Here is a 141,146-nt window from a genome sequence, read left to right as displayed (position 1 = left end):
TACAACCGAAGTCTCTGAAGAGGTGGGAGAGGCGCCGGATTAGAGACGGCTACTTTGGCTGCTGTTAGCCAAACCCCACATTGATCGCATACGCATCCTGCTCTGTCTCCTTGTATTTAATAGAGAATTTTTAGAAACATCCAAGACTCCATGTTGACACAGGAAGATTACCGGGCAGGGTGTTCACCAGGCTGCACTTGCAGATGTGTGGTCCCCAGCTCTGAGGACGGGTGCTGGAAAGCTTTTGGGCCGAATTCTGGAAGGATCAGCCTCCTGGGTGAGCGGGAGGTGTTGGCGGTCCGAGACCTGGCACCAGGCCCGGCCTGCCCCTTTTAGCCGTAGCCGCCTACCTCGTAGGACTGCTACAAGGATTAAGTTCCAAGAAGCAATTCATGCAAAGAGCTTTGGCGGGCTCTGCACACGGCAAGTTCAAGTTCACAGAAGGTGTTAGTTCTTATCATTAGCGGTTGAGTAACCCTTGGACGACTTACTTAATCCCTCTAAGCCTCAGTTTCCTTATCTACAAAGTGGGCGTAACTAATACCTAACTCACATCAGGTAACATGTGTAAAATACTCAGCAGAAGGCCTGGCATAGACCAAGCCCTTGATAAAACAGTAGCATTTTTATCCTTTGATGATAAAGAAAGAAATCCCTGCTCAGCTTCCCATGAGTAACCCTCAGGCACCTGGTCTCATCACCTTTGGTTTTGCTCAAAGGTGACTCTGGTGGAGCTGTTATTTGAATCCACAAGCTCCTGCCTGTGGAGAAGCCTGGTGTTGGGACCACTTAGAACTGGGAACTGTGTGGGGGTTATGATCTCGGTAGGCAGCACGGTTCCCTCCGGGCCGGGGGGACACGCGCTTTCTTTGCTAACATCACACTCAGCAGCATCAAAAACTCACACAAGAAGAATCTCTTGGAGCATCTTTTTATAGGCACTGCTGTCTAGGAGGTGGGAGAGAAGGCTTGCTCATTCGGCCAACACCTGCTCATATATCGGACACCTGCCGACCACCAGGTCCTCCGTACGGATGCAAGGGATAGAGCGACCAGGAATCGTACAGGCAGAGTCAGATTTTCAACAGGGAGTACCCCGGAAGAAGGCAGCCCAAGAGACACTCTTGGGTGCTAACGGAGATGGGCGGGAGCAGCACTTGTGTGCATTAGTGTGGCGGGGGGAGCTAGGCTGAGCACTGACGCAGAAGCAGGGCGAGGTGGGGCGAGGCAAGACGAGGCGAGGTGAGCACATTGCAAGCAGCGCGAATGGCAGGTGCCGCGGCCAGAGGTGGGACACGGCGTGGCCAGGCAGAGCCCTGCACACTGTTTGGTACGATGGCAGTCCAGTCTGATGGGAGTAGCGGAAGACGGGCTTGGACAGGTGGTTGAGGCCAGATCATGAGGGCCTTGTTCAGTGTGCCCGGAAGTCAGCCCTGACCTGTGCTATGGGGCGCAACAAAGGATTAGCCGGGAGGCCAGCCCTGCAGAAGGGGCAACCTGACAGCTGGTGGCAGGTGCACAGGGCGTGCACCTGCTCAGAGGCTGCAGGGCCAGGTAAGATGGGGCCGGGACATGACTCGGTGCCAGGAAGATGCTCTTGGGGGAGGGGAGGAGATGGTTTACCCCGTTCCAAACACAGAGGGACACGGACGGGGCACGAGACTCAATTCCTGTCCTCGAGGAATTTTAAGATCTAGTTGGAGAACGAGACCTGGACAGCACCTGTCCCTGCAGGAGACAGGAGCAGGAAGAAGGCCTTTCAGTGAGTAGCCATTTGTCCCCCGAGCACAGACCACACGGCCTATTCCGAAGCTAACAGAATTAAACCTAATATTAGCACAGATGGTGAGGGCCACGCTGAGGAAGGTCGAGAGTGCCCATGAGCTCTGGGAAGGCTTCCAGGAGGAAGTGGGGGCTCCACATAGAGGCAATTTCCTATCCCAGGGGTCCAGCTCTGCTAGGCCCAGCCCAGGGAGCTCTGCTTGAACTAAATTCATCCATTCTGTTACTGCATCTGCTCTGAGCCCAGACCCTGCAGAACAGGGAAACACTTCCCATCTTGCAGCTGGATCTTTTTTTGATAGTTTCTATCAAAGCCCAGTTAGAAACAAAGGCACAGTAACATTATAGTTACTCGCTATTGCTGTGCTCAAGACTCACTGCCTCCAGGAAGGCCTCCCTGATTGACTGACTCAGAATTACCCCCAACCCCGATCACTCCAACGCCTAGTGCTGGTCTCTCAGAGTGGGGGGAGGGTTTCTCTTTGCTCCTAAGATTTCCCCCTGGAGAAAGACACAAGCGTTCAAAGGAGCTCTTCCCCGGGAAGCTGCTCTCCCTTCAGCCTGACCTTTTTTTCCTGGAACCTGCAGTTCCTCCAGGTACAAACCACATCCTGAAATGAAAGGAGACACCCGTGATTAGCCTGGGCACTCCCTGTTTTGTTTGTTCAGCGTAGGCAACCAGAAACAGGAGGCACAGAAGGAAGACGGAGTCCGTGCTCTGTGTAGGAGGTGAGCCCGGTACACGGACAGCGGGGCCCTCAGTACGGGGTTTCGTCTTCTGGCTCCCTGGCATGGGCGTCTGCGGCCGCCTCCACTCACTAGCTTCCTGCTGAGCGTTCTTTCCTACAGGCCTGCGAGTAGCCGGATCACCTTTGCTTTTCTTTCTTTTTCTTTTTTTTTTCACAGGCAGAGTGGACAGTGAGAGAGAGAGAGACAGAGAGAAAGGTCTTCCTTTGCCGTTGGTTCACCCTCCAATGGCCGCCGCGGTAGGCGCACCACGTTGATCCGAAGCCAGGAGCCAGGTGCTTCTCCTGGTCTCCCATGGGGTGCAGGGCCCAAGCACTTGGGCCATCCTCCACTGCACTCCCTGGCCACAGCAGAGAGCTGGCCTGGAAGAGGTGCAACTGGGACAGAATCCGGCACCCCGACCTGGACTAGAATCTGGGGTGCTGGCGCCGCAGGCAGAGGATTAGTCTCCCCCCAACCCCTAATTCTGCCTCTCCAATAAATAAAAATCTTAAAAAAATAAAAAGAGTGGAGCTGGTGGTTTCCAAACATGGGAAAAAAAAAAAAAAAAAAGGAAATAAAGGGCTGGCTGCCTGGTTCGATTGATTTGTTTATGCTGCGTCTGCGTGGGGAGGTACTGCACTGGACCCCATGGCGACGCGCAAGTATCCACTGGCAGTTAAGATGCTGTGTGGGACACTTGCACCCCATATCAGAGTGCCGGGGTTCAAGTCCTGGCTCCACTCCTGCTGATGTGTGCTCCAGGCAGGAGCAGGGAGCTGGCTCCCTGTGGGAGCTTTTTTTTTTTTTTTTTTTTTGAAAGATTTATTTATTTATTTGAAAGTCAGAGTTATACAGAGACAGAAGACGAGAAAGAGAGAGAGGTCTTCCATCCACTGATTCACTCCCCAATTGGCAGCAATGGCCGGAGCTGCACTGATCCGAAGCCAGGAGTCAGGAGCTTCTTCTGGGTCTCCCACGTGGGTGCAGGGACCCAAGGACTTAGGCCATCTTCTACTGCTTTCCCAGGCCATAGCAGAGAGCTGGATCAGAAGTGTAGCAGCCAGGTCTTGAACCGGCGTCCATATGGGATGCCGGCACTGCAGGCGGTGGCTTTACCCGCTACGCCATAGCACCGGCCCCTCCCTGTGGGCAAGTGACATGGAGTTCCAGCTCCTGTCATTGGCCTGGCCCAGACCCATGCGTCGCGGGCATTTGAGGGAATGTACCAGAAGAAGGAAGATCTCTCTCTCTCTCTCTCTCTGCCTTTCAAATAAGATGGAAAATTAATAAATAAAAATTAAAACATTTAAAAGTAGTTTTAAAATGAGTTGCTTGAAATTCAGGAAACTAAAGGCCCAAGACATTTAAATGCTTAAGATTTTTTTTTTCAGGCAATGGTGGACGGCACCATGGCAAATACTTAAGATTTTAAATAAGAGTTTGTTAGTTTGTAGAATTTATGCCTGTGACGTTCAAAGCGTTAAACTAGCCCATGGGATTCCCTGTGGCACACAGGCAAGTAGCAGGTCTTGCTGTAAAATGTCTTTCATAGGAGTCCGAGAGCCAGTGACGCAGTTCAATCCCTGCGTTTTACACTGTCGCCTCTTCCAGGAAGCCCTCTCAGATTTCCCCACCCTGGCTGCTCCCTTAGCCTCCTGCGGCCCCTCGGAGTGTAGCCTCACAGCCTGCCTTGTGTCAGAGACATCTCTTTTCCCTCATGCATCCATCGGTGAACTGCCAGAGCTAAAAGGACAGGCTGTCTCCACCTTCTCACCACTTCCAAAGTCTGGCACAAGTTTGGGAGTGTAACCGGTTTTGCTTCTGTGTAAGCTCTTTGTTACAGTCACAGGGATTGAACCGCAAGCCCCGGCCACACTTCGCGATGTCCCCAGAGGCACCTGCCACTAATTAGGCACGGGATATTCTGCCATGACACATTTGCTTGTCACTTTTATTTATTCATTTCATTTCTTTGATAGGTGCGAAGAGAGAGAGGAAAGAGACAACGGGAAATTGCATCCACTGGTTCACGCCCTAAAATGCTCATGATGGCTATGACTGGGCCCGGGGCCAAAGGCAGGAGGAGCCTGAAGCTCCATCTGGGTGTCCCTCTGGGTGTCGCACTTGAGCCAGCACCTGCTGCCTCCCAGGGGGCCTCAGCAGCAGGACACTGGAGTCAGGCACTTACAGGAGTCCCAGTGGACAGCGTCACCGCTATCTGTGCCACTCCCAGGCCCCCGTCCTGGGGTGCATGCCCTCCTTCAGCTGCCACCCAAAGGCACAGATGCTTCAAGGATGGGAAGTCCTGGGCAGGCTTTTGTGATGGCCAGGAGCAGCCACCCAGAACCCGCCTTTGCCCAGGTCGCCTCCTTTGTAACTCAATTTCTTCCTGTTTATCAGCTCAGCGGCTCACCTCAGCCGCTCACCTCCGTGAGGGAGGAGACGTGGCAGCCAGGAAGCCAGCAGCCCCATTACCAACAGGGATGTTTGCTCAAGTAACTCAGGCTCCAGCTCAAGTACAGGTTTCTTCCCAAAGTGGCGGCTGTCCCCACTCTCACTGGGGCCGCAGGTGCGTGCAGCCCGTGTCGCGACATGCACTGGGGAGGGCCCCCACAGCTGGGGGAAGCTCCTGAGGACTGGTCAGCCCAGTGGTGGTGCCGCCCCCCTTCCCCTCCAACACAGCGCTCTGCCTACCCCTGCACTCACGCCGTGCAAGGCTGGGAGCCCCGCGTGTCTTCCACCTCCACCCTCTTCTGTCACACAGAGCTAAGACGCTTCCAGCTTCCTGCCATGACCCCTATGGGATGGATGCTCCCAGCTTTTTCCACAAGTCTGCAACTGCAACCTTGTGGTTTCTTTCCCCAGGAAGAAGCACGGCAGGTTGTCTCTATAGCCAGACTACCAATTTCTTTTTTTTTTTGACAGGTAGAGAGACAGAGAGAAAGGTCTTCCTTCCGTTGGTTCACCCCCAAAATGGCCGCTACGGCCGGCGCTGCGCCGATCCGAAGCCAGGAGCCAGGTGCTTCCTCCTGGTCTCCCATGCGGGTGCAGGGCCCAAGCACCTGGGCCATCCTCCACTGCTTCCCGGGCCACAGCAGAGAGCTGGACTGGGAGAGGAGCAACCGGGACAGAATCCGGCACCCCAACCGGGACTAGAACCCGGTGTGCCGGCGCTGCAGGCAGAGGATTAGCCAAGTGAGCCGCAGATTAGCCTAGTGAGCCGCGGTGCCGGCCATACCAATTTCATCTCCAGCGCAGCCCACTTCCTTTGAAGTGTGCCTGGGATTTTCAGCTTAAGTTATCCACACGGGGGCGGAGGTGAGGGGAGTGTGTGTGTGTGTGTGTGTGGGAGGGGTCGGATGGAAAAAGCTGGCCCATCTTTGCTCACCGCGGTGTACCCGGAACAGTGACTGGTACAGGATAGGCCCTCACTAAGTAGCTGTTGACTTATCCCAAGGCAAAGTCACCGAGAAACAACATTATAGGCAAGCAAGCAGGAAGCTCATCAGCTCACTGGTTATTGGCTGGACAATCTGCTGGCCCAAGGTGGGGCAGAGGCTGCTAACTGTTCACTCCCAGGAAGCCTGGGGCGGGGAGGGGGAGGTCAAGTGCGGATTAGAGGCTGGAGACCCTGAGGAGAACCTCTCTACTATTGAGAAAGGGCCAAAAAAGAACTTGGATGGGGGCCGGGTGGCTGGGGCCGCTGCCTGCAGTGCCAGTGTCCCAGGTGGGTGCTGGCTCAAGTCCTGGCTGCTCCACTTCTGATCCAGCTTCCTGCTAATGCAACTGGGAAAACAGCGGAAGATAGCCCAAGTGCTTGGGTCCCTGCGCCCACGTGGGAGACCCAGAGGAAGCTCCTAGCTCTTGGTTTTGGCCTGGTTCTGCCCTAACCATTGTGGCCATTTGGGGAGTGAACCAGTGGATGGAAGCTCGCTCTCTCTCTCTCCCTCTCCCTCTCTGTAACTCTGCCTTTCAAATAAATAAATAAATCTGGAGAAAAAAAAAAGAACTTAGATGGAGTTTTACCATCTGTTGGTTGGCGATGGGGGGGGGGGGAGCTGAGGAAGGCTGCCACAGGTTGCGCTCAGGGTTGGCGCCCAGCCACTCCCCACTCCCCACCCCCCACCGCTAGCTAGCCAGATCTCCCCACCGCAGCCAGTAGCACCAAGCTGCGCCGACCCGGACCCCTGCCCCCCTCCCAGGCGCTCCGCCTGCTTAGTGCCAGCTTCCCGCCACACCCACTCCCAAATCCTGCTGACTCATCCCTGCCTCCCGGCTCCTCCCCTCTCCTCTGCAGTGAAGAGCCGTCGTTTGCAACGGAGCCCTAGTATCACTCAGCATCTAGAGGTCGCAGCTGCCCGCCCGCCAGCCAGCCTAGGGCTCTCAGGCCTCCTGGCTCCCCCTTGCACAGTCCCCAGAGCATATTCATTGGCATTGGGATTCCTTTGGTGCGGCTGGATTGTGGCAGACGCCGGCCGGCCTGGGCAGCCCAAGCTTCCTGTTTGCTCTTTGCCCCCGAGCCTGAACAGATGCTCAGCAGCCGCTAGCATTTCCTCCTCCAAGACGTCCCCTCGCAGGACGGCTAAGCGAGCCAGGCTGCTTCTTCAGATTGTCACCCCAGGCCTCCCTGCAGCTCCCAGCCCCCCCAGGGGTGGGGGCAGGAGTATTTATTTATCCCTAAGCTGTGCCCTACCTGGCTCTCCCCAGAGGAAAGACCACCAGCAAGCCTGGGTCTTGTTTTCCTTCTTCTCCCCAGTCCTTAAATCCTGCTCTCCAAACTTCCTTCCACAGTGCTTGTCCTGATCAAAGTGCGCGCCTGTCCACTGTCCTCAGCTCTCTGTCACCTGCAGCGTGAGCCGAAGGACCAGATGTCCTCCTTCCTCCCCCCCTCCCAAGGCTCAGGACCAGGTGGACAGGGTCTAAGAGACAAACATGACCCCACCCAGGGGGCTCAGGGGGCTAAAAAGAGCCCCTAAGAGTCCCTTTCCTCCCTGCACTGCACCCATGCGAGTTCACCACGCAAGCCTTTTCTACACAATCACAATTACAGCATTGAGCTCCACGCAGAGACAGGCACTGCCCTGAACTTGACCTCCTGCTATTCAAATCCTCTCTCTCCTCTCCTTCAAGCCAGAACGGACACTTCGGGCTTCCGCAGTGGGCAGAGGGCAGGATGAAGTTCACCCGAGCTGTGGCAGAGCCGGCCATGGCCTGGGTCCTGTGACCCCTCCCCACTCTGGCCTCTCTGGTCCCTTGGGGGAACTGCAGCTGCCAGGGGCCCCGCAATCCCATCCTCACCATTCTTAACGTGACTGCTTACCCTAGCAGGTCAGGTTGCAGCCAGCCTCCCTGTTGTATACGGAGGGAACCTTGAAGCACAGAGCGGTTTAAGAACTTGGCTAAGGGCGCACAGTGAGGAAGTGGCCGAAGCAGAATTAGCACTCAAGCCCGTATGTTCTCCAGAGCCTGCTCTCTTCACCGTGACACTACATTGTCTGGCTGGAGCTTGGCGCTTAGCCAAGGGACTTCCACATACACCTTCTCCCTGGCTCCCCACCCAGGGAGTGTTTATGTGATCTGGTCATGGCTCCCCACTGCAAGCTTAGCCGCGGAGCTGAGTCAGACGGCTGTCTTCATCCTACCCAGCGCCTCCCTGCGGGAGGGGCCTTCAGCTCTGGGGTCAGCTGCCCCTCCTCACGCTGACTCCTGTGCCAGGCATCCGCTGCCCAGACTAAGCACATGGTCCTATATTCTGTCCGGGTTCCTCCCTGTTGGACCCAGGCCAAGACGCTGCTGATCTCACAGGGCACCTGCCACGCACCAGGGCCTCCCTTCCACGTTGCTGTGGGAGGGAAGCCGTCTGCCCAGCCTACTGGGGGCAGTCACTCCTGGGCCGCCCAGCGTGCCTCGCCTCCTCTCGCCAGCTCCACACTGCCCTAGCCTGTCCTGCTCACGGCCCTGGAAACAGTTACCGGTCACTTTCAAATGCGTGGCAGCTCCTAGAGGCACCTGCAGCCTGGGCAATGCCTGTCCAGGCACTGGCTTTGGCTAGATAAACATGAACCGGACTGTATTTCAAACCCCGCACCTCGCCTTGCTCAGGGGCCTGGAGAGAAGGGGCAGCACAGTGCACACACGCGCACACACACACTCACACACATGTGGATCTGGGTAAGCAAGCCTAAGCCCTCCTAGGCTCTTTGGTGTGCCCAGAGTTAGCAATCTCACCCAGCCCTGGACCCTGTGTTTGGAGCCTGGGGTGATCCACAGCACAGCCTTAACACCCGCCCAGGGGACCAGGCTATGGGATCCAAAGCTTGGCCACAGCCTACCCTCCACCGCGCCTGCCCACGAGAACCCTTCTCAGAGGCCTGGGTCTTCAGGACTTGGCGGGGGGGGCGGTCACAGGCGGTTTCTCCTTTCTGTCAGCCTGGGGTTTGGAACGAGTGAGAGAAACCAGGAAGCTGGTGACAGTCACAGTCATGAACACCCATCACGCTTCCTCCCCCAACGCGACCACACAGCGGACCAGGACCACGTCGCGCTCCCCCAAGACCCTAGGAGATGGGTCAGACCAGCAGGGCTCAGAGCGACCCCCACGGGCGGGGGCTTCTCCTTGCCTGCACGGCACTGCCCAGGAAGGAAGATTTGGGGCCCTGAGCACGTGGGGTGGCCCAACGTGGGGAGCCAGGCCTGGGAGGGAGACAGGGGCGCAGGCAGGGTGGGGAGAGCCCCGTCGGGAGCGCAAGGGCCAGCCCTCCTCCCGCCCTCCCAGTGCCGGGGGTGGGCTGGGCTGCCCGTGCAGGGTCCAGTTCTCCAAGCCCAACTTCCGCGGGTGAGGGAGGCCCGCGGAAGGAGGAGCCGCTTCCCCCATGACCCACAGCTAGAGGGGCCGGCTCGGCCCAGCCCCTCGGTTTTACCGTAGGGGGGCGGAGGAGGGGAGAGGGTGCGCGAGGCCTCGGCGGCGGCGGCGAGCTGAGCTACAGGAGGGAAATCCCGAGGAGTCGGAGGGGGGACTCCGAGTGCGAGAGCCGGCAGGGGCGCGGGCTCCTCGGCTGCTTACCTGTGACGCCGTGGCCGAGCCGCAGCCCCGCATCCGGACCGTGCGCTGATTTCCCGACGGGACGGCTCGGGGGGCGGGCCCGGGCCCGGGGCGGGACCTGCACCGCCGCCCAGGGCTCTGCCGCCCCGCCCCGCCCGCCGCCAGGTGCAGCCGCCCGCCTCGCGCCGGGGAAGATCGAGGGTCCCCGCCACCCCCACCACCCCGGACACCCACGGTGGCCGCCAGCGGAGCGCGCATGGGGCCGGCTCATTGCAGCGCAGCGGGAGCGCTCCGAGCCCGGGGCATCGGCGCTGGAGGGGACGCGGGGAGCCCCGGGGTCCAGTCCCAGGTTTGTTCCCACTGGCGGGGTGCTCTTGGGCAAGTGACTCCTCCCCGCCCTCCCACAAGAGCTCGTGGTCACCACAGACACCTGCTGTGGTGACCCTGTGTCTCCGAGGGGGGGCGGCTGGGAGTTTCTCAAAGTGCGGTCCGCGGACCAGCAGCGTCAGCATCGTTTGGGAAACTTTGTTAGACATGCAAAGTTTTCCAGGCGCAGCCATGGGTGTTTTTAAAGTTCAGCGGGTGATTCTGGGGCACGCTCACACTCAGAACCGCTGAGCGAGTAGTGACAGGGCTGGAATTAGAAACTCGGGGAATTCAGTTCCCAAGCTTAGCTCCAAATGAACCTGTCAGGACCTGCAGCAATGCTACGGTTCTGAGATGTAATCTTTTGGGCCCTTATCTCAGTAATTGAGGAGTAGCGTGAATGACTCCCAATAACCAATAATTTGGAAACTTTCTCTGGTAGGAATTTAGGCCACCAATTTAGTTTTTCCTTTGTTTGCCTATTTGAGTTTGAACTTCTCTTTTGGGGGCTTAAGCTCCTAAAGAAAGCCTTTCTTTCTTCCTTTTTTAAAAAATTATTTGCATTTTATTTGCCATATTTGAAAGGCAAAGGCGGGGGGGAGAGGAGAGAGAAAGAGAGAGAGAGAGAATCTTGCACCTGTTGGTTCACTGCCCCATATGTCCACAGCAGCTGGGGCTGGGCCAGGCTGAGACCAGAAGCTGGGAACACAGTTTGGGTTTCTATGTAGCAGGAACCTAAGTACATGAGCCTGCACTGGCTGTCCCCCAGGATGCCCTTAGCAGGAAGCTGGAATCAGGAGCGAGCCAGGGCTTGAACCCAGGGATTCTGCTATGGGATACAGGTGGCCCAAGCTGTGCCCAACGCCCACCCCTGAAGAGAGAGTTTCTGGAAAGCTTCCCTTTGGGCTCCCTGGCAGCCCGTCCCGGCTCATTCCACCTGGTGCCCCAGCACACCTGCTAGTTTAGGAGCTGTCTTTCTCAAGGGCGGTTCCTTGGGACACGGCTCCTCATTCATTTCTGTCTACCTGAGGGCCAGGTTTTGACCTGTCTTCCTCCATCTGCTCTGTGCCCTCAGGGGTTGGACGACCCAGCCCTGAGAGGTGCACGGTCTCACTTCTTGGCCAGGACAAGGTCATGGCCACTAACCCCCAGCCTGGAGCTCCCGAGGACTGTGATAGCCTGGTTCCCAGGAAGTAGATCAGTGTGTGTTGTGCGTTTTACATTCCAGGAGCAAATGACTCATCCTATTTCACTTGTGCTGTCTCTGATTTTAACCAGGACTTTGAGTCCTTGGAGTAAGGAGCTGCCTGGTTTGGAGGCACAGACAGCAGACCCACCCCTCATGTGTCCCACCATGAGCGGTGCTGTAATTCACAGGAAGGAAGGCTCCTGCTCCCCTACGCCCCACCCCAGGAAGGGCTGGGGATGAGCCAGGACAGACCTCCCTGCTGGCTGGCCACTTAAAAAAAGGGGGGGTTCTTTCCACGACAAAGTTAGACACGTGGTGCAAAGAACAGACACTAGGGAAAGGTACCCACGGCTGCATCTCCCACCCCCCTGGACCTTCGGTTCCCATCTCTGTGCCTGTGCCAGGCATCACTGAGTGCTTCTGTGGGATGTGCCGGGACTCCCCAGGTGCCAAGACCCCAGACAGCGCTTCTCAGGGAGTCCTGTGAATTTCACCCCCTCGCTACCCCAACGATCTTTTGTTTTTTGGCCAATTGAGGGTCTGTTTGGAGGTGCTCCCAATTTGCCTTTTCACTTCAGTGTGCTTCTCGGGGTGGGGGGGGAGGGCGGTTTCCCCACCATAGGACAGGAAACGCGGCGCAGGAAAGGCAGGGGCAGCGCTGCCACGCTGGTGACGTCAGCTCTGGCACTTCCGCACACGTTCGTCCCGGAGGAGGCCCCCACCGCTGGGAGGGGTCAGAAGCAGGGCTGACTTGTCTTCAAGAGGGGGAGGTGCTGGCTTCACTTAGCCGTGGAGTTTGCAGAAGGTACCAGGAGCTTGCCAGGATGGTGAGGAGGGAGGCCCGATGGCCAGCCCACAGCCCACAGCCCAATCCCTGCTGTAGGACGTGAACAAGTCCCTTGAACCCCCTTGCATCTGTAAAATGGGATAATGATGCTGAGGATTGTTTTAAAGCTCCAATGAGCTAACCAATGTGAAAATGTGAAAGTTTGCTTCTCCTAATTTGCATGTTTCTTTTCTTCTTTTTTTAAGATGTACTTACTCATTTGAAAGGCAGAATTACAGAGAGAGGGAGAGACAGAGAATGAGATCTTCTGTTCACTGGTTTACTCCCCCAAATGTTTGCCATAGCCAGGGCTGGGGCAGGCTGAAGCCAGGAGCCAGGAACTACATCCGGGTCTCCTATGTGGGTTGCAGGGGCCCAAGTACTTGGGCCATCATCAGCTGCTTTCCCACGTACATTAGCGGGAACTAGATCAGAAGTGGAGCAGCCGGGACTCTAACAGGTGCTCATGTGGGGATGTTGGCATTGCAGGCATGGCTTAACCCACTATGCCATTACCCTGGCTCTTCCAACTGTTTCTTCACCTCTTTCCTCCCCATTTTCATGCATACTCCTTCTCATCTTATTCTTATGCCCAGAAAAAGAAACAGAGCTGCTCACATTTCTGCCATATTCCCTTACACCTGATGATTCTTTGTGAGCCTCCGTCTTTTCATCTGTAAAATTTTATTTTGGCTGGCGCCGCAGCTCAATAGGCTAATCCTCTGCCTGTGGCGCCGGCACACCAGGTTCTAGTCCCGGTCGGTCGGTCGGGGCACCGGATTCTGTCCTGGTTGCCCCTTTTCCAGGCCAGCTCTCTGCTGTGGCCCGGGAGTGCAGTGGAGGATGGCCCAAGTGCTTGGGCCCTGCACCCCATGGGAGATCAGGATAAGCACCTGGCTCCTGCCATCGGATCAGCGTGGTGCGCCGGCCGCAGCACGCAGGCCACGGCCATTGGAGGGTAAACCAACGGCAAAGGAAGACCTTTCTCTCTGTCTCTGTCTCACTGTCCACTGTCTGTCAAAAAAAATTATTATAAAATAATGTGTTGAGTTTTTAGACTTACTAGCAAAGTGTCTGACCTGGTACCCAGTGTATAACCAGCACTCAATAAATGTCCGAGTGCTATTATCCTTGGCTGTTTTCCTTCATTCCTTCCTTCAACAGAGCACGGTGCGAGCCTCTGTGCTGGGAATTGGGTCGGATGCAGAGATCCAAGGGTAAATGTGTCTGGTGGTCTTTGCACAGCCAAAGCCCGTCAGGGGAGGCTGACAAATGGAAACAGGGTTATGGCCTGGGCAGTGCCAGGGTGAGGGTGGGACAAGTGAGCCATTTGCCTTGGATGCAAAATTTAAGGAGGCACCAACAAATTCAGTCATCAAGATACATAAAATGCTTTAATGCCATATTCTATCTTATTTTTTTGCTTTATTTGAAAGGCAGAGTGATAGGAAGAAAGAGAGAGAATCATCTACAGGTTCACTCCCCAAATGGATAAAACAACCAGGACTGGGCCAGGCCTAAGTCAGGAGCCCAGAGCTCCATCCGGGTCTCCCACATGGGTGGCAGGGGCCCAGGCATTTAGGCCACCTTCTACTGCTTTCTCAGGTGCATTAGCAGGGAGCTGGATCGGAAGCAGAGCAGCCAGGACTTGAACCGGTGCTCCGATGGCGGCATGCCGCAAGGTGGCACTATAAGTGGCAGCTTAGCTCACTAGGCCACATCGCTAGCCCCAATTTTAAATTTAAAAATATTGAAGCATGTATGTATTTTCACTTTATTTGAAAGCTATAGAGACAGAGAAAATGATTGTGAGATAGCTTCCACCTGCTGTTCCGTTCCTCAAATGCCTGGAGCAGGCCAGCGCCAGGAGCCCAGAGCTCCATCTAGGCTTCTCACGTGGGTGACGGGGACCCAACCACTTGAGCCATCATCTGCTGCCACTTAGGACCTATTAGTAGGAAGCTGAATCAGGAAGTACTAGGAATTAGTAGGAAGCTGGGGTTTAAACCCAGCAGCGGATGTGGACATCCCAGGCAGTGGCTCAACCCTCTGAGCAAAACACCCACCACTAATGCCATATATATATTTTTAAGATTTATTTATTTCTTTAAAAGTCAGAGCTATACACAGAGAGAATGAGAGGCAGAGAGAGAGAGAGAGAGGTCTTCCATCTGCTGGTTCACTCTCCAGTTGGCCACAACAGCTGGAGCTGCACCCATCTGAAGCCAGGAGCCAGGAGCTTCTTCCAGGTCTTCCACGTGGGTGCAGGGGCCCAAGGACTTGGGCCATCTTCTGCTGCTTTCCCAGGCCATAGCAGAGATTCTCTGAATCTCTGCCTGTCAAATATATTTTAAATCTAAATATTTAATGGAAAACAGAAGAAAAAAATAAAACTCACAACAATGTTATGTTTAAATATTTTATTTACACCCAAGCAAAACTTATTAGGGTTTTATTTTAGCTTAAGTTAATTAATATTGATTTAGGATCAAGAGAAATTGTCAAACATGGCAGTCTCTCAACTGAAAATGAAATACATAGGCTGGACATTCAGCCTAGAGGCTAAGACGGTGGTTATGATGGCCATATCCCGTCCTGGAGTACCTGGGTTTGAAACCTGCCTCTGGCTCCCCACTCCAGCTTTCTACCAGTGTAGACCCTGGGAGGCAGCAATGATGGCTCAAGTCATTGGGTTCCTGGCACTCCTGTGGGAGACCTGGATTGTATTCCTGGCTCCCAGCTGCAACCCTGGCTTAGCCTTGGGCTTTGTAGGCAGCTGGGGAGGGAACCAGCAGATGGGAACTCTTTTTGTGTATCTACTTTTTTCCCTCTCTTTCTCTGTCTCTCTGCCTCTCAAATAAATAAATCAAAAAGAAAATTGAATTAGAAAAGAGGCAGATTTTTTTTTTTTAGTTTATTTGCATTAAAGCCAGGAGTTCATATTTTTCCTTTTGCATCAAATTCTAGCTGTGGCTCAGCTTGGCACTGGATACCTGGACAAAGAACTTGAAGAGAAAAAAGAGGGGATAAGAGAAAGGGAGAATAAGAGCAGGGGCCCAGGGTTGTGGCTCAGTGGGTTAGGCTGCTGTTTGCACCATTGGCATTTCATATTGGAGCACCAGGTTGAGTCCTGGCTGCTCTGCTTCTGATCCAGCTCCTTGCTAAAGAACCTGGGAAAGCAGCAGGAGGTGGTCCAAGAGCTTGGACCCCTGCCACCCATGTGGGAGACCCAGATGGAGTTCTGACTCCTGGTTTTGGCCTGGTCCAACCCTGACTGTTGCAGCCATTTGGGGAGTGAACCAGTGTTGCAGCCATTTCGGGAGTGAATCACCGGATGGAAGATACTCTCTCTCTCTCTCTCTCTTTCTCTCTCTCTCTCTCTCTCTCCATCCCAACTAAAATCTTAAAAAGAGAATGGTTGGAAATACTCTAATTATACAGACATCCCATTTTCAATAGATTCTGTTCTACTCTTTTTCTATGCATACGTAATTCATATGCACATATGTATTGAATGACTTCTAGGGCATATTTTTCTACTTTTTTAACATCTCTGAAATTGGAATGTCTCAAAATCAACCGTGTCATAATTTTTAGCAGGAAAGTGAGATGTTACCAGCTTGTGAATTAAAGGAGAAGTGCTACACCCCCTAGTGGTGAGTCGTGGAAGGACAGCTGGTCTTGGTGGGTGGGTTGGGTGGGCTCTCTGAGGCCTGGTGGAGCTGGACTGTGGCTGTGATGGCTGATTTTCTGTGCCAGCTTGGCCAGGCTGTGGCGCTGAGCTGTTCGGTCAAACACAGATATGCATGTGGTTATGAAGGTTTTTGTAGATTCACAGTCTACAGCGTGAGCTATAAACAGGTTGTCCTCCTGGCCACGGGCACGGCCATCACACGGTCAGCTGAGGTTTCCTAGGGAAGAGTCAATTCTTCCTCAAGACTGCAACTTACAACCCTGCCCACCTGAGTTGCCAGCCTGCAGGCCTCCCTGGCAGGTGTAGGATTTGCCAATCGCCAGGATTATGTGAGCCAATTTCTCAACATTCACACCTCCACCCCACCCCCCAGAGAGAGCAAGGCATCTGGTAAACTCATACAGACTTGCATACAAGGGGCCTTCAGAAAGATCAGGGGAAATGCACATTACGAGAAAAATACACCTGGCTTTAAAAACTGTTTGGCACCAAAATAAATTGATCTTTTCTTTTTTTAAGAAAGTATTTATATGTTTTTATTCATTTGAAAAAGCAGACAGGCAGATCTTCCATCTGCTTGTTCACTCCCCAAATGCCTGCAACAGTCAGGACTGGACCAGGAGCCAGGAGCTCCATCTAAGTCTCCCATGTGGATGGCCACAACAGTGAAGGCTGGGCCAGGCCAAAGCCAGAAGACTGGCACTCCATCTGGGTCTCCTGTGTGGGTGGCAGGGGCCCAAGCAGTTGGGCCATCCTCTGCTACTTTCCCAGGCACAATAGCAGGGACCTGGGTCAGAAGTAGAGCAGCTGGGATTCGAACCTGTTGCACCAAGACTGGGGCCCTTCTGTATATCTTGCAGGTGCCCCATTGCTCCACAGTGACAAAAAGGCAACAGCATTCTAATGAATAGTCCTGTTCTTGAAGTGCAAGCCTGAAAGAATAGTAGCTTCTGCCACCAGGTACTTCCATTCCCAAATCAGAAGAAGAGTCACTGAGAATAGATCTTTGTAAAAATTAAGAGTGGGGAGGGGACAGCGCTATGGTGCAGTAGGTTAATCCTCCATCTGCAGTGCAGGCATCCCATATGGACGCTGGTTTAAGACCCGGCTGCTCCACTTCTGATCCAGCTCTCTGCTATGGACTGGGAAAGCAGTAGAAGATGGCCCAAGTGCTTGGGCCCTGCATCTACGTGGGAGACCTGGAGGAAGTTCTTGGCTTCAGATCAGCTCAGCTCTGGCTTTTGCAGCTATCTGGGGGAGTGAACCAGAGGATGGACCTCTCTCTCTGTCTCCCTCTCTCTGTCTGTAACTCTGCCTCTCAAATAAATAAATAAAATCTTAGAAAAAAAATAATGCAAATTAAGTGTGGGAATAGGAGAGGAAGGAGGAAGAAGAGTGGGAGTGTGGGCGGGAGGGAGGGTAGTGTGGGAAGAATCACTATTTTCCTAAATCTGTATATAGGAAATATATGAAACTTGTATACCTTAAATAAAATTTTTTTAAAAAAACTAGAGTCATTGGTTAAGACTTCACATGGGGCCAGACATAGCGTTAATCTGGGTGTGCACATCCTGGAAAGCTAAGGGAGTGTTTCCAGAGCTACCAGGGATGCAACACGCAGTGTTCTGGGTTTTGTTGTTATTTATTTGAAAGGCAGAGCCAGAGAAAGGGTGAAAACATTCATTCCCCAAATGCCTGTAACAGCCAGGTCCAGCTGAAGCTAGGAGCTCAGCACTCCTTCTGGGTCTCCCAAACGTGTAGCAGAGACCCAAGTACTTAAGTTATCACTCGTCACCTCCCAGGGTATGGATTAGTAGGAAGTTGGATTGGAAGCAGAGCAGGCATCCATAGCAGGGTCTTAACTGCTGTGCCAAGTGCCCATCCCAATGATCTATTTCCACAAGGGCACAAAGTCCCCCTTGTGAAGGCATCATAGCAACTGTAAGCACATCTGATGATGACATGAACAGCTAATGAAATTGTGAAGACCGTCAGCCCCATCTAAATGAGTGCGGATGATACGAATTTAATTCCCTAGGGAATCCAAGAACAGGGAAAAAAAACCCCAGTCTCCTATGTCTGGGGCTGGGGGAGGAACCAAGGCAGTAAGGTAGCTCATGTGTCAACCCATTTATAACCGAGGGCACTGGCAACTGCACCTGTCCCTCCCTGTTTAATCCAGAGGTAACCTGATGTCTCTCATTCATAATTGAGAGGTTATGTTCCTAGCAGAGTTTTTCATCTACCTGAGCAGTAGGAGCTGACAGGTTTTGAACCATGTCTTGGTTTATGTGGATTCTGGCGTTTGGTGTGGGAATACTGAGCACCGTAGCTGGTTGGCTTCCCTCTGTTGAAGTGATGCTGTCTTTGTCCAGGTCGCCATGCTGGCATGAGTCTTGTGACAGTACCATCTGGCTGTCATAAGACTCATGCATACGAATCCTTAACCTCCTACTTTGTCTATGTTTGAGGTTGATGCCCATGACTCCACCTGTGCTTGGACAACTTTTTTTTTAAGATTTATTTGGAAGTCAGAGTTACACAGCAAGAGAGAGGCAGAGACAGAGAGAGAGAGAGAGAGAGAGAGAGAGAGAGAGAGAAGGGTCTTCCATCTGCTGTTTCACTCCCCAATTGGCCGCAACAGCTGGAGTTGTGCTGATCCAAAGCCAGGAGCCAGGAGCTTCTTCCAGGTCTCCCACGTGGGTGCAAGGGCCCAAGGACTTGAGACATCTTCTACTGCTTTCCCAGGCCACAGCAAAAGCTGGATCAGAAGTGGAGCAGCCGGGACTCGAACTGGCACCCATATGGGATGCCGGCACTGCAGGTGGTGGCTTTACCTGCCATGCCAGAGCGCTGGCCCTATTGAACAACTTTTATATTGCTCCCTTGGGATCAAAATCGCTTTCTGAAACACCCCTGGATCAATCAAAGAGCTTCTTGTTGCTCTTTGCTAGGATGGACCTATCCTGGTTGTAGGTCTGCTCTGGTCCTGTGTCTGGAGGGAAATGATTGACAGCCAGGAGCCAGTGTCAGAAACTCTTTTAGGGGCCAGGTGTTTGGCCTAATGATCAGCCTGCCGTATGGGACCCCCGTATCTCACACCCGAGTGCCTGAATCGAGTTCCAGATTCCACTCCCGATTCCAGCTTCCTGCCGATGCCCACGCGGAGAGGCAGCAGGCAGTGGTCAAGTGTTTGGATCCTTGTCACCCGTGTCGGAAACTCAGACTGAGTTCCCAGCTCTTGGCTCCAGTCTGCTCCAGCCCTGGCTCTTGTGGGCATTCAGGGAGTGAACCGGCTGTTGGGAGGACTGTCTGTGGGTCTGTTTGTCTGTCTCTGTATCTCTGCCCTTCAAATGAATGAAAAAGAAAGAAAAGAAAAGCCACAAGTGAAAAAATCAAGTGATCCTGTTACCTAGGCTTTTAAGACAAAATTTGTAGTGTCAGGTCCTAATCAAGTCAGAACCAGGAGAAAAAGAGCTTATAGGAGCTAACTATAAAACTGAGGGAGAGTCAATTAAATGAAAACGTAAAAAAGGAAAAGAAAAAACTGCAATTCAGAAGATGGTTGAGGGGTAGGGGCTGTGGCGTAGTAGGTTAAGCTTCCGCCTGTGGTACCAGCATCCCATATGGGGACCGGTTTGAGCCCTAGCTGCTCCACTTCTGATCCAGCTCTCTGCTATGGCCTGGGAAAGCAGTGGAGGATGGCCCTGCACCCATGTGGGAGACCCGGAAGAAGCTCCTGGCTCTTGGCTTCAGATCAGCCCAGCTCTGGCCGTTGCAGCAATTTGGGGAGTAAACCAGCGGATGGAAGACCTCTGTCTGTCTCTCAAATAAATAAATCTTTTTTTAAAAGAAGATAGCTGAAAGAAATATAGAAACCAGATTTTAGAATCAAAAGTCACCTTGTTGCTTTAACACAGCCAAATGCTAGGCTTGTGTCTGTGTACCTTTGGTCATAATGCTCACTTTTTAGAAAACTCTATAAATAGTTCCCTTCTAATCTCAGCCAGTCCGACTGTATAAGATTCATATTCCACAACCCTTTTATAGTCTTCCCACATTCCTTCAGTTATTTTTCCTGTTCTGTTTCTCTTTCTTCTTGTACAGTGCCAGTCATTCTATGTTGGTACAAAAATTACTCCTTTGCAGTCTTCGCCAAAATGCACCTCTTGTATCCCATGGCTTCACTTACCAAAGCCGTGTCTTACTTTCTCACAGATGGAGCTGTTTTCCTTTGTACATCTAGTTTTAGCTTCCAGATATGGATCAGAATATTTTCTTACCATTAGTAATTTTAATTTCTATTGGAAACCAGAAAGCAATGGTGAACTGTCACGTAACAACATTTCCTGAAGACGTACTTATTAGATCCAAAATACTGTCTTGTTATATAGAATTTAAGAAGTGAAGTGTATATGGTATTACATTTAGAAACAACTCTTCTATTTTCTTAATTTTTAGAAAGTATAGTCCTTGTTTCTGGGGTCATTGCTGTGGTGTAGCAGGTAAAGCCACCACCTGCAGTGCCGGCATCCCATATGGGCGCCGGTTCGAGTCCTGGCTGCTCCTCTTCCAATCCAGCTCTGGGAAAGCAGTAGAAGATGGTTCAAGTGCTTGGACCCCTGCACCCATGTGGGAGACCCGGAAGAAGCTCCTGGCTCCTGGCTTCAGATCAGCCTAGCTCTGGCCATTGTGGCCAACAGGGGAGTGAACCAGCGGATGGAAGACCTCTCTCTCTCTCTGCCTCTTCTTCTCTCTGTGTGTAACTTTGACTTTCAAGTAAATAAATAAATCTTTAAGAAAAAAAAGAAAGGGCCGGCGCCGTGGCTCAATAGGCTAATCCTCCACCTAGCGGCGCCGGCACACCGGGTTCTAGTCCCGGTCGGGGCGCCGGATTCTGTCTCAGTTGCCCCTCTTCCAGGCCAGCTCTCTGCTGTGACCCGGGAGGATGGCCCAAGTCCTTGGGCCCTGTACCTGCATGGGAAACCAGGAGAAGCTCCTGGCTCCTGCCTTCAGATCAGCGCGGTGCGCCAGCCATTAGAGGGTGAACCAACGGCAAAGGAAGACCTTTCTCTCTGTCTCTCTCTCTCACTGTCCACTCTGCTTGTCAAAAAGAAAAAAAAAAAAGAAAGTACACTTAGATTAAGAAACTGAGATATAAGCATGGTCATTATTTTCAGTTATCAAAGAAAAACTCTAAAAGCTAAATTGTTGTACTTAATGCACTGTACTGCACCTTCATTTGTATTACTTGTTCCCAAGTCAACATTCTACTGTTACAGTTTTAAATATCTAACAAAGGCAAGTGTACTATTTTTCTGGACAGTAAACATAGGTACAAATGTATGTTAACAATTCTGTAAAAACCTTCATCTATTTTCTCTCTCTCTCTCTCTCTTTTTGTTTCAAATATTTATTTATTTGAGAGGCAGAGTTACAGAGAGAGAGAGAGAGAGAGAGAGAGCGAGAGAGAGAGGTCTTCCATCTGCTGGTTCACTCCCCAGATGGCTGCAATAGCCAGAGCTGAGCTGATCCAAAGCCAGGAGCCAGGAGCTTCTTCCAGTTCTCCCACATGGGTGCAGAGGCCCAAGCACTTGGGCCATCTTCCACTGCTTTCCCAGGCACATTAGCAGGGAGCTGGATTGGAAGTGGAGTAGCCAGGGCTTGAACCGGTGCCCATATGGGAGGAAACTTAACCTACTATGCCACAGTGCTGGGCCCTCCCCCCTCCCATTTTTTCTTTTAGCAAGTTTAAGCACTTATTTATCAAATATTTATTTAAGTTATGTGAACCAACAGGATTTGGGTTAATCTAATTTTTCTGCACCACTATTCTAGATAGATTCCATTTTGTTTTTTCTATATTGGTTCACTTTGATAGAGAGGCATATAAGCGTGCACATATGGACTTCCTCTCATTTTCCTTTCTCTTCATAAAGCAACTGTAGCTGGAAAATAGTGACATGACCTGCAGAGCTGTTAAGTGTCTGCTTCTCATCTGATCCCAGGGAGAACGGTGGCCAAGCAGTATTACAGCAAAATACCATCTTTCTTAAAAAAAATATATATATATATATAGGCTTTTTGCAAAAATCTTGTAAAATACACCCTGAGGGGTTTGCAAGAACAGAGCTCTCTGAATTCTCATTTCTATTTACTGCCAGACCTATAAACAAAGAACTATGTTACAAAAAAAAATTATGTTGCTCTTGGTTCTTTTCTGAGCTGCCTGCCTGGTCCATCAAGTGTGTTCTCTTCCTTAAACCTGGTGACTGCTAAAAACAAAAAAACAGGAAAACAAGTCTGTCAAGTGGCAGAGCAGTTTCTCAAGATCTCTCCAGCTCCAAAAAAGTCTCATACCACAGTCGCAGCTGAACCAAATTAGCATAAGAGCTGCTACTTCGGTAACTTCATGAACAGATTGCTACTAAAGGTATCTCCAAAGTTCAAGCCAAATTCAAATCCAGTTTTTTTTTTCTTCCCACCCAAAAAGCACCTTGCACCAACAACACCTGTCAGCAGTCAGCAGCTAGTGGGCTGTCTATGAGGGTGACAAGTGTGACTGTCATCCAGGAGTTGTGAGCCACGGGTGAGATGTCCACTTGGGACGAGAATTCTTTCAAGGGCACCAGTTTGTCGTAAAACTCCCAGAACATGCGTGCACTCACCCAGCACTCAGCAAGCCAATCACTGATGTTAGGGTGGTGGAGAAAATAGGTATTTATTGCGAAGTGCAAAGCAAGGAGCTGGCTAGCTCTCGCCTAGTTCCCAGGTGCTCTGAGGAGTTAGGAGTCCGCGAATCGTACACACTGAAGCTGGTGTTGAGAGGCTCACGTTCAGCGTGCGTGCAGGTCTCTGGTTGGTCCACAGTTCTCATGGCCCATCTTTGATTGGTCAATGGTATTGTGTTCTTTCTGGAATTTTGATGATGACAAATGGGCTTTGGTTAGGTGGTCGTTACTTCTTGTTTGGGGCCTGAACTTCATGGAACAACTCTCAAAAATGAAAATCAAGGTGTTATTGAGGAGATAAGGGACCCCATGAGTCCTGTGATCAAAGAGCATTGTGGGACTGGCTACACACTGCCTCAATTTAGTGAATTGATTGTAGTAAGAGATGGATTTGCAAAGAGACTTTTTTATTTAAAAAGATTTTAAATATTTATTTGAGAGGTAGAGTTACAGAGAGAGGGAGAGACGGAGAGAAAGGTCTTCCTTCTGTTGGTTCACTCCCCAAACGGCTGCAACAGCCGGAGCTGCGCTGATCTGAAGCCAGGAGCCAGGAGCTTCCTCCAGGTCTCCCACGCAGGTGCAGGGGCCCAAGGACTTGAGACATCTTCCACTGCCTTCCCAGGCCATAGCAGAGAGCTGGATTGGAAGAGGAGCAGCTGGGACTCGAACCAGCACCCATATGGGATGCCAGCACTGCAGGTGACAGCTTTACCCGCTATGCCACAGTGCCAGCCCTTGGAAAGGAAACCTTAAGGGAGGGAGACTGAGAGACTGGGGGAGGCGAGAGCATCTGCATCAGAGACACTGTTTGGGCCTTGGCTTCATGGATGCCTAAGATCTGTGTGTATAGTTTGCAAAAGAGAGATTTCTTAATTGCAATAAATAAGACATCTCATTAGGCTTTGCTGTGAATATTCTTTCCGCCCCAAATTATTTCCTTTTATTTAATGTCCCTTTTAAAAAAGAAAGAGATATGCACATTTAAGCTTCTGAAATGAGGAGTTAACTGCATCTTAGTTACCTGATCGTTTTGCCCAAAGGCAAGTAATAAAAGGAACAATGAACTTTCCTCCTGGAACAAGCTATCCTCCAACTAAAAGCAAAACCTCTCTTATGAAACCACAGAGACGTTTCCCGTCTTTGTAGACATTTAAAACATTGTAAATTTCAGTAGAAGGGGTTTGAAATCTAATTCCTAGCATCTCAGGGTTGCTGAAATGAAATGGTTTGGATTAAAAGTGAAGGAGAGAGGCCAGCACTGTGGCATAGTGGGTTAAAGCCCTGGCTTGCAGTGCCTGCATCCTATATGGGTGCCCATTCGCATCCCGGCTGCTCCCTGCACCCGTGTGGGAGACCTGGAAGAAGCTCCTGGCTCCTGGCTTCAGATTGGCCCAGCTCCGACCATTGAGGCCAATTAGGGAGTGAATCAGCAGATGGAAAACCTCTCTCTGTCTCTCTCTGCCTCTCCTTCTCTCTCTGTGTAACTCTGACTTTCAAATAAATAAATAAATATTTTTAAAAAAAAGTTGAAGGAGACGTGATAGAATAACCCGCTGGCAGGCCTAATGACCCAGTGTCTAACATCCTTTTAAAACCTTGAAATCTGGCCAGCGCCGCCGCTCAATAGGCTAATCCTCTGCCTGCGGCACTGGCACACCGGGTTCTGGTCCCAGTCGGGGCGCCGGATTCTGTCTCGGTTGCCCCTCTTCCAGGCCAGCTCTCTGCTGTGGCCCGGGAGTGCAGTGGAGGATGGCCCAAGTGCTTGGGCCCTGCACCTGCATGGGAGACCAGGAGGGGCACCTGGCTTCTGGCTTCGGATCGGCACAGTGCCCCGGCCACGGTGGCCATTGGAGGGTGAACCAAGGGTAAAGGAAGACCTTTCTCTCTCTCTCTCTCTCTCTCTCTCTCTCACTGTCCACTCTGCCTGTCAAAAAAAAAAAAAAAAAAAAAAAAAAACAACCTTGAAATCTTTGCCTTATTGCTTGTTAATTCCCATGGAATCTTCTTTACTTATGTTTAACAGTTAATGTATGCATTCGGCACAATCTAAAGTTCAAAAGTACTGTGAAGTCAGAGTGTCCCCCCCCCCCCCCCCCCCGCTGCTGTTCCCTAAGCAAATAGTTTGCCTCCCCAAAGGCAGCCATTGTGACTGATTTCTTTTGATTCTTTCTAGAAATATCGCCTGGAAAAGGAGTCACACTGACGTTTTGGCAAGAACCCTTGATAATGACATTTTTCATTACATTGTCTGAAACGCTTAAAGCTATTTCATGGAGCTCTGTTAGAATGCCAATGGATTCTCTTGGGTTTTCTAGGTAGTATACGATTTTGGCAAGGGGAAAGCATGTTTGGAGTGAGACCTGTGTTGAATCTTTTTTTTTTTTTTTTTTTTTTTTTTGGAGAGGCAGAGTTACAGAGAGAGAGAGAGAGAGAAAGAAGGCGAGACAGAGAGAGAGGTCTTCCATCCACTGGTTCACTCCTCAAATGGCTACAGTGGCTGGAGCTGTGCTGTGCTGATCCAAAGCCAGGAGCCAGGAGCTTCTTCCAGGTCTCCGATGTGGATGCAGGGGCCTAAGTACTTGGGCCATCTTTTTTTTTTTTTTTTTTTTTTTGACAGGCAGAGTGGACAGTGAGAGAGAGACAGAGAGAAAGGTCTTCCTTTTGCCGTTGGTTCTTGGGCCATCCTCCACTGCCTTCCCGGGCCATAGCAGAGAGCTGGCCTGGAAGAGGGGCAACCGGGATAGAATCCGGCGCCCCAACCGGGACTAGAACCCGGTGTGCCAGCGCCGCAAGGTGGAGGATTAGCCTGTTAAGCCACGGCGCCGGCCTGGGCCATCTTCTGTAGCCAGCACAGGAATGGGAGCCCATATGGGATGCCAGCATCACAGGCAGACTCTTAGCCTACTACACCACAGTGCCAACCCATTCATCCCCTTTTTATTTACTTGTTTTAAGGTTTATATTTGAAAGGCAGAGTTATAGAGAGAGGAAGAAACAGAGACACAGAGAGAAATCCTCTATCCACGGGTTCACTCCCTAAATGGTTGCAATAGCTGGGGCTGAACCAGGCCAAAGCCAGGAGCCTGGAACTCTATCTGGCTCTCTCCTGTGGGTGCAGGGGCTCAAATACTTGGGCCATCTTCCGCTGCTTTCCCAGGCACATTAGTAGGGAACTGGATCAGAGGTGGAGCAGCCAGGACTCAAACTGGCATCCATATGGGATGCTGGTGTTACAGACTATGGCTTAACCCACTGTGCCACAACACAGACCCACTGTGTTGAATCTTTTTTTTTTTTTTAAGATTTTATTTATTTGAAAGACAAAGTTACAGAGAGAGGTAGAGACAGAGAGAGAGGTCTTCCATCTGCTGGTTCACTCCCCCAGATGGCCACAATGGCCAGACTGCGCCAATCTGAAGCCAGGAGCCAGGAGCTTCTTCTGGATCTTCCATGTGGGTGCAGGGACCCAAGGACTTGGGCCATCTTCTACTGCTATCCCAGGCCACAGCAGAGAGCTGGATCAGAAGAGGAACAGCCGGGACTAGAACCGGCGCCCATATGGGATGCCAGCTTCAGGCCAGGGCTTTAACCCGCTGCACCACAGTGCCAGCCCCAATGTGTTGAATCTTGAGTCTTGCAGCCACTGGCTCTGTAAACTTAGTCCAGTCTGCAGGGCCTGGTGCTGTGGTGCAGTAGGTTAAGCCTCCGCCCCCGGCAGAGGCATTCCATGTGGAATCAAGTCCGGGCTCCTCCACTTCCGGTCCAGCTCCCTGCTGAGGTGCCTGGGAGGGCAGTGGAAGAATCTCCTGGCTCCTGGCTTTGGATTGGCCCAGCTCCGGCCATTGCAGCCATATGGGGAGCAAACCAGAGGATGGAAGACCTCTCTCTCTGTCTCTCCAGCTCTCTGTTTGTGACTCTGCCTCTTGAATAAATAGATCAATCTTAAAAACAATTTTTTGATAAGGTGTTAGACTGAAGACTTTAAAAAAAAAAAATCCCGTCTTCAGGAAATGTTGACATTGTCCAAAGGCAACCTATATACAAAGTTCTCTCTGAACCTCCAGGTGTGGAGGGTGGAGTAGGCAGAGGCCACACAGGGCCAACCACTGTCCCTTGGCCCTCTCCTGGGTGTATTCCACCTGAACCTGAAGATAAATCTGGAAGGCTATTTTTTTTTTAATTATTTATTTATTTATTTGAAAGGCAGAATGCCAGAGAGAGAAAATGAGAGATCGATCGATCTTCCATCCACTGGTTCACTCCCCAGATGACCACAACAGCCAGGGCTGGGCCAGGCTAAAGCCAGGAGCCTGGAACTCCATCCTGGTCACTCACATGGGTGGCAGGGGCCTGAGCACTTCAGCATCATCCACTGCTTCCCAGCCGCATTAACAGGGAGCTGGCTTGGGAGCAGAATTCTCTGGGATGGAATGCAGGCAGCAAGAGGTGGCTTAGCCTGCTGTGCCAAAATGCTGGCCCTGGTGGGCTTTGATCTCAAGGAGGAGAGACTTCAAAGGACACCCTAAAGAAGAACAACATTCCCTTTCCATGAATGGGTGGTGGTTCTGACAGCAGATGAAAGTGGGCTTACCGTTGGAAATCAGGGATGCACAGAAATGTGACCCAGCGCAGTGTCTGCACAGCCCCACATTAACTTTGTTTCTCTTTGAGAACAGGAAGACTTTTCAGCAAGAGTTCCACACCCCCCACCCCCACCCCAGCCAACTGGTCTGAACCAGTGAGATCCAAGATGGCTGCCAACATGACCTCAAGCCGACTTCAGCCTCATTAGAATCTCACTTCCATGCCAGAAATCCCTCCCACTGGCACCATAACAGTGGTCATCACAAGCAGCGGAAAGGACAAAAGGTGGTTCCCCGATTCTGCCTCCTTCCTGCAAAACCCATGCACTTCCCTCCCTCTTACTGGCGTATTCCTCGCCCTCCTCCTGTTGCTCTGTGTCTGTGCCTTCTCAGCCCACAGTAGGCTGAGACGTTGAGTTGCAAGCCAGGCCCCTGCTTCACCCTTTGGCCACTGAATAAAACCTATGCTGCTGCTCTTAGCTTTGGATTCATTATTGGCTTCGTGACTCCAAATGAACATTGGACCTGATTTGGGGGTCTCTTGCCCCCTCCAAAAAAAGGGAGGACAGCAGAAATTCTTTAAAGAGCTACTTACCAGCAAGGCCCTGTGGATGCCCCAGCATGGCGTAATGGGCAAAACCATGGGCCACATGGGCTGGGTATAAATCTCCCTGGAGGAAGGGTCCCTGGCAGGCAGGGAGTTGGTGCTATTTGGGGCTGGTGTTTGATGAGGCGTGGTACCAAGGGAAATGCAGAGTAGAGAGGGAAAAACACTTGTTCATAGAGTTCTTGGGGCCCCAAGCATCTCAGCGGCCCTGGATCCCTTGAAGCACTCTGGAAAATTGATAGGGGTGTGAATTATCTAATTTGTTTACATGACATCATTTTTTTTTCCCAGCAGAACCCTAGAGGGGCATGAATGAACTCCTGTGTATCTGATAGTACAGGAGACAGGAGTGCCTAGATACGTGTGTGCTCCGTCAGACTATAGTACCATGTGACGGGCAAGTGTCACAACAAGCGGTGAGCTCAGACACTAAAAGATGTTGAATTTCAGCCGTCAGGATTCAGCCTGGATTTCAGCTATCAGACCTGCCAAATCACTGAGGGGCATACCAAGAACACCTCAAGAATAAAGGGAGAGGGGGGCGGCACTGTGGAGTAGCAGTTAAAGCCCCAGCCTGCAGTGCCGGTATCCCCATATGAGCCATGGTTCAAGTCCCAGTTGTTCCACTTTCAATCCAGCTCTCTGCTATGGCCTGGGAAAGCAGTAGAAGATGGCCCAAGTCCTTGGGCCCCTGTATCACATGGGAGATCTGGAATAAGCTCCTGGCTCCTGGCTTCAGATCGGCGCAGCTCTGGCTCGCTTGAGTTTGAGGCTCTGGCTCCAGACTCCAGCTTCCTGCTAGTGCGGATCCCTGGCGACAGTGGTGATGGTGCAAATGATTGCATCCCTGCCACTCATGTGGGAGACCTGGATTGAGTTTTTAGCTCCCAGCCCAACCCAACCATTGTGGGTATTTGGGGAGTGGACCAAGGGATGGGAACCTATCTCTCAATTAAATACTAGGAAAAAAAAAAAAAGCTTTAAAAGAAGAACAAGCAGCCCCACTGTGGGGAGCTAGAGATGGGACTTTTAGAACCCTGGAGGGTTCTGTCATGTGTCATCCTTTTATTGGTCTCTTGGTAGTCTCAGCTCGTCACGATGAACCCATTCTTCTTACCAGTCGGGGGCAGAGAGGTGTGTCCTGGGGGCCTCTGGGAAAGCCCTTTTTCCTTGGAAAGAGATAAAAGAACAAGGGTGCCCCTCAAAGGCCCATCTGAGGACAGAGCCTGTCCAGTGCCCTGGGAGGGGCAGGGGGGTGACAGAAACTGGGCTTCGTGGCCACTGTTTGATCTGGAGTTTACACTGCTGATGGCGATTGGGAGAGATGACTCAGTGGCTGTTCTGGAGCTAAGGGAGAGGCTAAAAGGGAATGCAGGGTACACCAGCCCAGAGGACCTGCACCTCCTCCAAGGACACAAGATTTTGCTCTGAGCCTGCAAAGCTAGAATTTTCGGCAGAACCTGGAATGCAACAATGGGAATAATCCTGCCAGAGGAGTTTGGAGACAATGAAAACTAATCTTAAAACCTAATCTTTTAACTCCAGCGGTCAAGCACGTCATGTCTGATGGGAAGTTTAGCCTGCTGCTCCTGGGTGAGAGCGGATCTGAGACCTGTATCCTTGGGGGCCGGTGCTATGGCGTACCTGGTAAAGTCGCCACCATTGGTGCTGGCATCCCATATGGGTGCTGGTTTGAGACCAGGCTGCTCCACTTCTGATTCAGCTCCTTGCTAATGTGCCTGGGAAATCAGCGCAGGATGGCCCAAATGCTTGGGCCCCTGCACCCATGTGGGAGACTCGGAAGAAGCTCCTGGCCCCTGGCTTCATACTGGCCCAGCTCTGGCCACTGGAGCCATTTGGGGAGTGAACCAGCAGATGCAAGATCTCTCTGTCTCTGTCTCTCTGTAACTCTGCCTTTCAAATAAAAAAATAAATCTTTAGACACTTGCACTCTCAAAGGGTGAACACCTCGAGCCAGGGTTTGGGTACTTCTTGTCTCTGGAGCCCAGTGAGCACCCTGGAGGTGCCAGGCCAGGCCACCTGTTCTTCACAGGGTCATCCCACACCCAGATGCCTCTGTATGTGGGGCTGGGAGCTGCCTGCCTGGACTGCATGGAGTCCCTCTGTTAGCCGGCAGTTCTGCAGTCGTGGGCAGGTTGCTTAACCTGTTTTCTCTTTTTAGCAAAGAGGATGTTGATACGGATCTGTTGTGAAATTTAGGTGAGATAATGGATGTGAATCACTGAGAACAGTGCTCAGGGCACAATCAATGCTCTTTGTTCAGCAACAACAGCTCGGGCACCCAGGGCTGCAGCCGCCCTGTCTCCATGGAAACCCAGGGTAATTGAAGTTTCCAGACACGCCTGTTCAGGCCGCTGGGTAAGCTGACTTACTGAACAGGGCCAGTGGGGCCAACACGCGGTGTTCTTGACCTGTGCCTGTCACTGCACAGGTCAAGTTTTACCTGCTGGTTTCTAGAGTACGGGCAGCCTGGCCAACAGTTCATGGGGGAAACCATTGCTGAGCTGTGAAGTTTGGTTTGAGTTTGAGAGTGGCCAAGAACAGAGGCTATGGAGTCCTGCTCGAGGTGCTCTCATTTTGCTTATGCCCACAGCAGCCAAACGCAGCTCAAAGGATAAAAATGAGACAAGGGAGGGGCCGCTAGCCTGCAGTGCTGGCATCCCATAAGGGTGTTGGTTTGAGTCCTGGCTGCTCCACTTCTGATCCAGCTCTCTGCTATGGCCTGGGAAAGCAGTAGAAAATGGCTCAAGTCCTTGGGTCCCTGCACCTGCGTGGGAGACCCGGAAGAAGCTCCTGGCTCCTGGCATCGGATAGGCGCAGCTCCAGCTGTTGCTGCCAATTAGGGAGTAAACCAGCGGATGGAAGACCTCTCTGTGTAGCTCTTTCAAATAAAAAAAAATGAGACAAGGGTACATCTGGGTGGTAGCTGCTGCTGTTCTCTGTGAGCTCTTGTACTGAGTCATAGAGACATCCCCCCACCCCACCTGAGTGTGATGCCACCAGTGGTCCATGGGGCTGCAAGATGCCTGGCTGACTGTGGGAGCACAGAACTGCAGTTTCACTGCCTTTAGGCCCAGCCACACCACACCCAGAAGCAAGGAAACACCTCATATGACAATCATTCTGTTCCTCGAGCCGTGTCACCAGGTGTAAAGTCCAAGCCTTGAAATTCTTGCCTGGAAATAATCACCCCTTATCTGTACCTGTGCTGTAGGCAGGGCAGGTTGTTAGCCCACAAAGAGCACCGTGGGACGTTGTTTTTCTTTTTAGTTAATTTACTTGTTTTCGTTTTATAGGAAAGGTAGAGACAGAGACAAAGATCTTCCATCTGTTGGTTCACTTCCCAAATTCCTGCAACAGTCAGGCCTGGGCCAGGCCAGGCCAGGCTGAAACCAAGAACCAGGAACTCACGTGGGTGGCCAGGATCTAAGTGCTTGCGCCATCACCTGCTTTCCCCCAGGGAGCTGGAATTGGGAGCAGAAGCGAGACTTGAACCTGGGCAATCTGATATTGGATGCAGGTGTCCCAAATAGTGTCTCTCCCTCTTTTTTTTTAAGTGTATTTATTTATTTGAAAGTCAGAGTTACACAGAGAGAGAAGGAGGGGCAGAGAGAGAGGTCTTTCATCTGCTGGTTCAGTCCTAAATTGGCCACAACGGCCGGAGCTGGACTGCTCCGAAGCCAGGAGCCAAGAGCTTCTTCCAGGTCTCCCACACTGGTGCAGGTGCCCAAGGACTTGGGCCGTCTTGCACTGCTTTCCCAGACCATAGCAGAGAGCTGGATTGGAAATGGAGCAGCCGCGACTGGAACTGGTGCCCACATGGAATGCCAGCGCTTCAGGCCAGGGCATTAACCTGCTGCGCCACAGCACCAGCCCCCCAGTAGCATCTTACCTGCTGTGCCAAATGCTGCCCTTTACTGTGGTCATTGGTAAAAGGCCCCCTTTCCTCTGCCACTTGAGAGACCTTTACACAGGGATACTTGGCCTGGAAGCTAAACCCCTGCAGGATACAAGTCGTACAACCACATGGTGCAGCCATGGCTAGGGCCTGGGAGTTCCCATTTCTGTCCCAGTGATCTCTGCCTTAGGGTAGGCAAGGCAAGGGGTTTGGTTTTACTCAGAGTGAAGCCAGACCTCCAGGCTGTTAAGGACGGTTACTGTGTAGCTACTGTTGCTGCTTGCTGCAACCCAGGAGAAGACACACATACAGTATCAGGGGTTAGTTGAAGGGGATGGGAGGTGGGGGACCCCCCCCCCGGGGGGGGACTACCTGGCAACAAAAGATTGTCACGCTGGGGAAGTGGACTCTGAGCAAGTACAGGAGACTGTGGAACTTGACCACATACAAGGACAGGCAGGGATTGAGGCAGGCCCAGCACGGTGTCCAGAACCTGCTTCTTTCCATATCAAACGTCTTCATTCGTAGTCCACGCAGTTTAGATGGGGCCCACCTCTCTCCCCAGCGCTGGCGGTGAATCCGCGACACCTTGGTCTCCGTGATTGGCTCTGGGTTGAGCGCATTTCCCCAGCCAGGCCACTCCGAGGTTTCTGAGTCATTTCCTGAAACCAGCAAACAAGATGAACTCTTGTTCCTACCTTTGAACAGCCCCCCACCCGCACCCCCACAGACCCACAGGACCACCGATGGAACCATTGGCTGGGAAGCTGATGAAAGTTCGTGGCCCTCTTTGCTATTGCGTGAGGAAGGAGAATCGCCTGGGCACAGAGCAACACTGAGGGGGCAGAGAAAGGCGATGAGTCAAGGACCCCAGTCTTTTTGGATTCCTGGATCCTGCTACACCTGAAGTCACTGATCCTGGAAGTCTCCCTTCTTCCACTCTCTCCCTCCCTCCCTTCCCCTCCCCTCCTCTCCTCTTCCCTCCCTCTCCCCTCCTCCCTCCCTCTCCCCTCCTCCCTCCCCTTCCCCTCCCCTCCCTCCCCTCCCTTCCCCTCTCCTCCTCTTCCCTCCACTCCCTTCCCCTCCCCTCCCCTCCACTTGCCTCCCCTTCCTTTCCCTCCCTTCTGCTCCTTTCCCTTCCCTTCCCCTCCCCTTTCCTCCCTCCCCTCTCCTCTCCTCCCCTCCCCTCTCTTCCCTTCCCCTGCCCTCTCCTCAGTTCTGCTCTCTTCCCCTCCCCTCCCTCTGCTCCCTTCCCCTCCCCTCCCCTCTCCTCCTCCCTTCTCCTTCCTCCCCTCCCCTTCCCTCTGCACCCCTCCCCCTTCCCCTTCTCTCCCCTTCCCTTTCCTTCCCCAAAGCATCTGGCCAGTAAGTCGAACGCTGCACTGAGTTGACTTACTGCTCTAGGAGAGTGGGTGAAAGTGCTGACTCTGTTCCCTTCCACTCCGGTCTTGCCACTCAGGGAGGAAGCAAAGAGAAACTCCCAGGAAGAGCTTAGGGAATGGAGCTGCTAAATCTCCAGGGAGCTGAGCAAGGAAGCCGGGTGGTGGCTCACTGTGGGGAGGAAGGAAGGTATTGGTCCAAGAGAGAGGGATCACCTTGCCCCTTCTAGGCTTCTTCCTGGGAGATGCCCTTGAATAGGAAATTTCTCAGAGGTCTGGGAGGTAGAGGGGAGACCAGGGAGCAAAGGTTCCCCTTGGGAGAGGTGACCTCAAGAAGAGCGAGGCGAGAGGCCAGTCCAATGTCTGGCCCGTTCCTGACCCCCTGAGGTGCGTATGTTGCATCTCAGCCCCTTTGAGCACTGGCCAGGTCACCACTTCTTCCCCTCCCTGCAACCTAAGGCACTGGCATGCAACGCGCTATGGCTAACGCACCCCTCATGTTTGTGCCCACATTCCACTGGGGGATATCCCCGGGTGTGCGAGGGTGCTGCTGGAACTCCATGCATGTACATTTACAGCCATTTACGTAAACTTCTAGAAGATAAGCTCTCTGGGCCAGAGACTACAAACCTTATTATGGGTTTTGGTTCATATTCTGTTATCCCTTACTAGAAAAGAGATGCAGAAAGTTCCGACTCTGGCTAACCAGGAGGAGGCTGATTGCCAAGTAAATGAAGAGGTGACCTGTTTTTTGGGAAAACAGAGCCACATCACAATATCTGTAATGAATTAAATTAAGGCCATAAAATGTGGTGTAGGTATAGTAAATTATGTGGCATTAAACAGATCTGGCTGTCTGGTTCCCTGGAGACACACAGAACAGAAGGCATGAAAGAGATGACATAATGGGGTTATCGGGGTGCTGCCTGGAGAGCATCCAGGGGAAGCAAGTGTGCCATCCATGGGGGGCAGGAGCTATGGCTGCATTTACTTCTGCATAAATGGGGTCAGAAGAACTCGCATCACTTTGTCAGAGAATCCTTTGTCTAATGCGGGGTTCAGCAGCTACTACTGGCATAATAAAATTATCCCAAGAGAAAGATTTTGTCCTATGACTTGGGCCATCTTCCACTGCTTTCTCAGGCCATAGCAGAGAGCTGGATTGGAAGTGGAGCAGCCAGGTCTTGAACCGGCGCCCATATGACATGCCGGCGCTTCAGGCCAGGGTGTTAACCCACTGCACCACAGGCTGGCCCCCCATGGAAGTCTTTTTAAAGTTGGCTTTCTGTTGCTGGAGTTCTCCTGGTGGTTAGGAACCACCACCACAGAGTTGCAACTGGTTTGCCAGAGACGGTAATCCCATTTGTCCCAGGAAGACAAGAGCGAGGGAGGGTATGGCAATGGGCTACAAGGAGGGCTGCCCAGGGAGCCACAGAGGAGAGCACTTGGAATGAGGCAAACCGTACCCGGCATCGGGCTGCCAGCCTCATTCAGTGGCAGTTCTGTGTCCCTGAGGTATCCACGGAACATTGGCTGGCCCCTTCTCGGGGATGCTGTGGGAGAGAACTTGTGTTGGGTGGAAAACGGTCAGGATTTAAGCCCCTCTCAACAATTCTTAGGGGACAGGCACGAGAAGTTCTGGGACGTCTTCAGCTGACATTATGGGATGCAAGCTACCTGTAATGGCTTCCGTCTACTCTGCCTCCCCCAAGCTCCGCTGATTGCATTCTAAGTGTTGAGTCCTGAATTCTTTTTTTTTTTTTTTCCTCTCTGCTGACCATTTTACAGCCTTTTTTTTTTTTTTTTTTTTTTTTGGCAGATCTCACGAATACTCCAATCTTCTGTTGGCTTGTGGAAAGGACAAGAAAACTCTGCCTTCAGAGAAGAAGCTGACCTTTTCAATTTGGCGAACGGTTAGAGACAGTGCAAGATAAATAAGCGGAATAAATTCAGATTCTGTGTCTCTTCCCTTTAGCCCAGTCGTCCGAATGGGCCTCTTTTCTTTTTTATTAGCTGCAAAATAAAAGGCCCTCGGGGAGGTATCACTGGGAGTCAGAATAGCTTGGGTTGAAATTATATCTGTGTCTGATAGCACGCATCTGGAGATAAGAAGCAGTAATAGTCATTTTCGGAACTGAGTTTGCTCAGTAAGCTAATGAATGGGTATCACTCGCAAGCTTCCCATGGTGGGAACTGCACGACACTCTCACCTGATGAGGAGCCCGAGCTTCTGATTTGGGGGGGCAGGGTGAGCTGTTCTGTAGATGCCACGTCGGGATTCTCCTTCGGGGAAGTCACAGCATGAGGCCGAGAGCTTCAGCAGCTCTCCACCGGGCTCCACTTACTGTAACAGGCCTGGGCAAGTCTCCGGACCCAGCCACACGTTAGCTTCTTAGCCTGCAAGACGTTCTGTGTATGGGAGGCACAAATGAGATGGTGGGGATGAAGCAGTTGAGTGCGGAGCATTGCACGCCTGGGAGCCCCTACAGCTGCGCCCACCTTAAGTCCCGCCCTCTCGAGCCGATTGGTTGAAAGCCAAGTCCGTACCTCCTTACTCAGGAGGTCCTAATCCCCAGGCAGACAAGAATGCAGAGAGAAACCGCTTTAATCGGGCTTCATTTCTAAGCAGGGCTAGGCTAGGTAGAAGCAGGTAAATGCATTTGATACAAACGTGTTCAGATCTGGTAACCAAGGACTTGGCAGGTGGTCCGTGGTTAACACCTGCTTCCCATTCGGAGCTGGAAGTCCCATAGCTGCTTTCAAAAGCCTAGTCTTGCCTTGCCTATGGCATTTTATTTTTATGTTTTACAGCTCGTTTTTCTGTTTTGTTCTGTTTCCTCTGGAGTCCTTGCTGTCATTCCGCCTCTGTCCAAGTATCTTAATTTTTAAAACTATGTATTTATTTGAAGGCGACAGGGTGGAGGAGAGAGACAGAGATTGATTGTCCATCTGCTGGCTCACTCCCCAACTGGCTGTGATGGCTGGGGCTGGGCCAGGCCAAAGCCAGGAGCCCAGAACTCCACTGGGGTCATCCAGGTCTCCCAGGTGGGTGGCAGGGGCCCAAGAACTTAGGTCATCCTCTGCTGCTTTCCCAGGAGCATTAGCAGGGAGCTGGATTGGAAACGGAGCAGCTGGGACTCAAATCGGCCGCCCGGATGGGATTTGGGCTGCGCCACAATGCGGGCCCCCGTCCACGTATCTTAATGGTGATTCCAAAGGCAGCAGAGCAGGTTTCTACTGTCTCACCTGTGTTCTGCCTCAGAGCCAGGTGTCACCGAGTGCCGTGTGGCCAAGTTCTGTGGATGATGTTGATGATGAATGGGGTGGTGGTGGGTGATGCGATTCTCACAGTCGGTTTTCCTGGTGCTTTAGGATTCTTCCCTGTGATATGCGGCTGTGGCGTTCCAGGCTGGCAGTATGCTGTGAACAGGGAAAAAATTGTCTTCCGCAGGCTCCGGAGATCCGCTGTGACTTGGCAGGGCTGAAAGCCGATGACGCACCTGCATGACAGAGCTCCATGTCTCTCTCCCACTCCCCCCGCCTCGCGCTTCCCTGCCACAGGAGACGCTCACCAGGCTACAGCACAAACAAGCCCTCATTAAGTTCCTCCTGGGTTCTTGACATCTTTTCCTGCAGCCTTTTGGTTTTAGATGTCTAATTAGGAGGCAAAAATCAGGTAGAAACAGCAGCTGGAAACTGGGCACAGGTTGTAGTCCAGGGAGTAATAACCACTGTTGCCACGGCTACATCCCAAATCAGAGTTCAAGGTCAGGGCTGGCTGCTCTGCTTCAGATCCAGCTTCCTGCTAATGTGCCTGACAAGGCAGCTGAAGGTGGTTCAAGTAATTGGGCTCCTGCTGCCTGTGTGAGAGGCCAGGCTGTAACTTCTGGCTCCTGGCTTCAGCCTGGCCCAGACATGGCTGTTCTGGCTGTCTGGAGAGTGCACCAGCAGATGGAAGATCTCTCTCTCTCTCTCTGACACTCTGCCTTTCAAATAAATAAGTAAATCAATCAATTATTTTTTTTTTTAAAGGAAGATACATAAAGGCAAGTAAAGATTGGGAACTCTCCCATGCGGCCCCTTGGACAGTTCAGAGCCAGAGATGTGTCAAACTGTCGGAAGAATCAGAGTGCTTTTAATGGAAACATCGGCAATTATATGGGAGCGTTTTCTCGGATGTTCTGAGTTTCTCCCATTTACGCCTGTTTATCTCCAGATGAGAGAAGTTCGGTGCCTTTTGGGCAATAGAGCTGTGCACTTTCTGGTCAGTGACAGAGTCCCGCCCAGAGGCGTTGTAGCTCTCCCAGCTTGTGTAAGTGCGCCCCATGAGAGTCGCATAACAATCACATTGCCAAACAATGTGCTTCTCAGGACGAATCCGTCTTAAGTGACTCACTACTGGATAGCTAGCACTTTGTGTCCTGTGAAATTACCTGAGAAGAAGGAGAGCCCATGGGGCCAGGGCTGTGGCATAGTGGATTAAAGCCACCACCTGCAGTGCTGGCATCCCATATGGGCACCTGTTCGAGTCCCGGCTGTTGCTCTTCCGATCCAGCTCTCTGCTATGGCCTGGGAAAGCAGTAGAAGATGGCCAAGTTCTTGAGCCCCTGCACCAGCGTGGGAGACCCGGAAGAAGCTCCTTGCTCCTAGCTTCGGATCAACTCAGTTCTGGCTGTTACGGCCAACTGGGGAGTGAACCAGCTGATGGAAGACCTCTCTCTCCCTCTCTCTCTGCCTCTCCTCTCTCTGTGTAACTCTGACTTTCAAGTAAATAAATATTTAAAAAAGAGAACCCAGCGACTTTATCATCTCTCCCGGGGGGCTCAAGACCTGTCTCTTGGCCGGCGCCGTGGTTTAACAGGCTAGTCCTCCGCCTTGCGGCGCTGGCACACCGGGTTCTAGTCCTGGTTGGGGCACCAGATTCTATCCCGGTTGCCCCTCTTCCAGGCCAGCTCTCTGCTGTGGCCCGGGAAGGCAGTGGAGGATGGCCCAAGTCCTTGGGCCCTGCACCCGCATGGGAGACCGGGAGAAGTGCCTGGCTCCTGGCTTCGGATCAGCGCGATGCGCCGGCCGCAGCGGCCATTGGAGGGTGAACCAACAGCAAAAGGAAGACCTTTCTTTCTGTCTCTCTCTCTCACTATCCACTCTGCCTGTAAAAAAAAAAAAAAAAAAAAAAAAAAAAAAAAAAAAAAAGACCTGTCTCTTCCCCCGAAGTGTAGGAACCAGTGGTCCTAGAGAGAGGAGGGTAGAGATGAAATGTAGAAAGTAGACCCAGTTGGCAGCAGAGAGTGGAGTCTGACAGTCAGAGAAGGGGGGGCTCCCCAGCAGCCCCAGGGGAGGCAGGAGGATGGTCAGACTCATGCAGTCTGGACCGAGGACGTCTACAGCTCTAAGCCCCAGTCTTCTCATCGGTAAAGTGGGATTATAGAACCTCTCTCAGAGTTGCTGCAAGGATTAAGTGAGGCAGTTCCTGTCATGTGCCTCCCTGCTTCCCTGTTGATGTGATGATAATGATGTGTGTGGTTGTTGTCACTACACATTCATTTGACATTTTCTTCTCCACTTTATGCCTTCTTCCAGGACAAATGCTGGCCCAGAAAATCTCTGAGTTCTGTTCCTGTTATTTAATTTTCCTGTCTAATTTTATTATTTTTTAAAGATTTAAAAGGCAGAGTTACAGAGAGAGAGAGACAGAGAGAGAGAACGAGATCTTTCACCTAACGGTTCACTCCCCACATGGCCACAATGGCTGGAGTGGGGCCAATCAGAAGCCAGGAGTCAGGAGCTTCCTCCAGGTCTCCCACGTGGGTGCAGGGGCCCAAGGACTTGGGCCATCTTCTGCTGCCTTCCCAGGCCATTGGCAGGGAGCTGGATCGGAAGTGGAGCAGCTGGGACTGCCCATATGGGATGCCAGTGCTGCAGGCAATGGCTTTACCTGCTATGCCAAAAAGCCAGCCCCCACTGATTTTCTTGGCTTCTTTAGAAGAATCATCAATGGGAGGTGGTGGCGTTGGCTGAATATTCTCCAATCAGCTCCTTGAGGGCTTCATTGCTGGCCCTGCTGAGAACCATCACTTGCATTTTTCCAACACGCCTAGGGAGCAGTAGAAGCTAAGAGCCTGCTGTCTGGACTCAGCAGAGAGAGACCACATGAGCCCTGGGAAGGGAATGCCTGGCTTCCACAGTGCCCCAGAGAACAGCAGCCTCAGGCGGCCCACCTCCCTTTGTAATGTGCACAGTAGGCCAGAAGGTGGGGCTCTTGACCCTGGAGCCAGAGGCCAGAGGCTCTTACTCCACCACAGCCACCAGGGCTCCTGGGGATGTCTCCCTCTTCATTCTCCTCCCTGCCTTGCCCTGCCCATGGCCAGTACCATCTTTGGGGGAGTGGGGAGTGTGGGCGCCATCCTTGGTCCCCCTCCATCCTGCCTCCGTGGCAGATGTCAGAGACAGTGCCATTTTTATAGGACAGAGTGACATGGTGGCCATGAACTTTAGGATCAGACTTGAGCTTGACATACCTCACCAGGTGAGACTTCCCCTGTGCTCTCAGTTTACCCTCACAGGAGCCATCTGAACCTGTAGTGTGTTGTGGGTTTACTTGCTTACTGTCCCCGCGCTAACTTGTAAGACACAGCTAAGGGCAAAAGCACACAAACACAGGGCTGGATCCAGGTTCTCAGGCAATGCCAGGCAATGTGCTCTGAGTTCATAATGACTGAATTCCAGATGGCTTCAGTTTTCTTAAACACACGCACACAGATAAATCTTTCATCCACTGGCTCCCCAAATCCCTGCAAGAGCCAGGGCTGGGCCAGGCTGAAGCCAGGAGCCAGGAACTCCATTTGGGTCTCCCATGTGGGTGGCGAGGACCTGAGGACCCGAGCCTTCACCTGTTGCCTCCCAGGGTGCACATCAACAGGAAGCTGCAATTCCAAGTGGAGACAGGACTCGAACTCAGGCACTCTGATATGGGATGCAAGTGTCCCCCGTGCTGTCTCGACCACTGTGCCAAATGCCCGCCCTATATCATATTTCACATTTATCTACATCTTCCGTGCTATCTGGGTCTGGCCATAGTTAATGTTCAATAATTTTTTAAATAAAGATTTATTTATTGGAAAGGCAGAGTGACAGAGAGAGAGGGAGATCTTCCATACACTAACTAGTTTATCCCCCAAATGACCGCAATGGCCGGGCTTCGGCCAGGTAGAAGCCAGGAGCCTGGAACTCCATCCGGGTCTTCCACATCAGTGGCAGGGGCACAAGTACCTAGGCTATCCTTTGCGCCTTCTCAGGCACAGTAGTTGGGAGCTGGATCACAAATGGAGGAGCCGGGACTCCAACTGGTGCCAATATGGGATACTGGCACCACAGGCAGCAGCTTAACCTGTGGCACCATCACACCAGCCCCAATGTTCAGAACATTTTTTTAAAGATTTGTTTGAAAGGTAGAGATACAGAGAGAGGGAGAGACAGAGAAGGAGATCCTCTATCTGCTGGTTCACTCCCCAGATGGCTGACGGCCAGAGCTGCGCTGATCCAAAGCCAGGAGCCAGGAGCTTCTTCTGGGTCTCCCACATGACTGCAGGGGCCCATGGGCTTGGGCCATCTTCCACTGCTTTCCCAGAACATAGCAGAGAGCTGGATCAGAAGAGGAGCAGCCAGGACTTGAACCAGTGTCCATATGGGATGCTGGCACTGCAGGTGGTGGCTTTACCCACTATGCCACAGCACTGGCTCCCCAAATTTTTTTATTAGATTAAATTAAAAGCATAAGGTACTTCAAAAAGTCTGTAGAAAATAGAATTAAAATATAAGCTTATTTTGGCGCAAAAAAAAAAAAAACCTTGAAATCTCTCTTCCTTTTCATAGTATGCATTTCCACAGCCTTTTTGAAGACTTATCTTATATTTGCCAACTACTTTATATAAGTCCAACATTCTTCAAGATTCTGTGGAGTACACAGAAGGGAAAAGAAAAAGAATCTTTGCCAAGGTGGGCATCTGGTGCCGTGGTAACATTACTGCTTGGGATGCCCTCACCTCATATTGAAGTGCCTCATTCGAATTCCCACTCTGCTTCCTAGCCAACTTCCTGCTAAGGCACTCTGGGAAACAGCAGACGATGGCTCAAGTCCTTGGCTCCTTGCCACCCATGTGAGAGACCTGGATGGAGTTCTGGGCTCCTGGCTTTGACCTGGTCCATTCTTGGCTGTTGCAGGCATTTGGGGAGTGAACCAGCAGGTGCAAGATGTCTCTTTCTTTTTGTGTCTCTGCCTTTCATAAACAAAAATGGACATTAACTTTAAAAATAATTGCTTTCAAAGAATTTATAATATTGTAGTAAGCTAAAGTCAACATTTAAAAAAGAAAGCCCAGAAACTCTGTTAAGGTCTGAAATACTGTTAAGGATTCCAAGCAGGAAGGGTTGACATCTGTTAGGGATGTCACAAAGGGCATAATAATGAAAGGCTTCTTGGAGGAGGTGGCCTTTGAGATAGTTTGAAGGACAGTTAAAATTCTGGCAGGTCAAGATGAGCATGAGGGTGGGATGTGAACTCCAGGTTCAAGGGACAGGGTTTGTGATAAGATGGACAGGGAGTGTGACGATGGACCCTAAGACTCAATCTAGACAAGGGGCTTAGACAGGGGCTCAGACATATGGCTCTGTTCAGGGACACAGAAGTCCAGCCTTGCTTGTTTCCCATTTCAGGGTCAATGCAAGATCCAGGATGCAGGAGATGGAGCTTCAACACGTGCTAGATTATGTTCCCCAAATGAAGCCCAAGACATAGCTGCTAGGATGCTTTCCCCACCAACAATGCACACCCACCTACAGTCGGAGGTGATGGGGCAGCCTCCTCTGCGGGGCTTGGCTGGATTTTGGCCATCCTTTCAGTTCTCGTCCAACTCAAGTCCTGCTGTATGTGTTCGTTAGTCAGGACGTTCTAACCTGGCTCTGGGTCGGTGGTTCTGTTGTTCAGTGATCACCGGCTTTCCACCGTTTTCTGGACAAGCTGGAAGCATTTCTTGGCTCCATTCTGTCTAGGCTCCTGGTGCGGGGAGCAGACCCGGGGCAGTGCTGAGTCTGCTGAGGAGGCCCCAGCGCTACCGGCTTGCTCCTCTTCAATCTGGCCCATCAGCTCAGGGGTTCACCAAGTCACCCGACCAGGCCCTGGCCCCTCACCCCCAAATCACCTCCTCCTGCAACCGGCAGGGACGTCCCCCATCCCACCCCGCCATCCCACTACCTCCAGAACGGAACAACTCATCTCCCGAGGATTAAACTCAGAAGAGGTAAAAGGCAGCACTTGTGCAGTTTCCAAGGGTCAGGTGCAGCCGCAGCCCGCTAGCTAGGAGCGGGAATTGTTCAATTTCTAGCAAGCAGTTGAAAGGACCTTCCAGCCCGGGGCGGGGGCTGAAGGGAGGGAGGCAGTTTCCACGGCAACGGGGCCCCGCGGCGGTTGGCTCCCGAGCTCTGGCTCCGCCTCCTCTGGTCGCCCCGGGTACCGCCGGACGGCGTCCTCCCGTGCTCCGCGCCCTGATTGGCTGCCCAGGCCGCTCGCTGATTGGCTGCGGCGGACGCCTCGCGGGCCGGTGGCTATGGAGGCGGCGGCGGCGGCGGCGGTTGATGGTTGACCGTTGGCTCCGGGAGCGGGGTCGCCTACGGGGGGTGGCCCGCTCACACCCGAGCCCGGCGCGCGGGCTGCGGACGCGCGGCCCGGAACCCGCCGGCGACACCTAGCGCGGGGCCGCCATGCCGGCCGGGAGTAACGAGCCGGACGGCGTCCTCAGTATTCAGGTAGAGGGCCCCGCCTCCCGCTCCTCCCCGGGGCGCAGCCTCTCCCGGTCCTCGGCCCACCCTCCTCCCTTCCTTCGGCCCCCCGAGCCCGGACTTCCCGGGCCACCCCCTGAGGGCGAGGGGGAGGCCGGCCCGGGACGCCAGGGGGCGCTCGGGCCGGGTGGGTGGGGATCAGGCCGGGGCTGGGTGACCTTGGGCCGAACCGGGAGCCTGGCCGGTCTGTGCCGCATCCCTGGCGCCGCCACGCTGCCCCGGTTCTCTCCGGGTCTTCCCTGCCAGGAGACGCCGGCTCTGGGCTCGTCGCGGGCCGCAGGATAGCCAGGGCCCTGGCTCTGCTGGGGCAGGTCTTTGTGTGTGTGTGTGTGTGTGTGTTTCCTTGGGGGCTTCTGGTTCCCCGGGGTGGCTCCCACAGAGGAAGTGCGGCTGCGCCCCCACCCCGCCCCGCGCACAGACCAGGACAGGTGCAGGGGAGGGGAGCACAGCTGGGGCTGAGGCTGCATTGATGGATCAGGAACAGGTGTTTACTGAGGGGGCGAGAAAGCCAGGTTTAAGTTTACCGCGAAGGAGACTGCTAATGGCAGGGAAAACTCCGGACTAAGGTGTCAGGGGGTTGAGGTGCTCATCTTAGGGCTGCCTCCCACGGACTGTGTGACCTTGTGCGACTCGCGGGGCCTCTTGGAACCTCAAGTTTCCCAAGCGATTACAACAGGCCAGGGAGTTTGTCTCAGGGATCTGTCTGTGAAAGGCTATAAGGGCTTTGCAGGATGACCATTGCTTGTGTGACCGGGAGTGAGCCGTAGCGGATTCTCTCACTCCCTGCACCTCTCCTGTGCTGGACATCAGAGGGTTTGGTTGCTTGGGGGTGGGGGTGGGGAGCCTGGGGCTGATGAGGAGGCTGAGAAGGGGATGATGGACCAGCTCAGGAGGAATGACAGGTCTTGGAAACCAATGCCATGCTGGCGTCAGCCATGTTTTCCGGGAAGAGGCAAGGAAGACATGCTGAGTTTGTAGGCAAGTGGTCATCTAACACTGACTCTCCTTTTCTTCCTGGTCATAGTTTGCTACCAGAAGGTGCATAATTCCTTCTTGGTTTGCTCAGTCAAAAAAGGAATGATAGCTAAGGCTTTATTTTTTGTTTATTTGAAAGGCAGAGAGAAGGAGATAGAGGAGAAAGAAAGCTAGATAGCTCCCATCAGCTGGTTCACTCCCCCAAAGTGCCCACAGCAGCCCGGGTTGGGCTAGGCCAGCCCAAAGCCAGTAGCTGAGAAACCTCCATCCAGGTCTCCCATGTGGGTGGCAGGGATCCAAGCACTTGAGCCATCACCTGCTGCCTCCCAGGGTGCATCAGCAGAAGCTGGATCCTGAAGCAGGGCCAGGACTTGAACCCAGGCGCTCTAACACGGAATGTGGGCATCTGAACAGCATCTTAACCATGGTGCCACACGCCTACCCCAGTATCTCAGATTTTAGAACACCTTCCCGTACCCAGCCCTGTTAAGGCCTGCTGTGGATACAGTGCTGGTGGGCAGCCGTTGGCAGTGGTACCTTCCCAGAACCTACCATCTAGTGGGATGGGAAAAGAAATAATTGGTTTCAAATCATGTAGTCACACAAATCAATGTATTATCGTAAACCAGTAAGTGCTTTGAAAGAAAGCCAGCCAGGTCTGTGCGTGTATAAACACTCATTCCAGCTTTAGTGTCAGATCAGAGTAGGTTTTGCTAAGGAAGACGTTTTGGTACAGAACTAAAGGATGAATGAATGCCACCTCAGGAGGAAGGGAGCTCGAAGGGCTGTGGGGGCCAAACAAGCAGCATATACAAACGTCCTGTGGCAGGAGGGGATGAGTCTGGCCAAAGACCTGAAAGAAGGCCGTGTGCTGGAGCCCCAGGAGCCGCGAGGGGAGTGGTGGGAGGTGTATTCTGGGGTCACACCTCCAGGGCCCTTGTAGCCCTTGCTGAAGATGTTGCTATTTTTCTGAGGACGAAGGGGAAGACGTTGGAGGGGGTTAAACAGGAAGGGAAAGGGGAGGAAGAAGAGAGGGTGAATGAGATCATGATCAGATTTTTCCTGGTGAAGCTTTCTGTGGGGCCGGCATTGTGGCACAGCCGGTTAAGTTGCTGCCTACAACACTGGCGTCCCGTGAGCGCTGGATCGAGTCCCAGCTGTTCCACTTCTGATTCAGCTCCCTGCTAATGCTCCTGGGAAAGCAGTAGAAGATGGCCCAAGTGCTTGGGCCCCTGCAGTCACGTGGGAGACCCAGAAGAAGCTTCTAGCTTCCGCCTGGCCCAGCCCTGGCCATTGAAGCCATTTGGGGGAGTGAACCCATAGGTGAAAGATCTCTCTCCTTCTCTCTCTCTCTTTCTGCCTTTCAAATAAATAAATCTTACAGAAAGACAGAACGCTTTCCCTGTCTGTGGTAGGGAGAACAGGCTGGAACAAATGAGGAGACAGCACCCTTAACTTGCAGAATGTGTGCGGGTTGTGTTACTGAGAACCTAATGACCTGTGGGTTTCCATTAGCGTTCTGGGAAGTTGATAATCTGAGTGCTTCTGGGTAGGATGGATAATAATTGTTTCCTTTCTATGCAGTTTGTGCAACTTTCACTGGAGATGGGGTGAGGAGAGGCACTGTAAGAATGGGAACAGCGGGACCTCCTGAAGGCTGGAGTCGGGCGAGAAGCAAATGGGCACTTGAGATTTAGGGAGGTGAAGGGAATGAGGAAAACGAGGAAAGGAGGTAGGAGTGATGCAGAAGAGGCACCTGCCGATTGAGCCTCCTGGGTGCCGGCTAAGCTGGGTGCAGGGCAGCCAAGGGCCTTGCAAAGTGAGTGGATTGCCCTTGGTGTAACACAGAGGTTCCAGACTCACATCTAAATACACCCAGTCTGTGTCATCCTCTCTGGGGTGGCCTGCTGCCCTAGCCTTCTAATCGTGACCTTTGCTTTATTTCTCTGCTCTCTTTTAAGAAGTTATCATTACTTTTACCTTAAATTTACCTACCTACCTACCTTTTTTTTTTTTTTTCCTACCTACCTACCTACCTACCTATCTATCTGAGAGAGACCAGGGGAGTGGGAACCTTTCATCCACTGGTTCACTCCCCAGCTGGGACCTGAAGCCGGAAGCCAGGAACTCAATCTGGGATCTCCCACGTGGGTGCAGGAACTACCGCTGAGCTATCACTTGCTATTTCCCAGGACTGCAGGAAAGTCAGGAGCTGGGAATTCTGATAGGAGACAGACATCTTTTTTTTGTTTTTTGACAGGCAGAGTGGACAGCGAGAGAGAGACAGAGAGAAAGGTCTTCCTTTGCCGTTGGTTCACCCTCCAATGGCCGCCGCGGCTGGTGCGCTGTGGCCGGCGCACCACGCTGATCCGAAGCCAGGAGCCAGGTGCTTCTCCTGGTCTCCCTTGGGGTGCAGGGCCCAAGCACTTGGGCCATCCTCCACTCACTCCCGGGCCACAGCAGAGCTGGCCAGGAAGAGGAGCAACCGGGACAGAATCCGGCGCCCCGACCGGGACTAGAACCTGGTGTGCTGGCGCCGCAAGGCAGAGGATTAGCCTATTGAGCCGCGGCGCCGGCCAAGACAGACATCTTAACTGCTAGACCAAACAACTGTTCCTCTGCTTTCTTTGTTGCCCTATGGTTCCCACAAGGAAGCCATTGGGAGTTTTAATTTTATTTATTTATTTTTTAACAGATTCATGTTATTTATTTGAAAGGCAGAATACAGAGAGGGAGAGATAGAGAGAGGGAGATCTTCCATCCTCTGGTTCACTCCCCCAAATGGCCACAGTGGCCGGGACTGGGCCAGGCCGAAGTCAGGATCCAGGACCCAGGAGCTTCATCCGGGTCTCCCAAATGGGTGCAGGGTGCAAGCACTTGGGCCGTCTTCTGCTCCTTTCCCAGATGGAGCTGGATCAGGAGTGGAGAAGCCAGAGCTCTCCACCTGTGGCACTCTAGGTAGCGGCTTAACCAGCTAAGCCACAGAGCCGGCCCCCAGGGGGAGCTTTTAAAAACACAAAGCAGACTGGGCAGCAGGTTAAGCTGCCACTTGGAATGCCTGCAATCCAGATGGGAGTGCTAGGATCAGATCCCCCACTTCTTCCAGTCCAGCTTCCTGCTGATGTGAGCCCCGGGAGGCGGCACACGAGGGCTCAGGTACTTGGGTTTCTGCCACTCATGAGAGAGATCTGGATAGAATTCCTGGCATCCGGGTTTGGCCTGGCCTAGCCCAGGCTTTTGTGGGCAATTGAGGAGTAAGCTAGCAGATGAAAGGTCTTTCTGTGTCTCTCTCTGGTTTTCAAATAAACAAACACAAACACACACAGGTGGGTGTTGTGGTGATGTGGAGTAAGCCGCCACTTGAGAAGCCCGCATCCCCTATCAGAGTGCTGATTTGAGTCCCAGCTGCTCCGCTTCCAAACCAGCCTCCTGCTAATGCACCTGGGAAGCAGTAGATGCTGACTCAGTGCTTGAGTTCCTGCAACCCCAGTAGGGGAACTGAATGGAGTTCCTGGCTCCTGGCTTCCACATGTTCCCAGCACTGGCTGTTGCAGCCATTTGGGGAGTGAACCAGCTGGTAGAATATCTGTGTCTCTCTGCCTTTCAAATAAAATAAAAATAAACAAAACAAAAAAACTAAAAACCACAAGTCAGATTATGTTGTGGCCCATCTTTCTTTTCTTTTAAAGATTTATTTATTTGAAAGGCAGAGTTACAGAAAGGCAGAGACAGAGAGAGAGAGAGAGAGGTGGAGAGATCTTGCATCCACTGCTTCACACTCCAGATGGCCGCAACAGCTGGAGCTGCGCTGATCCAAAGCCTGGAGCCAGGAGCTTCTTCCAGGTCTCCCATGTGGGTACAGGGGCCCAAGGACTTGGGCCATCTTCTTCTTCTTCTTCTTTTTTTTTTTCTTTTTTAACCCAAATAAGCCTTTTATTTAATGAGTACAAATTTCATAAGTACAACTTTAGGAATATATTATTCTTCCCAGCATTTCTGCCTTCCCGGCCCTACTCCCACCCCTCCACCTTCTTCCTCTCCCATTCCCAGTCCCGTTCTCCATTAAGGTTCATTTTCAGTTAACTTTATACACAGAAGACCAACTCTATACTAAGTAATGATTTCAACAATTTGCACACACAAACAAACTGTTTGAGAATAAGTCTTACATTTAATTCTCATAATACAACTCTTTGAGGACAGAGGGCCTGCATGGGGAGTTAGTTCACAGTGACTCCTGTTGTTGATTTAACAATTAACACTCTTATGTATGACGTCAGTGGTCACCCAAGGCTCTTGACATGAGCTGCCTAGGCTATGGAAGCCTTTTGAATCCACAGTCTCCAGCAGTATTTAGACAAGGCCATAGCAAGGTGGAAGTTCTCTCTCCCCTTCAGAGAAAGGTACCTCCTTCTTTGATGGCATGGCCCATCTTAAAATCCCTCACTGGCTTACTTCCCAGTGCATTTTAGAATAAAACCCAGTCTCCTTGTGGCCGATCTCCCAGAGTGCCCATGCTACCCTCTCTTGCCATGCACCCCCACTCTCGTTTCTTTCTGTATCACCAGCATGCCAAGCTCATTTGGACTTCCGGAGCTTTGTCCTGATCCTCCCCACCGTGGAGATCCCTTTCTGCCTAGGCCTTTCTGCCTAGGCCTTCTCATAACTCAAATGTCACCTCCACGGAGGGGCTTTTCCCTACCTCCAGCCCCTGTCCCTCACTCACCCTCTCATATGGCCCTGTTTGCTTTTCTGAATAGCATATGTAACTTATCGGAAGCATTCTTGTTTTGATTTTATTACCTTCTCAAATAGGAGCTTCATGGGAGTGGGGACCAGCATCAAAATCTTGTCATCCACATCAGTATGGCCGGCTGTAATGCTGGTACCCGGTGGCCATATCCCAAGGCAAGATGCTTGTTCTTGAAGAGCTCCTGGGCAGTCAGGAACTGCACAGAGCAGCAGATGGTCACTGCGGCTATGCCTTTGCTCAGGTGTGCAAGCCAGAAAGCTGTAACCCGCCCTCTCCACCTAGAAAATGCTGTTTTGACCCCCCAGGTCTGACTGCACATGGAATTCTCTCAGAATTTGTCGTCCAGTCTCGTTGGTCCCCAACATCTCCCCAAGTCCCATCCTTTCTCCCGCTCCTTCTCTGTGGACTATACATGTGCATCTCTGCTGCTTTCTCTGTTGACACTGTTTTGTTTTTGTTTTTAAAGATTTGTTTAATTATTTGAAAGACAGAGTTAGAGATCGAGATCTTCCACCTGCTGGTTCACTCCCCAAATGGTTGCAACAACTGGGGCTAAGCCAGGCTGAAACCGGGAGCTTCTTCCAGGTCTCCTACATTGGTGCAGGGGTCTAAGGGCTTGAGCCAGCCTCTGCTGCCTTCCCAGGCCACTCGCAGGGAGCTAGAACGGAAGTGGAGCAGCCAGGACTTGAACCCAGGCCATGGCTTAACCCGCTCTGCCATAGTACCAGCCCCTGTGTTGTTGCTGTTAACTTCTGTTGAGTGCTTGTTTTCTGTGCATTATCCCATTTAATTTCTAGATGTCACAAATGAATTTTGAGGAAACTTTGACGTAGAGGGGCCTAGAAGTGGCCGAGTGGCCTGTGGCTCTGCAGAATCCAGGTCTGCCTCCCTCCAAAAGACACGCCCTTAATCACTGTGCCTAGCTCTGAGTGAGCACTGAGGGAGTGTGTGGGAAGACACGTGTGGCAAGGTGCACAGAGGATGCACCAGAGAGGAAGAGGCCAGCGAGGCGGCCCCTGCTGTAACTTAGGGTGAGTTAATGACCTCTGGAGGTGGTTATTTACATTTGAAGTCAGTGAGCTCTTAGAGGGAGAGATAATAGAGGAAGATGAGGAAGCTTTAGGGAAAGCCCCATGCTTTGGCCTGGAACTGGGACCATCTCGTAGCTTCACAGCTCTCCCGGTCAGCACGCTGGGAACCAGGCAGAAGGAAATGCTGGCGGAGCAAGCTGGAGAGGTTGGAACCCTCAGAATTTGAGCCAAGTGGTGCTGGGAACTGAAGAGCCATTCAGGGAGGGAGCAAGTGGCACAGGGGACACAAGTGACTGTGGGCAGTTCCCAAGGCTTTTATGAGCACCAGGCCTGCCCAGAGTGGACAGTTCTGTAGAACTCTCCGGAACAGCAAGTGCTGGTAGAGGATTGATAACTGAGAAGCACAGCTGAGGGGCGGAGAGCCACACCCCATGTAAGGCTGAAGGAGACCTGGACTCCCCTGGACTCCGGTGCACTTGTTGGAGCTCGGCAAATATTTGCTGAATGAATGAGTGAACGGATGGGGAGAGTGGGGCAGCTCTGGTCACATTGTGGTAGTCCATAAATATTTGTCCAGTGTTAGGGAGTGAAAGTATTAACCAGACGTAGCAGCCTGTCCGCGCACCGCTTAGCAGTGTGTGATCCCTGCCTCCCTGGCCTCTGCCAGCACACACTGGGTGTTCTTCCCAGACAGGAGAACTGGGGAGCTGAGGGCATCCTATTGCCCTGGTTTCACTGGCTGTGCTGAGGGGCTTCGCCGGGAGCAGAGGCCTGAGCAGGAACAGGTGGACAGTGCACACTGCAGATTTACTGCCTTCAAAGTCCACACACAGTTGTCCTAGCTCATGGTTTGCCTCGGCAGGGTAGACAGGGTTCACAGTAGGAATCGGGGTGCAGAAAAGCTGCTGTAAGTGTTCTAAACGTGCCGCTAGGTAACAGGAACAGTTCTTAGGTCATGGGTAGTTTCCCACAAGGAGTAGCAGCACGTTTGCTCTGCTGTTGGGGGTTAGGAAGTCATAATATATGTCCAATGTTAGTTTTCTAGCACATTACCACTGATTGGCTTACACAATGCACCTTCCTCGTCTCCCACTCAGAAGTCTGACTCAGGTCTTTCTGGGGTTTGCTTTGCTTTCCGTCTTTTAGAGACTGCCTGCATCGTTTGGCTCACAATTCCCTGCCACTGCCCTTTCCTGTCTCTCCAGAGCCAGGAACTTAGCATCTCCCGGGTCTTGCACGTGTCCTCCTGTCTTTCTCTGCCTCTGCTCCCATTTTTGAGGGTCCTTGTGGTTACATAGAGATTATTACATGGTGTTGACATAATCCAGGATAATCTCTTTATTGTAAGATAGTGACTAGCAAATTTACTTCCCTCCACAACCTTAATTCCCCTTTGCCTGCAGGGTAACACACTCTCAATTGTTGCAGGGTTAGGGTGTGTGTCGCTTTAGGGGACCACCGTTCTCTCCATCAGTGATCTGTACTGTGGAGGGGTGGCTCATGGTGGGGGTCCCTGGGATTTTAGGTCCCTCGCAGGCTGCTGAGGGGTGAGGATGGGCAGCTCATGGCCCTGGAGGAGAGGCGGTGTGGGCACGAGTTCTCGTGGAGTCTCTATTTCTTCCCCCGGGTGTCTACATTCAGGAAGTAATTGAGGGCATCAGAGAGCTGGGGATCTGTGGGTCAGGTTCGGGGCTCTGCTGGATGAGAGGAAGATGGAAGCGAATAGGGAGATGGAGAAAGGGCACTTGAGAGCACAGGTTCTGGAACACTGAGGATTTGAGATGAGGATATGGACCTTGAGCTATTTTCACTGTGGGCATTAATCCAAGATTACATCACCTGAGCTCTCCAGAAATGACCAGGTTCTTGGATTTTGCAGTATTAGCATGTGATGTTAGTAGGAGCACAGCCAGGCTTGAGTTAGAATTCTTCTGATGAACTCTTGTGAGATTTTGCCCAGTCTTGATTTAAGGCTGTTTTGAGGATATGTAAATACAGTGCTAGGCATATAGCAAGTGTCCAACAACAAATATTTGTTGGTACTACTGTACTGGTTGTATTGACTTGGTTTGCTGATTAGAAACCCTGGAAATCATTTCTGTATTTATTGATTTACAAATGGTCAAATGGGGCAGGTGTTTGGCCTTGTGGTTAAACTTAAGTAACCGACTCCTTGCCACTTAGGTGGGAGACCTGGATTGAGCTCCTAGGCCTCAGCTTTGGCCTGGCTCTGGCCTGACTCTGGCCTGGCTGTTGGGGGTATCTGGGGTATAATTCAGTGGTAGGGGCATGGGTTCTCTCTCTCAAGTAATTTTTAAAAAACCCATATTTTAAATGTGGCTAAAAGTGCCATAACTCAGTAAACATTAACCTCTTTATTTTTGGTTCTGGTGGGGATGGAGATATGGGGAATGGGAGGGCTTTATAGAAAATTTCTGAGAACATTGAATTTTTTGGGAAATAAATGGAAGAGATCCTTGAGGTAAAACATCAGAGACACTGCAGGAAACGAGGCGGGATTCAGCTGTGCGGGTCTGCACCTGACAGGATCTGGGAGGAACACCAGGGAAGGTGTGTGGGACACAGAGCTCAGACACGCTGTGCTCCCCACACTTCCACCGCCCTGAAGCTGTGGCTGCTCCCAGGAGCTGGAGTCATTCAGGAAGACCCAGAGCTGCCTCCACTTTTTACTTCGTTCACTAACGTCTGTGAGAATCTGGTTTGCTGCTCAGCTAGAATTCATTCATTTTTCAAGGCTCCTAGCAGTGCTTCCTCTCTCAAGGCCTGTCTTGCAGTTTCGACTTTGTAAGGTGCCTTCATTCCCTTCGTCTAGCCTCTTCCTTGAGGCGGGCGCCTCAGGTCAAGTCACATGTACTAGTGGGTCCCTGTCGGTGGGCAAAGATGGAAGTGCAGAGAGAGAGACTTAGTACGGGGCATTTTCTGTAGATTTCCCTTCTCTCCCTCTCCCTCTCCCCTTCCTTTCCACTTCTTTCCAGCTTATATAATGTGGTTCTCATGATTCACATCTTTCCTGAGTCAGAAACCTTTTTGGATGAATATTGCAGACACTTTCCCAAGAAAAATGCACATTTGCATTCCCATGTGCTAGCCCAGCTCTGTGAATGCCATCCACACGTCCCCTGGAAATCCACAGATCCCGGGTAGGAAGTCCTCTTGGTCCTAACTAATGATGGCATCAGAAGAAATGCTAGCCAACTGGCAAGTTCTCGGCAGAAAGCCCAGATCAAAGAAGCCTAATGTCCTTTTATGTTCGTTTTGAATAACTTCAAACAAACTTTGAACATTTCCAGCGTATACCAAAATAGGGAGATTTGCATAATGAATCATCATGTACCCATAGCTTGGCTTCCGAAGTGAACGTGTCATCGTGTTTCATCTGTGTCTCCATTCAGTTGCCAAATCCCAGACGTCTTTCCATTTCATCAGTAACGACTTCAGTGCCTGTCACCAAAGATTAAGGACCTTTTAAAAATAACGTAACTGCTATATCACACGATTATCTTCCTACTTTCAAAAATAACAGTTATCCCTCAACGTAATCGAATATCCCTTCTGTTGTTTCAGTTTCTGTGAGAGCCTTGTAATTCTTCTTCTCCTATTTTAATATTTGGTGTATTTGAACCAGGATCCAAATAAGATCCACACAGGTGCTTTTTTTTTTTTTTTAAGATTTATTTATTTATTTATTTGAGAGGTAGAGTTACAGACAGTGAGAGGGAGAGATAGAAAGAAAGGTCGTCCCATTCACTGGTTCACTCCCCAAATGGCTGCAATGGCTGGAGCTGGGCTAATTCGAAGCCAGGAGCCAAGAGCTTCTTCCGGGTCTCTCACACAGGTGCAGGGCCCAAGGATTTGGGCCATCTTCCACTGCTTTCCCAGGCCATAGTAGAGCTAGACTGGAAGAGGGGCAGCCAGGACATGAACCATTGCCACAGGAGGAGGATTAACCTACTGCACCACAGCGCCGGTCCAGGCCCCAGTTGCATTTTTTTTTAATGCCAGACCTTTTAATGTTTTGGCTAACAGTGCTCTCTCTCTCTCCCTCTCTCAGCAAGACAAAGAAAGTAGATAAACAATTACTCTGTAGATACAGGCCGTAGTGTACCAATCTAAATTAAAGAAACTAACAAAGAGGTCAATTTTCAAACAATGTTTCTGATGATTGATCCTGTGCTTGCCTTGTGTTTTGCTTTTGTAGTCTTAGGGTCAAAAAACCAATCATCTCTCCCTCCCCCCACCCACCTGTAATCCCACTGTGCTCTGTGCTGTGTCAGATGGCTGAGGACAGTACCAACTGTTTGATTGATTGAGCTCTTGATTTTAAAAACCAATGGGAAAGCCAACATGAATAACCATTTATATCCATATGTGGTTTTATGAGAAAACATTGAATATCAATCAAAGAATTCACAAAGCTAGTAAACATTCATCGAAATCTATTCATGATGGGACATTACACATCATTCTCTCCCAAAGTCCTTGGTTCACAGTAGGGTTCACTCTTGGTGTTGGCCTTGGACAAATGGGTACTGACATACGTCCGCCAAGATAGTATCACTGGAGTATTTTACTGCTCTCAGAATCCTCTGTGCTCCCCCTGTTGAGCCCTCTCTCCCACCAGCCCCTGCAACTACTGAGGTTTTACTGTCTGCATGGCTTTGTCTTTTCCAGGAAGCCACGTGATTGGAATCATACAGCACGTGGCCTTTTCACACCGGCTGCTTTCACGTAGTAGTGTGCATTTAAGTTCTTCCATGTCTTGATAGCGTATTTCTTTTTAGCCCTGAATACTATTCCATCATCTGGTCGTATCACAGTTTACCCTGTTTACCTACTGAAGGGTATCTTGGTTCCTTCCCAGTTTTGGCAATAATGAATAAGCTGCTATAAACATCTGTGTTCAGGTTTTTGTGGGGACATAAGTTTTCAGTTCTTTTGGATAAATACCAAGGAGCATGACTGTTGGATCGTATGGTAAGAATATGTTCAGTTTTGTGAGAAACTGCTATACTGTTTTGCATTCCCACCAGCAGTGAATGAGAGTTCCTCCTCAGCATTTGGTGGTGCTGGTGTTCTGGATCTTGGCCACCCTAATATGTGTAGCTAACTGCAAAAAACCCTTTCAGGGGCCAGTGCCATGGAGTAGTGGGTAAAGCTGCTGCCTGCAGTGCTGGCATCCCATATGGGCACTGGTTCAAGTCCCGACTGCTCCACTTCCAATCCAGCTCTCTGCTATGGCCTGGGAAAAGCAGTAGAAGGTGGCCCAGGTCCTTGGGCCCCTGTACCCGTATGGGAGACCCGGAGGAAGTTCCTGGCTCCTGGCTTCAGATCGGCACAGCTCAGGCCGTTGCGGCCAATTGGGAAGTGAACCAGCGGATAGAAGACCTCTCCCCCTCTCTCCCCTCTCCCCCCTCTCCCCCCTCTCCCCCCTCTCCCCCCTCTCCCCCCTCTCCCCCTTCTCCCCTTCTCCCCTTCTCCCCCTCTCCCCCCTCCCCCTCTCCCTCTCCCTCCCTTTCCCTCCTTCTCTCTCCCTCTCTCTCCCTCTCTCTCTCTGTGTAACTCTGAATTTCAAATAAATAAAATAAAATCATTTTTAAAAAAACCTTTCAGTTGATTTGTTTGAATCAGGATCCAAATGAAATCCACATATTGCATCTGGTTCATTGTCTCTTTTAACCTAACTGTTGAAAATGGTGTTTTAAGAGCTTACAACTTAGATGTTGAGGATACTTGCTGTTACTGGTTGGTCACTTTTTTCTAGGTCTTTTGTGTGGACAGAGTCTGAATTTTGTTGATTATATTTCCCTGGGAATGTTTTTTTGTGGAACTCTGTTTCATTGTATGTTCAGTAAATTGGTACTTGGATTTAGAAACTTGATTAGATTGGAGATGATTTATTTGGTAAAATTACCTCATATGTGATGATGTGGGTCTCCCATGAGGAGGTATATGATGTTCGGTTGTCTTTTTTTTTTTGAAGATTTATTTTTTATTTGAAAGACAGAGTTACAGTGAGGCAGAGACAGAGAGGGAGAGAGAGAGAGGTCATCTTCCGCTGATTCACTCCTCAGTTGGCTGCAACAGCCAGAGCTGGTCGATCCAAAGCCAGGAGCCAGGTGCTTCTTCCAGGTCTCCCACGTGGGTGCAGGGGTCCAGGGACTTGGGCCATCTTCTGCTTTCCCAGGTTATAGCAGAGAGCTGGTTTGGAAGTGGAGCATCCAGGACTGGAACCGGCGCTCATATGGGATGCCAGCACTGCAGGCGACGGCTTTACCCCATTACGCCACAGCGCTGGCCCCTGGTAGTCTTTTTTGTGATGTTAGCAAAACTATTAAAAATCATTACAATCTGCTAGGGCTTGCAAAATGGTGAGGTTCTATCATTCCTTTTATATTTCTCCTCTTCCATAATGAGAAACTTCCCTCATCTGGTCTATAGAACTACTCTGTGGTATAATTTTAAGCTGGAAAGCCAAGGTAAATTATTTTCCAGTTTTCACACTAATGAGTTGGTTTATTTACATTATCCTCCAATGGTGATCAGTAATTTTTTTAAGTAATGTTGTGAACTCCTGAGTCTAAACATATTTGATGTATCGCGTCTGTTGCTGATATCATCATTATTTTCCTATTTTTGGCAAGGTCACTCTTTAAGTTTGCTCCTGAGTCCTTTTTAAATGTTTACTCATTTTCCTTTTATTTGAAAGGCAGACAGAGAGACAGATGGAGAGAGATCTTATATCCACCTGTTCACTCCTACAATAGCCAGGGTTGGCCAGACTGAAGGAAGGGGCCTCGAACTCCAGCCAAGTCTCCTATGTGGATGGCAGGGATCCAGATGTTCTCTGAGTCTCAGGTTGATGGCTGGCTACTGTATTTGCATCTCAAAGTTACTGTGAGGTTCAAATTTCAAAGTACACATGAACCATTGTGTGCTGCCGCCCCCCCCCCCCCCCCCCCCGCAAGTAACTCTAACGGTCTGATATGTAAGGACCTACTCTGACTGCTTATTTGTGTTTAAACAGAGAGCAGATGAAGAGGCTGTGGTGGATCAGGGCGGCACCAGTACCATTCTTAACATTCACTATGAGAAGGAAGAGTTGGAAGGTAAGAACCGTGGAGGGATCAGAGAATGGGCGAGACACAGCTGGTGTGGGAAACAGACCTGGCTCTGCCGCCAGGACACTGGACTGGAGTGCTAACTCTTTCTCTCTAGCTTATGACCCTGGGGGAGAAGCATTTAAATTCCATGAGCCTCAGGGCCCTCATCTGGTCAGTAACCTGGGGCTGTATCCCCAGTGCTGGCTGACAGCACTGTCACTGGGATGTAACTGCAGCACCTGAGACGGTGCCTTGAGAAGTTCAATATCGTCCGTATCAATGCTAAGAAATAATGTATTCCTCGAGAATGCGAAGCACTTGACCCTTGACAACTGGGTGGAAAATAAATGCGTACAGAACATGTAAACAGACAGCAACAGTAAAAGTAGAGAGTTGTAGCATCTCAGGTTGGCTGTAAAACCATTTTGTCCCATTTGCAATATTTGCGCTCTCTGTCCTAGCTATTCCAGTTTCTTGCTGGTGTTCTCATCTAAACAAGAAAAGGGGAAACAGAAGCTCGCCTTTGGAGTTCACAACACAAAGTTCTGTGAAAACCTAGGAAGTGGGAGGGATGGAAGAAGCACTTTTGTTGTCAGGCTCTGTCTGGTTTACCCTCCTAATGCCTGTCTTCCTTTCTCTGCTCCCCACCGTGAACTGCCACCTCCCTCCAACCAGTGTGTGGCATCCTGCTTCCCCTTTTCCCAGGGGGCCTACTTGGATGCATACCCAGCGGTGGCTTCCTGATTAGTGGCGATGCTCAGTTTCATTAGGGAAGGCGCGTGTCCAGCCCAGCCTCTGGTCCCGTGCCTCTGTTAAGTCCATGCAGCATCTCCTGCGTGGCTGAAGGCCGTGATGCAGCGGCGTTCTGGTGCTAAGACGGCGGGTGGGACCCTCTCTCTGTAACGTGTGTTCTGGGATGGGTTTTTCATCCATGCTGCGCAACCCCCAGAGAGCACTTGTCCTATGGATGGGGCGAGGCTGTAAGGCTGACTCAGCCTCTCTGTTACCATGAGAACTTATGTGGGTGGCTCAGCGGAGGGCAGTGGTGTTTGGGTGTGCCAAGGTTAAGTTGTCCAGGTCATTTTGAGCTGATGGGGGAACAGCAGTGAGGGCAGTGGGGTGTGGCCTGGGAGGCTTCCATTTGCTCAGTGCCCTCTGTGTTAGGCATTAGATGAGGCACCTATGCAAGCTGTCTTTTTCATCTTCATGGCACCCCAGGCAGGTAGGTGTCATTGCTGGTCTGCGTGTGGACAGCCCAGCAGCTGGTGCGTCGGGACTAGCCTCCTGTTCTGTACTCATATCTCGTTCCATCACATCAATTTTTTTTTGTCTTTTTAAAGATTAATTCAAGTGCTTTAAAAATTATTTACTTATTTGAAAGGCAGGGATACAGAGAGATCTTCTACTGCCCATTCACTCCCCAAATGCCAGCAACAGCTGGAGCTGGGCCAAGCTGAAGCCAGGAGCCAGAAATTCGGCCCCAGCTGCTTCAGATGTCGCTGCTTACTCCTAGGGTGTACATTAGCAGGAAGCTGGAATTGGGAGCAGAGCCAGGACTTGAACCCAGACATTCTGAAATGGGATGCAGACATCTTAACCACTGCACCAAAAGTCAGTCCCCCTATAAACGTTTTAATCTGTTGCTCCCTTCATTCTGCCTTGATAATACCGTTGTCTCTCTGCCTCTCACTGCACCTCGGAGGTCCATGTTACTGTCAGTGTGTTTGTAAACACCCACTGGGCCTTTGCTCCCAGCAAGGAAGCAACCATTTATGAGCACTCTTGTCTGCTTGGGAGTAGAATAATAAGCTGGGGCAGGTGCTTCTGGCTCCTGAGGACGCACTTCCGTCCACAGTGGTCAGTCGAGTCATTGGCAGCGGGAGCAGCTTCTGCAGGTGACACAGCCTGTCCCTGACGCATGCTCTACCTTGCTGAGAGCCACCCAGGGTGATGGCGTTATTGCAGGATCCTGTGTTGGGAAGTAGTTCTTTATTCATGGAGCTTTCTGAAAGCCAGAATCTTACTTCTGTTTACCCTTGAAGATGAGTGCTGTGCGCAGTTGGAGGATACGTGCCCACTCTGGAGAGGAGGAGAGTGGGATTTGCTGTGGAGCAGCCCAGGATCAGTGAGGCTGCACTCAAGGTGCTATTGTGTCTTGAAGGTGGAGGTTAAGGTCAGGCCCTCGTGTTCTGATTCAGTATGCATGCCGTGACAGAAGGTTCTGGGCCTGTGGAGAGACCTCTGGGCCTGCAGAGCCTTCCCTTTTTCTATACCTGGACCCACATGGCCATCCCTTCCCTTACCCCATTTCCAGGCCCGCTTCTGAGATCTAGTCTCTGGATATTGTTAGAAACTTTGTGAATAGGAGACTTTTTTTTTTTTTTTTTTGCATAAGTTAATCTTATCAATAAGGGAGGGTACATTAAAACCTGACAGCTTTTTTTTTTTTTTTTTTAATGTAAGGGAAAAACTCAAGTGGACGTTAGCACAGCTTTCCAAAGATAAACTAAAGAGGAGTCACAGCCTGCGACGTGCTTCTGTGAGCTCACAGTCCCAGGGGGACTCAGGACAGTTGTTTCAGTTGGAAGAATGGCTTTTTCCATCTTTTCTGGCAGATCATTAATACCTGATTAACTACTAGATTTCTGATTCCTGCAGTAAGCTTAATGCCTTCTAATAAGGTTTTTTTTTTTAAGATTTATTTATTTATTTATTTGAAAGAGTTACAAAGAGGCAGAGGCAGAGAAAGAGAGAGAGATCCTCCATCTACTGGTTCACTCCCCAAGTGGCTGCAATGGCCTGAGCTGCGCCAATCTGAAGCCAGGAGCCAGGAACTTCTTCTGGGTCTCCCACACAGGTGCAGGGGCCCAAGGACTTGGGCCATCTTCTGCTTTCCCATCTTCAGCTTTACCCGCTACGCCACAGCGCTGGTCCCAATCTAATAAGGTTTTTAACAGAGGTCAGAGCCAGTTGAGCATTTTATAACTGAAAAAAAAAAAAAAAAAAAAAAAAAAAGAGAGAGAGAGAAGAAGAAGAAGAAAGACTGGCTCTGTTGCACATGTTAGAATTCCACTGTGGTTACTGACTTTGAGTCAACCTGTAAGCTCCCAGCAGCATCCTGCCCTCTGCTACATACTAATGAGCTCTGAGAGTGCCTGGTAAACAGTGCGTGTGTAGTGCACTGTGCACTGGTGCCCCAGTCACCGTGCATTCCTTTCTGCTTGGCAAGGTTCAGTACTAGTTCACTCACTAATGGTTGTTCTCTGGATGGGTATATATACTTATTTTAAAAAATATGCACCATGGGGCCGGCACTGTGGCATAGTGGGTAAAGCCTCCACCTGCAGTGCCGGCATTCCATATGGTTGCCGGTTCGAGTCCTGGCTTCTCCACTTTCGATCCAGCTCTCTGCTATGGCCTGGGAAAGTAGTAGATGGCCCAAGTGCTTGGGCCCCTCCACCCACATGGGAGACCTGGCGGAAGCTCCTGGCTCCTGGCTTCGGATCGGCACAGCTCTGGCTGTCGCGGCCATCTGGGGAGTGAACCAGTGGATGGAAGTCCTCTCTCTTTCTCTGCCTCTCCTTCTCTCTCTGTGTAACTCTGACTTTCAAGTAAATAAATAAAATATATATATTGTATATATACACCTACATTCCATCTCTCATAATTTTTACTAAATTAGAATACTTTACTTATACACAGCCCCAGAAGACTAGGTGTGACACGGACTGCAAACACGAATGGGCAGTGAGAGGGGAAGAAATGGCGTTTGGGTACATTGTAGGTTAGGAGACTCTGTAGAAGCAGAGCAGTGACTGGCTGGCACAGTGACCGCAGGGTCAGTTCTGTGAGGTCACAGGACTACCCCAAACCAGATGATGCACTGCTATCATATGATGGTGCTATGTGCATCTCCTGGTGTCCGTCGCTCATTTCTCAGAGGACCCAAATTCCTGCTCCGGAGCCCTGGTCTAGACATTGATACCTGACGCCTGACATCTCGACCTGATTTCTGCTCAGGAGAAAGCAGCTTCCTTCTCCAAGACTGGAGCTTTCCCTGCAGAAGCAGCACAGGCTTCTGCGGGCTGTCTCCCCAGCCATGCCTCAGACCTGCCTCATGGGAATTTAGAAATCAAGCAAAAGCGTACATTATCCCTTGCCAAACATTTGCTGAGCCCCTCTGAGCAAGGAGTAGGACAGCTGCAAGAATGGAACCATTGTGTCTCCTCCAAAGAATGACCTAGCACAAACATTTCCTGGGACTTGCACATCAGGACCTGGGCTCGACCAGTATCTCTACAAGACCCAGGATACCACTTGCTCCAACCTCTTTGCTTTATTTTAATGGTAACAGTGAGGAAATGAACCAATAAGATGTGAGCTAATAAAACAGGCTCTAATAGCCCAGGCATTGCCTCTTCAATTTCTCTGCAGAGCATACTTAAAATTAAATAACACCAGCCCTCTTAGCAGTGCGAGCCCTGTGAACCCTGCAGGTGTGCCTTTCCCCGCTGTGCCACAGTGCTGGTCGCTAGGATCCAGTTTTGTTTCCCGTGGCCCACCGATTCTTCATGATCTGCCCCTGCCTGTTTGTCCCCTTCCTCCTTTCCTTCTTGTCTTTTCAACCTCGCTCTGGCCTTTTTGCCTTGGAACCAGCCCTGCCTGTTCGTCCCTCTCCCAGGGATACTCTAACACCCCCCCCCCCCCCATGCCTTCCCGTGGCCTCTCCTTCTCAGGCATCCTCTCTAAGTGTCTGAGCCAAAGTCTCCCTTCTCCAGCCCTACCCCGATGTTCCAGCTCTTTACCTGGTTTGATTCGTGGCCCCCCCTGATATTTGATGTGATTTTGTTTGCTTTCCTGACGACTTTGTTCCCCAACTATAAAACGTGTCCTGAGGACTTTGTGCTGGTCACGACTGGATCCCCAGCCTTGGGGACAGGACCTGGCACTGTTAGGTGACTGCAGTTTGCCGCCGCCGCTGCCAGTGATCTTCACCGACACTTCAAGTGGAACATTGTTGGTTAACAAGTGGCGGGTGGGGTTCTGATTAACACAGGATGCAGCTAGTCAGATTCGGATTCTGAGAGGGAGGTAGGGCCTGAGGCCTCGGGGAACTTGCCAAGGAGTAGTGGGAGACCGGACAGGTAACTGCCCGCCTTTACTGCAAGGCAGAGAATAAGTGCTAGTCAGGGCCCCTGGGGACTCTGGGAAGGGGCCGGCACCTCTGATCAGGGAAATCAGAAATGCTACTGAGGACAAAGGCGCAATGGGATGAGTGGGCCACGGCACCTCCAGGAAGCTCAAGCACGTTTGTGGAATGGCCGTTTGGCTCAGGCAGCGAAAAGTGTGACGTGAGAGTGGGTGCAGCAGCGGAGGCCATGGGGAGGAGACGGCTGCTGTGTTGCTGGGGTACATCCAGCCTTCCCCCCGAGAGTGTGTATTCTGTGTGAGCATGTGCTATGTCCACTTTTATGTCTCTTGAGCTGACCGCTCAGTTCTTGAAGTATAATTGTCCTAAGGGAAGAAAAGACTAGAAAGGAGATGGAGGCCTGAGTGAGCACAAAGGGATCTGAGCTTGTAGGGATGAGCTGTGACCAGGAGGATCAGTTTGCAGTGTTAAAGTAATGTGGGAAGCCAGCGCTGCGGCTCAATTGGCTAATCCTCCGCCTGTGGTGCCGGCACCCCAAGTTCTAGTCCCGGTTGGAGTGCCGGATTCTGTCCTGGTTGCTCCTCTTCCAGGCCAGCTCTCTGCTGTGGCCCAGGAGGCAGTGGAGGATGACCCAAGTGCTTGGGCCCTGCACCAGCATGGGAGACCAGGAGGAGGCACCTGGCTCCTGGTTTAGGATCAGTGCAGTGCACCGGCCGTAGCGGCCATTTGGGGGGTGAACCAATGGAAAAAGGAAGACCTTTCTCTCTCTCTCTCTCTCTCTCTAACTCTGCCTGTAAAAAAAAAAAAAAATTAATGGGGGAGGGGCTGGCACTGTGGCGTAGTGGGTAAAGCCACTGCCTGCTTTGCCAGCATCCCATATGGACACTGATTTGAGTTCTGGCTGCTCCACTTCTGATCCAGCTCTCTGCTATGGCCTGGGAAAGCAGTAGAAGATGGCCCAAGTTGTTGGGCCCCTGCACCCACTTGGGAGACCCAGAAGAAGCTTCTGGCTCCTGGCTTTGGACTGGCGCAGCTCTGGCCATTTCATCGTGGCCATTTGGGTAGTTAACCAGTGGATGGAAGACCTCTCTCTTTCTCTGCTTCTGCCTCTCTATAACTCTGCCTTTCAAATAAATAAATAAATCTTTAAAATAAATAAAAAATTAATGTGGGAGCAGGAAGAAAGGCTTGGCTTTGTCAAGGGTGTGGGGGAGAAACGCATGACATCCCCACGCCAGAGGGTGTGCAGTGCAGGGACAGAGAGGTAGGGCTGGACGTCTGGGGAAGCTGAGAGAACGGCAGTGCCACGGAGAGAAGCATGGGAGAAAATGAGACCACATGTGACTGGCGCGGAGGATGGTGAGTTTGCTGGGGGAACATTGGCTCACTGCAGGTGAGGATTTGGGGGTGCTCTGTGCAAGCGAGCTTTGGCATCAGAAGAGTGGCCAGCACTGAAAAGAAGGCCTAGGATGAGAAGCCAGGGAGCCTTCCTGGGGTGGACTGTGGAGGAGCGGAGAAGCACGGGGGGAGGGAGGATAAGCCAGGGAGGGTAGGGACACAGGAGCCAAGGGTGTCCAGAGCCCCGAGGAGGAGGAGGAAGTCCGGGGATGGAGGCTGGCTCAGGCTGGGCTCTGGAAGGTTCTTTGAACTGGACTGAGAGTGATGTAAGGTAATAGATGGAGTTGATGACTAAGTGGTGTCGGGTGTCCCTAATGAGGGCCGTTTCGGTAGAGAGTGGGGTCAGAAGCCATACACAGGGGCAGGCATCTGGCCTAGGTGATCACATTGCCGGTTGGGACACCTTTGTCCCATATTGGAGTGCCTGGGTCTGGTTCCAGCCTCCACTCTTGACTCCAGCTTCCTGCTAATGGCAGGGGTGATGGCTTATGTGATTGGGTCCCTGCCAGGCAACTCCTAGGTTCAGCCTGCCTCAACCCCAGCTGTTGTGGGCATTTGGGAAGTGAACCAGTGATGGAATCTGCACGTGGGAGCAACATTGAAGCTACCGATTCTGGGCCCCAGTGTTGGCAGGAAGGCAGGTGAAGCAGGTGGAAAATAAAAATTAATTAATTAATTAATTAAAAAACAAAACAGAACAAAACAACCCATAGTATGTTTATGGAAAGAATGAGGAAGTAGAAGAGGAGGAACTGGAGAGGAATGCTGTTGGATCACTGGTTTTCTCATGTTCCCCTCCTCTGTGAAATATTTAATTCTTTCTTGGGGGGTCATTTGGCCTAGTGGTTGAGACACCCACATCCCATGTTGAAGTACCTGGGTTCCACACCCACCTGCATCTCCTGACTCTAACCAGCTTCCTGCTAGTGCAGCCCCCGAGGGGCAGCACTGATGGCTCAAGTAGTAGGGTTCCTACTGGGTTACATTCCCAACTCCTGGCTCTGGTCCTGCCCAGCCCTGGCTGTTGTGGGCATTTGGGGGGTGAACTAGCAGACGAGAGTGCGCTCTCTCTCTCTCTCTCATAAATTTACAAAAAAATATTTTCTTTGACACTAGCCTCATGTTCCTTATGATTTGTAACTAGTCATTCAGTGCTATTCTAGATGGTATATTCTATAATACAGAAAAAACAAAAAGTAGAAACACATGGTAGCTGATCCTAGAATGTACGGGCTGTTAAAACTTATTGCAGGCATTGTGTTAAGCATTTTACAAGCTTATTTACTACTTAGAAAAACCCTGTATGTTTAGCTAGTAAGCTTTTAGTATTCCTTTAAAAAATAAAGATGTATTTATTTGAAAGTCTAAGTTACACACAGAGAGAAGGAGAGGCAGAGAGAGAGAGAGAGAGAGAGAGAGATCTTTCATCTGCTGGTTCACTCCCCAATTGGTCGTAATGGCTGGAGCTGTGCCAATCTGAAGCCAGGAGCCAGGAGCTTCCACTGGGTCTCCCATGTGGGTGCAGGGGCCCAGGGACTTGGGCCATCTTCTACTGCTTTCCCAGGCCATAGCAGAGAGCTGGATCAGAAGTGAAGCAGCCAAGACTCAAACCAGCACCCATATGGGATGCTAGCACTGAGGCGGCAGCTTTAACCGCCATGCCAAAGCGCCAGCCCCTAGTATTCCTCTTAAAAGATGAGTCACGGGGTGGGTGTCTGGCCTACTGGTTAAAGTGCTTACATCTCATGTCTGAGTCCCAGCTCCACTTCTGATTCTGCTGTCTACCAATGCAGACCCTGGGAGGCAGCAAGTGATGGCCCAAGTCATTTGGTCCCTGCCATCATCACTGCCTCCCAGGTCTGCATTAGTAAGAAGCTAGATTGCATCTGTGGCTCCTGGTTCCATTGGTGGACCAAGCCCAGCCATTATGGGCATTTGGGGAGTGAACCAGCAAACAGTGCTCTCTGTCTGCCTCTGTCTCTCTCATTTGGTCTTCCTCTCAAAAAAAAAAAAAAAAGATGAGTCATAGAAAGATTAGGTAACCTCAAGGTCATGTGGCTAACGAGTTTGGGACCCAGGCAGGCTGACTGGTGCCTTCACCGTGCTCCAAGTCGGATTTCGAAGCTGCCTCTCTGGCAACACTCCCTGCAGAAGTGATAGAGCACTGCATTGCCTTTTTAAAGGCAATGGGCCAAATGCTCATTGCAATGACCCATAACTAACCGTGGCATTGGCTTTCACAGTTTGCAAATCGCACTCATGCATGTTATGTATGATCCCTGTGAGGCTTGCACCCACAGGCAGGACAAGAGAGCTTGAGTTCCCGGTCTGCATCTTTAGTCCTTGGAAGCCTTTGAAGTCTTGTCATTCTGCAGCTGTGATTAGGCCAAAGAGCTGTCGTCTTTTTTTTTTTTTTTTTTTTTTTTTTTTTTTTCCCCTCTTAACTGTGCTGGGCTCCTTTTCCTCCAGGAACCTTACCACACACCTTCTGCTTCTTTTCCAGGTCACAGAACTCTGTACGTGGGGGTTCGGATGCCACTGGGCCGGCAAAGCCATCGGCACCACCGCACCCATGGCCAGAAACACCGGAGACGAGGGCGGGGCAAAGGAGCCAGCCAGGGGGAGGAAGGCCTGGAAGCCCTGGCCCACGGTAACCCCCTCCCAGGGGAGGGCCTGGGAGCTTGGGGATGCCATGGGAATGTGTGATAGACACAAGCCCTTTCATAGGGTTTCTTCTTTCTTCCAAGAGAAGAAACGCTCGAATAGTAAAAACTCTCCACGTGAAAACTTGGCAGTTCATGCCCAGCAAAGTCAGCACCATAGTAAGGAAAATAATTTGCTAGAGAATTCGTCATTCCTTTTGACCACAGTTCTTTCTAGGTGCTTGTAGGGTTTTCTCCAGGTGTGTGTTAGTCAGTCATTTGGTCACTATAACAAAATACCCGAGGCACCTAACTTATAAATGGAAAAGGTTTCTTTGACTCACAGTTTTGGAGATTCAAGCCCCACATTGGGCAGTGCTGTTGGTTTGGCCTCTCGTGAGGACCATGGATGGCAATGGCAGAAGAAAGATCACACAGGCAGAGAGAGAGGCAGGCTGGTCCCAGCTAGGCTTTTGTGAGAACTATTGTCCTGGGCCCCACCTCTTAGGTTTAAACACCTGGGTGAGTTCAGGAGCCATTACCATAGTCAAGCCACAGCAAAGTGATCTCAGTTCATGAAACAGCTCCCACAGAAGAGCCTTTTCTCTGAGAGCAAAGAAACCTTAGGATCTGCATCCCGGATTTCGTTCCTGTGTTCCTGAAGTTAGCAGGTGAGGCAGGCTGCTATTTGTGTCCCACGCTCGCGGCTGAACCCGGCGCGTCTCTGCTGGATTTCCTAGACACGCCGTCTCAGCGCGTTCAGTTCATTCTTGGCACCGAGGACGACGAGGAGCATGTGCCGCACGAGCTGTTCACAGAGCTGGATGAGATCTGTGTGAAGGAAGGAGAGGACGCCGAGTGGAAGGAGACAGCCAGGTAAGATGCCATCGAAAAGAGCCTGGCTGCAGACCTGCCTGGGTGGGCAGATGGGCCGTATCTCTTTCCGCAAGGGACAGACCTGCTTGCCCCTTTCTTTCTGGTTGGGAGAAGCAGGGGCCTGATGCTCCAGGGTCTCCCATAGTGGGTCTTGGTGTTGGTCTCTTTCTGATGCTATGCTCAAGGTCAACTGGTACAGAGAAGCCAGAACTTTCAGGAGGTTCTCTCCTTTGTTTGGGGCCCAGAGCAAATTCATGGGCCATCTTGGTGTTATAGGTCTGGCTTAGAAGATACCAAACGAAACCAAATGGTTGGAACCTAGCCCTGCAGACACAGTACAGGTCCTGACTTTTCTGGAGGTGAACATTATGGTCATTTGGGTTTTAATTCACTAGCAAGTGCCAGAGGTTTTGAGGTTTGAACTTCCTCTGGGACAGTTCAACCTCACAGAGACTCTCAGGTGTATGGGCCAGCCTGATAACTGGACTTCCTGGGGTAGTTGTGAGTAACCCTGCTCATTTGAGACTCAACTCCCAGAAGAGCCCCCATATGAACCAGAGCTGTTTCTCGGCTCCTGATGTAACCGACCAGCGAGCCTTACGAATGACAGAGCCGGAACCTCAAGAAAGAAGATGGGTAACTAACACAGCAGAACTCCAGTTTTCACTGACACAGCTGTCCTGATACCACATTAAAAGGCAGTTAGTGTTTGTCATTCAGTCTTTGTAAACCTCTGCAGGTCACATAGGCACTGATAAAAAGGAAAATATTGTCATTTTATTCATGTGACTTGTCAGTGTGTCCCAGTGATATATAGATTATATCTATTTTTGATTGAATAGGTAATACATGCTAACTATAGAAAATCAGAAAATAAAGATAAGCAAAAAGAAGTAAGTGAGAGGCTCCCTGTAATCCCACTGCTCCAGGGATAATGAGGAGGGTACGATTTGGTGTCTTACACACACAGAAGCCTAGAGAAGAGCCTTTGATCTCTCAGTGTCAAATACTGCAGCGGTCATGTGGGAGGACTGGAGACGCTCCTGGGATCTAGCAGCTGCAAAGTTAGTGATGGCTGTATCAAAAGCAGTTCTACTGGGGGAGCCAAATTGCAAGGGGGCTAAGAACTTTTTCTTTTTGAGAACTTCTAAGTGATAGGAGAAGAGCAGAAGGAGGCAGTAGATAAAGGGAGATCTGATACGGCCATCCATTCCGTTTCAGATTTCCTTTAAAGAAAGATGGAATTGAGGCAGGTATTTGACACAGGGTTCCATGCCACTTGGGATTCCTGTGTCACATACTAGAATGCCTGGGTTTGAGTTCTGGCTGTACGTCCAATTCCAGATACCTCCTACTTTGCACCTTGGGAGGCAGCAGTTGATGGTTCATGTGCCTGGATCCCATAGGTGGGAGAATGCCAGGGTAGAGTTTTGGACTCTTGACTGGATGTTGTGGGTATTTGAAGAATGAACCAGTAGGTGGAAGATCTCTGTCAGTCTGTCTCTCTGTCTTTCAAATAATAAATGAATATATTTTTAAATGGAATTACTGTACTCAATCTTGCACTGTTCTGTAACGCTTTTTTCATTGGCCAACGTACATGAACATTCGCTTTTACAATGTTCAGTATAACTTTCAGATGCTTTTCTCAGTGGCTTGTTTTAAAGATCTGTCTCTCTTGTCTTGGTTGTCTACCTTATTGTCTACCTTTGGCATCTGTATGTGTCATGCTTTCAGGTGGCTGAAGTTTGAAGAAGATGTTGAGGATGGGGGAGAGCGCTGGAGCAAGCCGTATGTGGCAACCCTGTCCTTGCACAGCCTCTTTGAGCTAAGGAGCTGCCTTATTAATGGAACTGTCCTCCTGGATATGCGTGCAAATAGCATAGAAGAGATTTCAGGTAAGGTCAGGTGAGGGAAAAGAGGCGCTCTCGTGCCCATTAAGAAGTGTTGCGGTTGTGTGTCCTTGGGCAAGCCACAGCACCTTCTGCTGTCGGGTAGATTTCCAGCCAACAAACAACTTTACCTGTTTCATGTGCTTGTTACGGAATTCAAATGACCCAGTCTTTAGACTTATATTTGCCTGCTCATTTAGTGAGCATTTATTTGGTACCTACCGTGTGCTTGATGATGAGCCAGGCACAGGGAAATAGGAAGTCTTCAAAAAGTGGAAAATGTATGTTAAACCTAAACCAGGCATAGGTTTTGAAAAGCATTTTGCACCAAAATAAACTTACGTTAACATTTTGTTTTTCGGCCAGTGCCGTGGCTCACTTGGTTAATCCTCTGCCTGTAGCACCGGCACCTCGGGTTCTAGTCCTGGTTGGGGCGCCAGTTTTGTCCCAGTTGCTCCTCTTCCAGTCCAGCTCTCTGCTGTGGCCCCGGGACAGCAGTGGAGGATGGCCCAGGTCCTTGGGCCCTGTACCCACATGGGAGACCAGGAGGAGGTACCTGGCTCCTGGCTTTGGATCGGCGCAGCATGCCGGCCACAGTGCACCAGCCGTAGCAGCCACTTGGAGGGGTGAACCAACGGAAAAGGAAGACCTTTCTCTCTGTCTCTGTCTCTCTCTCACTAACTCTGCCTATCCAAAAAAAAAAAAAAAAAAAATTGTTTTTCCACAAACTTTTTGAAGTCCCCTTGTTGAGATAAGACAGTCCCTGCCTTCTGGGAGTTCACCTGCTGGTGGTGAAGTAGCCCTGGGAACAGCAATTAAAGTAAGTGCAACTTGGAAATGTGCTTGGTGGTGATTCGAGAAAGAAGCCATTGGCATTTTGCAAAGGAAAGAGTTGCAGAGAATGAAAGATGTTAAAATACGAGTATTTAGGGACCGTGTTTTGGGAGCAAAGTTGGAAAAACACCTGGTCGCATATGGGGACTTCTCCTTCCAGCTGGCTCTGTTCAGCTGGACAGGTTAAAGATTTTTCCTGATTTTGCTCTATTTCAAGTACCCAGGAGAGGAGTCAGCACTGATGAAATCCTGGGTCCCCTCTTTTCCAAGAAGGTGCCCAGAAGTTCCACTGATTGCCTGGGAAAGATGGAACTCACTGGGGTCACATCCACAGTTTGCTAACTTTTGGCTCTGTGGCTGAAGGAGAGACCCTTGTTAGGTAGAAGAACCCCTGACAGCTTTTCTTTTTATTTATTTTGAAAGTCAGAGTTACCGGGGGGAGGGGGGGGAATTGATTGATTGATTGATTGATTGATTTTCCATTTTACTGCCCAGATGGCTTCAATGGCCGGTGCTGGGCCAGTCTGAAGCCAAGAGCCAGGAACTTTATCCAGGCCTTCCGTGTGTGTGACAGGGGCCCAAATTTGACCATCCTCCACTGCTCTTTCCAGGCCATTAGCAAGGAGCAGGATCAGAAGTGGAGCAGCTGGGACACAAACCGGCGTCCATATGGGGTGCTGGCATCTCAAGTGGTAGCTTTACTTGCTTTGCCACAACACTGGGCCCTATCTTTTCTTTTTAAAAATATTATTTATTTGAAAGGCAGAATGACAGAGAAAGCAATCTTCCATCCACTGGTTCACTTCCCAAATGGCTACAACAGTCAGGGCTGAGCCAGACCAAAGCCAGGAGCTGAGAACTCTCCCCACGTCTCCCACGTGGGTGGCAGGGACTCGAGTCCCGGAGCCATCACTGCTGCCTCCCAGGTGCATTAGCAGAGAACTGGATTGGGAAGCTGAGCAGCCAGGACACAAACTGGCACCCAGTATGGGCAGTCGTCCCAAGCAGGGGCTTAACCCCACATCGCTTCAGCTTTTGAAACTGTTGATAACTCTGTGTAAACCACAGGGAGCCACTGGTGAGTGGGTGACAGTCAGTCTTGCATATTCAGAATGTAGTGATGAAAGCGATACAGAAGGTGAGTTGGAGGGAGAAGTGGGCTGGGCTGATAGCAGTAGTTGCCTGTACCATGGGCAGTTGGCAGGAGGGAGTAAAAGGGAGGGCAGATGGTGCCCCATGAGGCTGCAGAAGTAGAATTAATGCGAACAGTTTGGCAGAATGGGGAGAATGAAGGAAAAAGAATTTAGGATTCTGAGTGTGGTTTTGTTTGTACTTAGTTCTGAGGGTTTGCGGGACATCTCGATGGTGGTCTACTGGATAATTGGAGCTGGCACTTAGAGGAGAGAGCTAGGCTAGGATATACTTTTAGGAGGTTGCCAGTCCATGGGCAGCTGAGATTAGGAAAGGAGAAAAGATCAGAAGACTGACAGAAACTGGGGAGCTACAGTGTTTAAAGGTGGCTTCTGATAGGTTGGAGCAAGGCAGACCGCCAAGGAGACTGAGGAGTGCTTGGGGAGGAGGCTGGGGAGTGGTCGTGAAATCTGTGTTTGCTTCCTGTGGCTTCCCACATGCACGGTCAGTTAAAAGTACAGAAGTTGGTTTTTTTTTTTTCTTATAGTTCTGGAAGCCAGAAGTTCAAAATGAAAGTATTGGCAGGGCCTTACTCTCTCTGAAAACTCTAGGGAGAATTATTTCTTGATTCTTTCAGCTTCTCGCTTCTGGGGCCCTCCGTGTTCTTGGTTGTGGGCTGCATAACTCTAATCTTGGCCTCTGTCTTCACATGCGCTTCTTCTAAGTTTCTCCTGTGTGTCTTGAGATCCTTGACTTAATTACATCTGCAAAGACCCTTTTTTTTTTTTTGACAGGCAGAGTGGACAGTGAGAGAGAGAGAGAGAGAGAAAGGTCTTCCTTTTTGCCGTTGGTTCACCCTCCAATGGCCGCCGCGGTTGGCGCGCTGCAGCCGCAGCACCGCGCTGATCCGATGGCAGGAGCCAGGGGCTTCTCCTGGTCTCCCATGGGGTGCAGGACCCAAGCACTTGGGCCATCCTCCACTGCACTCCCGGGCCACAGCAGAGAGCTGGCCTGGAAGAGGGGCAACCGGGACAGAATCCGGTGCCCCGACCGGGACTAGAACCCGGTGTGCCGGCGCCGCAAGGCGGAGGATTAGCCTAGTGAGCCGCGGCGCCGGCCGCAAAGACCCTTTTTACAAATTAAATCACATGCACAGGTTCTGGGGTGGAGGTTGGGTCATAGACACATCTCTTGGGGGCCACCATTCAGCCAACTGTAAAAGCCAGGAGAAGAGATTTTGCTGTACCAGTGTCAGAAGCTGCAGAGGAGACAGGTCAGATGGGCACCGGAAACACCCACTGGATTAGCAGCTGGGACACTAGTGATGGTTTTTCCAAAAGAAGCTCCATGGGGGTAGTCAAATTGCAAAGGGCTAAGACATTTTTCTTTTGAGAACTATTAGGTGACAAGAGAAAACAAGAAGGAGGGAGTAGATGGAGGGGGATCTGAGATGGCCCCTGGGGTGGGAGTTCCTGAACCATGGTTATAGAATGGAAGGGTAGAATCAAAGAAACAGAAATATGGATCTTTGACATGAATGTGGAGTAGATTTTCCTCACTCATTGCTCCTAGCATTGGCTAGCATTCTAGCCGTGGGTGAAGCTAGAAATTGACAATAGGTTGAGGTTTGGGGAGAGGTATGTAGGATTGAAGTAAAATGATCATGGGTCTCTTATCAGATATCTGATGTTTAGTGATAAGGACAGATGATCCGTATCATCTGATTTTCCATAGCAGTCTCCTAAGATGGGGTGATAATGTTAGCTCCACGTTACAGATGAGGAGACTGAGTTTAAGAGAAATTACTTACCTTGCCCAAGATCGCATAGCCAGAAAGTTAGAGAACTGGAGTGGAATGTGGGCCTTAGCTCCAAGGCCCCTGGTGTTAACTGCTGTGCCCACTGCCTCTCAGCGTCAGGTACTGGGATTTTTCTCCCCCTCAACTCTGTTGGTCTTGAAAGGTTAAAGACACATGTCTGGTGGTAACTGGGGTGAGCAGATAGTTAATTATTCTTTTAGGTTCCCCTTTCAAGTAGCCATTTGGTGTTCTTCAGTAATAGTTCCTATTTAGTTATGAGAGAGACAGAGAGAGGGAGGCAGGGAAGATGCAGGCAAGCACTCCCATCTGCTGGTTTACTCTTCAAAAGCCCACAGTAGCCAGGGCTGAAGCCAGGAGCTGGGAATTCAATCTAGGTCTCCTGCATGAGAGAAGCAAACCGGGAAGCCACCACCACTGTCTTCCAGGGAAGGAAGTCAGAGTCAGTAGGTGGATCCGAGTGGAAACCCAGGCGAGCACTCTGACATAGGGCACAGGCATCTAAGCCAGAGTCTTACCTGCTAGGCTAGTGCCTGCCCCTCTGTTCCTCTTGACAACTACACCAATGCGAAAATCTTGGCGGAAGAGACTGTAGGGGAAGTCTGGCAAATGACAGACAAAGAAGGTAATAATACGCGCTTTCAAGTTAGTCCTGGGTGTGAGTGCTAGCTCTGCAACTTATTAGATGTGCGACCTTGGGGAATTTTGTAGGACTTAAGCCTTCCTTTCCTCATCTGTAAAAATTGTTTTAATAAAATTTGTTTCTCAAGGTTATAAGGATTAGACTAGATAATATATGTAAGTTTTGCAGTATAGTTTCCAACACATATTACGTTTCAATTCATAATAACATGAACAAGGTGTGACTTCTGCAGCCATGGTCTCAATGAGCTCTTGCAGACCCTGGAGCTGAGCGGCGTCCCCTGCCTCTCGCCCCCGCCCCCAGCCCCAGGCCCACACCGAGGTGGCCTTTGTGATTGCGCGTTCACATGAGTGCCTGCTTTGCAGACCTGATCCTGGACCAGCAGGAACTGTTCAGTGACCTGAGCGACAGCATGCGGGTGAAGGTGCGGGACGCCCTCCTCAAGAAGCACCACCATCAGAACGAGAAGAAGAGAAGCAACCTCATTCCCATCGTGCGCTCCTTCGCCGAGGCCGGCAAGAGGCAGTCTGACCCGCATTCGATGGATAGGCACGGTGAGCTCACTCGGCGCGGCTGCTGTCTCCACTAACGGGCTGCGTGGGGACTGGCAGGAGGCGCTGGGTCACTAGGACATAGGGGCTGTATTTGTCAAACATTATTTCTGTGTCTGTAAACAGGTCTGTAAATAGGCCATCTGGTGACTGGTGAGATGTTGGGGGCACTGGTGCCCGTCTTTCTTGTGGCGCTAGATCTCTGAGGACCCAAGACAGGGACTTATTCCCAAGAACTGATGTGGCTGTTGGCAAGTAGCCACACTGGGGATAAGTAGGGACCAGAGAGGGTGAACTGGAGCATTCTGGGAGTAAGCAAACGTCGTAGACCAGGGAGGCCAAACACTGTAGTGTAGGCTCTTGGGTCACTCGTAGGCTCGTCATTCTGGTTTTACCCCATGAAAAGTGTGTGACAGTGGGCAGTCTACTAAACCTCTTTCAGGTCCACTTTCTCACTTGTAAAGGAAGGGTAGCAAACAGACCTACTCCCTGAGTTTATTGTGAGGCTCCAGTGAGTGAAGCCAGGTGAAGCCCGAGCTAGTGCAGGGTGGGAGGCAGACACTCAGTGAGTTTCCGTGGCCAGGCAGGTGCTCGTCTGTGGTCTCCTGGCCCCCACATGTGCTGCATCACGGTGTGAAGGATATCTGCCTGGACTCCAGATTGTGAGCAGGTTCTCCACTGGGGCCTCTTGTCTGTGCCTCTGGTTAAGGATTAGCGCCTTACTACAGAAATCATAAAAGAGGGTTATGAATGTGTTAGGAAGAAGGGTCGCAAGTTATCAGACCCTTACAACTGAGGGGTAGGTAAGGAGCTAGGTGTGGCTTCATAGGCATCTTCTCCAAGTAGGCTCAGCAGAAGACATAGCCAAATGGAGATGGGTGGGTGGTGGGGCACTGCCGGGGCGTGGAGGAGGGCAATGACTCAGGATTCTGCTTGGTTTTCTCCAATTAGGTCAAACTGTGTCTCCTCAGTCTGTCCCAACTACACATCTGGAAGTGAAAAATGGAGTGAATTGCGAACACAGCCCTGTGGATTTAAGCAAGGTGAGCGGAGATGTGGGAAGTTGGCTTCTAGGCCTCCGTCTATCTCCAGTGAGCACGGAGCCGCCTTGCTGGAACCTAGGCGAGCTTCAGTGTTTTGGAGCCTCCCTCCGCGGAGCAGGGCATCTTCTGCAGGAAGCGAGGCCCCGTGCTCCTGCGCTCTGCCTCCTGGCTGAGCAGGGCCAACTCCTCGGAGCGTGCTTCCAGATCCAATGTGTTGACATGCTAGATGCACGTGCCAGCCGCACGCCACCTCCTGGTTCTTCTGTCAGTTTTGGTACCTGCTCTCCTGTACCTCCTCTCACCCGCCAAAGGTTTTGCAGAGGAGTGTTTTTGCTGCTGTCTCCTAAACTCCTGAGGCCTGTGCCTGGGGTCTCTGAGGCCGAGGGCAGTAGCAGAGCCACACAGCATCTCTGCTCCAAGCCCTCATCTTCCTGCCTACAGCCTCTGCTCTCTCCTGTCCACTCGCGATGCTTTTTTATTTTGTTAAAGATTTATTTTATTTATTTGAAAAGCACAGTTACAGAGAGAGAAATTGAGAGACAGACAGACAGACAGACATGTCTTAACATTAACTGGTTCACTCCCCAAATGGCCAGGGCTGGGCCAGGCCAGAGTCAGGAGCTTCTTTTGGGTTCCCCCCATGGGTGGCAGGGGCCCAAGCTCTTGGCCATCTTTGGCTGCTTTTTCCAGGCCATTAGCAGGGAGCTGGATCGGAAGTGGCACAGCCAGGACTTGAATTTTAAATTATACATTTAAAAAATAAATATAAATAAATCAATATCTATTTAAAGTCTTATTTTGTTTACTTGAAAGACAGAATTACAGAGAGAGAGAGAGGGAGAGATCTTCCATCTGCTTGTTCGCTCCCCAAATGGCCACAATGTCCAGGACTTGGTCAGGCCAAAGCCAGGAGCTTTTTCTTGGTCTCTCATGCAGGTGCAGGGGCCTGAGTACTTGGGCCATCCTCCTCTGCTTTCCCAGGCACATTAGCAGGGAGCTGGATCAGAGATGAAGCAGCCAGGACTGGAGCTGGTACCCACATGGGATGCCAGCATTGCAGGTGGCAGCTTAACTTATTACACCACAATGCCAGCCCCAAAATAAATCTTTTTTTTTTTTTTTTGATGGGCAGAGTTAGACAGTGAGAGAGAGAGAGAGAGACAGAGAGAAAGGTCTTCCTTTACAGTTGGTTCATCCCCCCCCAAGTTGCCACTATAGCTGGTGTGTTGTGGCCGGCGCGCTGTGCCGATCGGAAGCCAGGAGCCAGGTGCTTCCTCCTGGTCTCCCATGCAAGTGTAGGGCTCAAGCACTTGGGCCATCCTCCACTGCCTTCCCCGGGCCACAGCAAGGAGCTGGACTGGAAGAGGAGCAACCAGGACAGAATCCGGCGCTCCAACCGGAACTAGGACCTGGGGTGCTGGCACCACAGGCGGAGATTAGCCAAGTAAGCCACGGCGCCGGCCAGGTTGTTCCATTTAAAAGGAAAAAAGAAAACAAACCGCAAAACCAGGCATAATGTACTTTATCTAGAGGGTTTTTGCACAGATCAGATGAACGGTGTGGGGAGGCGTGTTACCGTAACGTGATACTTCAGGCGCTGGATCCCAGAGTGCCAGCAGCTTTTTCTGGATCGCAGGTGGACCTTCACTTCATGAAGAAAATCCCCACTGGGGCGGAGGCCTCCAACGTGCTGGTTGGAGAGGTGGACACACTGGACCGCCCCATCGTGGCCTTCGTGAGGCTGTCCCCAGCCGTCCTTCTCTCGGGCCTGACGGAAGTGCCCATCCCAACAAGGTAGGGGCAGAGGGGAAGCTCCACGCGGTCCAGCGAAAGTGCATGTCTGCCCGAGCGCTCGTGCCAATGGTTATCATCGATGCTCTGGGGACTCAAAAGTGCATGTCTGCCCAAGTGTTCATACCAACAGCTGGCATCGATGCTCCGGGGAATGTTTTTTTTTTTTTTTTTTTTTTTTTTGACAGGCAGAGTGGACAGTGAGAGAGAGACAGACAGAGAGAAAGGTCTTCCTTTGCCATTGGTTCACCCTCCAATGGCCACCACGGCTGGCGTGCTGCGGCCGGCGCACCGTGCTGATCTGATGGCAGGAGCCAGGTGCTTCTCCTGGTCTCCCATGCGGGTGCAGGGCCCAAGCACTTGGGCCATCCTCCACTGCACTCCCGGGCCACAGCAGAGAGCTGGCCTGGAAGAGGGGCAACCGGGACAGAATCGGTGCCCCGACCGGGACTAGAACCCGGTGTGCCAGCGCTGCAAGGTGGAGGATTAGCCTAGTGAGCTGTGGCGCCGGCCAGGAATGGTTTTTGATTAATCACAAGGCACGTGCATTCTAAGACTTTCAGGGCTGTGACCTCGCAGTACCTGCAGCCTAGAAATGCAGATCTGAGGAGCATTCAAAGAGCATAGCAAGGGCCAGTCATTTGTTATCAAAGCCCGAGTCTTACTGTCCCAGGTCTCCAAGCCAAGGTAGAGGTGTCTCTAGCCACAGTTCTGCCAGGGTTTGTATGGTTTTCAGATGTGCCTGCGTTTGTTCGAAAGACTGTCCCTGCGCTCTGAAGTGGGGCTGCTGGTGACGCAGAGCCCCGTGATCAGAGGGCAGTCAGATGTCCAAACGCCAAGTGGACTCCTCTACAAGGCTTGGTTGTTTCAACTTCCTTCTCTCTCTTCTCTCCCTGTTGTTTTCTTGTTAGAAAAATGAATGGGAGTCAGATAACCTTGAATTTGCACAATAAGCCAAGTTTCTTTTAAAGATTTGATTTATTTGAAAGGCAGAGATATGGGGGAGGGAGATCTTCCATCTGGGTCATTCCCTAAGTGGCCATGACCAAGACTGAAGGCAGGAGCCTGGAACGCTGTCCAGGTCTCCCACAGGGGTGTCAGGGGCCCAAGTACTTGGGCCATCTGCTGTTTCTTTCCCAGGATTGCAAGTGGAGCAGCCAGTACTTGAACTGGCACTCACGGGAGATGAATTTGGCTCATATGACTTAACTGCTGTTCCACAATGCTGGCTCCAATCAGGTTAAGTTTTTAAAAAGCATCCTTTCGGCCAACGCCGCAGCTCACTAGGCTAATCCTCCGCCTTGCGGCGCCGGCACACCGGGTTCTAGTCCCGGTCAGGGCACCGATCCTGTCCCGGTTGCCCCTCTTCCAGGCCAGCTCTCTGCTGTGGCCAGGGAGTGCAGTGGAGGATGGCCCAGGTCCTTGGGCCCTGCACCCCATGGGAGACCAGGAGAAGCACCTGGCTCCTGCCATCAGATCGGTGCGGTGCGCCGGCCGCAGAGCGCCTACCGCAGCGGCCATTGGAGGGTGAACCAACGGCAAAAGGAAGACCTTTCTCTCTGTCTCTCTCTCTCACTGTCCACTCTGCCTGTCAAAAATAAAAATTAAAAAAAAAAAAATCCTTTCTATAGTCGGGAATTGTGTCAACAGACGTGCTAAGAAATGTAACTACTTTATTGAATAATGTTAAACAAATAGCTTCCACTGTCCAGAGTAGGGCTGTTAGGTCCAGACAACTCCAGTGCTCTGTCATTGGTGTGTCTCCTTTGTTTTGGTGGCACAGTGATGATTCTGTTAGATAGTGGAGAAAAATGTCACACTGTTTAGAGAGGAGTAAGCTGTCACCTCTCTGTGTTTGCTTAGTAGTTTCCTCCTCTGTGTGTCCTGCCAGGTTTTTGTTTATCTTGTTGGGTCCAGTAGGGAAAGGCCAGCAGTACCACGAGATCGGCAGGTCCATGGCCACCATCATGACGGATGAGGTACGTGCGACTTCTCCTTTCCTTTCGTGAGTGCTGAGTGCATGTGTGTTCTGGGTCGGGCGCTGTGCTGGTTGCAGGGGGAGAATCTCTGCAATTGCAGCGTCTGCCGGCCAGCAAGCGGTTCCCGCGCTCTGCTGAGAGCCGGCTGTGGAAGGCTAAGTCCTCTGAGGATTTTGCTTCCTTGTGGAATGATCAAGGATGCAGAAAACCTTTTTTTTTTTTCCCTGGGAAAATTACTGCTGAGTGTGATATAGAGGGAGACATATTAAGGCAGACATAACTTTCTAGAAACAGACAGTTAACTAAATGCATCCAAGCTGTTCGCATACAGAAACCTCACTTTCTTTTCACGATGAAAGCAGTTGTCTGAGGTCAGGGGTGCGGCCTCAGGCAGGGTGGTGTGAGTGTGCTGACTTGCCTGTGCCAAGGCAACCAGACTGGGTGCATTGTGCATTCCCTGGTGAGAATGGCGCTCAGCCGCAGAGCAGGGCTGAGAACACGTGTGTCTTAGTGGGCACAGGGAGGCGTGAGCTGTGTGTCCCCAGCCCATCACCATTGGGAGGCTTAGCTCCTAACTCATTAGGAAGTCCATCGTCTTCCCAACCATTAAGATCAAGAGCATTTTCCACGGAACCTTTCTTTCCTACTTTTTGTAGCTAACAGAATTGTACAACTTGAGAATCATTGCTTCTTACATTAGCATACATATATTTAGTTCTCTTTGACCCATACTCATTTTTAAAAGTCCTTCTATCCTGGCATTTTTCTAAAGTTTTCTGTCTCGCAGATCCCCATGACAGAGGTAACAAATAAGAGGCTTTGTGCATCCGTCACCATATCCTCCGGTGATGGTTTTCACTTGCAGCTTTCCTGAGGGCTTTTTCTTCCTGTAGATTTTCCACGACGTGGCATATAAAGCCAAAGAGCGAGATGATCTCCTGGCAGGCATTGATGAGTTCCTAGACCAGGTGACGGTGCTGCCTCCAGGAGAGTGGGACCCCTCCATTCGAATCGAGCCACCCAAAAACGTCCCTTCGCAGGTAATGTATGCACGTTAGCCCAGCGGCTAGTGCTGCCAATGTCACTGCAGGGGTCTGACAATGCAAAGACCACATGGGTCTATGCTGAGTCCAGAGACGGCTCTGCTCCAGGGCACCCAGGCCATCAGAACTGTGACTAGCACAGCTGCGGGGACACAGACTGGCTCAGGTGTGACGGGGTCAGGCAGCCTTGCTGGAGACAGATTTGAAGACTGATGGCGAATGGCAGGCATTCTAAGGAGTGTATCGTGTAGGAAGCCCTCCAGTGAAAAGACCAAGTTGAGCAGAAAGAGCAAACGGAGTTCTTTGAAGGTGGAAAGAAAGCTCCCATGGTGCACCAGCACCAGGCCATGTGTTTTGTGTGCGTTCAGTCTCCCCAGCAACATTCTCCTCCCCCCTGCCCCCCCAGGATGCTGTTAGCCCTGGTTGTACACATGACAGCCAAAGCCATCTCCCAGGGCAAGGTGCAGAGGCCGAGTGAGGATCGAACACAAACAGATTTGCAGCTGAGACTTAGGTCATCTCAGCTGCCCCCATTTCTATTTCCGGACAAGACACGAGAATCGACTGCTGGAAAAGAGAAAGAAAAATTAGGCATCCCCTTCCCTGCCCCCCCACCCCAGGAAAGTCGATAAACCGCATCACATTAGCAAATGCATTTGAGAGCTGCAGGCATTTTTTGGTTGCTTTGGGATTACTTCTCCCACGGTAAATGCTGACTCTGCTAACTTTGTGGTCCTCTGTTAACAGGAGAAAAGGAAAATGCCTGGCGTTCCAAATGGAAACGTTTGCCACATAGAACCCGAGCCGCACGGGGGCCACAGTGGGCCAGAGCTTCAGCGCACTGGGCGGTAAGTTTCCCGGCATGCGCGGCTCCCTGGGCGGAGGTTGCATAAAAGAATGAGACACCCTCTTTGCTTGCAGCTTTCTCTGCAGTTGGAATTTAACGGCTGGGGATGACTTTAGAAACGAAACCACTGATTATGCATATTGTGAATATGTCAAATTGTCATTCAGGTTTCTCAAGCCATCATTTTCTATGTCATTTGCACTTCTTCCTGCACAGTCTTCCCTGATATGAACCCCTTTCCCTTTCCTCATCTGCTAACTCCTGCTAGCATCCTTTGTCTCAGCCCAGGTGTCAACTTCCTTGGGGAAGGTGTCACTACCTTGGGGAGCCATCCAGGCCCTGTAGATGAAGCTGGGTGTTCCTGCTGGGTGATGCCACAGCATTGAGCTCTAACCCCCTTTTCCCACCGTAGCCTGTATCATATGTTGTGATTGTTGTTTGAGTCGATGTCTTTCCTGTTAGGCTGTTTGCTCTCAGAGGGCAGGGGCTGCGTTCTATTCCTGGCACCTGGCCAGGACCCTGCAGAGTAGACACTCTTTGTTGAGTGATGCCTAGCTGTAGCGTGGAATGGACTAGGTGCAGATAAATGCCGAGTGACCATTTCAGGTTAAGGAGCTCCCTTAGGGGAGGAAGACAGAAACTGAGATGCACGTGTCTCTGAATAGGCAGCCTACTCTTGTAGGCCAAGATTTTAAGGACAGATATCTAAGAAGGAGGCTCCTGTATGGCAGGGGAAGGAAGCAAGCCCCCGAGTAGGAGGTGTGGTTCCCCAGGTGAGAAGGTGATATTTGGGGCTGGCATGACATGCAGAGGTGTCCCTGGACCTTGGGAGGAGGTTGTGGCTGTGGATGTGGCTCTGTGAGTTACGCTGTTGTCTCAGCAGGATCTGCTGGGTAGACCTGGGACCACAGAGGCAGCTTTACCTTCTCTACTCCCTTGTTTGTTTGTTTCAAGATTTATTTATTTATTTGAAAGTCAGAGTTACACAGAGAGTGAAGGAAAGGCAGAGAGAGAGAGGTCTTCCATCCGCTGGTTCACTCCCCAGTAGGCTGCAATGGCTGGAACTGCACTGATTCGAAGCCAGGAACCAGGAGCTTCTTCCAGGTCTCCCACGCAAGTGCAGGGGCCCAAGGACTTGGGCCATCTTCTACTCTTTCCCAGGCCATAGCAGAGAGCTGGACCAGAAGTGGAGCAGCCAGGACTTGAACTGGCACCCATATGGGATGCCGGCACTGCAGGCTGTGGCTTTACCCGCTACACCACAGTGCTGGCCCCGCCCCTGCTTCTTTCTTTTCTTCCTCCCTTGCTTGGAGTTGCTTTCCTTATTCTTCTAGCCTCAGTCCTCTGATCACTGGAAACACAGGGTTGTTTTGGAATTGTGAGGATCAGTGTGTTTTTCTAGTCTTGGAAATTGAGGGCGAAGCCAGGAGAGGAGACAGGAAGCATGGCACCACTCTAGTAGGGTCCTGATGGGAGTATACGTCTGGTTTTAGGTTTGTGTTTGAGGGTGCAGGCAGATAGCTCTGCCCTGGGAGGGAGCATTGGTGGAAAGCAGAAGCCCTTTGATTGGAGGGAGTCTCAGAAAAGAACCACCCCCCAGAGTGAGTGAGGCCTTTCCTTGGAAGTTGGGAGAGCTCTGAATTGGGTGGGGAGGCCAGGTCCTGAGCGGCAGGTCCGGGGAAGCATCTGCCCTTGGAACAGATCCCAGGACTGAGACTGTCCTGGGGAGCTAGTGCTTACTTCAGCATGGATTTGATCATCTTCCAGAATTGCAGTTCACCTTTTGTATATAAAAGTTAACTCCCTAGGACTTCCGGAGTTTGAAAGTAGTGGATTTGTGGGCAAGAGGGTGTCTCCCAAACACAAGCTGTGCAGAGGTGAGATTTCCAGGAAAGCAGAGTAAACTGGGACCCCAGGCTTTTGAGAGGGCTCCTTTGTGCTCAGGTGCACACGGGGTTTAGGAGACCAGGAGGCTGGCTCAACAGTTATTGGATCTCAGAAATGGTGCCTGATGGCCGGAAAGAAAACCTCAGATTTCCAGGACCATGCACAAGCCCTAGGTACTCTGCCTCACAAAGTCAAAACTTCCGGAATTGACAGAGCTGAAAGGAAGCCCTGGGCTCAGAGCTTACTTCTGCTTGGCCTGGGAGGCGATGTTTCCTCTTCCTGAGCTGCTGGTGTTTTCCTTTGAGCCCTTGGTAAAGGGTTTCGAGACGCATGCCCTTCCTCCCGTGTAGGCCCTTCGGCCTGTTGCCTACTGCCTGCATCAGGCGTCACAGTTCCCGGCCAGCCCAGGTGCCTTTTTCTTTCTTTTTTTTTTAAAAATTATTATTTAAGAAAAAATTACGTGAAAGACAGAGTTACAGAGAGAGGGGATGAAAGAGGGAGAGAAAAAAAAAATCTTCCATCTGCTGATTCACTCCCCAAATGGCCACAATGGCCAGGGCTGGCCCAGGCCAAAGCCAAGGGCCAGGAACTTCATCCAGGTCTCCTGTGTGGGTGCAGGGGCCCCAAGGATTTGAGCCATCTTCTGCTTTCCCAGGCCATTAGCAGGGAGCTTGTTTAGAAATGGAGCAGTTGGGAATTGAACTGGTGCCCATATGGAATGCTGGGGTTGCAGGCAGGCAGCTTAACCCACTACTCCACAATGCCACCCTGCACCCCTGGGTGCCTTCCTTCTCTGCAGGTGGACATCCTAGAAGTTTCTGGACCCTCCTACAGTGCACATTCTAAAAACACATTATCTCGGCCAGCGCCGTGGCTCACTTGGCTAATCCTCCACCTGTGGCATTGGCACCCCGGGTTCTAGTCCCAGTTGGGGCACCGGGTACTAGTCCTGGTTGCTCCTCTTCCAGTCCAGCTCTCTGCTGTGGCCCAGGAGGGCAGTGGAGGATGGCATGAGTGCTTGGAACCCTGTACCCTCATGGGAGACCGGGAGGAAGCACCTGGCTCCTGACTTCGGATCAGCGCAGTGCTGGCCATGGCGGCCATTGGGGGAGTGAACCAGTGGAGGGAAGACCTTTCTCTCTTTCTCTCTCTCACTGTCTATAACTCTCTCTCTGTCTCTCTCACTGTTTAACTCTGCCTGGCAAAAAACAAAAAACATTAGGTTTTATAAATCTTCAGGCCATTTATTATATTTCTTTGACATGTAAAAACCTGCTTTATGCGTATTGTGTTGTACAACCTTGGGTAAAACTTGAGACTAGGGCATTGTTGTCCTTGTCGTGTGGAAAGACACTCAAAGATGGGGTAGAGTAGACTCAGAGGTGCGAAAGGAGACCGAGTTGAAATCAGTACTCTGAGGTCTGCGTTTTGTGACCCTCCATGCCGTCAGACGGGTGTCCTGAGTCTCTCTGATGCTGACACTGGCAGGGACACCGCGTGTAGCAAAGAAGAAGGTGTGGCCAGACTGTTCCGGGCCAGGAGAGCCACGGCAAGTAGGACACCCAAAAAGGGGTTTTGCAGCGTTGATTTATGCCCCTGATTGGGGATGCCCCTTTGGGGAAGGGTTAATGGAAAGAAGAATGAGGAGCTTTATCTCGATGACCCCCCCACTTCAAACAGGGGTCCTCCCAGCACAGCAGGCAGATGGCCGGCTGGAGGGGCTCCCCGTGACCCTGTACACGGCTGAGTCCTTTCTTGCGTCAAGTGTGAATACGGATGCCTGTGTGCCTTGTGCCCCAACATCAGGACATCAAGGGCAGTGTTGAAAGGGAGGGGACGTGTGAGACGTGGAGAGGAGCCTCCATGCCTGGTTGATGCTTAGGGTCTGATGTTATGCGTGCATAAGGTATGAGGCCAACTCCATAAGCTATCCAGATTAGTTTATTGATCTATGGTTATGCTGTCAATAGGAGCCTCAGATCCCCCCCACCGCTGTCCCCCAGTCACCACCAGGCACAGACGGACGGCTTCCTCTCTGTGGCCTCCTCTCTATCGCTTCCTGTGTCTCCTTTTTGTACAAGTTTTCTTTCATCCTTGCTCACCCTGAAGACACCTCCTGTACCCTGGGCCTAAGCGGTCACAGTGGCCCCTCAGAGGTCTGAGTGGGGCAAGGCCCACTGTTGCCGAAGGAGACCTTTCTCCCAGAATCCTGCTCTTCCGAGGAAGCTTACTGGTGGCGAGGAGGCGCTCACCATGTAGTAATAAGACGCTGTGTTTTCTGTGGACCAGAAACACTGGAACTCACCCTCGGGAGTCACTGCTGCGTGGGAAGTCCTTGCGGGGCTGCTTTCCCAGAGGAGAAAGTGTCGTGGCCAAGTGACACTTGATTGCTAACTGGAGCCTTGGTCCCAAGCGTGCGGTGGAACTTCTGTGATCTGGCTCAGAGCCTGCAGATGGCTCCAAACTTTACCCGAGCTAGGTGGGTCCAGACCAGGCCAGACCAAGGCAGTTCACAGGCTGGGTTTGGCTCTCTGTCCTCAGCCCAGTCCCAGACTGCCACTAACTGCTGTAAGTTGAGGAAAGGTGAATCCCAACTCCACCCACCAACGCCAGAGACAGAGAGCGTGTTGGGAAACAGAACAGTGTCTGGCCTGGGTCCCTGGACACCCGTGGTCCCTGGCTTGGGGAGGGGAGGGAGGGGAGAAGAGCGCTGGCTGAGCCTGCTCTCCTGATGCGCAGCTCCCAGGCCGCCTCACTCCTCCAGGCTCCTGGGTGGGAGAGGGAAAGACAGAGCTGGCTAAGCCTTCTTCCCTGAGTGGGCTGCTGTCTGGGACTGGGCTGAGGACAGAGAGCCAAACCCAGCCTGTGAGCTGCCTTGGTCTGGCCTGGTCTGGCCCCACCTAGCTCGGGTAAAGTTTGGAGCCATCTGCAGGCTCTGAGCCAGATCACAGTGTGTGTGTGTGTGTGTGTGTATATATATATATATATAGAGAGAGAGAGAGAGAGGGAGAGAAAGAGAGAGCAATATAAGAACTCCACACACCCACTGTTACCAACATTTTGCTAACCCTGTTCCATCCGTTTCTTTCTACCATTATTATTATGTTTTCTAGATTGGTTTTAAGCCAAATCACTGACTTCGTATCATTTCACCTGTAAATACCTCAGTATGTATCTCTGATAAGGACATCGATAAAAATAATTATTATGCTGCTATGAAATCTTACAAAATTAACAGCCATTCTCTAAATCGCCTAACACTCAGCCCGTATTAAGCTTTTTTTGTGATTATCTTAGCCATGTCTTTTAGAGTTCATTGGTTTGACCCAGGGGTCACTCAAGGTTGGTGCTTGGTTACTCTGTTCCCATTCGGTAACAGCCCTCTTCCCCCCAACCCCATACAGTGACTGCCCACATCCAGGAGTGCTCCCCCTCCTCCATGTGGGATCACCTGCCCCTGATGTGTCCTATCCCTGGGGGAGTGGAGAGGATCCTGCAGTCCTGCCCCTAAGTCCTCTAGAATCTCCCCCTTGATTAACCCTTGAATCCACTCACCGCTCCTCCTTCCAGCCCACGCCCCCTTCTTCACACCGGCACAGGAGTGATCCTTCCAGAATGCTCCTGTTGATGGTCTTGCAACAGCTGAGCATAGTGTTGGGATAAAGCTCTAATTCCTCAAAACAAGGTGCTTTGAGACTCAGCTCCTCCAACCCCACACACAGGATTATCCGTCATGCTTCATGCAGCACCTCGGACCTGCAATGCACTCTCCCACCTGGGCATCACCCCTGCTATCTCCTCTGGCCCAGAAGTGCCCCTCCCTGATCTGTGCTGCTGCAGCCCCCTCCCGTCAGGGCCTGCCCCCCCCCCCCCCCCCCCCCCCGGCTGTTGGGCCTGGGGAGCAGGTTCTGGCTCTGTCTCGCTCACGGCTGCAGTGCCCGTGCCTGTGTCTGCTGCTCCTTGTCAATTGCACGAGTGAATCATGATGCTGGTTTCTCAAGAGTCAGCTGCGTCGCTGTTCAGAGTAGGAAGGCGCCTGGATGGAGGTTTTTAATGTAGACAACATGTAAGAAAACTAACAGCTTTAATATCTGGAGTTGGTGTTTCACATTTGCTTTTAACAGCCCAGAATTTAAACTAATCCTTGCTTTCCTGTTAATTGTTTTTGAGTTCTTTAACTGGGTACCATAATAAACGTATGCAAATTCATTATTTTTATGCTTGGGATAATCATTCAAATTTAGTCTAAGTCCTGCTTTTGGCTACAAATAGAATCTTTGCTGACTCCAGAGAGCGCTCCTGTACTTGGTGTGGGGTTGGAGCCAAAGCGTTCCGTCACTGTCATGCAGAGCACGTCTGAAGTGCTGTTCTGAAGGTAGCTGGAGGCCTGCCTGCCGTGTTTCCACAGGCTGTTCGGGGGCCTGGTGCTGGACGTGAAGCGGAAAGCCCGCTGGTACTGGAGCGACTACCGGGATGCGCTGAGCCTGCAGTGCTTGGCGTCCTTCCTGTTCCTGTACTGCGCCTGCATGTCGCCCGTCATCACCTTTGGGGGACTGCTCGGAGAAGCCACTGAGGGACGCATAGTAAGGACTGTTAATCATTCTTGATCGTTCCAGCCGGGTCCTTTGAGGGGCTGGGGGTGGCGTTAGCTGGGCTTGGGCTGAGAAGGTCATATTCTTTCTCCTGAACTGCTGTGCCCTTCTGACCACCTACCAAACAGCCACGTGCTTCTCCCTGGAGAACCGACCCTCTTCTGACCAGGGGAAGTGCCTCTGGCCCCAGGGGTGGACAGTGAATCTATTGATGCCATTTGAAAGTGAGTCTGTAGGACAGCTTGTGGGGTGGATGGCATCCCCGTCCTGCCCATAGATTTTTTTAAAAAAGATTTTATTTATTTATTTGACAGGTAGAGTTACAGACAGAGGGAGAGATGGAGAGAAAAGTCTTTCTTCTGTTGATTCATTCCCCAAATGGCCACCACGGCCAGAGCTGCACCGATCTGAAGCCAGGAGCCAGATGCCTCTCCTTGGTCTCCCTGCAGGTGCAGAGCCCCAAACACTTGGGCCATCCTCCCAGGCCACAGCAGAGAGCTGGACTGGAAGAGGAACAACTGGGACTAGAACCCAGTGCCCATATGGGATGCTGGCACCACAGGCAGAGGATTAACCAAGTGAGCCATGGCACTGGCCTCTGCCCATAGATTTTTGGGTACTAAATGGAGTCACTGAAGTATAGTCCTTAGTTGGGGAATCAGACACGGATGGATTTGGCCACTTGAATCATTAGAGAGGAACCTGTGTACTATGTATTACGTGTGTATACACATTCCTGTGTACTGTGTATTACGTGGTGTATACACATTCTTCTTTTTTAGGTGAACTGCAGGCAGGGCACCGGGAGAGTGAAGGCAGGAATGGACATAGGCAGACACCGCCTTTTGCTGACGGGCTGTGAGCTGTGGACTCACTGATGCCTTTTCTGCTTTTTCTTTCCCTCCCAGAGTGCAATTGAATCCTTGTTTGGCGCCTCCATGACTGGGATTGCTTATTCCTTATTTGCGGGACAGGCTCTCACCATCCTGGGAAGTACTGGGCCAGTTCTTGTGTTTGAAAAGATTTTGTTCAAATTCTGCAAGTAAGACATTTACTTTTGTGACATGCCTAACTGGGTCTGGTGATTGTGCTGCCAGGGCTGAGTGCCAGGGTGCAAGGCAGGCCTGAGCAGGCAAATATCATTTAGGAGTGTAAGGAACTGGAAGGGAGAACATCAGTTGGCCTGTAGTCCTCCCCCTAGGAGCAGCATACCTAAAATAGCAGGCCTTCAGTTCTGGGGGAACTTGATGAATGTCCCTCAGCCACTATGGAAATCTTGACTTTGCTTTTTTTTTTTTTTTTTAAATCTCCCTCTCTAGTTCAAACTCCTCCATTTCCATCTTCATTTAAAAAAATATTTTATTTGTTTGAAAGAGTTACAGAGAGGGAGAGGGAGAGAAAGATCTTCCATCTGCTAGTTTACTTCCCAAATGTCTGCAATAGCCAGAGCTGGGCCAGGCCGAAGCCAAGCAGCCAAGAGCTTCATTCAGGTCTCCCACATGGGTGCAGGGGTCCAAGCACTTGGGCCATCCTCCACTGCTCTCCCAAGCACATTAGCAGGGAGCTGGACTAGAAGTGGAGCAGCTGGAATTCAAACCAGTGCCCATAAGGGATGCTGGTGCTGCAGGCAGTGACTTAAATCACTGTTCCACAGCTCTGGCCCCTCCATTTCAATTTATTTATTTATTTATTTGAAAGGCAGAGTTACAAAGAGAGAAGAAAGAGAGAGAGAGAAAGAGAGAGAGATTTATCTTCCATAGGCTAGGTTACTCCTCAAATGGCTACAACATCCTGAGCTGGGCCAGACCGAAGCCAAGAGCTTCATCTGGGTCTTCCACAAGGGTCGAAAGGGCCCAAGCACTTAGACTGTCTTCACTGCTTCCCCAGGTGTGTTATTAGAGAGCTGGATTGGGAGTAGAGCAGCTGGGACTTGAACCAGTGCCTGTATAGGCTGCTAGTGTCGCAGGCAGTGACTTAATCCACTGTGCCACAATACTGGCCACTTAAGTCAGTTTTTTAAAAAGATTTATTTATGTATTTATTTAGAAAGAGTTACAGAGATAGTGGGAGAGACAGAGAGGTTCCATCTGCTGGTTCACTCCCCAAATGGCCACAATAGCCTGGCCAGGCTGAAGTCAGGAGCCAGGAGCTTCTTCCAGGTCTCCCATGTGAGAGCAGGAACCCAAGCACTTGGTCCATCTTCTACTGCTTTCCCAGGTGCATTGCAGGGAGCTGGATCAGAAATGGAGCAGCCTGGAGCAGCCGGAAACACAAACACGTGCCTACATGGAATGTTGGTGCTGCAGGTGGCTTTATCCACTAGGGCACAGCGCCAGCCCCACTCTCCTTTCTATTCTGGTTGCTCATGATAACAGGAGCTTAGAAATGCCCTAATTTTTCCACTTTCCCTATAAAAATCATTTTCTTCATTTTGTTTAGAAGTGGGAGCACATGGGACTAGGCTGAGCCCCTTTTTCTTACTGCAAGAATAACAGTTGTATTAGACAATAAAGGCAGAAGCATTGTAGTGAGACAGTTCCCCCCTCTCTGCCTCCCACATCCTGGCTACAGGGAGCAGCACTCGACCCAGCTGTGCTCAGGGCCTCAGTGGGCAGAGAAGCTGAGCCGCGATGCTGCTCTGGGGATGAGATGAATTAGCATGTTTCTCACCGCTGTCTCCCGATGCCACCCTGTGGTCTCATTCCAGAGACTATGCGCTTTCGTACCTCTCCCTGCGAGCCTGCATCGGCCTGTGGACCGCCTTCCTGTGCATTGTCCTGGTGGCGACGGACGCCAGCTCCCTGGTCTGCTACATCACCCGCTTCACCGAGGAGGCCTTCGCCTCTCTGATCTGTATCATTTTCATCTACGAAGCCATAGAGAAGCTGATCCACCTGGCGGAGACCTACCCCATCCACATGCACAGCCAGCTGGACCGCCTCAGCCTCTACTAGTAAGTTGCTTTCTGCTCTGTCAGGTTTGGGGAAGTGCCAGAGGCTTGGGTTGAGCGCTGATGTCGTGTGCCTGCAGCGCTGGGAGCTTCCTTGGGGGCAGTGTCTCGGGCAGCAGGGCTCCCGCGTGGCTGAGGAGACTGGGGGGCCGCCAGGGGCCTGCAGTCAGAAGCGATGATGGAGCACTGCTTTCCAGCATGTCTTCCAGTTCTGGGCATTCAAGCACAATTAAGCTGCAAAGACGGCAGGGGACTTGGGAGCCCTTGGATTATAGGATGAGGTGAGAGTTTGCTCACTGGCGTGCGCGCGCTCTCTCTCTCTCTCTCTCTCAAAGTGTATAAGGGCAACTCGTAGAACACTTTAGGTAGAGATGTATTAATCATGCCTTTCTGAGCCAGGGGTTTCTCCCACCATATCACATACACCTGGAAACACAGACTTCGGTATTAAAGACTGGGTTTTCTTCAGGGTTCAACACAGTTGGATCAGCTGGAAAACTGAACTGGTAACTGGCTGGGTTTGCAGCCATCTGGGCAAGGCTGGTCCAGTAGATCGTTTCTGCTCTATAGATCATGACTGGAGATCCTCTTCCCTCAGCTCTGTACATCACGTATCTTCCCCTCTGGCCGTCCAGTCTGTTGTGGACGATCTGGTTGCAAAGCGAACAGTTTGAACCTGAAGCTGCTGGAGAGAAGTGGAGCCATCTGCCAACCAGCCACACACCCACTTCTCCCTGCTCCGGTTATCCATTCAGTAACCTTTATACACAGTGCATTCAGATTGTTAAAGGATTCTATAAAGAAACAATGGTTAGGGAGTATAACGTCCAGAGCCTGGTGACTTGGAGCCTGTTGTCACTGGAGGTCTTGATTCTGTAAGCTGCCTCTCTAACCTCCCCTTCTCATTCATTTGTTTAACAGATTTATTGAGCACCTGTTATGTGCCAGGCACATTGCAGAGGGAGAAGACAGAAGGCACCAGTCCTGGAGGAGCAGGCCTTAGATCTAGGAAGTGTAATTCTTGGATGATCAAACCCAGCGGGGTGTTTTACTCAGTTGCATACTGCTGCTGGTTCGTGTGGAGCAGATGTGAAGCCAGAACCCCTCAGCTCTTGAAGTAATTTGATGTTAATATATATGGAATGGATTTTTTTTTTTAAAGATAGGCTTTTTAAAAAACAGATCTTGAAAAAATAGACATAAAAAGCAGTTTTGGGTTCACAGCAAAGTTGGGCAGAAAGTGGTTTCCATATATCCCTGCCCCGACACATGCACGGCCTCCCCACCGTGGGTGTCCTGCCCCAGAGGGTGTGTTGGTTATAATCAGTGAACCTAACCCAGACCCACCAGTGTCACAGCCCACAGTTTATAGTTTCCTGTGGAGCCCTGGGCCTGGGTCTATACACCCAGGCTTGACTCTGGGTGTTGTGCCCTGTATGGGCTTTGACAAGTATACAATGACGTCTTTCCTGTTATTGTAATGATGCAGAACAGTTTCACTGCCCTAAAAGCCCTCCCCACTCCACCTGTTTAACCCTGTCTCCCCATTCCTGACGACTGTTGACCTTTTTACTGTCTCCGTGGTTTTGTTTTGCCTTTTCTAGAATCTCATAGAGTTGGATTGGTTGTGTGGCCTTTTCAGATTCCTTGCTTCTCTTACTAGTATGCATTTAAGGGTCCTTCATGTCTTTTCATGGCTTGATAGCTCATTTTTAAAAAAATATTTATTTATTTTATTTGAAAGGTAGAGTTACAGAGAGAGAGGGACATACACACACACACACACACACAGAGAGAGAGAGAGAGAGAGAGAGAGAGAGAGAGAGAGAGAGAGAAGAGAGCTTCTATCCACTGGTTCACTCTCCAAATGCCTGTAATGGCTGGGGCTGGGCCAGGCCAAAGCCATGAGCCAGGAGCTTCATCCAGGTCTCCCACATGGGTTGTAGGGGCCCAAGCACTTGGGAACATCTTTCCCAGGCCATTAGCAAGGAGCAGCATTGGAAGTGGAGCAGCAGGACTTGACCTGGCGCCCACGTGGGATGCTGGTGTCGCAGGCAGCAGCTTAACCCACTATGCCACACCACCAGCCCCAGCTCATCTCTCTTTAGTACTGGATGCTTTTCCACTATCTGGTGTACCACAGTTTATTTTCCCTCTCACCTACCTAAGGAAATCTTGGTTGCTTCCAATCTTGGAACTGATTTTTAAACCTGAAGGTAGAGCTTTGTAACTTTCCCTAATTGCTTTTTATTTTCTTAATGTCCTTCTATGATTCTAATCTGTTGAAACATTTGTGAATTTTCATTCCCTCACTGCATTTTAGGAAGTGTATTGATAAAATTCACAGATGAATTAAAGTTAACAGGTGACCATACCAGCAGGCGGTTCAGAATGAAAGCATGCCCTGATTGGGAGGCAGTGTGGGGGCTGGCGAGACGGGCCTGGTCCGGTCTCATCTGGTTTGCATGGAAGAGGAGGCCTGGGGATGACAATGGAGTAAGTAGCCAGGAAATGGCCAAGGCAGTGGGACGTCACCAAACGATACTGCAATGTCAGGAGGAGTTTCCCCCACAGTCCCAGGAGACTGCAGTTCTGAGGCTAACAGCCTGATGGGGGCTAAAGGGACTGAGACCTCCAGGCCTGAAGGGAGTTGTGCAGAACTGACTCGGGGAGCAGGACCTCTGTGCTCTGTAGACGGCAATTCACAGCCGGAGCCTACGAGATAGACCCCAAGCCAGGCACCTCCGCGCGCATGATCAGTGAAGTCCACGGATCCGTGCCCATCTTGTGTGTTGACCAACAAAAACCTGGGGTGTAGCTGAGCCTACAGATGAGCCTCACCTTAGGGATCTAAAGCACGCCAAGGAGAAGTGAGGCGGGCGCTGACAGCACCTCAAACACAGCCAAGGCGGCAAGCATTTAACTGAGTGTGGCTGCTTTCCTTAGGCGTCTCCTCCCCCTCCCCCCACAGCTGCAGGTGTGCTCCCCCAGAGAACCCAGACAATCACACCCTCCAGTACTGGAAGGACCACAACATCGTGACAGCAGAGGTCGGCTGGGCCAACCTGACCGTCAGCGTAAGTCTCCGCACGTGCACTCACACTCTGGCCACGGTGACTTCCGGGGGAGGAAGACGGGGCAAACTCTGGCATTGATAGACATGAAGCTTTTTTTTGAGGTGGGGTTGGGGGGGGGGGAGAAGCCCTATTCTTATTGACTTTGCTTTTCCCTTGCAGAAGTTCTCTTGTACACAAAAGGACAAGAAAATTCCCCCTCTTTTCTCGCACTCATGCCCTCCCAGAAACCCTGCCCGAGGGCTGTGCTCTCGTGCCGGGCAGGGGCAGATCCTGGCTCTGTAGGGCCTAAGGACTGTTTGTGTTCGGAGCCCCCGTCATACAAACAGCACACAATGCTGCAGCCCTCTCAGGGCCTTGGAAGTGGTGTTTCTTTAGGACAGTTTTGGTTTCATTTTTTTAAAAATAGTATTATTTATTCGAGTGGCAGTGAAAGAGGAGAGACAGAGTTTCTTCATCTACTGATTCATGCCTCAGATGCCCTCAACAGGCTGGGCCGGGCCAGGCTGGAGCTAGGAGCTGGGAACTCAATGCAGATCGGCCACATGGTTGACAGAGACCCAAGTCCTTGAGCCAAGGCCTGCTGCCTCCCAGGGTATGCGTTAGCTGGAAGCTGGAATTAGAAAGCACCACCACGCCTACCACCCGCCCCTCAGGTCCATCTTCAAGTGTCTCAGGACTCATTACCCTGCTTGAAAGGGGCCTGTGCAGGTGCATGTCCCCCAGCTGCATGGAGGTCCCATGGGCCTGCTCTCCCCAGCGGCCGTAAGGTGACAGCAAGCAGTAGACTCGGAAGGCAGCAGCTTTTCACACCTTCACCTGTGCCTCTTGTCCCCCCAACATGCTGCCTCTCTCCCTCCAGGAATGCCACGAGATGCACGGAGAGTTCGTGGGGTCTGCGTGTGGCCACCATGGGCCCTACACGCCTGATGTGCTCTTCTGGTCCTGTATTCTCTTCTTCACCACCTTCATCCTCTCCAGCACCCTGAAGACCTTTAAGACGAGCCGCTATTTCCCAACCAGAGTAGGTAGCCCGCTCCTGGGTTTCCATGCTGTTAGAAAGCTGCTGCTGGAGAGAAAACCCTGCCGTTCTCCCGTGCGCTTGTGCACTGGTCGGCCGGCTGGAAAGCTCCCCATGTCCCCATGGGCCACGCTGTGGCACGCTCTTCTCTGGTCTGGCAGCCTCTGTCATAGATGGGCCGTGTGGAATGAGGACACTGCAAACTTTTTTGATTTCAAGGCCTCACTATGTTTAAGGTGGTAGTTTGTTCTGTAAAAGGTACCAAGCCTCATTTCCCCATGCAGGTAAGTTTCCCTTCCAGAACTCTGGGACACTCAGCGTGCGGTGGCTGGAGCTGGCTCGTGACCGTGGTCACCTGGGGTGATTGCCTGGGGCAGCTCTGCCCACGAGAACCCCGGCCACGCTTCAGCACAGCGCTGACACGCTCCTGACTTGCTGTTCGGGGCTGAAGCCCCAGCAGCCTTTCCCTGATGCGGCTTGCATTGTCTGTGGGGCGAGCTGGACTTTTGCTGGGTTGGGCAGGGCAGAATTCGAGGCCACGTGGAGGGTCGCTGAATGACCCACTGCTTTGAAAGGGAGCCCCAGGTAGGAGGAAAAGGTGGCATTTCTGTGAGTGAGGGCTCGCTGAACAGGGTCAGGAATGGGGGGAGAAGCTCCATTGGGAAATGATGTTTCCTGTATGCATATGTACAGCTTAAACGCATCCCTAGACTTCAGGAAGAAAAGCCGTAAATAAGGTCTGGGTCTTTTTTTAATTCCTTGTCTGGACACACAGTTAATGACTTGCTGTCGGGCTTGCTTAGGTCTGGGTTAAGCACTACAGGGGATGCAGAAGTTGAACAGATGATGTCCGCCATCAGAGAGGGCAAACACGTGAGCCAGTCAGAGGCCATAGGAAGTAGTCAGATGCCACCAGGAAAAGCCTTTCAGGTAGTGAGGTGACTTCTGTAGTTGCCCGACAAGAGCCGACGGTGCCTTGACCTGGGGGGAGCCGGGGAGGTGGCGAGAGGGGCTCTGAATCTGGATGAGCCATGGGCAGCACTGACAGGACCCGCGGAGGACCAGACCCCGGCATGCGGGATGAGGGGAGTTGACGCTGCCACAGAGGTTCTCGGCTAACACCTTAGTCCTTAGCTGGTCCAAGTTTGCAGACCAGGGCCGACCCTGAGCCTGAATGCCCTGAACAGAAGTCTTCGGTTAATTTGGGTGTACTCACACTCACACGTTGTCTGACTGCCTGTGTTCATTCAATGGCAAAATGAAAGCCTTCTTCCAAGGACCTTAAGAACTGTTCCCTCACCAGTTGTTCTCCAATTCTTTGCCAGGTGCGCTCCATGGTGAGTGACTTTGCCGTCTTCCTCACCATCTTCACGATGGTGATTGTGGATTTTCTGATTGGCGTCCCATCACCAAAGCTTCAAGTCCCCAGCGTGTTCAAGGTGAGCACACCTCAAGGTGCTGGCTTCCCTCTTGTGGTTTCATAGAATCTGATTGCAAGTCTTTCTCGAAAGTCCTCTTCCTAAGATGCATTTTGCAGCCAAGGAAGCCTGAACCTTGCTCCTGACACCTTGCCATTCAGAAAGGCACACTCTCCGGGCTCGGCTGAGTTCCAGTGAGAAAAGTCAGAGAGAACAGAGAAACTAGGTTGTGTAATGAGTGGAAAGTACTGCTTGTTATCGTTAATGCCATTTACTGTTTTTCATATGTTACGATTTAAAACAGGAAGACAGTTACGACCCCAGGTCAGATGCCTTATCTCACATCTGAGTACCTGGGTGTGAGTCCCAGCTCTGGCTCCTGACTCCAGCTCCCTGCTAATGCAGACTCTGGCAGGCAATGGTGATGGCTCAGTGGTGCTGGGTGAGTCCCTGCCGCCCATGTAGGAAACCTGGATTGAATTCCTGCTCTGGCTTTGGCCTTGGCCAATTCCTGGCTAATGTGGACATTTGGGAAGTGAAATTTTCTTCCTTCCTCGCTTCCCTATTATACTACATGGTCCCCAGCTCCCAAGACCCAATCCAAAGGCCAATACTATTATTAGGAGTTATAATGTCATAAAGAATTGAAGAAAAGTTTATGTAGATGTGAGAACATAACTACCAATTGGAACATTGTTACTAAGGGAACATAGATTCTATTTTAGAATCTAACTCATTCATTCATAATTTGGGACCTGGTGGTATTGTTAAAGAGTTTTTGGGTGCCGGCACTGTGGTGTAGTAGGTTGATCCTCTGCCTGCGGCACCTGTGTCCTATATGAGCGCCAGTTTGAGTCCTGGGGGCTCCTTTTCTGATCCAGCTCTCTGCTATGTTCTGGGAAAGCAGTGGAAGAGGGCCAAGTGCTTGGGCCCCTGCACCACCATGGGAGACCCAGAAGAAGCTTGTGACTCCTGGCTTTGGATCAGCTCAGCTCTGGCCATTGTGGCCATCTGGGGAGTGAATCAGTGGATGGAAGTCCTTTGTCTGTGTCTCTGCCTCTCGCTGTCTGTAACTCTGCCTCTCAAATAAATAAAATTTAAAAAAAAAGAATTTTTGAACCCTGGAGTCATAACTAATATGGAACCAAATGCTCTAGTCTTTGCCATGGTTGGGCCAACTCGGCCAATTTGTATCCCTTTTACTAGGGTTTCTTCCAGACTGCAGCACCATTTACCAAAATAGGCTAAGGTGTCCTCCCCAGAATACCGTGGGGGGGGGGTGAGAACCTGGGAGAGTGTAGATGTGCCCTGAACAGTTATCTTCTAGGGACAGTGCAGAAGGTCCTAGGTCAAGCACGTCTCCAGACTGAGCAATCTTGGGGTCCTTCTCAAGCCTCTGGTACGAAGGCTCCTGTTTCACTTCTGATGGGAGAAGGACCCTGGAACAGTCCAGTCTAAGCCCAAGAGATTCAGTGCAACTGACTCTGCTCTGCTTTTATCTGTGCCATCAACACACAATATATGGTTTCTGGAGAGAGCAGTGAGTGGGAGAGTCTAAATTTTTTTTTTAAAGATTGATTTGTTTATTTGAGAGGCAGAGTTACAGAGAGAGGGAGAGACAGGGAGAGAGGTCTTCTTTCCATTGGTTCACTCCCCAAATGGCCAGAACTGCGCTGATCCAAAGCCAGGAGCCAGGAACTTCTTCTGGATCTCCCAGGTGCATGCAGGGACCCAAGCACTTGGGCCATCCTCCGCTGCTTTCCCGGGCCATTAGAAGGGAGCTGGATCAAAAGTGGAGCAGCTGGGACTTAAACCCGTGCCCACATGGAATGCCAATGCCACACAGGCAGATGCTTAACCTACTGTGCCACAGCGCTGGCCCCAAGTCTAAATTACTTATAGTTGTCTCTGGAAGTCATTAAATTTTTTTTAAGATTTATTTTATGTATTTGAAAGGCAGAGTTAGAGAGGTAGAGACAGAGAAAGGTCTTCCATCTGCTGATTCACTTCCCTCATGGCTGCAACAGCCAGAGCTGCGCCGATCAGGAGCCAGGAGCTTCTTCCGGGTCTTCCACGTGGGTGCCAGGGGCCCAAGGACTTGGGCCATCTTCTACTGCTTTCCCAGGCCAGGCCATAGCAGAGAGCTGGATTGGAAGTGAAGCATCCAGGACTCAAACATATGGGATGCTGGCGCTTCAGCCCAGGGCTTCAACCAGCTATACCACAGTGCCAGCCCCGTCGTTAAAGGTTTTTTTTTTTTTTACAACACATTTTGTAGTTAATTATAATTTAGTTGGGTTAATGTTGAAATAAAATTGTTCTGTGCACAGGGGCATGAGAAGTTAATGGAAAGGGGGCCGGCGCTGTGGCACAGTAGGTTAATCCTCTGCCTGCAGCGCCAGCATCCCATATGAGCACCGGTTCCAGTCCCAGCTGCCCCTCTTACAATCCAGCTCTCTACTGTGGCCTGGGAAAGCAGTATATGATGGCCCAAGTCCTTGGGTCCCTGCACCCACATGGGAGACCCAGAGGAAGCTCCTGGCTCCTAGCTTTGGATCAGCACAGCTCCGGCCGTTGAGGCCAGTTGGGGAGTGAACCAGTGATGGAAGACCACTCTCTCTATCTCTCCCTCTCACTGTCTGTAACTCTACCTCTAAAATAAATAAATAAAATCTTTTTTTTTAAAAGAAGTTTATGGAAGGAAGTGCAGGATTAATGAATGTTCCACAGAAAATTGAGAATTGCGAATTGACTATTCCAAGAGAGAGTAGGATCAAGGTCATGGATTTCCCAAGGGATTGCTGTATTTCATGCCTTCTTTATTTTTTAAGGAGTCTTCTTCAAGAATAAAAGAGATGCAGGTGTTGTGACTCGATTTGATTTGTTTTGCCCCAATGATTATAGTTATTTTTTAAAGATTTATTTATTTAAAAGTCAGAGTTACACAGTGAAAGGAGAGGCAGAAAGAGGTCTTCCATCTGTTGATTCACTCCCCAATTGGCCACGATGGCCATTGCTGCACCAATCCGAAGCCAGGAGCCAGGAGCTTCTTTCGGTTCTCCCATGTGGGTTCAGAGGCCCAAGGACTTGGGCCATCTTCTGCTTTCCCAGGCCATAGCAGAGAGCTGGATTGGATGTGGAACAGCCAGGACTTGAACCAGCGCCCATATGGGATTCTGGCACTGTAGGCATCAGCACTACACCACAGCATCAGCCCTTATAGTTAACTTATAATACAATAAGAATGCCTTGTTTTTCCCTTAGCCCACGAGGGACGACCGTGGGTGGATCATCAGCCCCATCGGCCCCAACCCCTGGTGGACTGTGATAGCTGCCATCATCCCGGCTCTTCTCTGCACTATCTTGATATTCATGGACCAGCAGATCACAGCCGTCATCATTAACAGGAAGGAACACAAGCTCAAGGTAACGAGAGGTTCTGACCTCGCAGGTGCTACGGCAGCCGGCTACACTCTTCATTTTAGGGTGAGCCCGTTGAGACCAGGAAACATAGACTCAGGATAAAACTCCATCACAGCGGGGTCATAGAAGGGGTTCTGAAAGGGTTCCCATTCTGTCCATTAAGAACAAAGAGTTGTCTAGCGATGAGGCACCAGTGGAGCGTGTCGGTGTGGTAGGCGAAGGTGTTGGGCTCCAGTCCTCTGCTCTGTCGCCCGTGGAAAAGGTGGGTGGCGGAGGCCCTGCTGGCCCTGGCTCAGGCAGATGTGCAGCTGCTGTGCTAAGCTCAGGTCAGGCCTGAGGCAGATTTTCTCCCATTGGTGTCTGGTACTGAACTTTGAACCCGAGGGCCCCAGGGGTGTGGGGTCCATCCTGGTGCTCGCAGCAGTGAGATGCTTCAGCGTTCCATCGCTGCCCTTCGCTTACTCAGAGTGGGCAGCATCACGTCCGGCAAGGATCTGGGCGTGGGCTGCGGGAACCCGGTAGGGACACTTCGCTCCAGGTCCTGTCGTGTCTCTCTTGACCTAGAGCGGTCAAGCTGTAGCTCGTCTCTGCTTCCTGTTCCAGGGAAGGTGGATCTTTGCATGTGTGAGACTCAGAATAAGCTGGAGACTGTGATACAGTGTGTACAGGACAAGCTGTCTATGGAAGAGGGGCCACAGCCTTCTCTGGGATCCCTGGACTCCCTCTTTACCCATACACCTGTTCTGCCTTGGGCCCAAGACCCTTAGCTCACTATTGTGTGTCCTGCTTCTGCCTTCCCACTAATGGTGACAGAGACTCTGCCCTCCCCACCCCCCCAGAAAGGCTGCGGCTACCACCTGGACCTGCTGATGGTGGCCATCATGCTGGGCGTCTGCTCCATCATGGGCCTGCCCTGGTTTGTGGCTGCCACTGTCCTGTCCATCACGCACGTGAACAGCCTCAAGCTGGAATCCGAGTGCTCCGCGCCTGGAGAGCAGCCCAAGTTCTTGGGCATCCGCGAGCAGAGAGTGACCGGCCTTATGATCTTCGTGCTGATGGGCTGCTCAGTCTTCATGACAGCTATCTTAAAGGTAATCCTGCCCTCCTCGGGTAGTGGTGGCACAACTTGGGAGTTGATTTCTGCCAGGAATCCTGCTAGGCTGCATGCTGGACATACAGAAGTGTGCCAAAGACACACACACATACACACACACACTTACACACTCCTGCCCTCATGGAGCTTATTCAAGTTGGGTAAGAAAATGAGCATAATTACACAATGTGACATGTACTACTAAGGAAATACAGCATAAGAGAATAGTGGTGTCTGGTGCCATCGAGAATTGAGGGTGGCCAGAGAAGGCCTCGCTGAGATGGTGATGTTTGGATATGAGATGGAAAACACCATGCGATGAATGGTGGGAGATGGCGTGGAGGGGAGAGAAGTAGTCAGGGCAGGCCCTGAGTGGGAAGGGGGATATGCCTCTTAGGAACTCTCAAGGACCGTGTGGCCTGAGGGTGTCGTGTCAGGGTAGGAACACGGTGAGAACACGCTGAAGTGTGAGTGGGGCCAGGACACTGCTAAAGGTGTTTTGGAGTTGTTTTTTTGTTTTTTTGTTTTTTTTAAAGATTGATTTATTTGAAAGGCAGAGTGACAATGAGAGCAGAGAGACCAAAAGAGATCTCCCATCTGTTGGTTCACTCCCCAAGTGGCTGCGAAGGCTCAGGCTGGGCCAGGCCAAAGACAGGAGCCGGGAACTCCAACCGAGTCTCCCATGCAGGTGACAGGGGCCCAAGTACTTGGGACATCTTCCGCTGCTTTCCCAGGCGCATTAGCAGGGAGTGGGAACACAAGCAAAGCAGTCTGACCTCGAACCAGCATTGTGGTTATGGGATGCTGGCGTCACAGGCAACATGTAGCCTGCCGCACCACAGTGCCAGCGCCCTGCGAGGGGTTTATCTGCAGTTGGTAGTTCACAAAGGTCACTCTGGCTGATAGCCGCAGGGTAGGGTTCTAAGGGCTGAGGAGGGCAAGAAGTGGAGAGGCCTGTGAGCTACTGCAGGTGAGAGATGCCAGTGGCTTTGATGAGGAAGGTGGTGGCAGGAACAGAGAGGAAGGCATTGCTTCTTGCTTTACTGCGTGTGAGCTGGGCTGAGCAAAGTGGAAAAATGAAAGGTGCCTGTGAGGTGCCTGACCTGCCCTCTGGTGGAGAGTGCTGGCCCTGCTGGAGGTGGAGGGCACCTTGTGATCTGGGGAGGGCCGGGGCTGGGGCAGATCTGAGTGACCTGTCTGGGGGCCACCTCGGTGGAGAAGCCAGAGTGGGGGATTCTGGACTGAAAATGTGAACTTGGGAGTGAACAACTCAGAGATGGTATTGGAAGCCAAGGGAGCAGGGGAGATCACTGGGGGGAGGGCAGATGTAAAAGAGAAGGGGGGCCAAGGAGGAGAGCGGGGGCGAGAGGGTGGGTAGAGGAGGGGCAGCAGATGAGTTCCCAGGTGGCTGAGGGCCCAGGACGCCATGTGAGGGGCTAGGTGAAGACCTAGGGAGAGGGGCCAGCGCCGTGGCTCACTTGGTTAATCCTCCGCCTGCAGCGCCGGCATCCCATATGGGCACCGATTCTAGTCCCGGCTGCTCCTCTTCCAGTCCAGCTCTCTGCTGTGGCCCAGGAAGGCAGTGGAGGATGGCCCAAGTGCTTGGGCCCTGCACCCACATGGGAGACCAGGAAAAAGCCCCTGGCTCCTGGCTTCGGATCGGTGGAGCGCCATTTGGGGAGTGAACCATTTGGCCATTTGGGGAGTGAACCAACAGAGGGAAGACCTCTCTCTCTCTTTCTCTCTCACACTGTCTATAATTCTACCTCTCAAAAAAAAAAAAAAGACTTAGGGAGAGCCTAGAAGCTGTCAGGGAGATGAGGACATCCAAGGGTGTGGATTTTGGAACTTAGAGGCCTAGTGAAGTTTGCCAAGAGCAGATTCTGCAGGTTGCGTTCATTTCTGCTGCCTTAACGTGACTTAGAAGGAGACGCTGATAAAGATTTTTTAAAAAATCATTTTGTTCTGAAATGAAATGATTACAGTAAGTTAAGCCATAGGCTGTCATCTCAGGGCATTGGTGGTTTTGTTTTTTTTTTTAAGATTTATTTATTTATTTATTTGAAAGGCAGAGAGAGAGAGAGAGTGAGTGAGTGAGAGTGTTTCCACCTACTGGTTCACTCTCCAAATGGCCCCAAAGGCTAGAGCTGGGCCAGTCTAAAGCCAGGAGCCAGGAGCTTCTTCTAGGTCTCCCATATGGGTGCAGGGGCCCAGGCACTCAGGCCATCTTCTTCTTCTTTTTTTTTAAAGATTTATTTATTTATTTATTTGAAAGTCAGAGTTACACAGAGAGAGTAGGAGAGGCAGAGAGAGAAAGAGAGAGGTCTTCCATCTACTGGTTCACTCCCCAGTTGGCCGCAACGACTGGAGCTGCGCTGATCTGAAGCCAGGAGCTTCTTCCGGGTCTCCCACGTGGGTGCAGAGGCCCAAGGACTTGGGCCATCTTCTGCTGCTTTCCCAGGCCATAGCATAGTGCTGGATTGGAAGTGGAACAGCCGGGTCTTGAACCGGCACCCATAAGGGATGCTAGCACTTCAGGCCAGGCGTTAACCTGCTGTGCCATAGTGCCGGCCCCCAGGCCAGCTTCTACTGCTTTCCCAGGCACATCAGTAGGGAGCTGGATCAAAAATGGAGCAGCCAGGACCCAAATCGGCACCCGTGTGGGACGCTAGCATCATAGGCAGTGACTTTACCCGCTATGCCACAACACTGGCCCTGTTGGTGTGTTTTAACATGGGCTAAAAGTGCTTCGTTTGTAGTTACCAGAGACCTGAGGGTAGGAGTGGGAGGGGCCATACCAGAGAGGGAATGGGTGAGGACAACAGGGCAGGAGCCAGCGGCAGGTGGCTGGAGAGAGTGGGAGGGGGGAAGTGAGGAGTGTGTGCAGTGCAGCTCCAGAGGCTTCCTGGGACCTGGAACAGAAAAAGACGGCACCGGGCAGGAGAGTGCAGCTGAGAGGAGAGACCTTGAACATGAGAAACTGTGTGTGGGGGGGATAGGAGGGTTGAGGCCTGCGTCTGGGGAGGTGGGGTGAGAAGCAGAGCTCCTGGGCTCTCCCCACCGTGGAACACCGCCTGCTCTCCCTTGGCTCCTCTCCCTCTTTCCAATGAATCCTAGACCGCTCCAGACTGCAATGCAGACGCCCTGCAAGGCGGAGGACCAAGCATTGTGGTAAGGAGGCAGCTCCGTCTTCCTGTCCCCTTGCTTTCCACGCAGTTCCTCCTACTGCCTCTGCCCCTCTACGCGACACGTCCAGTGCCTTGTCCCCTGCTCTGGGTACCACCTGGAGGAGCCGAAGAGGCAGGGTGATGGGCATCGCCTGGCCTCCATGTCCCTGGCTCTGTTGCAGGAGGGTTTTTTCTGGGGACGCGGGGCTCACGGAGCTGGGCTGTCTGGCTGCTCTAGAGCTGGGACAGTGTAGAACCTAACGGTGCTTGTCAAACTCTGAGCGGATTTGTGTTCGGGGCTGTGTTTGGCCCCAGGATAACAGCAAGTTGAGTGTAGCCCTGGGCTAAGAGACTCCTTGTCTTGATTCCGTAGTCCCCGGTTCACTGCTCCAGACTTGCTCTGAAGGTTGCCCAGTGTGATAGGCGTGGTGTGATGGAGTCGTGGTGAAGTGCTGTGTGGATAGTCGGGTGTACTGGAATGGTCGTAAGGCCCCTCCCCCAGTCGTTCCCCCTCCTGCCCTCAGCTCTGGTGAGCAGAAAGGAAGCTCGGGTAGTCCATGTTAGCTACAGCAAATCCCTGCAAGATGCCTGTGTGATCCCGGAAGGCTTGAATGGCATCAGCTCTGTAAGAGTTGTGTTTGTGTGTGCACATGCGTGTGTGTGCATGTGTGTGTGTGTGTCTCCTTTGCCCATCTACCTGGAGGAGGAAGAACCAGGCAGGTGGGAGAGGCGGCTACAGTGGTTTAACATACTGTGATCTTCCCAGAACAGAGTGATTCTGACCATTGTCAGCTTCTGCTTTTGCTTCTACTCCTAAATCACGTACAGGCAGCAGAAACCAGCGCAATGTTTATGAAACCATTTTGTGCCTTTGTTTCGTTCTTGGAGATACAAAAGTTTATGTGTTCTTTTGTAAAATTAACACAAAAAATTATTCCTATTTAGGGGATACCCTGTGATGTTTCAATGCAGGTCAGACGTATCTGTCTCCTCAAACTCTTACGGTGTCTTTGTAGTGAAAACATTACACATTCTTTCTCTGAGCTTCTTTGAAACACACAGTGCACTGTCCACTGTTGGTGTTTCTGATTACCCTGCTGTGCGACAGAAGCCCAGCCTACTTCCCTGTCTAATTAGGACCCAGCACCCTCTGAGCATCCTTGCCCGCCCCGGCCCTGCCAGCCACTGTTCTACTCGCGTTGGTGAGACTGTGGCAGTTGGTATAACCGCGGGTGTACTGTGACACCACATTTGATGTCTGGCCTTTCTCTCCTCTGTCTCCAGTTCATTCCGATGCCAGTGCTCTATGGAGTCTTCCTCTACATGGGCGTCTCCTCTCTCCAGGGAATTCAGGTACCGCGTGGCTCAGCCAGGCCGCTGTCTTCTCACTGTGAGTTCACCTGTCCTGAGCTGGGATGGGCAAACCCCGCCCTCCACCCCCCACCCTGGGGAATTTGAGAATTTGCTTCCCAGTCTTGCCGGGTAAGCTCTCTCAGACATGACTTTGAGCTGGTGGTAAAATGTAGTCCTACTGGGCTGACAGTACAGAAACTTTTCCGTATGGCTTGCGTGAGGTCAGGATTCCAGCCAGTCATAAATCTTTTGGCATGTGTTAAACATGGGTGCTTTGCCAGGTGCTGGTAAACTTGGCTCTGAGAGGTTGGTTAAGAGCCAAACTGGCTTCCACACGTGGACAGCCGTAGGCTCAGTGCCAGGCTAAAGTGTGTGATGGAGAGAGTTTCACCCGGAGGAGCATCATGAAGACACTGGGGAGTGGTGGGGCTGCTCCAGGTAAGCAGATGTCAACTTTCTGTTATACACATGTCTTTTTCTTTTCTTAAGATTTATTTTTATTTATTTGAAAGGCAGAGTTAGAGAAGAAGAGATGGAGAGGGAGAGAGAGAGAGGTCTTCTACCTGCTGGTTCACTCCCCAGATGACCAAAACGGCCTGGGCTGGGCCAGGCCAAAGCCAAGAGCCAGGAGCTTCTTGTGGGTCTCCCACGTGGATGCAGGGCTCTAGCACTTGGACCACCCTCCATCTGCTTTCCCAGGTGCATTAGCAGGGAGCTGGATTGGAAGTGGAGCAGCCGGTACTTGAACCATCACCCGTATGGGATACCAGCCTTACAGGCGGCAGCTGAACCCACTATGCCAAGCACCAGCCCCTGTATACTTATCTTTTCCTACCTATCAACTCATTTCTCCAAGTCTTACAGAGAGCAAATCAGGAGCTTGTCATCGATCACTTGGGGACCCAGATAACATAAACTGCAGCAAGTTCATGGGAAGTGGAATTAAAAGTTTGTTTGGGGGCTGGTGCTGTGGTTAAGCCACAGCCTGCAGTGCCAGCAGCCTATAGGGGTGCCATTTCGAGTCCCAGCTGCTCCACTTCTGATCCAGCTCCCACATAATGTGCCTGGGAGAGCAGTGGAAGATGGCCCAGGTCCTTGGGCCCCTGCACCTACATGGGAGACCCCGATGAAGTTCCTGGCTGCTGGCTTCAGCCTGGCCCAGCTCAGGCCATTGTGGCCATTTGGAAAGTGAACCAGCAGATGGAAGATCTCTGTCTCTGTAACTCTGCCTTTCAAATGAATAAAATAACTCTTTAAATAATTTTGGTGTAAAATTTTTTTAGCTTTATGCATACATAGATGAGGGGATTTTCAGAAAGTTCATGGAAATGGCATTTATTTATTTATTTATTTTGACAGAGTGGACAGTGAGAGAGAGAGACAGAGAGAAAGGTCTTCCTTTACCGTTGGTTCACTCTCCAATGGCCGCTGCGGCCGGCGCTGTGGCCGGCGCACCGCGGTGATCCGAAGCCAGGAGCCGGGTACTTCCTCCTGGTCTCCCGTGCAGGTGCAGGGCCCAAGCACTTGGGCCATCCTCCACTGCACTCCCGGGCCACAGCAGAGAGCTGGACTGGAAGAAGAGCAACTGGGACAGAATCCGGCGCCCCAACCGGGACTAGAACCCAGGGTTCCGGCACCTCAGGCGGAGGATTAGCCTAGTGAGCCATGGCACCGGCATGGAAAAGGCATTTTATGGAAAAATTATGCAGGGATGCAGGGATTAATTCCATTTTTTCATGAAGTTTTCAAAGTATCCTCACATAGTAGCTTGGCTTCTTTTACTGGTGGAAAATTCTTTGTAAGAAATGTCCAATAGTTATTCTTTTTTTTTTTTTAACATATATGCTTTTTTGTTTATTTTCATCTTATCTGAAAGGCAGAGAGGGACAGAGATCTTCCTTTCTCCATTCACTGGTTCACTCCCCAGATGCCCTCAGCAGTCAGGGCTGGGCCAGGCGGAAGTCAGAAGCATGGAACTCAGTCCAGGGCCTCCAAGTACTTGAGGCGTTATTACCAGCTGCTCTCTCCTACATCCCACACTAACAGGAAGGTGGACTTGGAAGTGGAGCTGGACTTGAGCCCAGGCACTGAGATGTGGGATGTGGGTGTCCCCAGAGGTGCCTTAGTGGCTACACCACACCTCCATAGGCATTCTCGTATACTGAGTCCTGTGTGACCTCGGACACGTGGTTAATGTTCATCTCTGCATCTTTGATCATCTAAGAATGATCATATCTTCTATATGCGGAATGTCATGAAGGTTCACTGTATCTTTTCAGCTTATTTAGTTGATCATTTACTTCATTGATAATTTAATGACTAGCTCCAGACCCCTCAAAGAACAAGTAAGAGATTTAGTTTTGAAAGGTGTAATTGGCTTGTTTTCCGCATTCCCCAAGAGTCCTCTGGAGCCACAGTGTGGGATAGGCTAGAGCCTAGAATCAGAAAAGATCGATTCTGAGGCTGGCATTGTGGCACAGCAGGTGAAGCCACAACCTGCGACACCAGCAGCCCATATGGGTACCAGTTGGAGTCCTGGCTGCTCCACTTCCGATCCAGCTCCCTGCTAGTGTGCCTGGGAAGGCAGGGGAAGATAGCCCAAGTGCTTGAGCCCCTGTACCCACATGAGAGACCTGGATGGAGTTCCAGTCTATTGCCTTCAGCCTGGCCCATCCCCAGTTATTGAGGCCATCTGGATACTGAACCAATGGATGGAAAATCTGTTTCTCCCTCTCTCTAACTCTACCTTTTAAATAAATAAGTTGATTCTTTGAAAAAAAAAAAAATGGATTCGATCTTGACTCTGCCACTTAACCAACCTTGCCCAAATTACTTGTTCTCCCTGGGGCTCAGTTTACTCTGCAGGCTGCTGGAAATCATGTTTTCTGTCTTGAGCATAGGTGCTGTAGGAGACGTGAGTGGGCGGGACAAGGCTTCTGACCCACAGGAGTCTGCTGAAAACCAATGTCAGCTCCTTCCTTTCAGTTCTTCGACCGCTTGAAGCTCTTTGGGATGCCGGCAAAGCACCAGCCAGATTTTATCTACTTGCGGCACGTGCCGCTGCGCAAAGTGCACCTGTTCACCCTCATCCAGCTGACCTGTCTCGTCCTGCTCTGGCTCATCAAAGCCTCTCCGGCTGCCATTGTCTTCCCAATGATGGTGAGTTTCCGAAGTCCAGTGTGGCCGGGGCTTTTGAAAGTTGCGGTCGAGTGTATGCAGGTATAGCACACAGCGTGTCCCTGTAACCCCTCTGAGAGCACTCAGTGGCACTAAGTACAGGACACTCACACTGCTGTGCAAGCCATCACCACCACCATCTCCAGAGCTCTTTGCATCTTGCAAAACTGCAACTCTGCAACTATTAGTACCTCCCCACGCTCCTCTCTGCCCAGCGCCTCACACCCACCAGTCCACTTTCTAGGTATAAGTGGACTTGTGCAGGGTTCATCTGATTTCACTTAGCCTAACATCCTCAAGGTTCATCCATGTGGCAGCGTGTGTCTGAGTGTCCTTCCTTTTGAAGGTTGAATAATATTCCCTTCTGTGTATAAATTCCACTTTGCTTACCCATTTATCTGTCGATGTTTACTTGGGTTGCTCCTACCCTGTGAACGCTGTGGCTAATGCTATTGTGAGCCTGGTGTTCAAGTGCCTGGTGTGTCCCTGCCTTCAATTCTTTTGGGTCTACAGCCAGGAGTGGACTGGCTAGATCACAGGGTAATTCTATTTGGATTTTTTTCCTCTTAATCTCTCAGATACAAACCTGAAATTGAGCTGCTTAATTTTGTCAGAGAAACAAATGTGTGTATGTTGTGTTCAGGGGTTGAGTATTTGGTTGAAGAAATAGCAAATTCCTGGGAACTTACAGAAGGGGTCCCGTCGATTTTGGATTTATTGGGACAGTAGTCACTACAGTGAGAGGAAAATGTGCTTGAATTCAAAAGGGCTGATTTGCCTTGTACTGTGTCTCGGTGCCAGGGGTAGCCGGTGGGCACCAGCGAGAGCAGGCAGGCCACCTGGGGTTAGTACTGGTTCCCCTTTGGCGAAGATGGCCTGCAGGGGCACAGAATGGGCCAGCAGATAGACACCCTGCACCTGTCTGTCCTGAGGAAATTCGCTGGCAGATTGTAGGCAACTCACTTTCTCTCTGGGCTTGCTTCCTCATCTACAAAGTGAGTGTCAGGCCAGCCAGCGGGCAGAGAAGGGAGCTCCTGGTGACACAGGATGCGGGCATGAAGCAAGGATGTTGGGGTGGGGGTGGGGTGGAGATGTGTAGGCAGAGGACCCGAGGGATTACAGAGGGTCCTCCGAGGTGCCGTCGGCCCTCTGTGGGACAGTGACAGGGCTGGGTGTGGCTGCTGCCGCCCGGGCTCTCACCCCTGTGTGGCCCTGCAGTCCGTCCTGCCACCCAAGCCAGGGTACGGCAGCTGTTAGGGCCATCTGCACAGAGAGAATGAAGTCACTTGCCCCCTCAGCTGTCCGGGTGTTAGGATGAGAGTTAAAATATCAGCATGTGGAACGTGCACCTCGGTCCCTGGCGCAAGAAGGATGTTCAGCCAGCAGCAGCCGTTAGGGTCAGCAGGAGTCTGCTTTTGCCTGACTTGCTGCAGTCTGCTGAGATCTCAAGATTTTTGCTTTCAACCCCAGGAAAGAAATCAGCCCCTTTCGCCCACTTCTCTTCCTCCAGGTTTTGGCCTTGGTCTTTGTCAGGAAAGTCATGGATCTCTGTTTCTCTAAGCGCGAGCTCAGCTGGTTAGACGACCTCATGCCTGAGAGCAAGAAGAAGAAGCTGGACGATGCCAAGAAGAAGGCCAAGGAGGAAGAGGTCAGAGTCGCTGCACCTGCCATGCCCACAGGGCCTCACTGCACAGAGCCTAGGGAGGGCCTGGGCTTGAGCTGGGAAGAGAGGCTTAGCTCGGGATGGTCTCAGCTGAGCACGGTTGAAGGCACCTTGCTCCCATCTGTCCTTCATTTTCAGAGTTGATAATCGGTTCTTTTTCCCTTGGCCTACAGTCGACAGACCAAGCTCACATCTAGAATAGCAACGTGGAGTCTGCCCTTATTATCAGACCCAGTTCTTCCTAAAGGTATACCTGGACAAGCAGATAAAGTGGACGCTTTTCTGACACTTGATTGCTGGGCTGGGCACCCCACAAGGATAACCTGCAGAGGGCTTTCCGTTCCTCTGTCTCCCTCCGCCCTCGGCCCCTGGCCGCCTGCATGGTGGACACTAGGGACACAGCAAACAGAGAACGTATACTGAAATGAAAACACCAGCCCGAGAACGTGATGAGCTGACGCGTTCCCAGATAGCTAGTGGCGCCTGAAATGGGCTTTTCACAACTCTGTTTATCATTTGAAGGGCAGGGTTTGAAGGGCAGGGTGACAGAGAGTTCTTGCATCTGCTTGTTCACTCCCTAACTGGCTACGAGGGCAGGAGCTGTGCCTGGCCCAAGCCAGGAGCTAGGAATTCCATGCAGTTTGTGGAAAATAGAACTCAAAGATAAGTTTACTTTGGTGCAAAAAAAATTGAAACCATGCACAGCTTTCCCATAATATGCATTTCCATGAATGTTTTGAAGCCCCCCAAGTATTATCTGTATAAGTTTTGATTTTTTTCCTCCAACCTTTCATACTTTCATGTTTTTATACAATAATCATGTTGGTTATCTTAATGAATACCAAAATTCTATAGTATTGTCTCCTAATTAAGTTAAACATTCTTCCTTTGTTAAGATTTTTAAGTTGTTTTGGGTTTTGTTAATTATATACTGGAAAATCTTTATGCATATTTTTTTCCTCTGAGGTTATTTCCTTTTTTTTTTTTTTTTTTTTTTGACAGGCAGAGTGGATAGAGAGAGACAGAGAGAAAGGTCTTCCTTTTTGCCGTTGGTTCACCCTCCAATCGCCGCTGCAGCCGGCACATCACGCTGATCCGAAGCCAGGAGCCAGCTGCTTCTCCTGGTCTCCCATGCGGGTGCAGGGCCCAAGGACTTGGGCCATGCTCCACTGCCTTCCCGGGCCATAGCAGAGAGCTGGCCTGGAAGAGGGGCAACCGGGATAGAATCCGGCACCCCGACCAGGACTAGAACCCGGTGTGCCAGAGCCGCAAGGCGGAGGATTAGCCTGTTGAGCCACGGCGCCGGCCTATTTCCTTTAAATTAGTGAAATTATTATTTTTTATTTATTTGACAGGTAGAGATATAGATAGTGAGAGACAGAGAAAGAGAGAAATGTCTTCCTTCCATTGGTTCACCCCCCAAATGGCCGCTATGGCCGGCGCTGTGCTGATCCGGAGCCAGGAGCCAGGTGCTTCTTCCTGGTCTCCCATGCGGGTGCAGGGGCCCAAGCACTTGGGCCATTCTCCACTGCCTTCCCGGGCCACAGCAGAGAGCTGGACTGGAAGAGGAGCAACTGGGACTAGAACCCAGCGCCTATATGGGATGCTGGCACCGCAGGCAGAGGATTAGCCATGGCACCAGCCCCTAGTGAAATTAATTTTTAAAATATACATTATGAAACGTTTTAAACATATACAAAGGTAGAAAGAACAGTACTTACATTTCTCCAACTGCCTGATTGTTATTATTAATGACAAGTTTATTTTATTTTTTTAAGATTCTTATTTATTTATTTGAAAGAGTTACACAGAGAGAGAAGGAAAGGCAGAGAGAGAGAGAGAGAGAGAGAGGTCTTCCATCCACTGGTTCACTCCCCAAATGGCTGCAATGGCTGGAGCTGTGCCAATCCAAAGCCAGGAACCGGGAGCTTCTTCCAGGTCTTCCATGTGGGTGCAGGGACCCAAGGACTTGGGCCATCTTCCATTGCTTTCCCAGGCCATAGCAGAGAGCTGGATAGAAAGTGGAGCAGTCAGGACTTGAATTGGCACCCATATGGGATGCTGGCACTGCAAGTGGTGGTTTTACCCAATATGCCACAGCGCCGGCCCCAACAACATGTTTATTTGAGCAAGAATTTAAAGACAGTCATGGTCCATATATTACCATTGGTTGCTATCATTCTTAAATCTCTCTAGGAGCTTCCTTTCCATTTGTTTTCCCTTTTGTTGAAGAAAGTGGATCTTTGACCTCCAGAATTTCCCACTATTCAGATTCTGCTAAATGTGCCCCGTGATATAATTGAGTATGTTCTTCCCAGTAAACTGGTTGTGGGATCTCAGGGCTTACTCACATTCTGATTCTTTGTTTTTCCCCCAACACTGTTCCATGTGTCTGTATCTGGTTGGCCCTTTCTGTGATGAGTCGAATCTACGAAAGATCCTGACAGTAATCACTGAGAGTATATGTGAGAGGAAATTAGAAGAATGGGAAGTTAAAGAAGACTCGTGTCTGTCTTGGTCTAATGTCTCCTTTTCTTCCAGGAGGCTGAGAAAATGTTGGAGGTGGGAGGAGACAAGTTCCCCTTAGAGAGCAGGAAGTTACTAAGCAGTCCTGGGAAGAACAGCAGCTTCAGGTAAACTGCCAGGCGCCCAGAGTGCCCTGTTTGGGGTTACTCTGCATGTCCACCTGCAGGAGGCGGGTGGGTTATTCTGTATATCCACCTGCAGGGCGGGGCATCTCGGATGCAGCACTGGCATCACGAGCTAAGCATCTGGCCTCCCAGTTTCTCCCCAGTGAAAATATCTTTGCCATCTCATTGCCTACTGAATTCCTATGATGTGCCAGGCACTGTAATTCCACACGCTGGGAATCGCAGCGAGAGGAGAGGCGAGGGTAGCGGCGTTCTGAGCACCTCTCTGGGCCGGGACTGGACTAGATAGAGGCTTCCTGGCCTGCTCCCCTGTACAGTGGCCCCCAGGTGCCAGCCTCCTGAGCCACACTTCAAGGAGTAAGCAAACAGGCCTGGAGGGTTTGGGGTCATTTCTCCAAGGTTACAGGGCTGCTTGTAGAAAAACTAAGATTCAAAGCCTAGTCCGTCTGTCCCTCAAACCGGTGTTCCTTCTGTCTTTGCTACCTTCTGAGAATGAATAGGATAGGGTCTTTATTTCCAGAGAGTTCTCAGCCTCAGAGACATGAAATTCCCATGCATGGGCAAACCTTTGGAGACAGAAAGAACCAGTTCCAACCTGGCTCATGGCACCTGGAGCCCTGGAGCCAAAGGGGAACTGTCCTGGGGGAGGGGCGGGTCACAAAAAGTTCTTTTCTCTGTTGCTCACCACAGATCACAGGGAGTTAAAGCCGTCAGTGTGTAGGTTGACTCTTGGCATCTTGTTTCTTCTCAGGAAGAGGTACACACACACTGGAGGGGCCTAGAAGTCCAAGGGAGCCTGAGAGGGTAGAGAGTGGGGCTCTGTCTGGGTCATGCAGACTCTGGCAGATTGACTGCTGGATCCTTGATCTGGTGGTAGTTTATGCCATGGAGAACATTATGGAAGTGTTTCTCTCTCTCTCTTTCTCTCTCTCTCTCTCTCTGGTGTTTCTCTCTCTCTCTCTCTCTCTCTCTCTCTCTCTCTCTCTCTCTCATTTTTATTAAGATTTAGTTATTTGACATAGTTACAGAGAGAAAGGCAGAGATCAAGAGAGATATCTTCCATCCGTTGGTTCACTCCCCAAAATGGTCGCAACTGCCAGAGTTATGCCAGGCCAAAGCCCAGGAGCCTGGAACTCCATCTGAGTTTCCCATGTGGGCGCAGGGGCCCAAGCATTGGGCCATCTTCTACTGCTTTCCCAGGCCACAGCAGAGAGCTGGATCAGAAATAGAGCAGCTGGGGCTTGAACTGGCAGCCATACTGGATGCTGACATCACAGGCAGTGGCTTAACCTGCTGTGCCACAACACTGGTCCTTTTCTTTGGCTCTTAATAAACCTTCTACAGGTTGTCATGGAAGGAGCCATCGGCTTTGGAGTCTCTGGTGGGAACGTAAGAGCAATGTTCCCTCCCTCGCGGGATGCTGCTTCCTCTCTTGACACTTGAGGAGAGAGTCCGGCTTGGAGAGACCTTCAGGGTACTTTGGGGCTCTCACATCAGCACTGGCCGAGGCCTTGGGTTTATCCCTGCCTGTTGTTTGACCTTGGGTTGTCAGCTCTGTGAGCTTCCGTTTCTGTTTCTTCCAAGTGAGGGTGTTAGTCTCCATTGCAGTGCTGGTTAAGATCAGAGTGGTATTGATGGTGCTGTGCTAGTGAGGAGAGCTAAGACAGAGCATGAGAGTCTTTGTAAAGTACAAATGGAAAAGGCTGGGCTGTGTAAGTGGGAGAATGAGGGAAGGGTGCCTTGCACACAGGGAGCACTCAGGAAGTGGCCATCAGAGCCAGGGAGGCCCTGCATCCAGGCTCACAGCCGACACACCAGCCCGGCCCTGAGCACTACCTTGTGGCCACCTAGCCTCTTTCCATTCCATCCACAGAGACTGAAGGAAGAAGGGCCAGGTTCCATCCGGTTCCCAGAGCTCTTGAGAGCTGTTGGCTGGGCTGCCTCACACCCAGCCTTTTTCCTTCTGGTGGGGAGGGGTGGTCGTTGGAGACGGAGGAATGCATTTGGCATGTGAGACAGTCACTGTCATGAGCCTTGGTTTCAGATGTGATCCCTCTGAGATCAACATTTCGGATGAAATGCCTAAAACCACGGTCTGGAAAGCTCTCAGTATGAATCCTGGAAGTACAAAGGAAAAGAGGTAAAGAGACTAATTTTTATAATTTTATGTATTTCTAGATGCGAAAGTGACAGTAGTACTAAACCTAAGATATGTTTTAGTTGTACAATTGAATTTGTGTAATAAATAGCCCTTCCTAGACCATCGGTAACCCAACAAGAAAAGCTATAGGCCTAAGAACCGTAAAAATGTTTTCCAAATATTTGGACAGAGAAGCTGTGTCAAGCTGCCCACCGAGGTGGATGTAAAATTGCTTTATCTACTTAGCTCCCATAATCCTCTTTGTGGTTCTCACTTCAGCTGAAGGGCGTTTTTCTGATTACCACAACCACAGAAACTGGAAAATTGCTAGCATGTTCAGCTAGAGTTAAAAGTATTGAAACAGACCTTAACCTATTTAACCTGTTCCACAGTGAGAATGATTGCCAAGCAGAGATTTGAAATGTTAAATTGTAACTGTTATTTTAGAAACAGGTAATTAATCATTGACAGGTAATTCCTGTATAACTGGGCAGGCCGTGTTTTTGGCAATGCACTTACTCAGCAGTGAGATGGGGTCTAAGGGCTGCCTCACGGGGAGGCACCTCACTGGTCACACCGCCTACGAAAGTGCCTAGAAAAGCCAAGGCCACCAGTGGGCGGAAGTGGAGGGTTGTTTCCTCATCGAATGGACAAAAGTGTGCTGGATATGAGTGAAATATAGAATCCTGTTTCCTGCAGAGGAAAATCCAGGCAGCTGTGGAGATGTGTAACGCACGTGGTTATTTTTAGGCGAGAACTAGTCTACTTGTAAATGAACTTAAAATATTGCCAGATCCAAATTGTGGTGATATCTTCAAAGCATTGTGTTCAGAGCGGGGATGAGTCATGTGTCCCCCTTTCTGTCTCATTGTAACACTTTTCTTCAGTCTCTTCAACTAAGAGTCTCCGCAGGATAGAAGATTTGGGCCATGAGGTGCGTGCCTCGGGGGAAGTGCTGGTTACAGAAAAAACAGCGGGTCTCTCCGAGAAGAAGCAAGGCCAGGTCTGGTCCTGTCCGTGGCCATCTCACCGCCATGCCGAAGCGATCAGTTCCTCGTGGCGTGCAGCGGAGGGCAGCCAGCCATCCCGACCAGCAGCCATCCGTCACCAGACGTGAACGCTGGGGAAGCCCACCTCCTGCGGGTCCTCCTCCTCCTCCACTTCCTCTCTCTCACTTCAGAACTGCCGCCACTGAAGACCCAGCTTCCCATGTCCCAGCCATTTTCTGTGGCATCTCTGCTGGCCTGCTGAGCCCTGTGGACGCACTGTGTCACTGAGGTCCCTCTTCCTAAAGGCTGGCGTGGGTGGGGGAGTTGGAGAGGGACGGAGAGAAAAGGGAAGGCTGTCCAGTTCTGTTAGGGTCTGCAGGCTCGTGGGCAGCCCTGGGGGACGCTGGTTAGAACAGAGGCAGACAGGAGGGCCAGCCATCAGGGCACTGGCCACACCTCCTGCTGCAGCCTCGCAGCTGGCTGCGTCTCCCTCATGCCCTCGGTGAGCACCTTGGAAGAAACAAGGGCTAAGAGGCACCCTGAGTTGTTCAGCTTAGGTAGGAAAAGGTTCGGGAAAATCCATGGTGATGAGTGAGGATGGGCAGTTTCTCCTGGTTTCCCTTGAGTAAGAGAATGAGCTTAAGTTGTCCAGAAGGAATTAGTTTAGACGCCTGCAGGAGTGTCCTGGGCTGACGATTTGTCGTAGCACCTGCCTTTTGGATAGCTAGGGGAGATTTCGTGTTTGTGAGTAGTAGGGGAGGGGTGTGTGTCATCGCTGATCGTTCTGCGGGACTGTTTGTGTCTTGAAGATACACTTGGATGCCATCTGGAGAGAGCTCTCGTGTCTGTCTCCTTAGCTGCCTCAGTGGCAGGCCAGCACAAGCCCAGTGGCCCAAAGCCACTTCAGCCATATGGTTTCTTCTCATGATGGATTTCTTGTCGCTGACGAATGTGTTGCCTCTCAGAGGTTAAAAAGCAACACTGGCGAGTGAACTGTAAGCGATGGAATTCATTTTGGTGTTTAGTTCGAGGCTGTGTTTATGGGTTTTCCCTTCTCCTCTTGTTGTGATGGATGCCAGGGGCCTGCAGACAGAGCCCTCGTTCCTTTGCACACAGAATGAGAGCCGGAGCATCTGATCACGCTTCCAGTTTCTTGTCCTGGAATATCGTGGCGTAGTGGGAAATTCTCCTGGTGTGATTTCCTTGCATAGGTGAAGAACCGACATCACTTTATTGAATTCTGTATCCCTTTGCCTCTTAAAGCATCTTAGTGCATTCTAGTCTTACTCTAAAGACCTTTGACGCTGAAGAATGCTGCATTTTTTTCCTATTTCCCTATCCTTTAGGGTCACAATGATCTCAGCACAGTGGTGATTTTTAAGGTGTTTAACAGCTGGTACAGGACAGACACCAACCACTCAGAACGGATGCCTGCCGTGAACAAGCAGCCTCGCGCTGGGTGTCGTCCTGCTGTCTTCCTGGTCTGACCGATTTCTGTTCACAAGGCTCTTGGAGGGGCTGCCTTGGCTTCCTTTCATAAGGTGTGGTGGGATCGGGCAGGCTGCTTTGAAACAGGAGGGCAGTAAAATCTCGGGGAGCCAAAGCTTTACATCTTACTGCTTCAGTTTGGATAGGATAACTATAGCCCTTGACCTCCCAAATTTGCAGAAATTAGAAGCAACCTGTCAGTGGGAAAATCTCTCTGGCTGACTTTTCCCTGTCTCCTCTGGCTGCTTCCTCTAGCCTTGCCTCTTTTTCATCTTCTTTGTTCTCCGAGAACATTTGCCCTTTGCTACTCCATCTTGATCCTTCCATCTTTTCCTGCCACCCTCCGGGGGTGGGGGCATTGGTGATACTTTACCCACTTCCCTAGCCCCAGCATGGCCAGGGAATGTAGCACGGGGAGCCCATCATGCCCGTGATGCAAGGAAGCCGGATGACAGTGTCACTGAGAAACAGCTGTCTGATGGCTTTCGCTGCCTCCCGTATGCTGGGCTGCCCCGAGGGAGTGCTGGGCAGTGCCCTTCCTTCCCCAGCCACACCCTCCCAGGTCACTGCACCTGAGGAATGGTAGCTACTTGGAAGGCTGTGCCAACCCTTTGAAGCCACTCTCAATAACCACCCTCACTTCTGCCACATCTCAATGGGAGGAACCGTTCCCCACTCTCATTTTCTGCTCTTTCTCAACCCCACCAAACACTCAGCCCCATTCCTGCTGCTTTCTTGGTTAGGCCTGGAGAGGAGCTCGAGTTGAGTAGTACTGGGGGTAGGACGCTGGGAGTGGGAGAAAGGCAGCAACGTGTGTGTAATCTGTGTGTTCATGTACACGTTATGAGTTGGCGAATGAGAGTGTAGCCGTGAGATTTCCTGGTTATAAAGCTTTTGGCACCTAGCTGTGGGGCGGCGAACAAATGTAATCTCTCTTTGAGCCAGGGAATCTGATCTCAGAGTTCTCTGCCCAGTAGCATGAGGTCAAGTTCATGCAGGTACAGGTATAGGAAATGGCGGTTACGCCCAACACGAGGAGACACTGCTTTAGGGGAGGAAGGCACACAGGTGTTTAGGTGGTTCCTGTGCCTAACCCTTGCAGGACCGGGGCCCTGGGAGCCAGTGGGGTGGAGGCAGGAGGGGAGAAGCCGGTGGGGTCACGGCCCTGAGGGAGAAGAGCTACAGCTGCCAAGTAGTGGGTCACTTCCAAGCCAGGACTTTTAGGGGGCAGTTGGTCTAGAGAGAAGGGGAAGCCAGCAGACTATGCCATGCTGTGTTTGGTGGCCAAGACTCCACACCGGCTCTTTGTGGCTAGAGGTGGGTCGTGTCCCGTGCCTGAGGGCAGGACTCAGCTCTTGGCCCCCGTTCCCTTGTTTGTAGAAACTCGCCTGTAGGAGAGAGGGGCTCCCTAAGACGGCAGTCACTGCTTCTCTTCGACTGGGATGTGGCTGGCCTCTAAATTCATCCTAAGTCTTTTTAAAAATCTGGCAAGTGCTAAAGCCCAGGCGTGGTTGGCAGGTGAGGCTCTGACCACTGTGACTTTCGGGAGGTCTCTGGAGAATCTGTGGTTTCCGGTCATCCAAAGCCCAAAGTTGCAGGTCTGCCCCATCTTCTGCTCCTGCAGCTCTGCAGCCTGGGCCGTGATAGAGCCACCTGCTGCTGTCCGAGCCTGGGCTCCTGACTCGGCTCTCCGGGCAGCGGAGGAGCTGGGTTTGCAGGGCCCTGGCTTTCTTCTCAACTAGCATCAGAAGCGCTGTGCGTGGTCTCTCGGCCGTTGGCTCAGCTCCTCGGTGTCCCTTTTGCAAGGCAGTACGCACCGCCTCCTAGGATTTTTAAACAGTCGCTCTGCCAGTTTATTACTACATTGTCCTCTGACTTCTCAGGTTTCCAAGCCACATCCTCGCAAGATGTCCAGGAACTCTGCATTGACATTGAATGTTGTCAGCCGCCGCCGCCTTCTTTTTTTAAATATACATATTTGAGATCAGAGAGAGAGGTCTCCTACCTGCTGGTTCACTACGCAAATGCTTACAACAGCATGGAGTGGGCCAGGCTGAAGGCAGGGGCCAGGAACTCCATCCAAGTCTCCTACATGGGCGGCAGGGGCGCCAGTCACCTGCTGCCTCCCAGGGCGCACATTAGTAGGAAGCCTGAATGGGGCTCAAACCCAGGCCGCCTGACCTGGGATGCGCCACCCACCGCACCGCGTGCCCATTCCCAGCTTTCTCGACATTCCTTTGACTGCAGCCGCTGGGCCTCCCATCAGGTAGGAATCCTTGGAGCGGGCCCAGGCTGGTGACTGGGACATCATCCAGGCGCCCCCCCCCCTTCACCGCCTCGGCTTTTTCAAACACCCCCCCCTCCCCGCCTTTCCCTCCGTCTCCCAGTTCTCCGTCAGCGGCGCCGTGCGAGCCGGGAGCTTCTGAGAAAGGGGCTTCCTGGTTAGCTCCTGGGGGCGGGGCGGGGGGGCTGAGGATCCCCCAGGCCACAGGCTCAGCTGCGGTTCAGTGTGCACAGGAGAAAGACATTCCAGAGCCAAGTGGAAGCGATTTTTCTGCTGAGTCCATTCTTCCTGGCTGCCGGCACGTTGATCTCGGAACGCCGACCAGGGCGATGGCGGTTGGCCGAGTCAGCATTTCTTTATCAGCGAGGAAGGTAACTGTCCCAGTCCAGAGAGGCGCGGGGTCGCTCCGTCACGCGGAGAGGGGCGAGGGACGCTGCAGGAAGCTTCGTGTACGAGAGTTCAGAAGAACGCGTGGTTCCGGATTTCTTCAGAGACCGAGAGCCTGGCGTTTGTCTCAAGGCTACCGCCTGTCGGCCTTGGAAAAGGCGGGACTTCCTGTCGGCTCCTGAGTGACCGGAGCCCCGCCCCGTGTGCGCAGCGGAAGTGGGCGGGGCGCACGGGTCTTTGACAGGTGCAAGAACTTTGGCAGCCGCCACAGCAGCAAACGGAGCGTGCGAGTCCTTTCCTTCGATAAGACACCAGGACCCTCCTCGTCCTCTCTTCCCCGGCCTCTGCTGTCTCTCTGTGTCTGTCGGGTTGGCTAGATCCGGCTGCCCTCCCAGGCCCCGGGGCGGGCGGCCCACGGGAGGGGACAGCCCGCGAGCTGGTACGTTTCTGTGTTTTCTACGTCCTTGTTTCTAGTAGCCCTCACGTAGACATAGAGATATTTTTGTTTTAGAGTCCAAAGCATATATTTTTGGCGTAGGAAGCGTCCCCTGTCCGCCTCCCTGGTGTAAATAGAACCTTGTGACAGTCCCGTAGCTGTGTGTGCTAGCGACAGAGCCCCCTCCCCTGCCCTCCGCGCGCGTAGGGCTGGGACCCGGGACGCGCATCGCGTGGACCTGGCCTGCCCACACTCGTGCGCTGGCCTCGATGGGTGGGAAATAAAGTCTGTATAAACCGTCTGTGCTGTGGTGTTGTTTCAGCCCAGAGCCGAGCGCCTGGATGTGCGCTGGAGACCGGGTGGGGTGGGGGGGTCAGAGCCGGAGGCGGCCCCTGGGTGCCCAAGCTTGTGGCTGGGGAAGCGGGACCGCGGCACCGAAAGCCAGGCCGAGAGCAAGCGCTAACATTTAGGGACTTCCCTGCCTACAAGTGCAGACTTTAAAATCTGCTGGCCCGCCAGAGCCGGGTGGGTTTGCTTTTGTTGTTTGCAGAGGGGTTGCTCTGGTTTTCTCTCTCAAATTCTGTTATTGGAGAGCAGGAGAAAGGGGCACAGTAAGTGGGTGGAGCCAGTGAACACCCTGACCACCAGCGCTGCGGGAGCACCTGTTAGAGAGGCAGCCAGGCCGGGCCTGCGTGCTGCAGACACAGCTCGCCAGCTCGGAGCCCTTTCGTTGTCTTTGGGCTGTTTTCAAAGCACACTATCCGTATATACCATGATGCCTTCTGCGCTCACAAAGAGACCTGGTTAGATTGCACTGAGCTGTGCGCTATATGGGGAGACATTTTGGTGGGAAACAGCCAGTTCCCACACTAAGGGGACACCGGGCACGGGGAGACAGGTGTGGGACAGGGCACTTGTCATTCTCATAGCCAGGCTCGTTAAGGATGCATGAATTGATACGTGAAAAGCGTTTAGAGATGGGCATCGTGGTGTAGCATCCCGCATGGTTGCCTGTTTGAGTCTTGGCTGCTCCACTTCTAATCCAGCTCCCTGCTAATGCATCTGGGAAAGCAGTGGAAGGTGGCCCAAGCCTGCACCCATGTGGGAGACCTGGATGAATTTCCTGGCTTTGTCCTGGCCCAGCCCTGGCTGTTGCAGCCATTTGGGGAGCCAAACCAGTAGATAGAAGATCTTTCTCTCTCTCTCTCCACCCCCAACTCTGACTTTCAAATAAATAAATCTTTTTTAAAAAGTGCCTCGAGGCCGACGCCGTGGCTTAACAGGCTAATCCTCCGCCTTGCGGCGCCGGCACACCGGGTTCTAGTCCCGGTTGGGGCACCGGATTCTGTCCCAGTTGCCCCTCTTCCAGGCCAGCTCTCTGCTATGGCCCGGGAAGGCAGTGGAGGATGGCCCAAGTGCTTGGGCTCTGCACCCCATGGGAGACCAGGAGAAGCACCTGGCTCCTGGCTTCGGATCAGTGCGATGAGCCGGCCGCAGCGGCCATTGGAGGGTGAACCAATGGCAAAAAGGAAGACTTTTCTCTCTGTCTCTCTCTCTCACTATCCACTCTGCCTGTCAAAAAAAAAAAAAAAAAGTGCCTCGAACACTCCCTGACTGATGGCAGTCATATGGGTGGAGGCTCCTGGCCTGGTTCACTCCGTGGTACCCACACCAGGGCTGTGGATTGTCCTCTTGGGGTTGCAAGGTGGCCTGAAGCACCAGGCCTCACATCAGGCCTCCTAACTTGCAAATGCAGGAAGGCATTTGGGGGGGAGGGGCATTTCCCAATGTTTCTCTCTGCCCCACCCCCTGCCCCACACTCTGCAATGAGAGAATCTTCCAGAAGGCCCCTCATCGAACATCCTTGGTCAGAACTGGATCACTTCCCTCTTTTACAGGGGCAAAGAGAGATGAGTGTACAGTGTTTGGCTTGGGCCCATCTTCCTTGAGCACCATGCTGCCCCAACACTTGCACGAAATCGGGATTCTTTTATGGGGGTGGGGAGGGGGGAGGCAGCCATTGCAAGTGATTAAATATCCAAAAGTGCCTGCCAGGGAACCCAGAAGCAAGCAAACCAGGGGGCCTCCCGGCAGAGCTGGGGCCAGGCTTGGGGTGGGGGCTCTCTTCTGTGTCTGCTTCCCCTCGGGCCACCTCGCGCTCACCCTCCCCGGCGGCAGTGGCAGCGCGGCTCTGCCACCGTGTCGGATTCTCACAGCCTCCTCCTCCGCGTTCTCATGGCTTCAGGGCCCCCACCACGCACAGCCTCGCTGGCTCTGGGTTTCCAAAATCCCATTCCCAAGACTGACAGTGCGACGGGCCCCTCTCATCATGTCTCAGCCCGGGGCCTGGGGACCTTGGGGTCTGGGGTCCCCTTTGTGCCCACTGGGGAAGAGTGAGGGTGCATGGTACCGAGGTGGGGCACAGAATGCTGCTCCTTCCGCTGGGGACTGTACCTGTCAGCCTCTCTCAGAAGGCGACAGGACCCGAGAGGCCCAGTCATGATGTGTGTGTAGTTATCTCCGCGACACCCAAGGCTGTCCCCAGTTACAAGCCTGGCCACACATCCATCCCTTCTCCTTGGGCTAGGTTTGAGAGCAGTGACACACAGGCACACACCTACAAGCTGGTGCACCGCGCCCTCACGAGCGCACTGCCTCCTGACACCAGGGAACAGAGGGTGGGGGGCCTTAAGCCCGAGCAGTGTAACAGGGCAGCTCCCAGCTCTGCCTCCAGAGCCCTATGACTATCAGTAACCTATTTCACATGCGCCGGAACTGCCTCACCTGCAAAACGGGAGTGATGATACTTCCTGCTTCGCAGGGTCCCCGGAGGAGACTCCTCCCAGTAGGACCAGGCCCTCCCTCCTCTTGCTGGCCCTTCCTGTCTGCTTGCCACCATGTGGTAATGAGGGAGGGGAGGCATGGCATTGAAACCTTTGTGTATGTTTTACACATATTAACTTGTAGGAAGACACACACCTTACTTGGGCCTCCCAAGCCATGGTCAGCTCAGCTTCTGCCCAACCCTTTGGGGTTCCAGCATGCTTTGCTTAGTTTTAAGATCATCAGGATGGGGCCAGTGCAGTGGCATAGCGGGTAAAGCTGCCGCCTGCAGTGCCGGCATCCCATATGGGCACTGGTTCAAGTCCTGGATGCTCCACTTCCGATCTCGCTCTCTGCTATGGCCTGGGAAAGCAGTGGAAGATGACCCAAGTCCTTGGGCCCCTGCACCTGCATGGGAGACCTGGAAGAAGCTCATGACTCCTGGCTTTGGATCTGCACAGCTCTGGCTGTTGTGGCCATTTGGGGAGTGAACCAGTGGATGGAAGACCTCTCTCTGCCTCTCCCCTTTCTCTTTCTATAACTCTGCCTCTCAAGTAAAGCTTTAAAAAATATTAAAAACATCATCAGAACCTTGTTTGGCCATTGATCTTTGGTGTATACATGGCGGGGGGGAGGGGTGAGTGGGAGCTTCCCCATCTCCTGTTCTATTATTACCATAGCCCCAAAGTCTGTGTTCTCAGAAATTACAAGAACTGTCACTTCCCATTTTCACTAATAGCTGTGACAGACAAGGAACAAAATGCTCAGACCTTGCCCACCCAGGCAAAATGATAGCAAACCAGTTTTCTAGTAACTTGGAGCTGCATGATTCCAGCACTGATTTTGAGTCCCAAGGGGCCCCCGAGTCCTGTGTTCCCAGCCCAAGCACCATTGCAGTCCCTGTGCAGAGCCTGCCTGGACGTGTCGGAAGCTGGCCTGCTGTGTGTGCGGTGAGTGTGCACTTCACAAAGGCCTCCTTGGGCCCAATCATCACAGTGGCACTGCAGCACAGGGCCTGCTGGGCAGCAATGCTGAGCTGCTCCTAGGAGCTAGGAGTCCCAGAGTTCAACACGAGGCGGCGATTGCCCGGAAGGCACGGGTCCCACCAGAGGAAGACTGAACAGGCTGACCCGCACCCCAGCTCCATCAGCCGTGGAGCCAGTGTCGGGGCCACATGGACAGCAGGAGCTGGAGGAAGTATGGATAGGACCAGCACCGAGTAGCATCTGGGTTGGCAAAGGCTCCCCTGCTTGGAGCTCGCAGTGTGTGCCAAATGCCAGTCCTAGCACTGGAAACGCACCATTCTCGGAACGCGTTCAGCAGCTCTTTGAGGTAGGCACTGCCACTCCTTTTCCACAGGCCTGGGAACGGAAGTTCAGCAAAGTGATGTGGTTTGCCAAATCGGTAGACAGCACAGCTAGGAGACAGACGCTGGTGTGTGTGTGTGTGTGCCAAAGCACCGTCCCCGTTCTGCCCACCCTGGTCCGGCAGGCCCACCCTGCTCTGCTTGAGCCCCTTGGCTGGGCGGCATCTACCCCGACTTTCTTATTAAACCAAACAGTGTGGGAGCACTCGCCCAGGGCCAGGTGCTGTCCCCCCACTGCTTAGGGCCCAGGGGTGTGAGCTGCCAGTCTAGAAGGGAGGAGGCGGGTCTCACCACCAGGCAGAAAACCTCCCTGGGGTCCCTTGGCCCTGGTGGGGGGCGGGGGCAGTCAGGAGATACTGAAACCATGCCGGTTCTGGCTCTGGTCCATCTCTTGTTTCCAATGTCCCCAACAGTGTCAGCAAGGGGACACGAGTAGATGTTTTTTTCCTAAGTGTTCTTCAAATGCCAGTATTTCCTGAGTCTCACAGGCCAGGGGTCGTGGGGCCGGATCAATCCCAGAGCGTCTTCCAGGTCTCCCACGTGGGTGGCAGAAACCTAGTAACTTGAGCCAACACCGCTGCCACCCAGGGTCACCATTAGCAGGAAGCCCGAGTCAGAACCCGGGGCAGGGACTCGAACCCAGGCCCCACCCTCCCATGTGGGATCCAGGCGTCTTAAGTGGTGTCTTAAGCACTAAAGCCAAATGCCTGCCCTCAAATATTTAGAAGGCACAGAACATTCCACGGTTGCATAGAAGTATAAACTACACACTTTCTACTGCCGGACAGCAACTGCAACTTGAGAGACACAACGCACATTAATCACCCCAGTTTCCAGAGTTGGGGTGGCGCAGCGGGGCGTCTGCTTTCCAAGTGTCAGCCGGCATTGCTGCCCCTTCCTTCCCACTCAGCCTTTCAAGCTGCTGAGGGGACAAATGGCTCCTGTGGCCGCCTCGCAGCGCGGCTGCAGCTGCTGTAAGGGCCGCCAGGGGGCGCCTCTGGCCCGGACCCTCACTCTCCAGGAGTCTGGCGCCTGTCTCAGAAGTCTGCCCATCACAAGTGACTGTGTCCAGAGGAGGGAAGCTGGGGCCAGCAAGGGATCCACTTCTGTTCCAGCTCCCTGCTAATGGCCTGGGAAAAGCAGCAGAAGATGGCCCAATGGGCGCCAGCACTGTGACGTAGTGGGTAAAACTGCTGCCTGCAGTGCCAGCATCCCATATGGGCGCTGGTTTGAGTCCAGGCTGCTCCACTTCTGATCCAGCTCTCTGCTGTGGCCTGGGAAAGCAGCGGAAGATGGCTCAAGTGCTTGGGCCTCTGCACCCACGTGGGAGACCCAGAAGAAACTCCTAGCTCCTGGCTGCGGATCAACCTTGTCCCTTGAGTGTTGCACAGTGGCTGTCATTATGAAAGGAGCACCCCATCATCTTCTCTGTGTGGGGAGGGGAGGTAGGGGTCGCACATAGCCTTGGCCTCCCAGCACCTGCTTCCTTGTTGGAGATGGTAGAGATGGGGTCCAGGCACAATGCCTTTCAGAACACTTCCCTGCCTGTTCATACCCTGCCCCGCCCCTCTGGCCAATGTCGGCACTGTGCACTGATAATGGGGCAATGCGGGAGGAGGGACTGCGGCCCCAGGGAGCACTCCTGCAGGCCAGAGAGAGCGGACTTTGGCAAGGCCCATATGTGGTCCCCGAGAGACGGGCCAACAGCAATGGGCTTTGAGAGAGCAGCAAATGTGGCGGGGAGCGGCCCCCAGCCGCCTTCAGACTCTCCCCCCTTTGCTGCTCTGTGCAATGGCTCCCGCAGACAGCTGTCTTCAGGAACCCCTGCAGCAGCCACTCGCCCAGAGGCGGCGAGAGCTGGAGGTGCCTGTGGCTCCTGCGCCCTGGGCCAGCCCCAGCCTTCCAGGGACAGGGGCAGGAGGGCACCGCCCAGCCCCAAGAGCCATTCTAAGCTCCCATGGTGTCAGGCTGAAGCTGCAACTTCACTGGGAATAAAATCCTTGCCTGGGGCTGGTGCTGTGGCCCAGCGTGTTTTTGTTTGTTTTTAATATTTAGTTATTTGATTGAGTTAGTGATAGAGAGAGATGGGGAGAGATAACTGAGAAGGCTTCCATCCGCTGGCTCTGTCCCCAAATGGCCGCAATGGAGCTGGGCCGATCCTGGGTCTCCCACGTGGGTGCAGGGGCCCAGGCAGTGCTTTCCCAGGCCACCATCAGGGAGCTGGATTGGAAGTGGAGCAGCCAGGACTCGAACTGGCATCCCATAGGCTTAACCTGCGACGCCATAGTGACAACCCCTTGTGCAATGGCTCCCGCCGACAGCTGTCTTCACTTGGGATGCCAGTGTCTCAGCTCCGGCTCCCTGCTAATGCACCTGGGAAAGCAGCAGACGATGACTTAAGTAACCTGGGCCTCTGCCCATGTGGGAGACCCAGATGGTACTCCTGGCTCCTTGGTCTGGCCCAGTCCTGGCTGTTGCAGCCATCTGGGGAGTCAAGCAGTGATTGGAAGAGCTCTCTCTCCCTCTCTCTTTCAAATAAATACATTGATAAATCTTAAAAAACAAAACAAAACAAAAAAACCTTGCCCGGCCGCTTCTCCTTCCCTCTTCTGCTCTCCCCACTCCCTTACGCAATTTTCCAGGATCGCTCCTCAATCTTCGACTGGCACGGCCTAAGACACAGGGTGCTTCAAGTACCCAAAATGCCTGCACCCTGGCTCACGCGCTTGGAGAAGGGAGGAGTGGGCGGGACCCGTTCCCATGGCAACGCAGAGACGCCCCTCTGCCCTTCCCCAGTCTGGACCCAAACCTGCCTGGGGGACTCCTCAGTGCCCATGGGGAGGTGGCCCCTGGACAGGTGGCAGGAGACTCTGAACCAGGGCAGACGGACACAGCATGCCAGTTCATTAGCGGTCCCAGGCGAGATCAAAGGCGTCAGCGCTGACCGGGCGACTTCACAGCTCACACAGCGAGGACGCGCCCTTCTTAGTGAGCCTGGAGAGCGGTTCTCTACAGCTGCCCCCAAGGCTGCGCGCACCCGCGGACTTTCCTTTCCGTCTTTGCTTGGTCTGCCCTCTGCTGGAGAAACTCGCGAACTGCAGCGGGCCAGGCTGGAGGTTCCAAACCCATCCAGATGCTCGCTGTTCACTTAAGGGCCAGCTTAAAAAGTTACCTCTCCAGGAAGCCACCTCCAATTCCTGCAGCTGGAAGCAAGCTTCTTTGTCTTTACTTTATTTGAAAGACAGCTATAGAGAGAGAGGAAGAGAGAAAGCAGAGGAGAGAGAGAGAGAGAGAGAGAGAGAGAGTGTCTTCCATCTTTGCCTCACTGTCCAAATGGCTGCAATGGCCAGGACAGGGCCAGGCCGAAGCCAGCAGCCTGGAGCTCCATCCGAGTGTCCCACATAGGTGGCAGGGGCCCAAGCACTTGGGCCATCTTCTGCCTCCCCAGGCACATTAGCAGGGAGCTGGATTGGAAGTGGAGCAGCCGGGAGTCGAACTGGCGCTCATACGGATGCCGGCGTCTCAGGCTGTGCCGCGGCCCCAGTCCCTGGAGGCAAATGTTCTACCATGAGCTCTCCTGTGCTTCCATACACTGCTGACACCACGGGTTGCATATCACATATGCTATCTCCCCAACTAGCGTGAGTTCCCAAGGGGAAGAACTTTTTAAAAGTTTATTCCCAGAGGCTCTTGCACCTGCCTAGGAAACGCCTCCTACAAATAAACCCTAAATTCAGATCTTTAAAGGAATCCCTTGAATTGAAATTTGTACCTCCAAAAAGGCCCAATTAAAATGTAACGATGGGGGCAGGTGTTTGGCCTTATGGTGAAGGTGCCAGTTAAGGTGTCCCTGTTCCCCACTGGGTACCCGGGTTCAAAACCTGGCTCCTGACTCCAGCTTCCTGCTAATGCAGACCCTGGGAAGCAGAGGTGATGGCTCCAGTAGTTGGGTCCCTGCCACCCACATGGGAGACCTGGAAGAAGCTCCTGGCTCCTGGCTTTGGATCGGCGCAGCTCTGGCCGTTGCAGTCATCTGGGGAGTGAACCAGCAGATGGAAGACCTCTCTCTCTCTGCCTCTCCTCTCTGTATAACTCTGACTTTCAAATAAATAAATAAATCTTAAAAAGTTTAAGTGTCACTATGAAAAGATGCAAACAAGTTGCTGGGGCTGTGCATGAATAACCGTTGGGGGCACTAGCCCATCGCTTGAAGTGCCATGGCATTTCTGGGAAATGTTCTCAGGGTGGCTAAGAAAGACTAGAAAAAGAAGGAAAAAGAGGAGGGGGCTGAGCCTGAGGAACTGCCCTGGGCAACCTGGCCCCCGGCTGGGCTTCTTCCAGGTTCTTGTCTCCATGGGTGAAAAATGCAAGGGATGGTGCACACTCAAACATGAGTACGGGAAGAGCTGCAGCCCCCACCAAAGCTGGGATTGTCCTCTGTAGTGTAGGGGTGGTGTCCTGGGCAGGGCCTAATTGAGTATTCAAATGGGGAGGAGTCTGGGCAGAGACTCTCAGAAGTTTCCTGGAGTCTCATACAGGTGGGACTGGGAGCACACCCACGGTCATCCCTAGGAAGTGGCCTGGTGCCTGGTGCATGATGGGAAGTGAGGCTTGGGTGCATGATGGGAAGTGAGGTTCAAGTGCATGACAGGAAGTGAGGCTCAGGTGCATGATGGGAAGTAAGGCTCGGGTGCATGATGGGACGCGTGTACAGAGCCTGCAACCGTGTTGGGTGGTGCAGCTCAATTGCTGACTGGTTCCGACAGCTGCTTTTTGCTTACTTGCTACCGTCTTGCCCACATTACAACTTCTGAAGAGTGGCTGGGTACAGCTGGCGGGAGCCAGGGAGAGGGGGCACGGGAGGCTCTGGGAGCCAGGGCTTGGGCCTGCAGTAGCAGGGGCTTTTCATCTAATAGGATGCAGGAAGAAAGGATTGGGTGCAAAGGCAAATTTAAAAAACCCAGTGAAATGATATTAATAAATCTGTAATTAAATGTCAGGCAAGGGGCCAGTGCTGTGGTGCAATGGGTTAAAGTCCCGGCCTGTAGCGCTGGCATCCTATATGGGTGCCTGATTGAGTCCCGGCTGCTCCACTTCCCATCCAGCTCTCCACTAATACACCTGGGAAAGCAGTGGAAGATGGACTAAGTCCTTGGGCCCCTGCACCCACGTAGGAGACCAGACAGGAGCTCCTGGCTTTGGATTGGCTCAGCTCCGGCCATTGTGGTAATTTAGAAAGTGAACCAACAGATGGAAGATCTCTCTAGATCTCTCTCTCTGTGTCTCTACTTCTCTGTATAAAAATAAATTTAAAAATCTTTTAAAAAAGTAAAAAATAAAAAAACAATCTTTTAAAAAAGTCAGTCAAACGTAACATCATGTGAAGTTCATTGAATGCTAAATTTGGCATTTATTTTATTTATTTATTTATTTGCGAGGCAGAGTTACAGAGAGAGAGAGGTCTTCCATCTGCTGGTTCACTCCCCGAATGGCCACAACGGTCAGAGCTGAGCCAACCCGAAGCCAGGAGCCAGGAGCTTCTTCCGGGTCTCCCTCACAGCTGCAGGGACCCAAGCACTTGAGCCATCTTCTACTGCTTTCCCAGGCCATAGCAGAGAGCTGGATCAGAAGTGGAGCAGCCTGGACTCGAACCAGCACCCATATGGGATGCCGGCAATGTGGGCGGAAGCTCAGCCTACTGTGCCATAGTTCCGACCCCTAAATTTAACATTTATGAGTAGTCATTTTGTTGGAAAAGAACTTGTGGACTATATTCTCTCACTTCATAAGAATGCCTGGGTAGAGACCACGACTCCGGGGAAAGCCTAGCCGGTTGTCAATTTCACATTGCTCGTAACCACACAATTTCCAAAGCAAAATCATATAACTTCATTTCAAATGGGCGGGGTAAATTATGTTTAATGTAAGATGTGAGTGCATTTTAATATATTTGCTATAATAATAAAACTGGGAGTCCCTGGGGCTTACGAAGTTCCTAAAATGGCCCTGAGTATGCAAGATGGATTTAGTGCACTCACATCCCCGCCTCACCCTCTGCACACAGGCACCAGGGACAGCTGCCTCCTCCTGCCCAGCAGAACAGCCCAGATTCAGCCTCCGGCTCCCAGGCAGGTGCGTGAGCAAATCCCGGACCATTAGCTGGTTGATTAAATGCTTGGAATAGGTCACTCCCAGGTCCGATGCTCCCAGGGGACCCTGCTGAGGGCACCGGTGTCATTGATTTCTTAGCTAAGTACTGCATCTTTCCTGTCTTTAGAACTAGGAAGCGGGTACCTCCTCTCTATCTTACCCCCTGCCCTGGTCACCTCCTCCGTTCCTGGTCTTTTCCACTGAGCAACCAAATCTTTTAAAATCCAGAATTATGAGGAAGCTGCTTGTAACCCCTCCCCCTCCAAGGGGTCCGAAGGAGGAGAGATGTTCAGCCTGGCGGGGGGCGGGGGTGGGGTGCTCAAAGAAGGGTGAATCCAGCCAGAAAAGCACTGAGCTGTAGGAGGTGCCCAACAAGAATTCCTACCTCATTTTGCACAGACACGGGGGCAGCATGACAGAGCCGGGGGTGTGTGTGCTATAGAAACTCCAGGGCCAAGAGTGATGCTTTGATTGCAAGAGAAGTGATGAAGAAGCCTCCCCCTCCTCCTCCTTCTCCTCTTGCTTTCTGCTTTTCTTTCCCCTTTTTGCTCCTTCCAGAAATTAAAATTGTTGACAGCAGTCTGGAAGGAAAAGCCACACACAAGCAAAGAGAGGCCAATGATTCAAAGTCGAACACATCCTGGCGGCCCGGGAGGCGGTGTGGGGAAGGGGTGGTTGCAGAGAACATGGCCCCGATGCGAGAGCCCGGTGAGGCTGGGTCTCAGCCCCTGGTTCAGAGATGGAACGGGAAGGTGTTTGGCACAGTGCTAAAGCCGCTGCTCGGGACACCTGCCTCCCACAACTGAGAACCTGGATTCGAGTCCCAGCTCTGCTCCTGATCCAGCTCCCTGCTAACAGGCACCCTGGCAGCTGTGAGAGCCCGAGGAACTGGGCTGCCACCCGCGTGGGAGATCTGCACTGAGTGCCTGGCTCCCGGCTTTTTGCCTGGCCCAGGCCCTGCTGTTGTGGGCATTTGGGGAGTGAAACATCAGATGGGAGTTCTCTCTCTCTCTCTCTCTCTCTCTCCCTTTCAAATCAGATGAAGATAAATAAAGAAATGTTTAAAAGAAGGGAAAGGAAGAACATCCAAGGTTTAGCCACTTTATCTTTTTTTTTTAAGATTTATTTATTTATTTGAAAGTCAGAGAGAAAGTTACACAGAGAGGAGAAGTAGAGAGAGAGAGAAAAAGAGGGGTCTTCCATCCGCTGGTTCACTCCCTTATTGGCTGCAATGGCTGGAGCTGTGCCGATCCGAAGCCAGGAGCCAGGAGCCTCTTCCAGGTCTCCCATGCATGTGCTGGGGCCCAAGGACTTAGGCAATCTTCTACTGCTTTCCCAGGCCATAGCAAAGAGCTGGATCAGAAGAGGAGTGACTGGGACTTGAACTGGCACCCATATAGGATGCCAACACTGCAGGCAGTGGCTTTACCTGCTATGCCACAGCACCAGCCCCTAGCCACGTTTTCTCCACTTGTGTCTGGAAACTCAGGAAATCTTCCAGCGTGTGGGTGGCTTCGTGGCTGCTGTGTACCAGGCACTCTGTCAGAGGTCCCTGTTTGCACAGCTGACTTTCCCTTCACGGAGAAGATGAGACACAGATACAGGACATGCAAGTGTACGTTGCGTAACTCCACCTGTGATGGTTGCTCCCCAACCCCAGAGAGCAGAGCTCGGGGGGGGGGACAGGGTGCTGGGGATGCCTGGGCAGTGGCTTCAGACAGGGGAGCCTTTTCTGAGGGGGTGGCCTTTGGGCAGAAACTCACATACAGCGGTGGCCTGGACTATTCCAGCCCCTGGGTCCCGGCAGGCACCGCAGCGGCACAGCGGCCCCAGGGCGCCTGGCAGTACACTGCGCTCCGTGGGGAGGAGGTTGGGGAGCTGATGGCAGAGGGAAAAGAGAGAAAGCATCCCAGGGAGAAGCTCACCGGCAGGTGAGACCAGCTTTTCTCTTTCTTCTCTCTCTTTTAAGATTTATTTATTTATTTGAAAGTCAGAGTTACAGAGAGGCAGAGGCAGAGAGAGAGAGAGAGAGAGAGAGAGAGAGATTCTTCCATCCTCCAGTTCACTCCCCAAATGGCCACGGCAGCTGGAGCTGTGCTGATCCGAAGCCAGGAGCCAGGAGCTTCTTCTGGGTCTCCCATGCAGGTGCAAGGGCCCAAGTACTTGGGCCATCTTCCACTGCTTTCCTAGGTGCATTCGCAGGGAGCTGTATCGGAAGTGGAGCGACTGGAATTTGAACCAGTGCCCATATGGGATGCCAGCACTGCAGGTGGAGGCTTAACCGAATATGCCACAGTGCCGGCCCCCTTTGAGAACATTTTTTGAAAGACTGATTTCCTTATTTGAAAGGACTAGCAAGAGAGACAGAGATTTTCCATACACTGATTTACTCCCCAAATGGCCAAAACAGCCAGGGCTGGGCCAGGTCAAAGCTGGGAGCCTGGAGCGCCATCCAGGTCTCCCATGTGGGTGACAAGGGATCAGGTGCTTGGGCCATCTTCCACTGCCTTCCCAGATGCATGAGCAGGGAGCTGGATCCAAAGAGGAGCAGCCTGGACTCGAACTGGTGATCAGATATGGGATGCTGGCATCACAGGTGGCAACTCAACCTGCTGTGCCACAACACTGACCCTTCTGGAACTTTCTGAAGTACACATCTACATATGATTATTGGGTCAAAAGACAAACAGTATTTCACTGTTATAAAATCTTTAAAGTTTATTTCAGAGGGAGATGCACACACAGAGAGAGAGAGAGCTCCCATCTGCTAGTTCACTCTCCAAATGCCCTCAGTGGTTGGGGCCGGGCCAGGCTGAAGCCAGCATTTAAGAACACAAGGTGATTCCCCAACATGAGGGGCAGGCGCTCAAAGCACTGGAGTCACCACTGGACATAGCAGGAAGCTGGAGTCGGGAGCTGAGCTGGGCTGTGTCTCTGATAATGGGATGCAGGCATCTCCACTCACTCCTTAACCACCCTTGCATGGGGTGTGCAAGTCAGAACTTGAAAGTCACTGATGTGAAGGTTCTCAGTTGGAGCCGAGCCATCTCCACACATGCGTGGACACACAACACACACATGTGCATAAACACAGGAACACACAACACATACAACACATACATGCACACAATACACACATGCATGTATACAATACATGCAAGAACAATACATGCACCCACAGCAATACATATACACACATTCACGTACATACAACACACATGTGCACACAACACAACCCACACAATACATGCATGTAACACATGCACACAACACAAAGCACGTACACACGCACCATACACATACACAACACATACATGTGCACACAATACACACATGTGCCCACAACACACTTGTGCACACAACACATGTACACAAAACACATACATGCATACAGCATATACACTTTCATAAAACACACATGTGCACACAGCACATATGTATGCACACACATAAATACACAATACATATACACACAGCAATAAACTTTGAATTTTGGAATAGCTTTCAACTTACAGGAAAGTTCTAAAGATGATACAGGGCGTCCCCTTGCCAGGTTTCCCCTGATTTTTTTTTTTTTTAAGATTTATTTATTTATTTGAAAGTCAGAGTCACACACAGAGAGGAGAGGCAGAAAGAGAGCAAGACAGGTCTTCCATCCACTGGTTCACTCCCCAACTGGCCACAGCAACCAGAGCTGTGCCGATCTGAAGCCAGGAGCCAGGAGCTTCTTCTGGGTCTTCCATGTGGGTGCAGGGACCCAAGCAGTTGAGCCATCTTCCACTGCTTTCCCAGGCCATAGCAGAAAGCTAGATTGGAAGTGAAGCAACCGGGACTAGAACCGGCGCCCATATGGGATGCCGGCACTGCAGGTGGTGGCTTTACCCGCTATGCCACAGGGCCGGCCCCTCCCCTGATGTTAAGGCCTTGACAGTACCACGGTGGATTTGCTGAAACCAAGCGAACAACACTGGGTACATTTTGAAGGTATTGGCCAGCTATTTCGTGGCATGTCTCTCCATGGAGGTGTTTCTGGTGTTTTCCTCCCGACTGGAATGGGGGTTGTGGTTTTCAGGGCAGCGCCTCGGAGGTGAGGCCCCTTCCCCACCACGAGACACGGGTTGGGGACGTGCTGTGTGGTCACATGACTAGCCTGTGCAGCCTGAGCCTCCATCTCTCGGTTCGACTGTCTCCCCGTGTCCCCCTCTCTACCCTACATTCTTGGGGTCTGAGTCACTCATTCCAGCCCACACTCAGAGAAGGCACGGATTAAGCTCTTACCTCCTAAGGGGGAGATTATCCACTACTAGTTGGAATTTTTCGGTAGGGAGCATGTGTCCCTAAGTCCCTAAATTCCAGATGGATGGGTGGGCCGTAGATGGTGGATTCAGATACAGCGTCTGAAGTTGGGGCCTTTGGGGAGTGGTTGGATGGGACCCATTCGATGGGGGTGGAGCCCACGCCACAGAATTCCAGAGGCCGCTCTCTGCTCCCTGGCCTGCCACTACACACACCATCCTCCGCCTCGTCTGACGGTGCAGTGTGAGACTCCAGGACCAGGAGCCACAGCAAACCTCTTTCCTTCCTAAAAAGTTTCTCTCGGGCATCTGTTTTAGTAACAGGAGGCTGACCCGTACACTCCCCATCTGTTTGCGGAATCGATAATTCAGACCAATAGATTTATTCCTATTCTGTATTTCGGGTTGCAATCCTGTATCACAATACTTTATTGCTCAAATTTCTCCAGCTTCAGCCACCGAGAGCCCTCTCAATTTACTTCCTGTTTCTCTTCCACATCCTTTTATTATGGTTCGAACACCTCCTTGCTCTCTGCCCTGCAGTGATGACTTTGCTGTTGTTTATTTTTTCAAGCAAATATTTGCATATTTATACTGTAGGGTTACTGTTGAACCAGCAGGGGTGAAGTGGGGAGGTGGGGACTGCTAGGTGTCCCCCAGTGTGTGTCTCCTGCCCCAACCTGTGGGGCATGAGCGCGGCCATGGCATGGCCAGGCCAGCCCTGGGGGCTCCATGTGTGCAGCTGCCTCCGGGTGCCCCCGCCCGAGCTGCGTGGAACGGAGCTGCGCGGAGCCGAGTAAGATGGCGCCCAGAGGAAGTAAGATGGGCAGAATCCAAAGTTGTTTACCACTGACACTAATTGGCTGCGCAACATCAGGGGAGGTAACAAAACTAGTAACAAGTGTATAGACATATGGCTAGTCCTATAGAAATCCCCCCGTAAGGTGATTTTTTAAGTGATTGGTTGGTCCTTAGCCCTGCCCCAATGACTCTGCAGTTTTGTGCTATAAAAGGTATTGTTCCGCACAAAGTAAAGGAGTTCTTGCTACTAGACTTGGCTCCCCGCTGCATCTGACTGTCTCCGGGATTGGGAGGCTGGGGAACGGGCGAGCGGCGCACTCACCTTTCCTTGGACCCAGTCCATCCTGTACGGGTGGACTAAGACCCTGCACCCACCCAAATTGCAGCTGGTGTCACCCAGGGCACTCCACGGCTCCCAGCCTGTTTGTAGCTCAGCGTGGCTATGGAGTGGGCTCTGTCTGCCGTCTAGGCCTGGCCAGGGATGTGTTAGTGGAAGTGGTGGAGGTTCTTGCCCTTAACTAGACCGAGTGTGAATGGGCCCCCAGGTCTCTTCCTCCTTCCTGCTGGTGGCAGATGGTGGCAGTCCCAGCAATCATTTCTTATTAACTGCAGCATCAGGAGCCCGAAGCCCTCGGCTGAACTTTGGGAGTCCCCCAACCTGTTCTCTCTCCCCAGGGGTCTCCATAACTCCACGCAGGCAGGCAGGACAAACAGACGAACATGGCTATCAGAGCGTGGATGTCACCACTGAAGCCGTGCGGAGTGGGCGGCCTGCAGGGACCAAGCCCCAGGAACATGCCTGTGACTGATCTGCGGGCCCTGCAGCAGCCCCCTGCCATCCTGCTCTCTCCAAAGGCGGCGGAGCAGGCGGAAGGCCTGGCCCCAGCTCCTCATGGGCAGTGGGTGCTGAGTTGCCTCGGTTAGCTGCAAAATAGGGGTACCATTCGGATTTCATCTTCCCTCTCACTCCCCCTTCTCCTTACTTTCTTTTATTTTTTAAAAAAAGATTTACTTATTCATTTGAATGGCAAGTTAGAGAGAGAGGGAGAGATCTTCCATCCACCCGTTCACTCCCCAAATGGCTGCAATGGCCAGAGCGGCACCAGACCATAACCAGGAGCCAAGAACCTCTTCCAGGTATCCTACATGGGTGCCGGGACCCAAACACATGGGCCATTTCCCACTGCCTTCCCAGGTGCGTTGGCAGGGAACTGGATCAGAAGTGGAGCAGCCGGGACTCGACCTGGCACCCATATGAGATGCCGGCACGGCAGATGGCAGCTTAACCCGCAGTGCCTCAACACCTCCCCTCTGCCTTATTTCCTTTTATAAATCATGACGGATGCTAAATGATGAGAAACCCCGAGACGTGTAGGGCCTGAAAAGAGCTAAATGCAGCTCTGAATCCCTGAGTGGGGCACAGGGGAAGCGAATGTTTACAGAGATCCTGCTCCGGGCCAACCAGCATGTCACACAGGGTGTGCTATTCCTCACAGCAGCACTGAAAGAGAAACATTCCAGCTCCAGCCGTGAAAAGGCTGAGGGCCGTCTCAGAGGCTCTGTAGCTTCCCCAGGGTTGCGCGGTAGGACATCGGAAGGGCTGAGACTGGACTTCCGCTTCCCCGGCTCATCAGCGTCTCCCTGGGCACGCAGGCACCTGCAGGACCCTTGCATTCCGCAGCTTGCCTCTGTTCTGTCCGGCGGGTTGTTTGTTGGGAGTGAGCGTGGGAGCCTTTTGGGCCAGGATTCGCCCTCATTGTGACATTGGATTTTTATAGTGTCACGTGTTCCACCCCCAGCATCCATCAGAGGCCCCCCCCCCCCCCCCCGCTGCGCTGTAGTCGGGTTCCCACAGCAGCTGCTGCAAACATTGCCTGGGAGTGTGGACCTGCTCAGGGGTTCTGCGAGGACAGGTGGGCTGCTTGTCTTTCTTGTATGGCTGCTGAGGTCATCTGAGTGACCTGAGCTCTGGGGTCAGCCAGCCCGGGTTCATCTCCCAGCCTACCCCGGTGTCGGCCACCCCGGAAGGGAACACGGTGGCACCATCTTATTCTACCAGGGGATTCTGAGAGACGGTGACTTGGGCAGGGCCCTCTGTCTGGTTTGGCACCCACTGGGGTCACTTGGGGCCAGCGGGGATCCGAAGGGCCTAAGCTAGCTTTGCTCACTCAGCTGGTGGCTTCGGGGGGGTGAGCTGGAAAGTGGGGCTTTGGGGGCCCTCTCTTCCCAGAGGTTCAGGACTGTTCCAGCTGGTCTCTGCACTTTCTTACGTGGTCAGTACTCCAGCAGAGTGAGTTGCAGGCCCTCCTGAATGCTGGGTTCCAAGCTCACACCGCATGCAGGAGCAAGGAGACCTCGCCTCTCTATGGAGATGCTACAGGCTTTTTTTTTTTTTTTTTTTTTAAGATTTATTGATTTACTCAACAGGCATATTGACAGAGAGAGAGAGAGGGAGAGATCTTTCACCTACTGGTTCACTCTTCAATGGCTACAAGAGTTGAGACTGGTTCAGGTCATGGCCAGGAGCCTGGAACTCCATCAGGGTCTCTCACAGGAGCAGTGGGGGCCCAAGCCGGGACTTGAGGCAATGCCCACATGGATGCTGTGCCACAATGCCGGCCCCATGGTTTGATCAGGGCTTGGCTCTGAACCCACGCTGATCTTTAAACCCCAAAGTCTAGGGCTGGTGGTGCTAAGAGGGTGGAGGCTTCATCGATCGGGTCCCAAGGAGAGGCCCTTGGGGCCCAGCCTCTCTCTCTCTGCTGCCTGGCTTGTCACATGCTCCTAACTGATTTGCACAAGCCTGATTTGCACACATCTCTCTTACTGTGAGTGAACATGTGTTCACGTGAGCCGGTGTGGTGCAGATTCTAGCTCCCACCCTACATCCTTTCATTTGTAGAGTCTGTTCTTGTCCCACCCAACCTGAGGCTCTCTGAGAAAGAATCCAGATGGCCCCCTGATATGGTCTGGATGTGCTCCCCAGAATTCATGCGTTGCAAACTGAATTCCCGGTGCAACAGTGTTGAGAGATGGGAACTTCGAGGGATGATCAGGTCTCCAGAACTCTGCCCTTAGGAGCGATCAATGCTATTGTCTTGGGACAGGATTAGTTCTCCTAAGAGTGGGCTCCTGGGGGCTGGCGCTATGGTGCAGTAGGGTAAGCCTCTGCCTGTGGTGCCGGCATCCCATATGGGCAAAGGTTCACAACCCAGCTACTCCTCTCCCAATCCTGCTCTCGGCTATGGCCTGGGAAAGCAGTAGAAGATGACCCAAGTGCTTGGGCCCCTGCACCTGAATGGGAGATCTGGAAGAAGAGCCTGGCTCCTGGCTTCGGATGGGCTCAGCTCCAGCCATTGTGGCCATCTAGGGAGTGAACCAGCGGATGGAAGACCTTTCTGTCTGTAACTCTGCCTCTCAAATAAATAAATAAATAAAATCTTTTTAAAAAACATATCATGAGGGGCGAGTGTTTGTCCTAGTGGTTGGGGAAGTCCCAGCCTTGGCTGCTTATTCCAGCTTCCTGCTAATGCACACTCTGGGAGACAGCTGGTGACGGCCCAAGGAGCTGGATTCCTGCCACCCACTGGGGAGACCTAATGTTTGCAGCTAGCCTAGGCTAGCCTAGGTCCTGCTGTGCAGGCACTTGGGGAGTGAACCAACAGATGGCATCTCTCTCTCTCTCTCGCTCTCGCTCTCGCTCTCTCTGTGCCTCTCAAAATTTTAAAAAAATTATGAAACATTTCAAATATACACAAAGGTAGAGAAAATATATAATGAAACCAGGGGACCCATCAACCAAGCACAATCATCCACTCATTTTTTAATCTCTCTATGACATCACCACCATGGTTTTAAATAATTTCATCTGTAACTATTTCTACATGGATGTCCAAAAGCTAAGGGCATATAAACATAATATCATTATTATTTACAAAAAATTAACAACAGTTGCTTAATATCAAGTACTCGCTCGGCTCAGGCTTATGTTTGTTTTTACAGTTTACTCAAATCAAGATCTAAACAAAGTCCAAGTATTGCAATGAGTTTATGTCTTTCAAGTTTCCTTTTTTTTTTTAAAGATTTATTTATTTTATTTGAAAGTCAGAGTTACACACACACACACACACACAGAGGGAGAGAGAGAGGTCTTCCATCTGCTGGTTCCCTCCCCAATTGGCCTCAACGACCAGAGCTGTGCCGATCCGAAGCCAGGAGCCAGGAGCTTCTTCTGGATCTCCTACGCGGGTGCAGGGACCCAAGGACTTGGGCCGTCTTCTACTGCTTTCCCAGGCCATAGCAGAGAGCTGGATGGGAAATGGAACAGCTGGACTCAAACCGGCGCCCATATGGGATGCCGGCACTGCAGGCAGCGGCTTTACCCGCTATGCCACAGCACCGGCCCCTCAAGTTTCCTTTAAGCTATTGCTTCTTTCACTTTCTCTCTCTGCCTCTCTTTTTCCTTACAATTTGTAAGTTGAGGAAACCAGCCATTTATTCTATCAGAATGCGAGTGCATACCTGTGCTGGTGTTTCAAACATTCCTCCACCCCTACATTTCTTTTAAGTTTATATTTGGTTGGGGTGGGTAGACAGGACTTCTTCCATATTGGCATAAAATATATGATTGTCTCTCCTTGGTGGATAGCAAATGTCATGCTCAATTTAGGTGCTACTAAATGGTGATATTTTAATTCTATCTTTCTTTTGTTTCTTTAATTTTTAAAAATATTTTTATTTATTTATTTGAGAGATAGTTACAGACAGAGAGGGGGAGAGACACAGAGAGAAGTCCTCCTTCCGCTGGTTCACTCCCCAAGTGGCTGCAATGGCTGGAGCTGAGCCAAACTGAAGCCAGGAGCCAGGAGCTTCTTCCAGATCTCCCATGCAGGTGCAGGGGCCCAAGCACTTGGGCCATCTTCCACTGCTTTCCCAGGCTATGGCAGAGAGCTGGATCAGAAGTGAAGCAGGCCGGTGCCGTGGCTCAACAGGCTAATCCTCCGCCTAGTGGCGCTGGCCTACCGGGTTCTAGTCCCTGTCGAGGTGCCGGATTCTGTCCCGGTTGCCCCTCTTCCAGGCCAGCTCTCTGCTATGGCCTGGAAAGGCAGTGGAGAATGGCCCAAGTGCTTGGGCCCTGCACCCCATGGGAGATCAGGATAAGCACCTGGCTCCTGGCTTCAGATCAATGTGGTGCGCCGGCCACCGGCTGTGGCGGCCATTGGAGGGTGAACCAATGGCAAAAGGAAGACCTTTCTCTTTGTCTCTCTCTCTCTCTCACTGTCCACTCTGCCTGTCAAAAAAAAAAAAAAAAAGTGAAGCAGCCGGGACTAGAACCAACGTCCATATGGGATGCCAGCACTGCTGGCAGAGGCTTAGCCCGCTACACCATAGTGCCAGCCCCTACTTCTTAAATTTTTAAAACAATTTATTTACTTACTTACTTGGGAGACACAAGGAAAAAGACAATGAGAGAGCTCCCATCTACTGGTTCACTCCTCAAATGGCTGCAAGAGCCAGACTGGACCAGATCAAAGTCTGGAACTCACTCTGGAATTCAGTCTGGGTCTCCCATGAAGGTTGCAGGGACCCAGTCACTCGAGCCATCGCTGTTGCCTCCCAGGGTCTGCATTAGCAGGAAGCTGGAATCAGTAGTGGAGCTGGGACTTGAACACAGACACTCTGATACAGGTCGCAAGAGTCCCAAGCAGTATCTTTTTTTTTTTTTTTTAAATAATTATTTATTTATTTGAAAGACAGAGTTACAGAGAAAGGTAGAGCCAGAGAGATCTTCCATTCCGCTGGTTCACTCCCCAAATGACTGCAACGGCCAGAGCTGGGCTGATCTGAAGCCAGGAGCCAGGAGCTTCTTCTAGATCTCCCACGTGGGTGCAGGGGCCCAAGCACTTAGGCCATCTTCTACTGCTTTCCCAGGCCACAGCAGAGAGCTGGATCGGAAGTGGAGCAGCCAGGACTAGAACCAGCGCCCATGTGCAATGCCGGCACTTCAGGCCAGGGCTTTAACCTGCTGCCTCCCAGGCACAGTAGCTGGAAGGTGGATCACAAACAGAGTAGCCAGGACTTGAAGTACGCACTGCGACACATCCCAAGCAGCCGCTTAACCTACTGGGCCACGATGCCCACCTGTAGTTTTCAGTTGGAAGTTTTCCACACCGAGAAGCTTCTTATTAGCTCTTTGGTATCTGTATCTATAGTTCCCATAGGAAATGCAGAACAAATGCTAGACTCTCTCCTGGTTTTTTACCAGTTTTCAACATGAGACTTGATTCAGAATCGAACACGGATAAGCCGCGCAGGTGGAACT

At 51.7% G+C, this 141,146-nt stretch overlaps 1 protein-coding gene across 2 annotated transcripts; it reads left to right on the top strand.

The window, feature by feature from the left end:
- The first annotated feature begins 42,566 nt into the window (after positions 1-42,566).
- On the top strand, positions 42,567-119,683 carry SLC4A8 (solute carrier family 4 member 8). 2 transcript variants are annotated; one of them, XM_062203639.1, is made up of 25 exons: positions 42,567-42,648; positions 56,486-56,567; positions 65,612-65,758; positions 66,491-66,626; positions 68,364-68,524; positions 73,308-73,496; positions 74,445-74,536; positions 76,173-76,330; positions 78,219-78,306; positions 79,200-79,346; positions 80,097-80,197; positions 86,492-86,666; positions 87,584-87,717; positions 89,383-89,628; positions 92,597-92,702; positions 93,562-93,723; positions 95,046-95,159; positions 98,403-98,564; positions 99,401-99,652; positions 104,106-104,174; positions 107,160-107,333; positions 108,862-108,999; positions 111,556-111,647; positions 113,710-113,805; positions 114,693-119,683. In XM_062203639.1, exons 1-25 carry the CDS (start codon positions 42,604-42,606, stop codon positions 114,703-114,705), a joined length of 3,279 nt encoding a protein of 1,092 aa, XP_062059623.1. In that variant the 5' UTR covers positions 42,567-42,603; the 3' UTR covers positions 114,706-119,683. The 2 variants fall into 2 exon arrangements, with proteins under 2 accessions (XP_062059623.1, XP_062059624.1); XM_062203640.1 differs by lacking the exons at positions 42,567-42,648; positions 56,486-56,567; positions 65,612-65,758; positions 68,364-68,524 and having other exon boundaries at positions 66,575-66,626.
- Positions 119,684-141,146: the final 21,463 nt, after the last annotated feature.

The sequence above is a fragment of the Lepus europaeus genome, chromosome 10, assembly GCF_033115175.1.
Source record: "Lepus europaeus isolate LE1 chromosome 10, mLepTim1.pri, whole genome shotgun sequence".
NCBI lineage: Eukaryota > Metazoa > Chordata > Mammalia > Lagomorpha > Leporidae > Lepus > Lepus europaeus.
The sequence above is the reverse complement of the archived record's forward strand: the minus strand, read 5'-3'. Positions and strand labels throughout refer to the sequence as shown.

Excerpts from the sequence above, each read along its gene's own strand:
- SLC4A8 (XM_062203639.1), top strand. The coding sequence starts at position 42,604 with ATGCCGGCCGGGAGTAACGAGCCGGACGGCGTCCTCAGTATTCAG. Across the intron at positions 86,667-87,583 it reads AAGCCACTGAGGGACGCATA|AGTGCAATTGAATCCTTGTT; the intron begins GTAAGGACTGTT and ends TTTCCCTCCCAG. Across the intron at positions 111,648-113,709 it reads GGGAAGAACAGCAGCTTCAG|ATGTGATCCCTCTGAGATCA; the intron begins GTAAACTGCCAG and ends CCTTGGTTTCAG.